Source organism: Mus musculus, chromosome 15 (assembly GCF_000001635.26).
Source record: "Mus musculus strain C57BL/6J chromosome 15, GRCm38.p6 C57BL/6J".
In the NCBI taxonomy this organism is placed as follows: domain Eukaryota; kingdom Metazoa; phylum Chordata; class Mammalia; order Rodentia; family Muridae; genus Mus; species Mus musculus.
The window spans coordinates 4,987,547-5,088,731 of record NC_000081.6 but is presented as its reverse complement, the minus strand read 5'-3'; the positions used below and the strand labels follow the sequence as shown (position 1 = coordinate 5,088,731).

Genomic DNA, 101,185 nt, shown 5'->3' with positions numbered 1-101,185 from the left:
TTGCCTCCCCTCAGAAGAGAGCAGGCTTTCTAGGGACATCAACAAAAAATGGCATAAAGGGGTTACAATAAGAGAAGGCTCATATTCTCACATGAAGACTGGACAAGGCAACCCAATAGGAGGAAAAGGGTAAAAAGGAAGGCAAGAGTCAGAAACAGCTCCTGCTCCAACTCTTAGGAATCTCACAAGAACACTGAGCTACACAACCACTACATATATGCAGAGAACCTAGATCCAACCCATGCTCCCTGATCTCTGTGAGCCCACTTGAGTCAGTTGATTCTGTGGGCTGTGTTTGTACTGGCTAGTTTTGTGTCAACCTGACACAGCTGGAGTTATCACAGAAAAAGGAGCTTCAGTTAAAGAAATGCCTCCATGAGATCCAACTGTAAGGCATTTTCTCAATTAGTGATCAAGGGGGAAAGGCCCCTTGTGGGTGGGACCATCCCTGGGCTGGTAAGAGAGCAGGCTGAGCAAGCCAGGGGAAGCAAGCCAGTAAAGAACATCCCTCCATAGCCTCTGCATCAGCTCCTGCTTCTGGACCTGCCTGAGTTCCAGTCCTGACATCCTTTGGTGTCAACAGCAATGTGAAAGGTGTAAGCTGAATAAACCCCTTCCACCCCAACTTGCTTCTTGGTCATGATGTTTGTGAAGGAATAGAAACCCTGACTAAGACAGTGTTCTACCACTTGACTTAAAAAAAAAATTACTGATGCAGTGATGTGCTTACAGACAGGAGCCTAGCATGACTGTCCTATGAGAGACTCAACTAGCAGCGGACTGAGACAGTTGCAGACACTTACACCCAACCAATGGGCTGTAGTCTGGAACCCCTGTGGTTGAATTAGGGAAAGGCTGGAAGAAGTTGAGGAGAGGGGCAACACCATAGGAAGACCAGCATTTTCAACTAACCTGGACCCCTGAGATCTCTCCGACACTGAGCCACCAACCAGGCAGCATACACTGGTCTGAGACCCTCGACACATGTACACCAGACTATCTGGTCTGGCTTCAGTGAGAGAAGATGTACCTAACCCTCTAGAGTCTTGAACCCCCAGGGTGTGGAGAAACCTGGCAGGGTGGAGTGGGATTAGGGGGTGGGGTAAAGGGATGGGTACATCCTCTTGGAGACAAGGGGGAGGAGGAATGGTAGGAGGAACTGTTGGAGGGAGGACTAGGAGGGGGATAATGACTGGACTGTAAAAAAAGATTAAAGATAAATATTTTTTAAAGAAAAATTATGCTTGTTGCTAATTTATCTTAAAGGGAAATGAGATCATTTATTCTGGAATTAAACATCCATGATGATGACCCTGGAGCATGGATTTAAGTTACACTTAATACCATGTTCCAACTTATTAGCAGTTTTGTGACATTTTGTAACAGAAGAAAAGTAAATAATAAATGAAGCACTTAAAAAAATATGTTGGCTTGGGGCTGGAGAGATGGCCCAGCATTTAATAGTATTGTCTGTCTTTCCAGAGTTCCTGAGTTCAATTCCCAGCAATCACATGGTGGCTGACAACCATCTAAACTGGGATCTGATGCCCTCTTTTGGTGTGCAGGCAAACATGTAAATAGAGCACTCATATAAATAAATAAGTCTTAAAAAATACATTAGTTGGAATATCATGTATGTGGGTTACCTCTGGGAAATCTCTGTTAGAGACTATAGGAACATCTGATAATGTTACCAGACTTTGGATTGACAGGCATTCATTCTTATTTGAACATTTCAAAACAATAGTCACACAAATGTCTGCTAGGTGGGACATGGAGGTGGACAACTGGGGAAGGGAAGAGACAGGAAGATGGGGGATAAAAGATATACAGGGAATACAGGCAGCTCCAGATAACCTGGACTCAGAACTTAGCATCCTGACTCTCCACATACAATCACTCAGTTCTAATTAAGTCAACCAGTCTTGTAGAATCTTCAACACTGGTGTACCTCCCACCCCTGCCTTCAGTTTATGCTTTTATTTCTTCTCCTGGCATCTCACATTTGAATACAGTTTCAAAAGTATTTTAAGTCTTACCAGACACAGAAGGATATGGTGCTGAAATCTGAGTCAGAGGCGGGAAGAACTAGAATTTGAAATCTGGACATGGTGAGTTTGACGCCAGTCTAGGCTACATAGTGTGATACCATATCTCAAATAAATAAGCAAGCAAAGCAACACAACACAACACAACACAACACAAAACACACACACACACACACACGAGAGAGAGAGAGAGAGAGAGAGAGAGAGAGAGAGAGAGATAGAGAATGAACAATTTATAGATTGGATTTTCCTAAGAATTTTCCCCCTCTTTAGAGGCAACATTTTGAAAAACATCATTATACTGCCATCTCCTGGATGCTTGCAATGCTTACACATAGACGTCTACCTAGATTTTCTAGACTTGGTCCATGTAACTCTTCTGTGGGCTGACACATGATGTTCTTCTTTAAAAAGGAAGCACAGTAAAAATATCTCTTCAGTTAATTGGGGCAGTCTTTTTAAACACCCAAACACATGTGTTAAAAACAAATTATCCATCAATCTATATTAACTCACAGAGGAAGAAGAAAATCCAGCTGCCATCTTCTGGCCTTGATTCCAACCTTTCCTGATTAAGATGAATGGTCACACACATGTTGGGTAAAAATGTACTCTTAGTGTTATTGAGAATATAAATTGCGATTGCCCCTTGATAAGAAAAAATTGGCTACATTGGTAAGAAGTAAAATCTATTTCCTATAGCCTAGGAAATTTATGAATTCATTCTACATATATGCTCGCAAATGTGTATGAATACACACCCCCTCACACACACCACACTCATTTTAATTTTAGAAAAATCCAAGATGCGTATGCAATGCAATTCTGTTCAACTCATTAAAGATGATATAAATGGACTATTTAAATATTTTGAGCTTGTGGAATAAGCATTGTTCACCTGTGTACCTGTGTGTGTGTGCTTATCTGACTGTCTATGTGACTGTCTATGTGTCTGTGTGCTCATGTGTGTATGGGTACATGTACAGTGCTGGGGTTCGAATCTCCTACAAGCTAGGCAGGTGCTCCCCCTGAGCTATGTGGCTTGTCTTTCTTTCTTTCTTTCTTTCTTTCTTTCTTTCTTCCTTTCTTTCTTTCTTTCTTTCTTTCTTTCTTTCTTTCTTTCTTTCTTTCTTTCTTTCTTTCTTTTTTTTATGGGCAGATATTTATTTGTTTATTATTTTTTGTTTTTGGTGTTTTGTGAGGGTCTTTCTATATAGCTTTGCCTGGCCTGGAATTCCATATGTAGATCAGGCCGACCACAAACTTGTGGCATCCTCTACCTTATCCATTGGCAGATGTGTATGCAACAAAAGTTGCAGTTGAGTTTCTGCTAGCTACAAGACACATGACACATTGTGTTAGATCTTGAAGCAAAGCAGAATCACTTAGGCAGAGAGGACCTCAGTTGGAGAATCTGTGGGACATTTTCTTAATTAATAACTGATATGGAAGGGCTCAGCCCACTGTGGGAGGTGCCAACCTTTGGTAAATAGTCCTGGGTTATATAAGGAAGCAGGCTGAGCAAGCCATGGAGACAAGCCAGTAAGCTGCATTGCTCCATGGTCTCTGCTTCAGTTCCTTCCTTGGCTTCCCTTAGTGATGAGCTGTGATGCAGGAGCTGTAACTCGAAATCAACCTCTTCCTTCTCAACTTTGCTTTTGGTTAGAGTGATTTACTACAGCAAAAGAAAGCTTAACCAGAACATACACTAAGATTTAAGGAAATGAAGCGGGGAGCAAAGCATAAAGCTAACTTTGTGGTACAAGAAATGATCTAAGGGTCTGCAGAGGTGGCTCAGCGGTTAAGAGCACTGACTGTTCTTCCAGAGGTCCTGAGTTAAGTTCCCAGCAACCACAGGGTGGCTGGTAACCATCTGTAATGGGATCTGATGCCCTCTTCTGGCCTGTCTGGAGAGTACTCATATACATAAAATGAATCCTTTAAGAAAAAAAGAAATGATCTAAGATAATTCAAGGATAAGGTATTTGGTGCCCTTTATACGAAAGACAAACATTAAATGAGGAAAAAACTCAAGTTGTCTATGAGATAATCTTATCTTAAAGTTCTTGTTATTCTAGTTGTACCACCACCTGAGCAGCGCATTAAATGTGCAGAAGTCAGAAAACAGAAATCTGGGAAGCTTTGTCTATTCTTAGTACTGTCTTGTATGGACTTACATCTGAAATTTGGGTTAGACATGACTAATAATGCCACACACATATCACGTTTATGGAAATATACAGTACAGCTCTGTAGAGATAGAATACACGGTACAGATCTGCCCAGTGGGTGCAACAATGGCTTGAGAGAGGAAAAAAGGGGGCAGCCTGTGGTTTGAAGGCATGCCTGAGGTGGGACTGCTTTTGGAAGATTTCATGAAAACTACTTTGGCTGAAATGTACCCCTTCCGACTTCTGGATACCTCCCACCCACCACTTCTTCCTCCCAACTTCACGTCTGCTAATATTGTTTTAATTTTTTTTTAATATAACGTACTGAGTCCAGTTAGTGCTGCCCGTACAGGTATGGGATCATCCGACAGGGCATGCATGACCAGCCTCCTGAGACCACGCCCCTAAAGAAAACCGATTGTCCTTCCCACAGAGCAGCCATCAGTTGTGTAGGTAAGGCTCTTGGGTCCCTCCAACCCATGCTGGAATGTTGACTGTCTTGATCTTGTTCAGGAGATTACAGCCACTGTGAGTTCATGAGTACAATACTCCTATCAGGTCCAGGTTATAGAGGCTCTCCTCTGCCAGCAATCTCTGGGCTCTTGTGATCCTTCTGCCCCCTCTTTTGCGACATTCCCTGAGCCAATCTGCAAAGGTGTGTGATGCAGATGTCCCAAGTAGGGCTGAGCAGTTGTGAATCTCTATATTAACTGCCATCCACTAAATAAAGAACTGTCTCTCATGAGGACTGAAAACAACATTGACTGCTGATATAGACTATGGTATAGATTTTGTGTGTGTGTGTGTGCCTGTGTTTAATTTTTATTTACTTTTGAAATAGGGTGTTACGATGTAGCCCCGGCTGACTTGAACTCCCTATGTAGGGTAGGTTGGTCTTGAACTTCTTTGCTTCTCTAGTGTCAGGAATACAGGCCTGCACCACCATGCCCGATTTAACTCTGAGAATTCTACTACATAGCAAGTGGGGAAATGAACACTAAGACACACACATCAATTTCTGATAAGAGTTACTATAGAGACAATGAGTAGAATAACATAAATTATCTCAATTTATTTGCATATATTTTTTCTTTTGATTTCTAGTGTTCCAAAAATGACTATTTAAAAATATTCCTTTTAAAAAAAAGATTTACTTATTTACTATGTATACAGTGTTCTGCCTACATATATACCTACATATAAGAAGAGGGCACTAGATCTCATTATAAATGGTTATGAGTCACTTAACCACTTAACCACTTAACCTCTGAGCCGTTTCTCCAGCCCTCCAAAACTTGCTATTTTTATAGCACATGTGGGCTAGGCAGAAGACATTTTCAGGACTCAGTTATCATCTTTCATCTTGGGTTTCAGGGATTGAACTCAGGGTGTCAGGCTTGTCTAGCCAATGATTTTTTCCTACATAGACACTTATTAATTCTATGTGAGCTATTTCACTTCTGTGCACACAACTGAAGTCATTCTTCATCTGCCCAACATTAAGTAATCAAAACACATAGGACCAGGCAGGATACAAGCCGTCTTATGTTTTTCCTTTATTCTATAAATAAAGCCCACCTTGGCTAAAATGGTGCCAGAGATTTCCCAAGGTACCGTTGCTCCCTGACTAAGTATGGAGCTCTACATGATTCCCAGTTTTCCATTTCCGGTCAGACCACGCTGAGATGATTTTTCTTCTCTGTACCTTGCAAGCACAGAGGCTCTGCCTAAGTTTTGGCAGTTTGGGGGTGTGTACCTCAAAAAGGGGTTTTCCTCTCCATCTTTGCTGTGGTATGATGTAATGTGGCCCTTTTGAAATGCATCTTAAAGCTTAGTTCTTCAATGGAATGGTGATGGAAGGGTAAGTGGGCATTGGGGGTTGGATGCTCACTGAGGCTTCTCTCATGAGAGTGGGGGCAGCTATCATAGGATATCCAGCCGATTTCTACCCTATCCACCCACCTCTTCTTTTTGTTTATTTGTTTTGCTTTTCTGCCCTGTTCAGGACAGCACTTTGCCCCCTCTAGAAATTCCTTTCTTTATAAAATATCCAGTCTCAGATGTCCTGTTATAATAACAAAAAATGTACTAAAACAATCTTTAAAATAATTTTCCATGCCAGGTATGGTGACATATGATTTTAATTCCAGCACTTGGGAGGCAAAACCAGAGGCAGGCAGATCTTGTAAGTTCAAATCAGTCTGGATTATAAGTTCCTGGCCAGTCAGGGCACAGAGTTAGACTCTGTGCCTCTGTCTCTCCTCTATCTATCCATCTGTTTATATTTTCATTCCTCTGCTATTCAAAAGTCCCAGTATATGTGATATCAGCTCTCTTGTACCCATACTATATCAACCATTGGCTCTGAGTCTCGGTATATAGCAGACCTTGCCTACCAGTGCCATCCCTGGCTATCATGATAGCATCCTCCTGTGGGAGATCATCCAGTATATCTTAGCTTCAGAACATTCTAGTCGCTTTATATCTTATAAAATCTTTTAAAGTGTATGTATTTTTATATGTGGATGCATGTGTGTTCATACATGTGTGCAGGGACATGTATGTGCATACTTGTGGGGTTAGAGGACAACTTCATGTATCATTTTCAGAAAAGCCTTCTCTCTTTTTTGAGACAGGGTCACTCAGTGGTTACCTAGTAGGCTAAACTGGCAAACTAGTAGGTTACCTAGTAGGCTAAACTGGCAAGCCAGTAAGACCCAGGATCCATTGTGTCTGCTTCTCCAGTACTGGGGTTACAAGTGTATGCCACTGTGTCTGGGTTCCCTTTTACATGAGTGCTAGAGACACAGCTCGGGTCCTCATGCTTACATGCCAAGCACTCTACTCACTGTTACATTCTTCAGCACTTCAAATAGTGCAAGATCTGTTGACTCTTCACAAGTCGTTCAGGCTTTCCCATTCTCCTTATTCCACAATTCTTCTCAGCATCAGCTGCCTTCTGTGTTCTGGGAAAAATCTGGTGGTAGATGAAGAAAAGAGAAGTGGATTGTAGCTAGCTGCTCCACCCAAGACCAGATGGCAAAGATGATTACTCTAGAACTGTGTGTGCTTGCCTAGTCTTGTAAAAACACATATGCTTATCCTTAAAGTCTTAATCAGGGAGATAGTGGTATCTTAGTCACCCACTGTTCTATGGCTGTGAAGAGACATCCATGGCCATGCCAACTCTTATAAAAAAAGCATTTCACTAGGGGCTTGCTTATAGTTTCAGAGGGTCCATTCATTGTCATTATGGCAGGGAGCATGGGGCAAGCATGGTGCTGGATCAGTAACTGAGACCTACATCCCAAACTTCAAGCAGACATAGATAGATAGATAGATAGATAGATAGATAGATAGATAGATGGATGATAGGTAGAGTGATAGATGATACATAGATACATAGATAGATAGAGCACCTGGCCTAAGTTTTTGAAACCTCAAAGCCCATTTCCAGTGGCACATTTCCTTCAACGAGGCCACATCTATTCCAACAAGGCCACTCCTCCAATTGTTCTAACCCTTCTCAAATAGTGCCACTCCTTGATTGTAGACTGAGAGTGGGATGACAATTTATACATAACATATACACATATGTATACACACGCCAGGGAAGATGTGGCTAGGCAGCTATGGGAAAGCCCTCATGCTGACTGGGGAAGACTTTACAGGAGCAGCTAGCTGTGGGGGAAAGTGCTCACATCCTTGTACATAACTCCACACCTATGCTCTGTGAGGAAGAGTTGTGTTCAGCAGATGGTAGAGAGTAGCTGGATACTCAGGTGAGAATTGTGTGTCTCCCTTGTCCCTCCATTCTTAGGTGCCAACTATCAACAAACACATCTGTGGTGTTCCAGGATGGAGGTTGCTCAGCCTGGAGGACAGTCACTCATAATACAGAAACAACTGGACTTCGGGAGATAACGTTTGTCCCCTTTTGGCGTGGGCCACTTCAAGATACTTTATATAGTACTTTTTTTTTTCTTTTCTTTTTTTTTTTTTTTTTGAGACAGGGTTTCTCTGTGTAGCTCTGGCTGTAGACCAGGCTGGCCTCGAACTCAAAAATCTGCCTGCTTCTGCCTCCCAAGTGCTGGGATTAAAGGCGTGTGCCACCACCGCCCGCCTACTTTATATAGTACTTTACTGAAGGCGTTCATTAGTAACAGATTGAGCATTAAGGAAAGTGTTTGCTTTTTTTTTTTCCTGCAAAAGTGATAAACTGTGGATTGCAGATTGTGTCTAGAACCAAATCACTCAGCACAACTCTCTGCATACCTACTGTGTGCCCATGCAAAGCATTGCTGAGTCCCAGAAACTCAGCTTCTTTAACCAAATGCTTAAAGGGTCACATAACATCTCTTTCCACTGTAACCAGAATCCACTATGTATACCAGCCTGGCGTTGACGTCGTAGAGTTCTTCTTCCTTCTGTCTCCCCAGTGCTGGGATTAAGGAAAGGTACCACCATCCAGACTGAATTCTATGCTTTGAGACAGAATCTTGCTATGTAGTTCAGGCTGGACTCAAACGTGCCTCAGCCTTTCATTTTCTGAGATTACAGGCCTGTATCACCACCACTTTAAAAGGAGATCTGGGGCTGGCTTTTCTGTTTTCTGTTGTGAATGGACAAGATTGCATTTACTAGGTGAGGTGTGTCCAATATTTAGCTTCTCTGAGCCACATTGGAAGAATTAAATACATGGACACTAACAAAAACTGATGAACAAGGAATAGGCCTATGTATAATTGTTTTGCAATAATTGTCACTATAGATAAGCAAAAACCAACTTGACTGTGGTGGTTCATGCCTTTAATTCTGGAGGCAGAGGCAGGCAGATCTCTCAGTTTGAGGCCAGCGTGGTCTATAGAGTGAGTTCCACTACAAAAAGAAACCCTGTCTCCAATAAAACCAAACAAAACCAAACAAATCCAGATAAGAAAAAACATCCCTACATCATAATCCTGTAATTGTGCAGTGCCCTGATCTGAGGCCTTTGAAATCTTTGTGCAGGTCCCAAGCACAAACCACAAACCACCACCACCACCACCACCACCAACAACAACAACAACAAGAGTGAACACAGCTAAGTTATAAAACTTCACTTTTGATTTTTTTTTTAATTGTGAAAGTTAAAAAAAAAGGAGGGCAACAAGCCATTAGTGGGACAGTGGTCATCTTATTTGAGAAGTTAATATATCATAATAATTAATAATATCTGCTTCAATGGAAGTAGCTACATTCTCAGTAGTTCCCCAGGAGCCCAGCAGATGTTTCAATTCTAACTTAACCCCTAGTGTGCTTCATTCTTGAAAATAGTTGTTCACAAATGTGGGTGCTGTCAAAAGGTGGTGGCATAAACAAGAGGTGATTGTCAAGTGGAGATATGTTTCTCTAGGAAGATAGAGCCTGTAAACGTTCCCCTGAAGACACATGACCCCATTTTCCTTTTAGCTGAATCAGATCACTCTATCAATTCCACTTGAACACTGGCAGGTAACATGTTTATGTCAAGTAAAGACAGAGTTGCAAATTTACGAAATCTTGAAATGTGATTCAATTTCTTCTATCAAGTAAAGAAGCATGGCAGGCTGGAGAGATGGCTCAGTGGTTAAGAGCACCTACTGCTCTTCCGAAGGTCCTGAGTTCAAATCCCAGAAACCATATGGTGGCTCACAACCATCCGTAATGAGATCTGACACCCTCTTCTGGTGCACCTGAAGGCAGCTACAGTGTACTTAGGTATAATAATAAATAAATCTTTAAAAAAAAGAATAAAAAAAAAAGAATCCTGGCTACTGTACATATTTGTTGCTGCTCTTGACTGTATTTAGCCAGTGTGTCAAAATGCACAAAATTGTTTGTCCCTAATCCCTTGCTATTACTTTAGCATCCTTTGCAACACTGTTATGAATTGAAACATTTTGTTCATAGGCTGTTTTTCACCTTGAAGATACATGTTCAACTCATTCAAAAGAATTGGCTGAATTCACTAACAATGCTAAATCTCTAAGCTGGTTTTCATTGTCAAGTTCTGGCACAAATATTTTGTTTCTAGTATGGTAATTGACCTGATTACATACTGCAAATCAAACTCTTTTTAGTATTTGACTTACTTCTGAAAAGTCAATTGTCGTTGTTTGTTTGTTAGAATAGGTATGGCTTCAATAGACTCGTGTCTTAGAATGCTTGGCCCATAATGAGTGGCACTCTTAGGAGATGTGGTCTTGTTGGAGTAGGTGTTGCCTTGTTGAAGGAAGTATGTCACTATAAGGGAGAGTTTTGAGGTCTCAAGCTATGTTCAGTGTGACTCACAGTCTTCTTCTGCTGCCTTTGGATCAAGATGTAGAATTCTCAGTTTCTCCAGCACCATGCATACCACCATGTTCCCCACCACCATAATGGACTAAACTTCTAAAACGGTAAGACAGTCCAAGTGAAATGTTTTCCTTTATAAGAGTTGCCGTGGTCATGGTGTCTATTCCCAGCAATAAAACCCTAACTGAGACAGTCTGTATAAACACTTTAAGGGATTCTTGAAATTGGTGGTCATTTAATTCTTTGTTACTTGTGAAATTCAGAGTCTTGATGATGGTTTGCCCAATATCCATTTTTAATCACTTTTGCTCATACATTTTCGTATATACTGTGCAATGATATTTCACTGCAAGTCAGTTTTGGGTAGTAATTGTATCATTTGCTAATAACTTTACAAGTCCTTCTTCTTTTCCAGTCATTACTGAGGAACTACCAGTCACCAGTTTATGCTTTGTAGAAGTCTCTTAATTGAGTTGTTTTAAAGATTTATTTATTGATGTATTTATGCATTTTATATGAGTACACTGTCACTGTCTTCAGACACACAAGAAGCAGGCATAGAATCCTGTTACAGATGGTTGTAAGCCACCCTGTGGTTGCTGGGAATTGAACTCAGGATCTGGAAGAGCAGAGCCATCTCTCCAGTCCCCTTAGTTGTGTTTTGTAATGACATTAAAGAAGCCTTCCCTTCAGTGACATTACATTTGACATTAATACTGCCAGCAAAGGTGGCAAGTAGAGCCATATTCAATGTATCAGTGCAATACTTACCCCCAGAGTACAGAATTTAAAGCCATCAACTACTCTTCGTACTTCTTTTGATTAGTTGTCCAGTGTTTTCAACTGGTCTGGCGTAGTCCAGCAAAACAAACTGGTTTTAAATGCATTGCCCTCCACTTTTTTCAAGAGCATGTTCTATCTACCATGCTCTCATGTATTGCTTATGCATTCACTTTCTGTAAATAGCTTTGGGTTTTGATATTAAATATACTAATGCATAACTAGCTTTTATAGTAGAATCCATTTCAGTTGTAAGAAACTTTTTTCTGAAAGGACAGGCTCTTGTTAATTTTTTAAAAATTCATCTTTATGACTGTCTTAGTCAGGGTTTCTATTCCTGGACAAAACATCATGACCAAGAATCAAGTTGGGGAGGAAAGGGTTTATTTGGCTTACACTTCTACATTGCTGTTCATCACCAAGGAAGTCAGGACTGGAACTCAAGCCGGTCAGGAAGCAGGAGCTGATGCAGAGGCCATGGAGGGATGTTCTTTACTGGCTTGCTTCCCCTGGCTTGCTCAGCCTGATCTCTTATAGAACCAAGACTACCAGCCCAGAGATGGTCCCACCCACAAGGGGCCTTTCCCCCTTGATCAGTAATTGAGAAAATGCCTTACAGTTGGAGCTCATGGAGGCATTTCTTCAACTGAAGCTCCTTTCTCTGTGATAACCCCAGCTGTGTCAAGTTGACACAAAACTAGCCAGTACAATGGCACAATCCTTGGTATGTATGCAATTTGGTAGCCAAATTTCCTACAAATTAGGCAGCACACATACCTTACTGCTTATCTTGACCAAAACAAAACAAAACAAAACAAACAAAAAAAACCAACCAACCAACAAACAAACAAACAAAAAAAAAAAAACAAAAGAAAGAAAGAAAGAAGGCAAGAAAAAAAGGCCATTTGTCAACATTTTATTGAACAAGTTTTCTTTTGTTGTAATTTTTCTTTTTTTTTTTCTTTTTTTTTTTTTTGTTGGAGGGCTGGAAGGGGTCTGTTATCACTTGAGAGGTTGTAAAATTGATGCTGAGATTAAAAAAATAGTTATAAGGAAGAGTCTATATTTATTTATAGAATGAAAATTAATTGACAGGAACATAGAAAGCAAGATTTGTGTCCCTCCACTTCCCAGCTGCTAATGTAGTGACATGGAGAGGCTCATTGTACAGCATGGGGGGAGGGGATGAGGCATGAGACATGGCTCAGGTGCGGAAGGACACTTACTAATGAAGTGAGAATGCTTACCTGCCTTTTAAACAACATTAAATACTTACTGCTTGTAATGATAGGGTAACATTATTGATAATCATGGCCTTTCACTGCCAAGGCTCAGTGATGCCTTCTGGTACCAATTTGACTGTCTATGCTTGGAAGATAGTGCTGGAGGCCACACATCATGATAAAACTGAAGCCATACAAACCTCTAAATAGTGAGAATCTACTTAGGTTTATATTTTATCACACTGGGGCATGATGTTGTCATCCACAAAGTTCACTCTTTAGAACTGGGTACTAGAGTTACAAAGAAACTATAAAAAAGAAAAATACCTCAATGTTTACAACTTTGTGTAGGGCTGCATTCACAGCTGTCTTGGACCACAGGCCGCCCACAGGCTTCGAGTTAGATCCTCCAGTGGTACACAAGTAGAAGATTTTTCCTGGCCTAGGAGCATATGACATTCACCTACGGTAGCGCAGATAAAGCTGAGTATTTGGGCACAGATAGTGATATGGAACATGGATGACAGGAATGCACATAAAGGCCACTGCAATGAGTTTTACTTTAAACAAAATGAAGTTATTGGTAGTTATAGTGTGACTTATGTGGCTGTGACAAAGCACTGACCAAAGTCAAATCGGGGCGGCGGTGGCGAGGGGGAGGGGAGGTGCAGGGTTTACTCAGTTTACACTTCCATATCATAGTCCATTGTTAGGGGAAGTCAGGGCAGGAGCCCAAGCAGGTCAGGGCTTTCAGCATGGCAGGAACTTGAACTAGAAACTGTGGAGGAATACTGCTTGCTGGTCCACTCTCTGAGTCATTTTTAGCTAGTGTTCTTACAGGTCAAGATCAACTGCCCAGGGAATGGTGTCACCCACAGTGGCTGGGCCCTTCTACCTCAGTTAACTATCAAGACAATTCCTCACTGGCTTTCCACAGGGCAACAAGATCTAGGCTTTTCCTAGATGACTCTAGGCTTGAATTGACAAATCAAGCTAAATGGAGCATTGCCTATGAAAGGAATGTGAGACATGGATAGCAGAGTTTGCAGGGGACCGATAAAGTGGGACATAACATTATACAAATGTCTCAGGGTAAGAATTCCCTCCTCCAACTGCTAACCAGGCCTGGGCCTGCTCTCCTTCTGAGGTCAGTGTAAGTTGTTCTCATTAAATTTCCCACCATACACTTTCATCTACCCCTAACATAATTATTAATATTAAATATAAGGCAATGGAGAAAGATTCACATGATGAATGAGAGACAAATGGCATAGGGTAGATGTACAATGGTAAAGCCTGCTGTGGCTTCCGCTAAGACCCACTGGGCTGTAAGACTGCTCTGCTCCTGTCACTTAAGAACTTGGTACATCAGCTCACCCATGTTCACCCATGTTCCTTAGAGATACCAGATTGTTTTCAGGGGTAGTGCCAGGTCAGAAGCTTTCTTCCTGTCTGAAATGCCTACTTGAGACTATTCTGAAGCAGTTTACTATGAAAAGTATCTCAGGGAGTCTGGAAATCAACAACTCTCAGTATGAGTCTGAGGCTATCCTCCTCTGTTTAGGACCCCTATTACAGAAATGTGTAATAGAATTTCAAGCTGCTGAGATAGGAGCATAAAGAAGTTACACACAAGAAGGTAAAGAAAAAGGCATTAGCTGGATGGAAGTTTTCTGGCTTATTGAGTGGGAAAAGGAAGAAATTTATTACCATAGATAGAGAGAGGTTCTGGGAAAAGAGTTAAAAGTGAAAGTGATAAATATTCATAGAAAGTGACTGGATGTAACAGGCAAAGTAGTGTCACTGTCAGAGTACACTTGAGAGCGGGAGGACTAGAGTCAACATGTGTGTTAGAAGTCATAGTGGTATGGGATAATGTCATCTAGTAAGCGAAGATAGCTTGGATGAAGTGTCTATGAATTCTTAGAGCAAAAACCTTGTGAAACCTTTGCACGCTTCTCACATCTAAATCCCTCTCTTCCCTCATTGGCTTATATTAAAATTATATGTAAAGAGAAATCAGACTGGTTACTCCTTTTATATTTATCAGGAAAAACACGTGTGAAGGGTACTTTAAGACTAATAACAGTGATTATGAATGGAAGGATGGTGTAGTATGCCACGCCCAATCCAATGGAATCTATGTGACAAGCCCGAAAGTTTGGCCTCAGTCCTGAGGCAAAAAGTTTCATGGAAATGGGTCTCCTGGAAATTTTTTTGGCATCCTGTAACACAGATGTGTTTCAGATATGTCCCTGAGCGTTTTGCATGCTTTTCTTCAGTATTGTTTTATTATAGGTAGCCCCAAGGAATGATTTGACAAATAGCTAGTTAGATTGAACTTTGCTTCCTGGTCTTCACCGAGGTCCTGATGTTCTAGGCAGTCCTTGAGCCAACCCTGGGCTTGGAATTTAGTAAGAATGTTACTTAGTCAGATGAATTGCCCCTAGTATTGAAAGAGTGATAGTGAAAGAAATCAGGCATTACTATCTACTAAATAGAGTTAGAAATCTCAGGGCAAGTTCTACAAAGTAAATTTAGAATTACAGCTGAGTCACTCCTATATGCAGGAATTTACAATGGTCTAGGAAGAAGGAGGATTGTGGATGGAGGAGGAATTAGAGTATTGCATTATTCATGAAAAGGTTAGCAAGAGCAGGACTCCCCCTCCCCCTCCCCCATGGTGGGTTATACAATAGACTAGAATTGTGACTAGGGTGCGAAATCCTTACCTGGCCAGAATAGCTGACTTTAGATATGGCCACATTTTATCTCAGTTGTAATCACTCCCTGGTTCCTTACCTGATCAACACCAAAGTAGAGGTTTTAGATAGGAAAAAAAAAAAAAAATCAAAGAAACCAAATTGGAGACAAAGAAGAAAAGGTCTGTATAGAAAATGTAAGTAATTCACACCCAAAACTATTAGAGGTGATGTACTAGTTAATGTGAAAACCAAGTTTATGTCTATGGAGTAGAAATTAATACTATAAGAGGAAATGTAAAAATAATTATTGTGTGTGTGTGATGTGTGCATTTGTGTGAATATGGGTGTGCACATGTGAGTGAGGTCACATGAGGTGTGCATGTGTGAGTGATGCCACAGGAAACTTTTAAGATTTGGGTCTCTCTTTTCCCATGGATTCTAAGTAAGTGCTTTTACCCACTGAACTATTTTGCTAGCCCCCTGAAAGGGAAAAGGCTGTATCTATAATAACATAAAAAAGAATAAAATGCTCTGAAATAAATTTATCCAAAGGTTTCAAAATATTCAAAACATTGCTGAAACTAAAATCTTGTTACGATGATAATATTTCTCATTGCAGTTGAGAGGCTCACAGCAATCTTCACTCAAATCCCAAAGGCCTTTGTTGGAGAGCTGAGAAAGCACATGCTAAAACTCACAGGACATCAATGGACATGCCAGTGCAAATGAGGAAATGCCCATGAGATCACAAGCAAGCTTACACAAAGAACTACAGGCAACTGAAGAAAGCTTGGACTGGGAGAGGTGGTCCTCCCCAGAGAAGAGCTGGGAGTGGGAGAGGTGGTCCTCCCCAGAGAAGAGCTGGGAGTGGGAGAGGTGGTCCTCTCCAGGGAAGATCTGGGAGTGGGAGAGGTCGTCTTCCCCAGGGAAGAAGAGCACACTGGTGTTTGCTTCTAAAGAGTTCACTACTAAATGGTCATTCTAAAACATACACACCAGTAACATATGGAATAAGTAATGTTTGGAACAAGTAGGTTATATTTGGGAGTATATATGTATATACACATACATGTGCACATGCAATAACAATTAATGAAAATAAGAGGCCATGCATTCAAAGGAGAGTAGGGAGGGGTGCTTGGAAGGGTTTGGAAGGAGGAGAGGGAAGGGAGAAATGTAATTGTATTACAATATGAAAAGAGAAGAAAAAAAGAAGTAAGAGACACATGCAAAAAATTCACATGAAGTTGCAAAAATCTTCAAAAAGAAAAGTAGTTGTAAAGCTGAGATTGTTCTGACTTCAAAAGGCATTATATAGCTGAAATAATTGAAACAGCACAGCACCAGCCTAACCACAGATATTAACCACAGACATGTAGACACACAGAGAAGAAATAAAACCTTAGGGCTTTATTCTTCTTTTTGGATGAATCATGCATTCTCCATGGTGTATATAGGCATATTTTATTCAATCATTTGTCTATGGTTGGACATCTAGGCTTCTTCAATATCTTAACTCTCATAAGTCGAATATGGGCATGCAAATATAGCTCTTTGGGATACCAATTTAATTTCTCTTTGCTATTCAGAAGTATATATATAGTAGATCTACGTTTAGATTTTTTTTTAAGATTTACTTATTTATTTTATGTATGTGGGTATACTGCCACTGTCTTCAGACACACCAGAAGGTAGCACTGGCTGTTCTTCCAGATAACCTGAGTTTGATTTCCAGCAAATGACAGATCACAACTGTTTGTAACTCCAGGTCTAGGGATCCAATGCTCTCTCCGGGCCTCCTTGGGCACCAGGAACATAGATGGTACACAAAGTATATATGTATATTAGGCAAAATAATCATATGCATAGAATATATAAATAAAAGAAGTTTTAAAAAGAGGTTTGCAGTCAGAATGGCTAGGATCAAAAAAAAAAAAAAATTCAGGTGACAGCAGATGCTGGTGTGGATGTGGAGAAAGAGGAACACTCCTCCATTGTTGGTGGGATTGCAAGCTTGTACAACCACTCTGGAAATCAGTCTGGCGGTTCCTCAGAAAATTGGACATAGTACTACCAGAGGATCCAGCAATACCTCTCCTGGGCATATATCCAGAATATGTCCCAACGGGTAAGAAGGACACATGCTCCACTATGTTCATAGCAGCCTTATTTATAATAGCCAGAAGCTGGAAAGAACCCAGATGCCCCTCAACAGAGGAATGGATACAAAAAAATGTGGTACATTTACACAATGGAGTACTACTCAGCTATTAAAAAGAATGTATTTGTGAAACTCCTAGGCAAATGGTTGGACCTGGAGGGCATCATTCTGAGTGAGGTAACACAATCACAAAAGAACTCAAATGATATGTACTCACTGATAAGTGGATATTAGCCCAGAAACTTAGTATAGCAAGATATAAGGTACAATTTGCAAAACACATAAAACTGAAGAAGAACGAAGACCAAAGTGTGGACACTTTGCCCCTTCTTAGAATTGGAAACAATCACCCATGGAAGGAGTTACAGAGACAAAGTTTGGAGCTGAGACAAAAGGATGGACCATCTAGAGACTGCCATATCCAGGGATCCATCCCATAATTAGTCTCCAAACGCTGACACCATTGCATACACTAGCAAGATTTTATCGAAAGGACCCAGATGTAGCTGTCTCTTGTGAGACTAGGCTGGGGCCTAGCAAACACAGAGTGGATGCTCACAGTCAACTATTGGATGGATCACAGGGCTCCCAATGGAGGAGCTAGAGAAAGTATCCAAGGAGCTAAAGGGATCTGCAACCCTGTAGGTGCAACATTATGAACTAACCAGTACCCCAGAGCTCTTGTCTCTAGCTGCATATGTATCAAAAGATGGCCTAGTCGGCCATCACTGGAAAGAGAGGCCCATTGGACATGCAAACTTTATATGCCCTAGTACAGGGGAACGCCAGGGCCAAAAAATGGGAATGGGTGGGTAGGGAAGTGGGGGGGGGTGTGGGGGACTTTTGGGATAGCATTGGAAATGTAATTGAGGAAAATACGTAATAAAAAAAAGAGGTTTGATAATTGAGGATTTTACATCTTCATTACCTTTATTTTTCTTTCTCTTCTGGACTGCAGAATATATGACGATAATGATGAACGCATATACTTTTAAGGACATAAACAGTTTGAAGATGTAAAGATTAAAATTATGAGACAGCTTGCTGTTTCCTGGAAGTGATTGACTTTTTTTTTTTTAAAAGAAACTTTGCATGCTGAACTCTTTATTTTTTAACCCATACTTTTTTTTAGTCACCATAATTTTATTTTATTTATTTTTATTGCTTTTATTTTTTTACAGTTCAGTCATTACCCCTTCCAGGTCCACCCTCCCACAGTTCCACATCCCATTCTCCCCCCCTCCCCCCCGCACGTGACCTACTTGACTTTATATACAGTGTCCTCCAAGAACCGCAGACAACCTGCACAGTTTGCCTCCTTTTCATAGTGGTTTCACTTAATTCCAGTTTAAACCAAAAAAATGTATCTCGGGCTTGCAGGCAACTGCCACAATACGTACTACAGGTAGTAACAGCAACAACGAAATTCCTAGCAGTGTTCAGAAACACAAATGAATCCAGATCGTCTCCTATATAGTAAGTGCCAGCCACTCTTGGAGACCATAGTGACAAAAATATTACCTCCTGCTTCTAATCTGACCTTTGCTGTCTGTAGCCATTGGGGCAGCCAGGGTCAAAGGTTTGTCTAGTGTGCACTTCTGTCCAGAGGGAAGGGAAGAGTCCTCGAAATATTTTTCAAATATCTAAACTTCTCATGTATAACAGGATGAGAGAACTCATAAGAACTCATAAGAGAACTCGTCTTGTGAGCTCCTTGGCGTAAGAACCCGCGTTTAGTGCGGTGTTATACGCAAGGATGCACGACATCTTACTAGGCGCGGTGATAAAGTGCTTAACAACATCATTTTGCTGAAACCTTCCTTTGGATAAACCATTGCCTGGCAGCCATTTTTTCATTCTCAAACTATTCACACAGTGACACTTTAATGGAGAAGAGGTACCACCTGGAGTACTTATTAGCTTAACAAGCTCCTGCCCGGGAGCTTAGGAAGCTTGGCTCCTAAGTGGTTTAACGCCAGAGCCAGATGCTGATGCTTGAGTGTAGGGCCTGGAGCCTCATGCCACTAGAGGATGCTATTGCTTCTTCGCTCCACTTCCAGGCAAGTTCAGTTCTGACCCGTCAGTCTCAGTGCTAAAGAGAAAAACGGAGGCTTTACTCTTCCCAGGGATGTTTGTTCTCCCCCAACTCCCAAAGGCGGCTGGATCTACTGGAATTGAATTGTTCCAGTTTTGTCCCCTATTCAATAAAATGATTAGTAAACTAAATAGGCACGCAAAACCATTATTCTTCAAGTAGAACACACCCACTCACACAAGCACGGATGCGTGTACTGGGTCCGTGTAGATACTTGTGGTGGAACAAAACAGTGTCCTGATATCACAAGTGGCCTAAAAGTTTCCCGGGAATAGTGGGTGTTGTCAGATCCCAGGGAAGTGATGAGACATCCGTATGGTCTGCTGGGTGACAGAGATGATAAGGGCTGTGCTCTTGGTGACCGCTTCCGCTCCCTGGACAGAAACCTCCTTTCCCCTTTCACGGATTCATTTTGGTTCAGATGCTATTTACCAAAAATGCTCACACCCTAACCTGGTTACAAGCGCGAGTGTGGGGGATGTCAAATGAACTTGGGAAATCTGGGCTAAAGAGGTTCAATCCAAGTATTGCTCTCTGCAAGACTTTCAGAGCACTTTACAGTGCACGGAGACTATGAACCAGGGTGGCTTCCTGGGAAAGATGGTGCAGCATTGATCTCAGTCCAGAGATGTGATGGGCAGTTTGTCCCAGGGGACATTGGGCACTAGGGGATGTTTTGACTGCCATGACCAGTGCAGGACCTGCTGGCATCCCTACAAGGCCAAGGATGCTGCTGGCCGTTTTCCATTCCACACGAGCATGCTTCTTCCTTAGAGAACAAAGTCAGACATCACCATGTCCCTAAACTCTGGGCCTTGGAAGCGTCCCAACCCAACTTTATTTTATATACACTTACATTCTAATTAAGCCAAAGTGTTTTTTGTTTTGTTTTGTTTTTTGTTTGTTTTCTTTTTTTTTTCTTCCTGGAAGTGTCTTGCAGTACTAGAGCCTGTGTGTGTGTGTGTGTGTGTGTGTGTGTGTGTGTGTTGGGGGGAAAGTTGGAAAATGCTTCTTTAAGTTTATCAACAAGTGTGCCATTGTGGGATGTCGTGGTATTTCTTAGTATCTCTTACCTCTGACCTCCATTTCTCATTACCAACTGGCCTTATCTTAAAGTTCTCCGAACTGCCTTAACGACATTGCTTCCTTCTGTTTACTTATTTCTATAATCTTGATATTTTTTTTTTGGTGTTTTTTTTTCTTGCTCCACAAATGGGATGTTTCTTATGTTTTATGCTTCATTAAGATCAATTGCCAGAAAGGACACTGTCAACAAGACAAAAAGACAACCAACAGATTGGTTTTTACCAAGCCCACATGCAATAGAGGGCTAATATTCAATATATACAAATAACTCAGTAAGTTAGACTCCAGAGAAACAAATAATCCTATTAAAAATGGGGTACAGAGCTAAACAAAGAATTCTCAACTGAGGAATACTGAATGGCTGAGAAGCCCCTAAAGAAATGTTCAACATCCTTAGTCAAAACAACCCTGAGATTCCACCTCACACCAGTCAGAATGGCTAAGATCAAAAACTCAGGTGACAGCAGATGCTGGCAAGGATGTGGAGAAAGAGAAACACTCCTCCATTGCTGGTGGGATTGCAAGCTTGTACAGCCACTCTGGAAATCAGTTTGGCGGTTCCTCAGAAAATTGGACATAGTACTACTTGAAGACCCAACTATACCACTCCTGGGCTTATACCCAGAAGATGCTCCAAGTTTTAATAAGGACACATGCTCCACTAGGTTCATAGCGTCCTTATTTATAATAGCCAGAAGCTGGAAAGAACCAGATGTCCCTCAACAGAGGAATAGAAACAGAAAATGTGGTACATTTACACAATGGAGTACTAAGCAGGTATTAAAAACAATGAATTTATGAAATTCTTAGAAAAATGGATGGATCTGAAGGATATCATCCTGAGTGAGATAGCCCAACTACAAAAGAACACACATGATATGCACTCACTGATAAGTGGCTATTAGCCCAGAAGTTAGAAATAACAAGATACAATTTGCAAAACACATGAAACTCAATAAGAAGGAAGGCCAAAGTGTGGATACTTTGATTCTTCTTCGAAGGGGCAACAAAATACCCATGGAAGGAGTTTCAGAGACAAAGTATGGAACAGAGACTGAGGGAATGACCATCCATAGACTGCCCCACCTGGGGATCTATCCCATATACAATCACCAAACCCAGACACCATTGTGGATGCCAACAAGAGCTTGCTGATAGGAACCTGATATAGTTGTCTCCTGTGAGGCTCTGCCAGTGCCTGACTAATACAGAAGTGGATGTTCACAGTCATCCATTGGACCGAGCATAGGGTCCCCAATGAAGGAGCTAGAGAAAGAACCCAAGGAGCTGAAGGGGGTTGTAGCCCCAGAGCAGGAACAACAATATGAACTAACCAGTACCCCCAGAGCTCCCTGGGACTAAACCACCAACCAAAGAAAACACATGGTAGGGCTTATGGCTCTAGCTGCACATGTAGCAGAGGATGGCCTAGTCGGCCATCAATGGGAGGAGAGGCCTTTGGTCTTGCGAAGATTCTATGCCCCAGTATAGGGGATGCCAGGGCCGGGAAGAGGGAGTGGGTGGGTTGGGGAAAAGGGGCAGGGAATAGGGAGGTTTCGGAGGGGAAACTAGGAAAGGGGATAACATTTGAAATGTAAATAAAGAAAATATCTAATAAAAATAAATTAAAAATCATTGTTAATTAAAAAAATATCAATTGCCAGAAGATTTCACGATTCCAGCTGTGTTTTTTTTTTTCACACCGATGGTTCCACTTACATAAGTGGGGTGACCTTGGTCTTCCTGAAGGCACCCCTACTTGCAGGAATATGCTGGGTGCTTTCCCTGAGCACCAATGTGGCTCTTCAGGGTTACTTCTTCCTCCTTGAATCACCATTTTCTTCCTCATTAGCTTGCTGTCAATTCCTTCATTTCTCGGAGTCAGACTTGAAATCCTGCTTAATTGTTATGAATGAAAGAAAACTAAATTCAAGACTTCAAAGCCCTAGCCAAAAAGTTTATTCAAGGTCCATGACTCACGCGGCTTGCTAGTTAGGAGGGCTTTTTGGGCTTAGAACAAAGAACAAAGGCTGTAAAGTCATCCCAGGAACCAACTAGCCATAAAGATAGGGAAGACATACAAGAATGTCTGGACTGGCCCGGCGCCTCCCTATCTCCCGTCCTTCTGACCTAAGTTAAATGTTAACCAGATGCTCTGCTGTTACCTTGATCTGCATGCATGTACAGTCTGCTGATGTTTAAATGGACCAATCATGTGAAACCACGCCAATTCCTCAAATCCCTAGCTTTCAAGTCTCGTGGTCAAATCCACTGTCTCCTGCGTGAGATATGTTTCGACCCAGAGCTCCGCCATTAAACTGCCTCGTGTATTTACATCAAGACGGTCCTTTTCGTGATTTTTGGGTGCACGCCGAATCGGGAACAGAGTGGGGGTTTCCCCACTAGGTTCTTTCAGCTATGTTATGAGAATCTTTTTAGACTTTCTGTCTGTCTTTTAAAGGCTTTTTTTTTTAAACTGAAAAATCCCACGTTATGCTTCCAGTTCCTCTCCTGTACGTACACATGACCCCCATTTGACTCATCCTGATTCACAGTTTCCATTCTTCCTTAAGTGCTTTCCAGACACTGGTTCCCAACTGACCCTTTGGAAAGGTCCACAAAGCTTATGCCAGCAGCCAAACTGCCAGCAGTACAGACCGAATCTATATTGAAAGCTCTTATCCTAATGGTTTCCCCATTGGCAATTCAAACAGATAAACACCCATGTGACATTGTAGCATTAAAGGTCAATCAAGGGAAAGTTATTTCCTTCTGGTCCAGAGAATGGACTCTATGGCCCCGGGTGGAGACAGTCCAGTTGGGCTGATTAGTCACCTGGCTTAGATTCACCTAACACCAGGCTTTTAAGCTGGGAGGAATATTTATCCCTTCAATGAGATAATGAGCTTTTCCTTCTGAGAATTCTACCTTCTGTGTATCTGCTAAAGTCATGGTTCTGTTAGGTGTGTCTGCCCTTCTGAGTCCTAACTCAGAAAGGTAACATTTCCCTTTTCTTCTCTTCTGTCTCAGCTGCTGCTAGAGATTAAGATACGTCCTGCTCCCTCTGGGACCATAACAAAGGAAGCATTTAGTTCTACATCACGCCCTGAGACTATGGTGACACAGTCTGCTTCTTTATGAGTCTGCTTCTTTAAAAAGTTGAATCAGAGCTGGAGGAGTGGCTCAGCAGTTAAGAACACTTGCTGCTCCTGCAGAGGATCCAGGTTCAGTTCCCAGAATCCACGTGGTGACTTAAAACTATGTATAACTCTGGTTCCAGGGGACCTAAGGCCCTCCTTTGGCCTCTGAGGACCCCAGGCACACAGAGGGATGGTAGCCATCCATCCATGCCTGCAAACACTCATGTACATGAAATAAAATAACTTAGAACAAAGAAAACTGAAAACTGGCCATAATGATGTCTCAGTGGGCAAAGGTGCTTGTGACCAAGCCTGAAAACTGGAGTTTGATTCTCAGAACTCACATGGTGGAAGCGGGGAACAGATTCCTTTGACTTCACATGCAGGCTGTAGCCCCCAAACACTTTTTGCGATTAATCTGTGAAAGTCAAAGAAAAAAAAATGTTATTCTCCATTTGTTTCCAGGAAAAAAAAAATCCATTCTCAAACATAGAATTTACTTTTCACAGATGGAGCTACATCCAGATCTACTACAGCTTAAACCTATCCTCCAAAATTTAGTACCCATCGTACATTAGTGGTTATTTTGAGGAAGGGCTTCTAAGCAATAGATGAAGTCATGAGAATGGGGCTCCTATTTTTAGCACTAGTGGTTTTTAAATGACCAAAGAGAGACTTTTGCTACCACACTTATGATGTCTCTCCAAGTGATACCTTGTGTCAGGATGCTTAAAGACAAACTCTCATAGATATTATGTGGATACTGGTTCCATGCTCTTGTATTTCCTCGTTTTCAGAATTATGAGACAAATACAATTTTATATTTTAAAGATCTGAGTCTCAAGTACTTTGTTATTAAAACAGAAAATGGATCAAGAACTCTCCTTTCACAAAGCAATCTCAAAATCTGCTTTATAATATCTGTTAAGAGAATCATGAGAACATGCACTCAGTTTAGTAGATTAAAGTAGTAAAAAGGTTTTGCCCTTATGTTACAGTCTCCTTTGGTTGGAAATCACTTAAATGATGAACTGAAGACATTTACTGTCTTTCCTAATTAACAGATATACTTCCCAGAAACATATCTGTGATTTCCAAATGGTCCCAGCTGGTTGCAGCAAAGGTCTGTGTAACTGATAAAATGCATCTGGCATCAAGGCACAGGTCAAGTACAGAGGCAGGCTCTCTGTGTCCCTGGAGAGTCTGGTGAAGACTCAGCACAGCTGGCTTTATAAGTGAGCAGAAAAAGAATTCAGAGCAGGACAGACTGTGGGGGAGACAAGAGCCTGCCTGTCTTTACAGATGAAATTTTCTTGTTCTCTTCTGTACTGAGTGTTTCCCAAGCATGCAGGTAAGATAATAATGTATGGCTTATATAGTTGAAGGCACCTCAAAGGGGAAGGTCACACTTATCTGAAAGAAATCAAAGAAGAGCAAGATGTGGAAAACGTGGAGGTAAAAGGTCTATGAGTGACTTGAAAAATAATCCTTATATAAGTAAAATTTTAATAGTTCAGCCAAAGTGAATGGGTCTTTCTTGCTTTGCAGTTATAGTCTGAGAGAGTTGGGACAAGGGAACTGAAGATAGTGTTTATGGAAATCCCAAGAAAGCAATACAGGAACACAATGGCACCCTTGTTACTTCTACGGCATAAGTTGTATCCAGTTTGATCATTTATTAATTCTCATTTTGGGCCATGCAGCAAGGTCCTGCTTAGATTATAGAAGAGCTTTATAGAAAGTGGAATCTGTAGCTTTGGAAAGTTAGAATTTAAAATCTTGAGTAAAAGGGTCAGGGCTGTGAGGGCAGAAATGTAAGAACAGGAGTGCAGCTATGGGCTTATCAACATAGATGTTAAACCATCACAAAATAATTGAATTATATATTTTTAAAAGTTACTATGCAATGAACAACCAAAGGCAGAAATCATTGTTACAGGATGAAATTTTAAGATGGAAAACCAAGCTGGAATTGCTATTATTATTTGTGTGTTCATAGGTATGTGTGCATGCCAGATGGTATCCTCCTCCATTGCTGGCCTTCTTTTCTTTTTTTTCCTTTTTTTTTTCCCTTTTCTTTTTGAGATCAGGTTTCTTACTGAAGCTTGCACTCGCCTGCATGACTAGTCTTGCTATACCCTCCTGTCTCTGCATCTCCAGTACTGGGATCATAGGTATATACTGCTGCGCTTGGCTTTTTATGTGGATGCTTGTGTGTATGTGCAGGGTTTGGAGGCAGTTTCTACAAGCACCACAGCCATTAGAGTATCAAACCATGGGAGGCAAGAAGGAAATTTGGTTTAATATAACTCAGTTAACTGCTGTTGGTTTGAAAAACTTTGAAAGTCTGACACCGGGTAGTTTATTTTAGGCATATTTAAGCACAGCACAATATGGAAAAAGTATCCTGATGCTAACCCAGTCCCACGTACTCAAGACATGATTACATATATTTTGGTCAAGTCCAAGTGGCATCTTCCATAAAGATAGGCTCTATGTATTTACTAAGGAAGCAGGCTCAAGTTGGCTCAAGGTAAACTAACTTGGGATAAGTCTCTTGGGGCAGGATAGTGCTGTAGATTGACTGAGATAAAGAGGCTCAAGATTAAGGGTCAGAAGGAGCTAGTTCCACCTGGCCATCCAGATAGAGCAGAGGTCACCAGGTTAATAAATATTAACTACATTCATCCCCAGCCTTCTGAGCAGGTTATACACCTCTCTCTCTCTCTCTCTCTCTCTCTCTCTCTCTCTCTCTCTGGAGAGACAACCATGTGTTTTAATGTTTTAATATTCCTGGTTTTCCAAGTGCTTATCTGTGAGCACAAGGATCTGCATGCCTCTTACAGATGCTGGGGACCAAACTCAGATCCTTACGTGTGCACAGCAGGTGCCTTACCAAATGAGCCAGATTTGATATTTAAAAACAAACATGCTGCATTAGCAAACTGGGCAATGTGGATTGCCCCACAGTTAATGTGCTGCCCACCTGTCCAGAACCCATACTCACTAGTGAAGTTGGAGAAGGACCCAGATGTAGATTTTCAGTAACCTTTGAATGAAGTAGTTAAAAGTTGAATGTAAACTGCCAAGTTGATGCACTGAAGGCTACAATGTTACAGCAACAAAGAAGTCTACAAATTTAGATTTACAGTCTAATTTGAAATTTATCTTAGTGTGCCTTGTAGGTTCACTTGACAATTTAGAATCCTCGTTACTCCAAGAAGGAAGTCACCTTGCTAACCTGTGTTTTCTAATACTTGTATTAGCTGCCAATCAATTTCCTTCCTCATTTTAAGATGACACATCTTAATAATTGTTTTATGTTTAAAATGTGTTTCATGTCATTGATTTATGACATTTTAATGTAACAATAGATTTTCCCCCTTTTAATAGGCTGGTCCGATGCCAACAGATTAAGCAATGGTTCCATTCCAAGATGCACACAGTTTTTGCTTGTCTTTAAAAGCACATGGTGTTTACAGTCTTTAGAGCAAACCTGGAAAACATGCTTTTGTGATATGTTTCCAACAAACAAGGGAGACATGGGGAAGCCTGGAGCTATCAAATAGCAGAAGTGATCTCCATGTCTGGTGTTTTAAGGAGGAATGATCTTTGACTTCCTTCTCCATCCATGTCAGCTAAACTCAGGAGAATGGCTCCAGAAGTCCCCCTTGATTCTCTCAGTATCACGTGAATAGGAGGTGACTTGGGGCTGAGCTGTTAAAGAAGGATTCAGAGCCAAGGAACGTCTCTCTGAGCTAGTTATAGGGCAGTGGTGTTGTCTGCCTTCCTAGATCTGAGTTCAGTTTAGAATCAGTGAAATCAGGGACTGGCTCATCAGCTAGAATATAAAGTGGAGCCAGGTGAGCTAGTGTTCATTTGGGGGTGAAGCACAAGAGACAAGAACTGAAGGTGCTTGTAGGTCCAAGCTGAATGACACGGACACAGTTCATCCCCTATTTTTCAATGTGTCGAATTCTAAACCGATTATTTATAGTCAAGTTGTGCACAAGACTGTTCCATATTTCCGTGTGTATTATTCTCTTTCTAAAGGGCAGGAAAACAAATTGCTCCCATTTTAAGGACTTTCTGTTTTCTGTTTAAAAGCACCCTGACAAAAATGACTTCAGGAAGGAAGGGTTTATTTTAGCTCCCTGTGCACGCTGCAGTCCTTTGTGGGGGGACATTAAGGTGGCTGCAGCTGGGTCACATGACATCTGTGGTCAGAAGAGATCAGTGAATAAACGCTGATGATTAGTCCCGTTCTCCGTTTATGCAATCCAGGATCCCCTGCAAACCGTCTTTCTGATATTGTTTTATTCAAAGAATTCCAATGGCCTTCCTAGATATTCATGTCTAAACATTTTCCTTTCAGTTACAAAGTCCTCTGTTTGCCTCTGTCCCTTCTTCATCTACAAGTCTGCCTGGAGTAGCATGTCACCCCCCGCATCCTGCCCCCCCACTACCACCACAGGCTCGCGCGCACGCGTGCTCGCGCGAACACACACACACACACACACACACACAACCTGTTGAGTCTATTTAGTGTTCCTCTTATGTACATGTATTTAGTGCTAACTACTTGGGATTGGATGTTTCATGAGATTATATTTTTATAGAAAACCGATTCTCCTTTGCTCAACAGCCATCAATTGTCTATGATGCCTCATCTAGAATTAGGGTCTTGTGAGATTCCCCCAGCCATGCTAGCACGTTGAGCTTACTTAGCCAATCATAGTTTTGAGATTTCTCAGGTAGACACCTATCTTACAGCAGGTGTCTTTTTCCTCTTTAATCTTTCTGCCACCTCTTCTACCATGCTACCTGAGCCTTGGGTGTAGGGGTTGCACTGTAGATGTACCCTACAGTCACTTTTGTCCACTCTTCTTTTCGTGAGCTCAACATTGTTTGATAACATTTACAAATGGGGTTTATCTTGTGGTATTTCTCCTTCTGTGCTTGGCTTATTTAATCCAATACCTTCTGAGTTCATATGTGTAACCCACTAGCTTCTAAGTGCATATGTGTTGTTGCAAGCAGGAAGCTTTTCTCTTTTAAGGCTCAAGGATATTCCATTGTGAGTGTTTTCTCCTCACCATCCTGGCTTTCTCAAACTGGGGGACAAATGCAGTCTTACACAAACCAGGGAAGCATCAGTGAGTTACATTCCTTCTCTCCTCTTGCTGCCCTCCTCTTAATTCTTTCATCTAATGCTGAACACTGTTAGATTTCTTGCCTTAGCTATGGTGACTAATCCGGCAATAAATATGGGTGTGAAGAGCTCTTTTTTGGCATACTGATTTCATTTCATTGGGATACATAGCCAATAGTGGGGATTGTGGGATCATATGGTAGTTTTATTTTTAATTTTTTTTCTTACTGAAGAACCTTCAAGCTTCTATTTAAAACAGAATCTCAAAAAGAAAAGTCTTTATCTTTTATATGGCTCTTCCTCTCATCTCCCAACCCACAAATCCACACTTAAGTGCAAGTATTTATTTGTAACTTATTATGTAAATGAAAACTAAAGTAATATTTCATTGTCTTATCTCCTAGGTGACAAGCTTATTAATTTTGGTGTGCTTTATAGCAGCGTTTCAAGTCTTCTCTAGGTAAGATATTTTGGATTTTGTATGGAAATTTAAAATATGTAAAAAAGTAGTACATTCTGTAGAATGGTTTAACTCTTATAAGCAGATTAGATGTTTATGCACCTTATCTTTCCGTGTTTTCAGAAAATATAGTAATTATGCTTTATTCTTGTTTAATTTTTTCTTTTAAAGAAGAAACAAGGACAAAAATTCCTCACGGTTTTTGTTCTGGTTTCAGGATTTTACTTTCATTCAGAGAGCTGCAGCACTCCCAGAGTGATATTTGTCTTTAAATTTAGTCCTTGCTAAACATTTTCTGGGTTTTAAAGGTCAAAGGTATTTACTTTTAATTTAAAGAAAATAGTTTTATTGGTTCCTGAAGGCTGGATAAAAGCCAGTATCATTTACCCAATAAAACAAATTATGCTTGTTTATTCTCACTGTTGGATTGATGGGAACAGGCCAGTTCCCTTGATGGGACTGTTGGAATAAGTATCAGGACTGGTACCAGGAACCAGGTAGCACATTAAGTCTACTGGCAACCAAGGTCCTGAGGCCAACATGGGAGTGTTTGATGGTTCCTTCTGGGCAGGATAATGAAGGAGACAGGAGGGAAGGTTATAGAGTGCCCATACTAAGCCCGCATTTTAGGGGAAGACCTCTGCCCCTGGGGCACAGGTAGGCAAGCAACAGTAAATTCAGGGCTTTTGTCTAAGGGTCAAAACATTTAGGCATTTGACTCACTATTGCTATGTGTAAGCATGTTATTAAGTTTCCTTCAATGCATACTACAGGATGGGATTCATTACTTTTAGGGTGATCTTTCAGCGTTAAGATTCAAGAATTAGCTGACCCCAAGACGTCTCTCAACTTAATAATGTGCTAAGAGTCCACGAATCAAGAGTCCAGGCTCCATGATCTCTTCACAAGTCATCCTTGACCTTTGAGGAGTAACCCTACTGTCTCTCTCGCAGCCAGGGTTTAGCATCACATGAAAGCAGCTCTATCATCCACCCATACTTGGTGTGAGTTGCATTGATTAGGCTCAATTTGCCCAAATGTGTGTGTACTTGAGAAAGGGCTCAAGTGAATATGGAGGGCATTTTAATACAAATTACTGTATTATAGCCTTTGCTAGATTGTTTGTTTTATTCTGATTTGCTTTGTTTTTGTTTTTTAACCACTCACAGGTTCTTATAAATTGTCTATCAAGTTTCTGGATAGCTCTTCAAACTATTACTGAGATTCTTCAAAGGCACAATTCTTTCCTCCTAAATATTCTCACCTATTCTCTTAACTCTGACGACTCCTTTATTTATATTCTCATAATGAATTTTATGTCTTAGGGTTATTATTGCTGTGATGAAATATGACCAAGGCCACACGGAGAGGGAAGGGGTTCTTTTTGGCTTATGCTTCCTCCCCATCACAGTTCTACACCAAAGGAAGTCAGGACAAAAACTCAAGGGGGGCAGAAACCTGGAGGCAGGAGCTGATGCAGAGATCAGGGAGGGGTGCTACTTACTGGCTTGCTCCTAGTGGCTTGTTCAACCTACTTTCTTATAAAATTCAGGACCACCCATCCAGGAACTGTATCATCCACCATAGGCTGGTCTCCCTCATCAATCATTAATTAAGAAAATGCTCTTCAGGCTTGACTACAGCCTGACCCATTTATGGAGGTATTTTCTCAACTGTGGCTCCCTCCTCTCTGACAACTCTAGCTGTGTTGAGCTTATGTGAAACTAGCCAGTACAAACACTGTTACGGAATTTAACATATTAGATATACTATATGATAATTATAAATTTGTGTGTTTCTATCTTTTCATCAATAGTCAACAGCTTACCTCATTATTTCTACAGCCTAATATGTTAAGAATACTTTGCACATAATAGATATTTAATAAAGAAATAATAGTAAAATAGTAAAAATAGGTACTCCTCTTCCCATTTTCATATATTTTAGGATACTTTTAGTACCTCTTTGAAAATTTTCATAGTATTTCTTCTTTTTAATCAACATATAATAATTATACAAAATAATGTGCTTAGACATTTTCATATAAGTATATAATGTATCTTAAAGAACACTTATGTTGTTGTCTATTTCTTTTAAGACAGGATCTTATGTAGTCTAGGCTGTCTTCAAACTTGTGTAGCTGAGCATGACCTTGAACTTCTGACCCTCTACCCATCAGGGGCTGGGTTACAGGTGATCACCACTGTCAGGTGGTGAGCTGCTTTTGATGACTTTTGACTATTCTTATTTATCCTTTGTATCCCTATCTACCTCATAATGACAATCTGATGCTGTGGCAGAGCCTCCTCTCCAGTCAACTGCAAGTGGGACTCCTATGGCCCTTGGTCAGAATGCAATGGCTGTACCAAGACTCAGGTAAGCACCTATGAAACTTTTGACTTATTGTTATGTGTAGGTATAACCACAACCAAATTAATTTTTAATGTTAATTAATTAGTGTTACTGTATCTTGATGCTTATTTTAGTAATTTTCAAGGAAGAAACCAGGACTTGTTTACAATATTGTGTTATAATGTCATATCTTTCTTGAAAAATTTTAAGGCTTGCTTTTAACTAACACAGGCAGAAAGCTGAGGGTAACTCAGCAACCCTTTATTAAACAGACAGGAATAGCATAAAAGAAAGCTCAGAATCTGTGACCAATTTCAACTTTTCCTCCCATTTCAAACATCAGCAAAAAGAGACCAAGATGGTTGAGCAAATCAACCATCTTCAATGTTTTTAATTTATTTCCTAAGTAGTGATCTAAAATAAACCACTAGACTTGACCTGGATATTGTACAATACTTTTAAAAATGTATTTTTCCTCTATGTAATAATCATTGATGAGAATATAGAAATGTATAGTGAGAGAAAACAGCATTCAGAATTGTACTGAAAAAAAAAAACCAAATATGCCACTGTTTTGCTATTTATCCTCCCAGCTTTCTTTCGCTCTATGTTTATAGTCTTTATTTTATTTATTTCAACATTAATTTTATTATTGTTTCCTGAGAACTTCATTCACAAGACTATATTTTCAACACTGCTTATAGTTTTAAAATATATTGCTTCTCAGGCTTTTGGCTAAGATCAAGTTTAGTTCTAAAATATTATTATCACCTTTAAGTGATTATTTAAAATTGAAAATAGGTGCTTCTTTCATACAGTGCATCATGACCACAGTTTTCTCTCCCTCCTCTCCTCCCAAACCCTCTCCACCTCACCTCCCCCCCAGATTTACTCCTCCTCCATTTACCATCAGAAAAGAGCAGGCATCCAAGAGATAACAACCAAACATGACAAAATAAGACACAATAAGACAGGGTAAAAGCCCTCATATGGAGGCCTGACAAGGCAACCCAACAGGAGAAAAAGAGTCCCAAATACAGGCGAAAGAGTCAGAGATACACCTCCTCTCACTGTTAGGCATCCCACAAAAATTAACAGTCATAACACTTATGCAGAGGATCTAGGACAGATCCATGCAGGCCCCAAGCTTCAGTCTCTGTGAGCCCATTCGAGCCTGTTCAGTTGATTTAGTGGGCCATATTCTCCTGGTGTCCTACGTCCCCTCTGACTCCTACAATTCTTTTCCCCCAGCCGGCCCTATCTTATGGAGAGCTCAGGGAGGGACCTAATGGAGATATCCAACGTAGACTTTCTGCCAAATGTCTAGTTGTGAGTCTCTGTACCTGCTCCCATCAGTTGCTGGAGAAAGCCTCTCTGATGGTGACTAGACAAGGCACCTACATCTAGGAGTATGGCAGAACATCATTAGGAATCATTTCATTGTGTTTGTTTGTTTGTTTGCTTGTTTGTTTTGGCCAGTCATGATTGGTTCTACCCTAGGTCTCTGGGCTACCCAGTCTCCTGAATGGTTCCTGGCCATCCAGGGTCAAGCGTGGGCTCCCTCTTGTAGCCTGGGCCTCAAGTTAAACAAGACATGGGATGGCTGCTTCCCCAGGTTCTGCACCACCATTACCCTAGAACATCTTGCAGGCAAGAGAGATTATACATTCAAGGTTTTGTGGCTGGCCATGGCTTTATATTGTATTAGTTTACAAAGTATCAGCATCAATTTGTAACACATATATGAAGCTACATTTTACTCAACCTACTCACTTTTCTATTGTTTGATATTTAGGTTGTTTCCTTGTCTCTTTTCTTTTTTAGTTTAGGACAGATGTAGCCCAGGCTGGTCTCAAACTTATGATTCACTACATCCCAAGTCCTAGATTCATTTTTTAAGCTATAAGTGAAACTTTTTCCCCCATTTTTATTAGGTATTTAGCTCATTTACATTTCCAATGCTATACCAAAAGTCCCCCCCCCCACTCCCCTACCCACCCACTCCCCCTTTTTGGCCCTGGTGTTCCCCTGTACTGGGGCATATAAAGTTTGCAAGTCCAATGGGCCTCTCTTTGCAGTGATGGCCGACTAGGCCATCTTTTGATACATATGCAGCTAGAGACAAGAGCTCCGGGGTACTGATTAGTTCACATTGTTGTTCCACCTATAGGGTTGCAGTTTCCTTTAGTTCCTTGGGTGCTTTCTCTAGTTCCTCCATTGGGGGCCCTGTGGTCCATTCAATAGCTGACTGTGAACATCCACTTCTGTGTTTGCTAGGCCCTGGCATAGTCTCACAAGAGACAGCTATATCTGGGTCCTTTCAGCAAAATCTTGCTAGTGTATGCAATGGTGTCAGCATTTGGAAGCTGATCATGGGATGGATCTCTGGATATGGCAATCACTAGATGGTCCATCCTTTCGTCACACTTCCAAATTTTGTCTCTGTAACTCCTTCCATGGGTGTTTTGTTTCCTATTCTAAGGAGGGGCATAGTGTCCACACTTTGGTCTTCATTCTCTTGAGTTTAATGTGTTTAGCAAATTGTATCTTATATCTTGGGTATCCTAAGTTTCTGGGCTAATATCCACTTATCAGTAAGTATATATTGTGCGAGTTCCTTTGTGATTGGGTTACCTCACTCAGGATGATGCCCTCCAGGTCCATCCATTTGCCTAGGAATTTCATAAATTCATTCTTTTTAATAGCTGAGTAGTACTCCATTGTGTAAATGTACCACATTTTCTGTATCCATTCCTCTGTTGAGGGGCATCTAGGTTCTTTCCAGCTTCTGGCTATTATAAATAAGGCTGCTATGAACATAGTGGAGCATGTGCCCTTCTTACCAGTTGGGACATCTTCTGGATATATGCCCAGGAGAGGTATTGCGGGATCCTCCGGTAGTACTATGTCCAATTTTCTGAGGAACCGCCAGACTGATTTCCAGAGTGGTTGTACAAGCTTGCAATCCCACCAACAATGGAGGAGCGTTCCTCTTTCTCCACATCCTCGCCAGCATCTGCTGTCACCTGAATTTTTGACCTTAGCCATTCTGACTGGTGTGAGGTGGAATCTCAGGGTTGTTTTGATTTGCATTTCCCTGACAATTAAGGATGTTGAACATTTTTTTCAGGTGCTTCTCTGCCATTCGGTATTCCTCGGGTGAGAAATCTTTGTTCAGTTCTGAGCCCCATTTTTTAATGGGGTTATTTGATTTTATGGAGTCTACATTCTTGAGTTCTTTATATATATTGGATATTAGTCCCCTGTCCGATTTGGGATAGGTAAAGATCCTTTCCCAATCTGTTGGTGGTCTTTTTGTCTTATTGATGGTGTCTTTTGCCTTGCAGAAGCTTTGCAATTTTATGAGGTCCCATTTATCGATTCTCGATCTTACAGCACAAGCCATTGCTGTTCTATTCAGGAATTTTTCCCCTGTACCCATATCTTTGAGGCATTTCCCTACTTTCTCCTCTATAAGTTTCAGTGTCTCTGGTTTTATGTGGAGTTCCTTAATCCACTTAGATTTGACCTTAGTACAAGGAGATAGAAATGGATCAATTCGCATTCTTCTACATGATAACAGCCAGTTGTGCCAGCACCATTTGTTGAAAATGCTGTCTTTTTTCCACTGGATGGTTTTAGCTCCCTTGTCAAAGATTAAGTGACCATAGGTGTGTGGGTTCATCTCTGGGTCTTCAATTCTGTTCCACTGGTCTACTTGTCTGTCGCTATACCAGTACCATGCAGTTTTTTTTTTTTTATCACAATTGCTCTGTATTACAGCTTTAGGTCGGGCATGGTGATTCCACCAGAGGTTCTTTTATCCTTGAGAAGAGTTTTTGCTATCCTAGGTTTTTTGTTATTCCAGATGAATCTGCCAATTGCCCTTTCTAATTCGTTGAAGAATTGAGTTGGAATTTTGATGGGGATTGCATTGAATCTGTAGATTGCTTTTGGCAAGATAGCCATTTTTACGATATTGATCCTGCCGATCCATGAGCATGGGAGATCTTTCCATCTTCTGAGATCTTCTTTAATTTCTTTCTTCAGAGACATGAAGTTCTTGTCATACAGATCTTTCACTTCCTTAGTTAGAGTCATGCCTAGGCATTTTATATTATTTGTGGCTATTGAAAAGGGTGTTGTTTCCCTAATTTCTTTCTCAGCCTGTTTGTCCTTTGTGTAGAGAAAGGCCATTGACTTGTTTGAGTTAATTTTATATCCAGCTACTTCACTGAAGCTGTTTATCAGGCTTAGGAATTCTCTAGTGGAATTTTTAGGGTCACTTATATATACTATCATATCATCTGCAAAAAGTGATATTTTGACTTCTTCCTTTCAAATTTGTATCCCCTTGATCTCCTTTTGTTGTCTAATTGCTCTGGCTACGACTTCAAGTACAATGTTGAAAAGGTAGGGAGAGAGTGGACAGCCTTGTCTAGTCCCTGATTTTAGTGGGATTGCTTCAAGCTTCTCACCATTTACTTTGATGCTGGCTACTGGTTTGCTGTAGATTGCTTTTATCATGTTTAGGTATGGGCCTTGAATTCCTGATCTTTCCAAGACCCTTATCATGAATGGGTGTTGGATTTTGTCAAATGCTTTCTCAGCATCTAACGAGATGATCATGTGGTTTTTGTCTTTGAGTTTGTTTATATACTGGATTATGTTGATGATATAAGTGAAACTTTAATGAACATTTTTTTATACGAAGAAATCAGTCGTATGTTCCCATTATCTTCTTATGATATAATGTTTGATTTAAAGGTCCTGAGCTTTTGAATGGCTAAATAGTTTAAATGTTTCAGTTTGGATAAAGCATATATTAAAAGTAAACTATTTTTACCCTTTATTATATTTAAAATTGTATCTGTGTATATGATGTATATGTATAAACATATGTGTATGCATATATGTATATGTATGGGCACATATGGCCTACAGCACATGTATAGAGGTCATAGAACAATTTGTAATAGTCTGTTATCTTTCTTTACAATGCAGGCCTTGGGAATTAAACTCTGATTATTAGACTTAGCAGCAAGTGCTTCTAAACACTGATCTATCTTGTCTCTCCATATTTAAACTATTAAAATAACAGATCTATCATGTCTTGATCATTTGACTAAGATCAGGCATAGAATAACAGCTCTATCACAGAAAATGACTTTTGTTTTGAATCTTCTTTAGCATCACGTTCTCACCCATTTCTCTTGTAGTACTTGTTTGTGGTCAAACCCAGGTTATTGGGCATGTTGGACACACTCTACCATTGAGCTTTCTCTAAGCACGATCATCATCATCATGATCACCATCATCATTTTATTTTTAAAACCAAGCCTTAATCAGTAGCATAGGCTGGCCTTGAACTCATGGCCAGCCTCCTGCTTCAGATTCTCAAGTGCTGAGATTATTGGCAAGAACCATACCATTTGACCATCATTTATGAATTATTCTTTTATTATCTATGTGGGTGCTATTTTCAAAACAAGTTATGCAAATGAGAAACTTGTCATTTAGCAAACATAATAGATGATGACTGATTTCAGAGGAGAGAAACATGTGAAAAAACAGGCAAAAAATTAAAAGAAACAAAAAGTGCACAAGTCATTTTAATAATTTAAAAACCAAAATAAAATGAAATCTAGAGAGAAAGACAGACAATGTTTTCGTGCAAGCGATATTTTCTTTGATGAAGGTCATTGTGCAGTAGGTTCAACCCCTGTTTATGAAACATACTTTTTATTCAGAAAGAGACAGGTGAAAATGAAAATGGGTAGGAAGGTCAGAGAGCTGAGAATGATACGATAGAGAATGGGTGATCTTTAAGGGCCTGGCTGGCAACGTGGAGAAGGGAAAACATCCCTGTGTGAAGTACACAGTCTGTGTTCAGAACTCAGAAAAGGGCATGCAGAGAAGCTACATGTCTGGCAACTCTTCATTAGTTAAAAAGAGAAACTAAAACATTAAGAAACTTTACTTGGCCCCATTTCTTACAACTGTGATTTTAACTTCAATGCAAGGCTGAGGCTTGATAAAGACTCACTCAAGAGTTCAAACCACAGAGGGTGACCAGTTGTCCCAAGTCTACCCATTTCCAACTCAACGTAAGATGGAGGAGTAAATTTAAAATTGGTTTATATACTTATTATTCCTTGTTAATTGTCACTCAAGGTTTGACCTCTCTGGCAATGAGATGGGTGTCTTTTTGTTAATAGAGAAGGGTTATTTTAGTTTGGGCTGCTATTGCTGTGAAACACCAAAAGCACCTTGGGGAGGGAGGTGCTGATTTCACTCACAGTTCCATGTAACAGTTCATTATCAAAGGCAGTGAGGACAGGAACTCAAGCAGGGCAGGAGCCTGGAGGCAGGAGCTGATGAAGAAGCCATGGAGGGATGCTGCTTACTGGCTTGCTTCTTAAAGCTAGCCCAGCCTGCTTTCTTAGAGAGCCCAGGACCAAAATGCCCCATAGCTGGAAATCATGGTGACATCTTCTCAATGAAGGTTCCCTCATTTCAGGTAACTCTAGTTTGTGCAAGTTGACATCAAACTAGACAACACAAGGGGCAAGAACGGGAGGAGTCTGCCAGCGGAGAGGGAAGATGGTGAAGAGTTTCAGTTTGTTTAAGCATTAGCTACATGGTTTCACAGTGAATGTGGACCGAGCGAATTTTAGGACTACTTATGAATTTCTCACTCAGTCTGGCAACTTATTCCATCTTTCTTCTTTTCTACAAGGGGTCTGCTTTTAACATATTTCCCCTCACAGAGCTCAGTACTACATCAGCGAGTAAAATCTGATTGTTACCATCCCTTAGCATTTGTATTGCTCAAGGTCATTTCGTAAACTTGGCCTCTACATCAGTACATTTCTGTTTATTTTTTTCCCCTGTCTCATTTCTTTTCTTTTTCTAGAAGGCCCAACTCAAGTCAACGCTATCATAATTATTAGGGTTTCCTTAACTTCAGTTCATCTTCACATTTCTGCCGTTTCTCTTCCTTTTCCCCCAAGAAAATGCATTTCATTTTTTTTCTACTTAACGCCTACAATATACCTCTGGCCAAAATGTTATTCTCTATTGTAATGTATTTCTTTTTCCAGGGAGTCACCAGGAAGGCTTTTCATCACTCAACAGTGAAAGTAAACGTAGAGTTGGGAGCTCTCTATAAACAGCAATTCAGCGGGCATTGAGCCCGTAGGGTCATTGAGTTTTGAGGCTTTTACTCCTCTACCACACCAGAACATGTTCTCGGAAAGTGCTTTTTAGATTGAATTAATTCTCAGGTTTTATTTCTCAAGAAAACTTGAGATAACTAAAAGTTAGACTACAATGAGGTCTTCTGCTTTGTGTCCAGACTCGAAGGCGTTCAGTTGCTGTTTATGGGCAATATGGAGGCTATCCATGTGAGGGGAGTGCTTTTGAAACACAATCCTGCAAACCTGAACGAGGCTGTCCGACGGAAGAGGGCTGTGGGGACCGGTTTAGGTGTTTTTCAGGTAATTTGTTTTCCATGGGCTTAGCCTGCAAACAGTAAACTAAAATATCATTTGTTGACCGGTTTGATACATATTTGTTTGGGTTGATATTGGCTTCCAGATTAATTTAACCCAAGTATTTTTATTAGTGTATTAATACATGATCAGATAAACCACATAGTAGATACCGTCCATTCAAAAAGCAAGAGAGAAATCTGATAATAAAAGTATGATTATTCTTTGGCATGTTGACTGAATTACAGCTATTAACAGCCTCAACTGTGTATACATATTATATATATTTACATATATCTGCATATCATATTCATACATATACATATACATCATATACATATGTATGTGTACAGGTTCCTCTGTCTCTGCTTCCTGAGTTCTGGGCTTAATGGCATGTACCACCATAACCTACAGCACATTGGAAATTTAGAGACAGATTATTTGATAAAGAATTACTGTGTTAGAATTTTTTAAATTAGTTTTTAAGAATGTCATACAATATATTTTGATCACGTTTTCCCCCTTCTCCAAATCCTTATAGATCATCCCTACCTCTCTACCCACCCAATTTCATGTTCTTCGTCTCTCAAATAAAATGAAAAACTCTCAAGTCAAGAAAAAAAAGTAAAAAAATAAATCCCATGAAACCATAAGAACAGAAAGCACACAAGAAAACATGGAGTGACTTTTGTATTGGCCAAACTACTCCTGAGAACGAGGACAGCCCTGTGTGGTTGCTATACTTAGTATCATCCCTCTGGAGAAAATATGTTTTCCTTTGTTAGTGGGTATAGATTGCAAATAGCTTCTTCATTAGGAATGGGACCTTGTGTCTATTTTTTCCTTCTCAGTGCTGAGACCCCATTTGACCTGAGCTTATGTGGATCTTGTGCATATATATGTATGTTGTCATATACATATGTTGTCATATATACATATGTTTATTAGCTTTTTTTCTATCTGGAAAATGCTATTTGCTGGAGTAATTCACCATATCTAGTTCTTACAGTTTTTTTTTTTTCACCTCCTCTTCTGCATAGATCTCTGAGCCTTGAGGAGAGGGTTGTGGTAAAGACATCTCATTTAGGATTGAGTGCATCCAGGCCTACAGCTGTTCTTCAATAAGACTTGTAAAGCTCCTATTTTATTTTGAAACTCAAGTCAGATGATAGCTGCTTTGAGAAGCTTTTGCTAATCCCTCAGGTGTTAGAATTAATCAACAAATCACTTCTCATTGTGTATCTTACACTCTCTGTGATCCAAATTGGTGACCTGTACATCTCTCTGCACTTTTGTAGACATAAGCTTTATTTTGTTTATTTTCTCACAAAGTGCCTGACTCTCAACAGATGTTTGCTGCATTGCTTTGAGTGACATGTAGATTGAGCTATGTGTTATACTATAAAAATTTCTGGGCACTAAGCATCCGTTGAATAGAGGAAGAATGCCCTCCATAGTCTAAGGGATAAAGATAGCTTTCAAAAAGGGATAATATTTAATTTGATATATGAAGAAACATCAGAGAGGAATAGAGAAAATCCTAGAAAGAGAAAGATGTATACATTGAGATGACAGGAAACTTGGACCTGTATTCATGCAAATGATTCAGTATGCTGTGGGCATAGGAAGATGGTCCAATATGCAGAGAGCATAAGGAAAAGTCTGGGATGATGCTGGGAAGGAAGACAAGGCCAAGATCATCTTGTACCCAGTTGTGCAGTGGTTCTCAACCTTTCAAATGCTGCACGTCTTTAATACAGTTCTTTATGTTGTGGTGACCCCTGACCGTAAATTATTTTCATTTCTGTTTTATATCTGTGTTTTTCTACTGCTATGAATCATAATGTAAATATCTGATATGCAACTCCTGTTGTTTGACCCCCGAAGAGGTCACGACCCATAGGCTGAGTAACACTGTGTTTGTGCTTTCTTGGAATTCTGAGCTATCAGGAAAAGGATGCCGGCGTACAATGGTTCCTGTCTTCATGGTCTTCACTAGCAGATTACACAGCATATGAAAAGTTTGGTGATGACCATACCATACATATTTGTTTCTCAGCACCAGGAAGTATTCCACAGAGTTGATGCTGAAAAATGCTGAGTTTCAACCTTCTGATTCAGGTTCTTTGCTTTGAAAAATTACACATTAGTCCATGAGAAAAGCCACATGTTTGCCATCTTGGTTAAAAATTACAGGAAAAAAAAAAAAACAAACAAACCAAAAACCCCAAAGTTGAGAAACAGAACAACAATTCGTAACCAGTAAGTAACCAGTAAGTACCATTGTGTGGAAATTGGAGAAGGTAGTCAAAAATGTTCAATGAAAATGTTTGACTCAGGACTTTTGGGTTCAGGTCTATTTTCAATTTGCACCCGGGGAAGGTGAAACTCAGTTCTGTATTCTTCAAAATGGAGACCAAAAACCATCACCAGTTCTTTTCTAGACAATCTGAGGGTTTGTCTGAAACCCACACTTGTCTACCAGTGCAGTGCTGGGGTGATTCCAGCCCATGTTTCTCCCTCCTCCCTCTTTCCCATCCAGGTCAGTGCATCAGCAAATCATTGGTTTGCAATGGAGATCCTGACTGTGAGGAAGACGGTGCTGATGAAGACAAATGTGAAAATGTGGCTAACCCTTCCTGCAACATTGATAAGCCTCCTCCCAACATAGAACTTACCGGTTATGGGTAAGGTGCTAAGTGGCCTTCCAAGAATACTGATGGGTTGTAGTTTTTACTTTTGTTCTGTTTTATGGTTTGATGAGTCTAATAATAAGTTATCTAATAGCTAAGCATGTACATTAGCTCAGACATCTTTGCTGCATCCTGCTTCAATTAAAAATTCATAGCTGAATACCTATAGGTGCATGTAGTAAGATGGAGAATGAGCCGTGTGGTTCTCGATACACCTCAGTTTAGCACTGAAAGTCTCACATCATGGGAAACCTCTCATCCACAGGGAAATTTGGACAGTTGGTCCTTTCTAAAGGGAGGAAGAGGAGGAGAAGGAGAGAGAAGCATAGAGACAGAGAGAGATAGAGAGATAGAGAGAGAGAGAGAGAGAGAAGGAAGAAGAAGAAGGAGGAGGAGGAGGAGGGGGAGAGAGGAGAAGAGAAGAGGAGGAGGAGGAGGGGGAGAGAGGAGAAGAGAAGAGGAGGAGGAAGAGGAAGAAGAAAGAGGAGACAGGAGGAGGAGAAAGCTGAAAGTGAAACTATCAAGGAATTATTTTTGAAATTTTATATCAACTCAATTGCAGGCTTCTATTTTTCTAAAAATAATCTATCTTACAAAAATCAATGCTTATTTTCCTATAACGTCTTCAAGTTTTTAACAGAAAAGCAGGGCAGTGGTACTTTACGTAATCCTCCTCGACATGCTAAGAGAAGCAGCTGGAAAATCATTGTGGAAGGCGGCCTCTCCTCCCCAGTAGCCTTAGTTGTATCGGTTTTATCTATAGACTCAAGTCTAAAGCAGCCGTTGCCATAGATACAAAGGGCCTGTGCTTCCTGGATGTGTTCTCAGGCTGACAGGATGTTGGATTTCCTCTGCTGTTAGTGTTAGCTCTTCTGTCATCACCAGGAGCTGGCTAATGGAGGGGGGCATTAGGTTTTGTTCTCTTTTACGTGGCTTCCCAGGTGGTAAAATGTAGAAGATATTAATGACTGACTTCTGAAGCCTTTAATCATTTCCTCCACCCCAAGCAGGTACTAGTTCTGTTTTTCAATCTCTACACCCCACCCTCCTTCTTCCTTTCTCCCCTCCTCACAGTTACAACGTAGTTACTGGCCAGGGTAAGAAAAGAGTCATCAACACCAAAAGTTTCGGTGGTCAGTGCAGGAAAGTGTTCAGCGGGGATGGAAAAGATTTCTACAGACTAAGTGGAAATATCCTCTCTTATACATTCCAGGTACTTAATTATACCAATGTGGTTAATTGTCATCAGTGACATGTCAGCGATTATTGTTTGTATACATCAAGATTTTGGTATTTGTTTAGAATTTGTTGACCTAATATATGGCCAGTTTTGCAATGTTTCAAGATTTTACATAATAACTATATAATATGAATATATTAAAATTTACATTCCTTTTTTTTTTTTTTGGTGAGAATGCTTTCAACATTTCTATGAAGCTTACACAGATGAGTTGGAGTTTCTTTGGGTTATACAACCTGCCACTTGAATCATCGTTTTGTAGGGTCTGCAGAATGAAACTTTTCTAGGATTCCAAAATGGCTGCACCTGTTTGTATTTGAGCATAGGTCCATGCTATCCACGTGAGTCTTACCTGACTATGCCTCTTTGTTTTTGATCAGAGTATCCTTTTGCACCAAACTTCTACTCCTCGGATGCATCTGTTGTGCTCATCCCATTTTTTGGTACTAGGACAAAATCTGCTCATACAAAATACTCAAGGGCTTTGGGGACTTTCCTGAGGATTTGGGTACAGTACCCTGAATATATTCCATCCATCCATCCCAGTTCATACCCAGACCCTCAAAACTCTCCTCACAGCCTCACCAAAGTGGAGTTTCTGGTCTCATTCTGTCTTAACCTCTTTGTTGACTTCATCTCCCAACATACCTTCTTGCTCTTTTCTTTCCCTTATCTCAGAATTCCCTGCATTTCGAGTTGAGGTATCCTTGCAATTAACTCTCAGATTTGTAAACAAAAACTGCTGTTGAGACAGAAGGACCTTCTGCTTGCTCACATTATCTCTATATAGAAGCAGCTCTGACCATGAACACTAAGTTTCAACCTCCAGCTTATAGTAGAATGAGCTGGTTTTTGTGAACACTTATTAAATCATGGAGTGTTCAGTCAAGGAGGACAGGGATGGTGAAGGCGCTGAGAAAAAGAGAAATAAAAATGAATAGTATAGGGGGTGACTATGATACAAGTGTGCATGGAAATGCAACCATAAATCTCAAATGATTATGCAGTTACAATGTGCCAAAAAAAAGGTTATTGAGCCAAGCGAGTGGGATATAAAACAGATTTGAGAAACAGCTGTAGTCTCCAAGGTTTGAATATTTACTGTCTATTTGTTCTCTTTTAGGAAGAACAATCTTTTAAGATTAAATTCTTGTACTATTCTTAGTTCTATAAGATAATATTTTGCTATTTTGTCATGTATAAATTGAGGCTTAGATGACTTCAGCCTATTCCATATTACCACATTAAAACCTTGTAACCTAGATCAAGAGAGTCGGATTCCACAGTCCTTTATTTTTCTGTCATATTTTGCTTTCTCCATTTCTTGCCTCCAGTTTCTTTTTCAATTCTAAATTCTATATAATGAGTAACAACTGTTGTATTGTAACCTCTGGCTAGGAGGAAGAACATGAGGTATATGCATGTGGATCCTAGTAATTATTGTCCAACTTCCATTCCTGGAGGAAGTTCTTTCATAATTATAATGAATTAATATAAATTCTTTCATAATTATAATGGAGAGAAATTGCATATAAATTTTCAGATGGGTCAAATTTAGAGTGTTACAGAGAAAAGGAAATAATGAGGAAGAATATTTCTGAGCTAGTCAGAAGGTAGACATGCTTGAAGTCTGTGACCTCTGAAGAGTGATTTTACCACAGCATGATCCTGACATTTCCTCTTTCTCAGCTCGGATTGGTTTGGGGATTGACGTCTGAAATGCCTTGCCCATCACTGAGAGTGAAGGTGTTTGTCAGAAGTAGAGGGAAATTATAGCCTGTTGCTGAGTGCAGAATAGCAATGATTTGCAAATCCAGCCTGCAGGAATCGAAGTGGAAGCAACAGGCAGTGAGCCAGTCATCTGAGTGCTAAATGCAACTGTGGAGATGGGGCAGCAAGAATCCCTAGAGTTCAAATAAACTGACCAAAGGCTCACAGGTCAATTCTCCACAGGGTAGAGGGTGGCTTTTGACTTCCTTGGGACATGCATATTAAAAAGCATAAAACATGTATGATCTCTTACAAGCTGCGAGTTGGTTATTCTCTTAAGGAAAACCTGGTTTCTTTGTGACTAAGGTGCATACTTTGTTATACACCTTCTGTACTTCATATTTTCACACTCAAAAGTCTACTGAAAACCAAGCACATGTTAGGTCTCTTGAGTTGCTTGGGATGGTGACAATTGGCTTCCTTCATTCTCAGCATGTGACAAGTTGTAGATGGATGTTACTTATAGACCACTCTGGGTAAAGGTCATTGATTCTCTTGATTTTGGTTATGAATATATCTCATAGTTCATCATTTGCTTGAAGAGAGACCTTACACACACACACACACACACACACACACACACACAAACAGGAATAATGAAACAGCGAACTTTAATGCTATCTATGTGAGAATGATACCTAAGATTGATCTACATTCTAATCTGGAATAATTGGGGCAGTGAGAAAAATAGTTCTCATATGAGAACTTTCATATTCTAGGCACTGCTGCAAGAATTTCATGTGGATATTTTTTCACATGGATATTTTTTCATATAAAAATTGATTGCACCTAATATGAATATCTCAAATTTAAAATTATTCAAATCCTGGGCTGGTGAGATGGCTCAGCAGTTAAGAGCACCAACTGCTCTTCCAAAGGTCCTGAGTTCAAATCCCAGCAACCACATTGTGGCTCACAACCATCCATAACAAAAATCTGATGCCCTCTTCTGGAGTGTCTGAAGACTGCTACAGTGTACACACATATAATAATTTTAAAAAAGTTAAAAATTATTCAAATCCTGAAACTTCTGGAATAGTGACAAAGAGTAGAAAATTCCACCTCTTGAAACAATGTTTCATGCACAAAGTATTAAAAAAGTCATATATAAATTAACTTTAGGGGCTGGTGAGATGGCTCAGTGGGTAAGAGCACCCGACTGCTCTTCTGAAGGTCCAGAGTTCAAATCCCAGCAACCACATGGTGGCTCATAACCATCTGTAACGAGATCTGATGCCCTCTTCTGGTATATCTGAAGACAGCTATAGTGTACTTACATATAATAATAAATAAATCTTTAAAAAAAATTAACTTTAGACCAGGTGTACAAGTTATATATGAAACAAAAATATATTGTGTGTTTAGACATGTCTTACTCCCAATATATCTTATTATATATGCAAGAATACTAAGATAAAGATATCTGAAACCCAAAATACTTCAGTTCTAAACATTATGAGTATATGCCAGGGTCCAATACTGGTAATAACATGAAATATATGTATAGATTTCCATCTATGTATTTATAGGCTTATATAATATATAATCTATGTGTTTATAGCGGTTTATACTATAAATATTTATACCATGATTTTATAATAGGTTTGGTTGTAATGGGAATGACAACAGGAGAGAAGAACACATGAAAAAATAGTTGGGTAAGAGGCGCTCCTCAGTAAGGAAAAGGAGTTAAAACCAGTTGAAGTAAAGAATGAAGGTTTAAAAAAAAAAAAGAATGAAGGTTAATGAATGATCAGAAAAAAGAGGGGGAAAGAAGAGATGAAAGAAAAAAGACTTTTGATGACTTTTAAGGGGTTTCTGGTATGGTTATAGAAAGATACAGTTTACTGTCAGAACAAGAATCTTTCATAGAGAAGATGCTGGTCAAGGAAGAACTATGAAGTCTAACTTGAAATGGGAAGGCAGTAAAAAGAAAGTGAAAAATACTAATAGCAAGAGAGGATAAGTTGAAGAACAGGTCTCTATGATTTTGAATGATGGCTGTGTCAACAATAAAATAAGATCTTGCCAGAAGATCTTGAGTTGTTAGTGTGTTGGATGTTTCGATTAGAGATTGGGAGCTGCTATATGAGGTGGAAGAAGAGGGATATTAACAAGATCTCACTATTCTAATGTAAGATAATTCTGCAGCCAAGTGTAGACGACACAGGAATGAGGAGAAACCAGTTGCAGCGGCACAGCCAAGAGTATCATTTGCATAATCAGGAATCAGAGATTTTTGTTGTAGATGTGAAGGTGGGAAAAAAAAGCAGAACATTTTGCATTAGATTCTTATTTCTCATAAGAAATCCAAATAAAAGTAACTTAAATATTGTTTATCTGAAACCAAATGGTCAGAAGCCGTGTTGTGGTTGAGGAATCTGTCACGTTTATTTTATTTCAATTTTGTGTGTACGTGTCCAACTGTGCATAATGAAAATAGCATCGGAAAAAATTAGTAGTTAAAACCTGTATCTTCTTGTTTTCTGCATTTAGTATGTGCACATGTGAAACAAAAAATTCATTATAATACCTTTCTTCTTTATTATTTTCTGCCTTTTGAGATTGTCTTACTTTGTAACTCTGGCCTGGATCTCACAAAGTAGCGTAGCCTCAAGTGTGCCATGATCCTCAGCCTTTGAGGTGATGGATTACTTATGTGGGCTACAGTGCTTGCATCATGACATTTTTATATGTGCCAAACTTTGCTCATATTCTCTTACACTACCTTCCATGTTCCCTCCTCTTCTCGTACTGATGTTCTTTCTTCCTTCAAGTAGCATTCTGCTTTCATTACTTACTTCTACCTGTCTGTCTACCTGTCATCTGTCTATCTATCTATCTATCTATCTATCTATCTATCTATCTATCTATCTATCTATCTATCTATCTATCTATCTAATCTACCTACCTATCTAACCTACTACCATCTTTAACTGAAGATTCCACCTATTAGAGAAAACACAGCAGTTTACTTCTGAGCTTGGTTTGTTTCACTAACAATAATGTCCACTTCTATCTATTTTTCTGCAAATGACATAATTTTATTATTTTATTGAAAATATACTATGTATAATGTACACAGTACATATTTTCTTAGAGTTTTAGTAATATTTTAGGTTATCATGTGAAACAATGGGTTTCAGTATGGCTCCTTTGTACACGTGTATTTTTATGTACCACATTGTCCTTATCTGTTCATCTCTTGGTGAACTTCTAGGCTGACTCTACATTCTGGTTAAGTGAATATAACTGATATTGTCAACTGTGCTAAGTATCTCTGCAGTATCCTGACTTAGATTTCTTTGTTTATATATCCAGGTCTGGCATACCTGGATCATATGGTAGATCTATTTTCAGTTTTTAAGAGGACCTCCCCATGCTGATTTCCTTTTTTTTTTTTTTGACAGGGCCGTGGCTGTCCTGGAACTCACTCTGTAGACCAGGCAGGCCTCGAACTCAAATCCGCCTCCTCTGCCTCCAAAGTGCTGGGACTAAAGGCATGAGCCACCACCACCTGGCTCCATAATGATTTCCATACTGGTTGCACCAATTTAATCTCACTAGTGGTGTTGCTTCTTCCCTGTATCTACCACATTAAACTTTTCTTTTTAGAGTTGCTGGTTCAGTTCATCTATTTGTTGAATTTTACCTTTTTAAAATATACGTGGTTGCATTAAATATTTTCAGATTTTTATAGATTTTACTTATTAATCCCTGTCAGTTGTGTAGCTGGAAAGAATTTTCCCACATTGAGTAGATTGTCTTTTCTCTCTTTTGATTATTTCCCTTGATCTACAGAAACTTAAATTTCAATGCATTCCTAATATTCAACATTGGTTAAAATTGGTACTCTTTTGGTACCTTGGTCTGTTTTAATTCTGGTTTTCTTTATCCCCTGTGCAAAAAGGATACCATTGTGTGGGATATAGACTTCTTTTTTTTTTTCAAATTTTTTATTAGATATGTTCTTCATTTACATTTCAAATGTTATCCCAAAAGTCCTCTATACCCTCCCCTCACCCTGCTCCCCTACCCACCGACTCCCACTTCTTGGCTCTGGCATTACCCTGTACTGGGGTATATAAAGTTTGCAAGACCAAGGAGCCTCTCTTCCCAATGATGGCTGAATTGCCATCTTCTGCTACATATGCAGCTAGAGACATGAGCTCTGGGGGTACTGGTTAGTTCATATTGTTGTTCCACCTATAGGGTTGCAAACCCCTTCAGCTCCTTGGGTACTTTCTCTAGCTCCTCCATTGGGGATCCTGTGTTCCATCCAATAGATGACTATGAGCATCCACTTCTGTATTTGCCAGGCACTGGCATAGCCTCACATGAGTCAGCTATATCAAGGTCCTTTCAGCAAAATCTTGCTGGCATATGCAATAGTGTCTGCGTTTGTTGGCTGATTATAGGATGGATCCCCGGGTGGGGCAGTCTCTGGATGGTCCATCCTTTCATCTCAGCTCCGAACTTTGTCTCTGTAACTCCTTCCATGGGTATTTTGTTCCCTATTCAAAGGAGGAATGAAATATCCACACATTGTTCTTCCTTCTTATTGATTTTCTTGTGTTTTGGAAATTGTATCCTGGGTATTCTAAGTTTTTGGGCTAATATCCACTTATCAGTGAGTGCATATCAAGTGAGTTCTTTTGTGATTGAGTTACCTCACCCAGGATGATATCCTCTAGATCCATTCATTTGCCTAAGAATTTATAAATTCATTGTTTTTAATAGCTGCCTAGTACTCCATTGTGTAAATGTACCACATTTTCTGTATCCATTCCTCTGTTGAGGGACATCTGGGTTCTTTCCAGCTTCTGGCTATTATAAATAAGGCTGCTATGAATATAGTGGAGCATGTGTCCTTATTACCGGTTGGGGCATCTTCTGGATATATGCCCAGGAGAGGTATTGCTAGATCTTCTCGTAGTACTATGTCTAATTTTCTGAGGTAGCCCCAGACTGATTTCCAGAGTGGTTGTACAAGCTTGCAATCCCACCAGCAATGGAGGAGTTTTTCTCTTTCTCCACATCCTCTCCAGCATCTGCTGTCACCTGAGTTTTTTATCTTAGCCATTTTGACTGGTGTGAGGTGGAATCTCAGGTTTGTTTTGATTTGCATTTCCCTGATGATTAAGGATGTTGAACATTTTTTCAGGGGCTTCTCAGCCATTCGGTATTCCTCAGGTGTAAATTCTTTGTTTAGCTCTGTGTCCCATTTTTAATGGGGTTATTTGAATTTCTGGAGTCCACCTTCTTGAGCTATTTGTATATATTGGATATTAGTCCCGTATCTGATTTAGGTTTGGTAAAAAAATCCTTTCCCAATCTCTTAGTAACCTTATTGCCTTATTGACAGTATCTTTTGCCTTACAGAAGCTTTGCAATTTTATGAGGTCCCATTTGTCGATTCTTGAACTTAAAGAACAAGCCATTGCTGTTCTGTTCAGGAATTTTTCCCCTGTGCCCAAATTTTCAAGGCGTTTCCCCACTTTCTCCTCTATAAATTTCAGTGTCTCTGGTTTTATGTGGAGCTCTTTGATTCACTTAGACTTGAGCTTTATACAAGGAGATAAGAATGGATCAATTCGCATTCTTCTACATGATAACTGCCAGTTGAGCCAGCACCATTTGTTGAAAATGCTGTCTTTTTTCACTGAATGGTTTTAGCCTTGTCAAACATCAAGTGACCATAGGTGTGTGGGTTCATTTCTGGGTCTTCAATTCTATTCCATTGATCTACCTGTCTGTAGCTGTACCAGTACCATGCAGATTTTTTCACAATTGCTCTGTAGTACAGCTTGAGGTCAGGCATGGTGATTCCACCAGAGGTTCTTTTATTGTTGAGAATAGTTTTGTTATCCTAGGTTTTTTGTTATTCCAGATGAATTTGCAAATTGCCCTTTGTAACTCAGAGAAAAATTGAGTTGGAATGTTGATTGGGATTGCATTGAATCTGTAGATTGCTTTCAGCAGGATAGTCATTTTGACTATATTAATCCTGCCAATCCATGAGCATGGGAGATATTTCCATCTTCTGAGATCTTTAATTTCTTTCTTCAGAGACTTGAAGTTCTTAACATACAGATCTTTCACTTCCTTAGTTAGAGTCACACCAAGGTATTTTATATTATTTGCACTATTGTGAAGAGTGTTGTTTCCCTAATTTCTTTCATATCCATTTATCCTTTGTATAGAGAAAGGCCACTGATTTGTTTGAGTTAATGGATAGCTACTGCACTGAAGCTGTTTATCAGGTTTAGGAGTTCTCTGCTGGAATTTTTTTTTAAATAAATCTTTTTAATCATGATAATATATATCTTTCCCAAAAGGGGTCTTCCCCAAACAGATGGCTTTTAATTTTTATGTCCATTCACATCTTGTTAAGACTGGAACTTTTAAGCGTGACCCAAGAGGCTGTGCTGATTGGCCTTGGGGGAATAATCCCCTAGGACCCTCTAGCACTCCATTCAGTAAATGGTATTCTCTGCTGGAATTTTTTGGTCACTTATTTATACTATCATATCATCTGCAAATAGTGATATTTTGACTTCTTCCTTTCCAATTTGTATCCCCTTGATCTCCTTTTGTTGTCTAATTGCTCTGGCTAGGACTTCAAGTACCATATTGAAAAGGTAGGGAGAAAGTGGACAGCCTTATCTAGACTCTGATTTTAGTGGGATTAATTTGAGTTTCTCTCCATTTAGTTTGATGTTGGCTACTGGTTTGCTGTATATTGCTGTTACTATGTTTAGGTATGGACCTTGAATTCCTGATCTTTCCATGACTTTTATCATGAAGGGGTGTTGGATTTTGTCAAATGCTTTCTCAGTATCTAACGAGATGATCATGTGGTTTTTGTCTTTGAGTTTGATTATATAGTGGATTACGTTGATGAATTTCCATTTATTAAACCATCCCTGCATCCCTGGAGGAAGCCTACTTGGTCATGATGGATGATCGTTTTGATGTGTTCTTGGATTCGGTTTGCAAGGATGTTATTGAGTATTTTTGCATTGATATTCATAAGGGAAATTTGTCTACAGTTCTCTTTCTTTGTTGGATCTTTGTGTGGCTTAGGTATCAGAGTAATTGTGGCTTCATAGAATGAATTGGGTGGAGTACATTCTGTTTCTAACTTGTGGAATAATTTGAGGAGAGTTGGAATTAGGTCTTCTTTGAAGGTCTGATAGAACTCTGCACTAAACCCATCTGGTTCTGGGCTTTTTTTTTTTTTTTTTTTTTTTTTTTGTTTGGGAGACTACTAATGACTGTTTCTATTTCTTTAGGGGAAATGGGATTGGTTTAGATTGGTAATCTGATCCGGATTTAACTTTGGTACCTGGTATCTGTCTAGTAAATTGTCCATTTCACCCAGGTTTTCCAGCCTTATTTAGTAGGATCTCATGATGTTTTGGATTTCCTCAGGTTCTGTTGTTATGTCTCCTTTTTCATTTCTGATTTTGTTAATTAGAATACTGTCCCTGCAACCTCTGGCTAAGGGTTTATCTATCTTGTTGATTTTCTCAAAGAACCAGCTCCTGGTTTGATTGATTCTTTGAATAGTTCTTTTTGTTTCTACTTGGTTGATTTCAGCCCAAAGTTTGATTATTTCCTGCTGTCTACTCCTCTTGGGTGTGTTTACTTCCTTTCATTCTAGAGCTTCTAGGTGTGCTGTCAGGCTGCTAGTGTATGCTTTCTCTAGTTTCTTTCTCGGAGGCACCCAGGGATATGAATTTTCCTCTGAGGAATGCTTTCATTGTGTCCCATAAGTTTGGGTATGTTGTGGCTTCATTTTCATTTAACTCTGAAAAGTCTTTAATTTCTTTCTTATTTCTTCTTTGACCAAGGTACCATTAAGTAGAGTGTTGTTCAGTTTCCACATGAATGTTGGCTCTCTATTATTTATGCTGTTATTGAAGATCAGCCTTAGTCTGTGGTAATCTGATAGGATTCATGAGATAATTTCAATATTTTTGTATCAGCCGAGGCCTGTTTTTTGACCAATTATATGGTCAGGTTTGGAGGAGTTACCATGAGGTGCTGAGAAGAAGATATATCCTTTTGTTTTAGGATAAAATGTTCTGTAGATATCTGTTAAATCCATCTGTTTCATAACTTCTGTTAGTTTCATTTTGTCTCTGTTTAGTTTCTGTTTCCTGCATCTGTCCATTGATGAGAGTGGGGTGTTGAAGTCTCCTACTATTATTGTGTGAGGTGCAATGTGTGCTTTGAGCTTTACTGAAGTTTCTTTAATGAATGTGGTTGCCCTTGCATTTGGAGCATAAATATATAGAACTGAGAGTTCATCGTGGTAGATTTTACCTTTTATGAGTATGAATTGCCCTTCCTTGTCTTTTTTGATAACTTTGGGTTGGAAAAAATATGGAACGCTTCACGAATTTGCATGTCATCCTTGCGCAGGGGCCATACTAATCTCTGTATCATTCCAATTTAATATATGTGCTCCCTAAGCAAGCACGGGATATAAACTTCTGATCGCCATACCCGCACCATTGAATCCAACAGTATAAATATTTCCCTTCACAAATATCATTTAGAGTGGCTGCATAAGTTTATATTCTTTTGAGTGTCGTGTTGGAAATTAATAATTTTCATCTCTTTTGTTCTCTTTGCGTTTATTAGTGTTTTGATCACAAAAACAGATGGGTGTGAGATAGAAATGGTTGCAGAAGGTGAACTTCTAGTTGACTAAGAAAAAGTATGTCATTCCCTAGTGCTGAAGCCTGTAGCTCTATGGTGTGATGGCATGGATCTGAGGCTGTGTGCCCTTTGTGCAGGAGACAGCCTAAAGCATTCACCCTCATGCTTCCCACAGAGTCTTGTTCTACTCATGGCAGTTTGAAGCTCTTGGGCTTATACCAGTTTGATGCAAAGAAAAATCCAGTAGAAACAAGTCAGTTTTTCTCTCCATGAAAGACACACCTAGGCCCCAAGTACCTAATTGTAGTTTGTTTTAAAATTCCAGTGGAAAAAGGTAATTGAACTTTAGCATTAATCCAACAGAATCAGGAAGTTTAAACTAGTATCCTGTCCCAAAATCCAAAGGATCTAATTGTTTCACGTTACCCATCGGTTTCTCCGTTCTTCAATGTGGAAAATCAATAGTTGAAGGCTTCAAGTTCTTTGTTGGTAGAGTTGTATGAATTTGATTATTTTTGGGCTAAATTCTTATTAAAGAAAATAAGTGGAAAATCAAAATAAGTCTGTACCCAAATGTGCTTTGTGAATTGCTTGGAGTTACTGATACTTGTTAGTTATTGATACTACAGGTCCTGCTCAGCTGTAGCCAGTGTCTTAGAATAGACAGGTCTGACTGAGAAGTGAGTCATAGCTGTTTTGTGTAAGTGCAGAGATTTGTGTTCATGTGAGACTATGTGAAGAAAGTGTGCATCTTAAAAGATAAAACAAAAGCATCTTGAATATATGTCAAGTCCCTACAGTAAAACTTCTTCTTTTCCTTTTAGGTCAAAGTAGATAATGATTTTAACTATGAATTTTACAACAGCAGTTGGTCTTACATAAAGCACACATCCACAGAGCAAAACACATTTTATTCATGGAAGGGATTATTTTCCCACTCACGGAATACTTACGGTCATGGTTCAGCAAAAGAGGAAATCGACACGAAAATGGTTAGTATGAAACATTAGTTATTTTTTTTTTTAGCTAGTTTTCAGTGATATTATCATTTGTTATTATCATCAAAAGTACTTGGTGTTTAATTTACATTAAGGCAAAAAATAACTTCTTTAAGAGAATTAATTCTCTAATCATACATTTTTTGGTTATTTTTGACAATATTTTTTTCTCATTAAAGTATTTGTTTCTATCATCATCATCATCATCATCATCATTTGAGACAGGTCTTATATAGTTCCAGTCTGGTCTTCAATTTGTTATGCAGCTGAGGCTAGCTTTGAACTACTGATCACCTTCCAAATGCTATGATTATAGTTGTGTATCATAATGTCTGGCTTGTTTTATTCTTTTCCTTCCAACCAACCAACCAACCTTCCTTCCTTCCTTCCTTCCTTCCTTCCTTCCTTCCTTCCTCCCTCCCTCCATTTCTCACTCCCTCTCTTCCTCCCTTTTCCCTTCCTATTTTATTCTCTCTCTCCCTCCCTTCCTTTCTCTTCCTTCCTTTCTCCTTCCTTCCTTCCTTCCTTCCTTCCTTTCTTTCTTTCTTTCTTTCTTTCTTTCTTTCTTTCTTTCTTTCTTTCTTTCTTTCTTTCTTTCTTTCTTTCTTTCAGCAGGGTCTCATGTAATCCATTATGGCCTTTAAATTCCAGATCATTTTCTCTCTGGAGTTCTGGAGTTATAGGCATGTACCATCATGCCTGATGGATTTGCAAAGTTAGTTTGTCTAATCACGAAAGGGTGGCATAAGTGAAAGTGATCTTATCTGTTTTATAACTAAAAGGCTGGCTGTAGGAGTGTAAGGTGTTTCTCTGTACTACACTGTTCACATTGGAGGGGTTTAGTGCAGGTCTGCTTTGAATATTATAAAAGACAATTAGGAAATGTTCAACAGACCCTATTAAATGAACAGCTTAATGTGAACATACCCAGTGTGGGAGATAGGTCATATATTCTCCTTACATGTGAGTCACAGTCAATGCATGACTCTAAAGAATATTACTTTGAACACTTATTTCAAAACCAGTTTAGCAGCTGTAATGATGCCTGTCTCTTTTCTTAGTTGAGATGAGCGTGCTCAGATATCATACTTATTTGGGCTCCAGAATTCCCCAGGTTACTTCATGAAGGTGGGCCCAATAAAGACCTCCTTATATCTGTTTAAAAATATTGTACATTTTCTTTTCTAATGTCCTCCCAGTCCTGCTGGTGATGGTTGCTCCTAAAGCACTTGAATATGATGCGAGGCTAAGATATTTCCGCCCCCCCCCGACACTTTTTATTATTTTTTGAATTTTGTACAATGCACCCGGATAATACTTGTTTCTCATTCATCCCAGATCCACCCAACCATCCTTGTGCCCTCCCCAATAGCCTCACCAATTCCAATTTATGTTGCCCATATACTGACCATGATCAGATTCTCAGTGGCCAGCCTCTTAAAGAAAACTGAGTTTGTGTCCCCTCTCCCCCCCACTGACAAACCATCAACTATGATTATATCCTTTTAAAGCCATTTTTATTAATTAATTATTTTATTTATTTACATCCCAAATGCTGCACATGTTGCATCTTACATCCTAACCTCCCCCCTGCCTCCACCCATCTCTCCTTTCCTTCGCTTCTGAGAGAGTAACCCCACACTATGTTCTCCCACTCTGGGGCATAAAGTCTCTCTACAGGGTTAGGTGCCTCTTGTCCCACTAAGGCTAGACAAGGCATCCCTCTGCCACATATGTGCGGGGGTTGTGGGATGGGGAAGGAGGGGAGATCAGACCAGCCAGTGTTTTGCTCTTTGGTTGGTGGCTTAGTCTCTGGGAACTCGAAGGGATCCAGGTTAGTTGACATTGTTGGTCTTCCTATGGGGTTCCATCACCTTCAGTTCCTTCAATTCTTGCTCTAACTCTTGTAAAGGGGATCCTAGACCTCCAGAAAAATCAAATTGGATGACTAGAATTGGCAGCTGATCATCATGACGGATAGGGAAACTATTTTTTTGTATTATGTTTTCTTCCACCTAAAACTTCATTTACTCTTTCTCTTTCCAGAAGAGTTATAAATTGTTGGTTGTTCAGAACACTGTTGAAGTGGCCCAGTTCACTAATAATAATCCTGAATTTTTACAAGTTGCTGAGCCATTCTGGAAGGAACTCTCCCATCTTCCCACTCTGTATGACTACAGTGCCTACCGACGGTTAATCGATCAGTATGGGACACATTACCTGCAGTCTGGGTCCTTAGGAGGAGAATATAGAGTTCTATTTTATGTGGATTCAGGAAGTGCCAAAGAAACTGGTATGGTATTAAAAATGTTATCTAAAAGCATTTGAAGAGTTTTAAAGGGGGAATATATGTGGTTACATTAAACTTTTAAGCTTTAAAATTCGATAGAGATTTAAATTGCAGAGGAGTCCAAAATTGCAGGCATCTATTTTACTGTACTCAAATTCTCACATGATTTAAGCAGTGTCTGCCTACTCCTTTGAATAACGTCTAGCTAAATCATTACCATTATCACCCGTCTCTAGAGGATGTTAGATTTTTATAATACGTTATGATCTTTCCCATTTCTCAGATTAAAAAGTACTTCTTTTATTTAAAAGTACATGTTTAAGTTAGCTTACAAAGTAATGGATTTATTATGCATCTTCATATATATCTTTTTATTTATCCCCCTCATCCATGGTCTTTTCTTTGTACCCAATGTCCTTCTCGCTTAGCTCTTTGCACCTCCTCATGTCCCCTTCACCTCTCTGTCACATAGACTCCATCAGTCCCCATCCCTAATACTTCTTTTTCTTTCAGAGACCCACATCTAGTCCTTCCCTTTCTTTCTTCTTACTCACCTGTCTTAGTTAGAGTTTCCATTGCTGTGAAGAGAAACTATGACCAGAGCAACTGTTATAAGGACAACATTAAGTTGCGGCTGGCTCACAGGTTCAGAGGTTCAGTTCATCATTATCAAGATGGGACATGGCAGCATCCAGGCAGGCATAGTACAGGAGGAGCTGAGAGTTCCACATCTTCATCTGAAGGCAGCTAGGAGAAGACTGGCTAGGCCCTCTTGGTTAGGAGGAGGGTCTCTTTGCCCACCTTGACAGTGATACACTTACTCTAACAAGACCACACCCCCTAATGGTGCCACTCCCTGGGCCAAACACATTCAAACCACCACATCTCCCCACATTAATTTTCCATTAATTCATCAATTTATTTATTTGCTTACATCCTGATTACAGCCTACCTTTCCTACCAATCCTCCCAACCCCTTCCCCAGTACTCCCCCTTCTCCTCTGAGAAGGGAGAGGCCCTCTGGGTACCAACCCACCCTGTCATATCAAGTCATTGCAGAACTAGGCACATCCTCTCCCACTGAGGCCAGACAAGACCCCCTAATTAGGGGAACAAGATCCATAGGGAGGTAATAGAGTTAGGGATAGCCCCTGGTTCTCTCCCCACCTTTAAATCTAGGTCTCCCATATAAAGAAAAATGATTAGTACCTGTCTTTCCAATTTTGGCTTATTTCACTGAACACAATGTTTTCTAGTTTCTTCAGATTTCCTGCAAATGTCATGATTTCACTAATTTTTCTTTTATAGCAGAATAAAATTCCATTGTGTTTATATACATTTTCTTTATTCATTTATCTGCTGATAAACATCTAAGATGGTTTGATATTCTCCTATCATGTGGTGAATAATGCCACAATAAACATGGATGTGCATGTATCCCTCAGTGTATTGACATAGTTAATTCTAGGATATAGTGTTGTGAGCCGGCCATTGGCTCACATGGACAGGGTACATCTGAGTGGCAGGCCGGAGCTGAAAGAGAGGAAAACTAGGTGGACGAGAGAAAAATGGAGCTAAGTCAAGGTTCCTGATCAAAGCTCAAATGTTTAATGGCAAATGGGCTTATAAAGGGGGTTGGGGGGGGAGGACCATTCCCACCAATTCATCCTTGGAGCTTGGAACCAGCTGCAGGTGATGACATGCAGGATAGGGTGTAGTCTATGGAATAGCTCAGTGACCTCCCAGCAGGTAGCAGTATCTTGAAGGAGAACAGTGGCAGTGGCTGAATAATAGAGTGATCTAGGGAGGAAGGCTCCACCCTAGGTAATCTCCTTAGTGGCAACAAGGTCAAGGTCTGGCTCAGCCTTCCTCAGGTTGGGGGGGAGGTTCCAATTTCCTCCCTGTTATTAATATTAAAAAAACTGGACTGAGGCATAAAATTTATTTATGCTCTATAGTCCTGCTTGGGAGTTATGGTGGCTGGTGGCCGCGCCTGTCTTAGGAAATCTTAGATCTTCCCAAACCATCCAATTCCGTCTTGGAGGCTACATGCAGCTAGTTTGTGTTATATTTCACACAAACATGGCTCTGTGGTGTATTATTAACAGCCTTTTAGTATGTACCTTTGTCTTAGATTGGTATGGTTCCAAGATCTGGGTGCCTGTCTCTGACTGTCTGGCCCTCATTAGAACACCTTATTCCCAATTCAGACCAAAGCCACAATATGTACTTAGAATGCTTCTTGATGAAGATTAATAACTGCCACCTGCGCTGTTGGAGGGGAGGGTGCACACCTGCTGCAGTCAGGCCGAAGGGCATTGACTGACCTGCTTGAAAAACAAAGTGTAGACAGTAAAAAGCAACTGTACAAAAGCTTCTTTGAGGAAGTCTAGGTACTCCATTTAATTGCAAATCAGCAATGATCAGGCTTAGACTTAGACCTCCCACGGTGTGGGGGAGGTGACTTTGAGAATCACAGAAAGGCTGTTAACTTTCTGGGAGAGGAGGCTGTGCTCCAAATTAACTTTTCAGCTAAAGAGGATTTTTAGCCCTAATCAAGGTTAGAGTCATACTTACTAGAAGATTCAGGATCTGTGTCCAGTTGACAAACTAATCTTTCAGGCAGCCATTGCGCTCTGTCTTCTTTTTGTGAAAAAACACAGACCAAGCCCCTTCCCCAGATTAGTACCAGGTCTGGACCCTTCCATTCGTTAGTTAATGGGTCCCGCCACTTTACTATGGCATAAGAACTAGAAGTAACTGGATGCCAGTGGTGATCTGCTGCAGACTGACTTTTAACATCAGTTTGCAAAAAATTTAGAACAAATAAAGCAAAAGCAAGATGTGCCTTTGGTGACCTTGGGGGATATAATGGCTCCTGTTTCATTTTTAAAAGCCAATTTTTTTCCTCTTTTTTTTTAATTAGGTATTTTCCTCGTTTACATTTCCAATGCTATCCCAAAAGTCCCCCATACCCCCCCCCCCCAATCCCCTACCCATCCACTCCCCCTTTTTGGCCCTGGCGTTCCCCTGTACTGGGGCATATAAAGTTTTAAAAGTCAATTTTTAAAAGTGCGATGAGCACATTCAACTATTCCTTGTCCCATGGGGTTATAAGGAATTACAGTTTAATGTTTGATGACAAATTCTTTACAAAATGAAGTAATTTTTTTTGCTAGAATAGGATGGCCTGTTATCTGTCTTAATAAGTTTAGGCAATCCCATGGCATTAAAGGCTTGTAGGCAATGATCAATTACATTTTTGGAGGCTTCTCCAGTATGCAGAGAAGCAAAAAGAAATCCTGAACAAGTGTCAATACACATGTATATATTTAAATTTTTCAAATTCTGCATAATGAGTTACATTCATTTGCCAAATGTGATTAGGCATAAGACCTCGTGGATTAACTCCTAAATGTGGCACTGGAGATAATGTAATACATTTAGGACATTGCTTTACAATCATTCTTGCCTGCTCCTTAATGATCTTATGTCTTAATTAAGGTATGGCTAAAGAGATGAAAATTTTCGTGATCACATTTGGCCAAAGCAACAGGATCTGAAATTAAGGCTTCTCCTATTAGAGATCTGTCAATGCAATCATTACCTTCAGCTAAAGGTCCAGGAAGACCAGAGTGAGCTCGTATGTGGCCAATATAGAATGGGTGTTTTCAGTCAAGAATGATGTTTTGCAATTGTGAAAACAGGGATCCTGCTGGTGTATTAAAGTTAAATGTACCACAGGTCTCCAATATAAACTATCAGTAAAAATATTAAAAGCATCATTCACAGACTGAAAGACATTCAGTACTGCTGTTAATTCTGCTAATTGAGATGAGAGGCCAGGAGTCTTTATGATAACCTTTTGATTATTTATAAGAAATCCAGCTCGCCCTTTAGAGGAGCCATCAGTAAACACCAGAACAGCATTGTGTAAGGGTTGTAAAGAGGTCATATTAGGAAATATCACCTCATGTACATTCAAAAATTTTATCAACCTATCTTGAGGGTAGTGGCTGTCTATAGTTCCTTTAAATCCTACTCGAGTAAGCAATCAATCTGTACTGTGCTGTTTTAGCCAAGTGTCTTGACCTACACTGTAAGGCTGAACAATAATATCTGGCTCTTTGCCAAAATAAGTTAGTGCCTGCTTCCTTCCAAGGATAATCATCTGAGCTACTGCTTCATAATATGGCAAGATTTTACGTTTAGGAGAAGACCTCGAATGTATCCACATTAGAGGAGACTTTTGCCATAGCAATCCTGTAGGCACATGAATCGTATTAAAAATTAACAGATGTAAAGGCAAAGAGTAATTTATATAAGTGACAAATTGTTCTTCAATAGCTTTTTCCACTTGTTGTAAGGCCAGCAATCCTTCTGAGGTTGAAGATCTAGGGGAGGTAGGATCAGAACTCCCTTTAAGAATATCAAATAAAGGTTTCAGCTCCCCTGTAGTAAGCTTTAAATAGGGGTGAAGCCAATTAATATCACCTAACAATTTTTGAAAATCATTCAAAGTCCTTAAGTTGTCTCTGCGAATAACTATCTTCTGGGGAAAAACAGTTTGATTAGTAAGTCTAAAACCCAAATAATTATAAGGATCCTGAATTTGTATCCTTTCAGGAGATATCTGTAATCCTTATCAGCTAAAGCTTTATGTAAACCTCTGTAACACAAAAGCAAATCCTGGGGGTCTTTTCCAGGCAACCCAGGACAAATTCTTAACTGTCCAAAAACAGTCTTCTTAAAGGAACAGTATTTTTTTTCTTATGATTTGCATAAGCAATTGCAAGCTTGAGAATTAATAGCATCTGAGGGATGAACAATTTTAAGCTAATGTAAGCCTATATATATATATATATATATATATATATATATATATACATATATATATGTATGTATATATTAATAAAGATACAAATTAAAGCTTGATTATTCAACATTTTAAAACACCATCTACAGCACACAATTTAATTATCTGTGCTGAAGCAAGAGAAAACTCAAAAGAATAAACGTGTGATCCAATTCACATATACTTTTCTCCCATAAAAGGGCTGTTTTTAAACACAGTAATTGGAATGCATGCATGCATGAATTTATAGAAGATACAAAGGATTTTTAAAACATTAAAAACAATTTTTAGCTTATCTTTGGGATAATGACTGTCAATTTTATTTAAAATAATGGTATGCAATAGATCAAATATTAATATTCTGTAATAACCAATTTAATTGCTGTTTTGAACAAGGAACAGGCACTTTGTCAGGTTCTTAAGACACAATTTTTTGTTATAGGTTTTCTAAAATATACTAATTTTTATTAGCACCACAGCAGCCTTAGTAGGATGTTAAAAAACTGTGCTTTGAGGTCAACGCCACCTCGGCCTCACCCACCTCCGGCCCTTCTCCCAGGCTGAAGAAGCTGAAGCGGCCCAATCTGTTGTAGGCCAGAAAGCCAGAGCACCCCGAGTCCTGGGGTGTGTGTGTGTGTGTGTGAACACAGCTACCCCTGGCAGGGACAGGCAGATGCTCATGGGGGCAATGGTGAGCGCGGCCCTCCCCTGAGTTCGCTACAAAGGCGCCTACTTTCTGGTGGCTTGCCATGCCTGCACCGCTCAGGGAAAGCTGCATACCCCAAGGCCCCGCCGCGCAGAAGCCAGCAGCCGGCCGGCTCCATGTGGGCCAACGGTCGGCTGGGAGGTGAGGAAAAATGATTTTACCATAATGTTTTCTCATGCCAAAGAATTGCTGTGGGCACAGCTAATATTTAATTACCATTGATTATAATTGATAACAATTATAAAAGCTTTATTTTCTACAAAGCCTTTTGTTCTTTGCCAATTAATTTGTGTCTCATTTAATAGCACCTAACAAAAGCTTAAGTTCTCCTGTGGTGAGCTTAAGGTGAGGTCTTAGTCAATTAACATCTCCTGGAAGCTTTTGAAAATAAAATTTTGAAGCAAATCAATTTTTTGTTCTAGATTTTCTATACCACAATATTATAGTATAACTAAAACCCTAAGTATTAAAAAGATATTGCCTCTGAATAATTTCTGGAACAACAGCTACTCCCCAGAACTTAAAAGCTCCTTGTGTGAGAGCAAGGTTTTAAAGTAAACTTCCCCTTAAAAGTATTAGCTAATAAAATACTTTTCACTTAGGAAACAATATACACTGAAAGAGTCAAACTCTTAGCTTCTTGTATTGAAGCAGATGTGCTAAGAATTTTTCTTACATGAGGTAAGGCTATATGAGCTATACATAGAGGCAAAATTTTCCAGTGATTACAAGATCACTAGAAGCAAGCTCTTTACAATTTTCTGGATGCAAAGGGAAAAACAAACTCTTAAATCTATAATAACTTTACATGAAGTAGGCAAGTCAAATCGCAATGTCCTGATAAATTCTACAGTCTAATTGACATTTTATAAACTTTGAATTCAAGCTTTATTTAAAACAACATCTGGCTAGATCTGCAACAGTGCTCTTTTAGGTAAAAGGAATATTCCCTGAAGGCAAGGAGAGGCAAGTTTTGAGAGCTTCCTTAGGTACCTTTTGCAAGACAAAAGAAAGTCACACAGACCCTGCACAGGCTGCTCTGAGCTTAGTTCCTCTTGTTGTGAGGCCAGATTTCAGAATTTTTAAGTTTCTTTTGCGCTATTAGACCATAACTACAATCTTGGGAAAGCAAAACCCAATTTCAAAACAATTTATCACCTTAGAATAAACATCAAAACTTCACTATCATGTTGCAACGTTTGGCTGCCAGTTTATACCTATGACTGCATGACAGTGCTTCATTAAAGAGGCATTGCTTTAAATCTTATCTTTAATTCTACTTTCTAGGATAAGAATCACATTAAAAATTATCTCAACTAGTAGTATCCTTAGGAGGCCTAGTTTTTTTGGCCTGCATTATGCCACGTGTTTGAAAGACTCCAAACCTGGGTTACCAATTTAAAGCTAACTTTCTAGTAACCAGTGTTACACTTATTTGATCATACCCAATAACTTATAAGCTAATACTCTTGTGATGAAGATACGCAGAGCATATTACACCTCTAAGACCATTAAAAAGCCAAATGAAGAGGCTACACGAGTCTAATAAATTTAGACCAATCAAAGAATTTCAAAAATTTCTAGCTATAATTATAAGATTAAAAAAGCACCTTGTTTCCAGCAGTGGCTCCCCTGCTGTGCCTGATCCTGGCTAAAGTGTGTGGCCACTCTCTTGCTGAGCCATCAGATAAAGTTTTAGCCATCTTTATTTTCCAACATGAAACACAGAACATTCAGTCATTCAGACAATTAGATATGAACCCACATGAATTGAACATGTGAACAGACCGGTGCACCAGACATTAGACTAGGCGTTAGACAACACAAAGAGGGCAGCGAATTTCTGCTGTAAGGGCCGGAGAGAAAAAGGCAGTGTGTCCCCCGAAAATTTTCTCTGCCTGTGGGAGAGTTTCAAAATCCATTTTCCTCTATATTATTTTATTATTACAAACCCTGTTTCTGCCGCCTGATGCAGCTCCTGACTGCGGACATCCGCCTGATTGTTTAATTTAAACCCTTTTTCCTCTTGCCTAAAGCAGGTTTTTGAAAACTGCGGACAACCGCCTGATCAGTTCCTAGTTTCCGATAACTCGCTGCTGACCTAAGTGAATCCAGCGTTGGGTTAGCACTGATTCCAATCTTAGCCCGTATTTTTCCGCACCTCCAGCAACACTTTACCTGTTGCTTCACCTTGCCCCAATACGAATTTCCTGATTCTTTTTCTTCCCCTGGAGCTCCACACAAAACAGCGTTCCTTCAGTGTCTTCCTGACCTTCCTCAGGTCACGGTCAGGGCGCCAGATTGTTGCGAGCCGCCAATGGCACACATGGATAGGGTACACCTGAGAGGCAGGCCGGAGCTGAAAGAGAGGGAAACTAGGCAGACAAGAGAAAAATGGAGCTAAGTCAAGTTTCCTGATCAAAGCTCAAATGTTTAATGGCAAATGCGCTTATAAAGGGGGTAGGGGGGAGGCCCATTCCCACCAATTCATCCTTGGAGCTTGGAACCAGCTGCAGGTGATGACGTGCAGGATAGGGTGTAGTCTATGGAATAGCTCAGTGACCTCCCAGCAGGTAGCAGTATCTTGAAGAACAGTGGCAGTGGCTGAACAATAGAGTGATCTAGGGAGGAAGGCTCCACCCTAGGTAATCTCCTTAGTGGCAGCAAGGTCAAGGTCTGGCTCAGCCTGCTCCAGACTTGGGGGAGGTTACAATATAGGAGTACCAGGAGTGGTAGAATCTTGACTTCAATTGTGACTATACCAGTCTACATTCCCACCAGTAATGAGCAGGGTTCTTTTTTCCTTATGTTCTCCAGAATTTATTGTCAAGATCAGACAATATTTCTTAAGGATAATCAAATGAACAATTTATTGATAACCTTTCTGGTTTCACTAGTCACTGACTCATAGGCTCTACTGTTGTGCTATATACTTAGCCTTTACAATACCAAAATATGAAAGCAGCCTTCATATGCATCAACACATGGATAGATTATTGATGCATCAGGGTTTTCTGGTTTTAGTTCCTGAGCTCAACGCTTAGGAAGAGTTCATTGTCAATCCTTAACACTCTTGGAGCTGACTCTTGACCTGTTCCATCAGGGCATGTAGAAATCTTATTTTCTTTAGGCTTGTAATCCCCAACCAAACTGCATACAAAGGAGGGCTGTCTTGCTTCCAATTCCTATCATTAGGAACCATAGATATTAACAGAGAGGTCAAGTAAGTTGGGCCAAGAGTTTAGGAATTAATTTGTATAGTTCAGCTTTTAGAATCTCCAGTGAGTAGGAAGCAACCATACTCTTGTGTTCATCTATTTGTTTTATTTTTAAGAAGCTGACCATGAGTGGATAAAAGACATCTCTTTGAAGTATTTAGTTTCTGCTACTCCTTTATGTGACACTTGGGATGATGCCCTGTCCCCACCCTCTCTTCGGCCAAAGCTAATAGGAGAAAAATAAGAAAATCCAACTATCCTGAATGTTGCCCTGAGAGAGCTCTTGAAACTGAGTATTTTGTTAGTCTTAACAAAGGACCACAGCAGCTGGAAGCTACTCCTGGCTATACACCTAAGAAGGTTTTTAATGAACACAGAAACTAAACACTTGACTTTTGCATTTCTTCCCAGGTTTTCAGTCAGACCAGGATAACGCATGTTCGTCTGCAGACTTTCAGTTTCTTTTTACATCGTCAGCAGATCAGAGATGTATGAAACAGCTAGAGACTGAAAAATCAACTTCAGGTAAATGAGAAAGAGTTCAATTTGTATTACTAGTTTAGCTTTGATCATTCTTATAATCAATTAAGTTTTGGTCTCCAGGGCTTTTAATCTTTAGCTGGTATTCTGCTTAAAAAAAGAGATCTATTTGGTTATTTTTGTGTCTTGCTTTATTTTTTAATTATTGTACTATTTTACTTTATTGATATCGTTTCTTATTATGTTACTAAACTAGACTTGAACCAGTGGGCTCAAGTGATCCTTTTGTTGCCAGAAAATTAGGGGGCCCCCATGTTATACACTATAAGGTAACAGGGAAATTAGGGCCTCTTTAGATTCCTAGTATTGTTCATCGAAAAATTTAAAAATGGACTGAATAGGAAGCTTGTGAACAATATTATTAGAGTTTGAAAGAAAGCAATAGGGAAGACAGGCTGTAAATCAGCAGCTGTTACAGGAGAGTTTATGTTGAAAAGGAAGAGAGAAAGCCATGCCTTTTGAGCATGTTCCATGGACAAGGAGCTACATGGTAGAACATGTGTGGTTGGATAGACTTAGGGAAAGAGTGGAAAAGCACCAATGTGCCAGAGGAAACATGCTTAGTGTTTGTTTAGCCAGAGTCATATAGAAAAGAAGACAAAAGAATAGTCATGCTCTTTAGAGTTAGGATTAAGAAAAGCAGGCAGACGTACCAGAGCTGTATGGGAGAGCCTCTGTAAGAGACTGCACCAAAGACCAAGTTTCTGTGAAGCAAAAGTACATTATCTCAATTGGATAATTATTCTTTCTATCTCTTTAGCATGCTTTAATGTGAACCAGCCTTCCTGAGGGATAGTCTCTTTATCAAGTGAATGACAGGCCCAGATAAGTTAATTCTATTTTTCAAAAATTATTTATTTTATGTATATGACTGTATGTAGTTGCTGTTTTCAGACACACCAGAAGAGGGCATTGGATCCCATGACATATTGTTGTTAGCCACCACACGGTTGATGGGACTTTAACTCAGGACCTCTGGAAGAGCAGTCAGTGCTCTTAACCGCTGAGCCATCTCTCCAGCATCCTCCCCTACCCCAACCAAATTAATTCTTAATGGAAGATACAATAGTGTGTAATGTTCTAATTTTTGGAGCAGATCAGAAAGTTACTTGTCCACTTCCCCATCTCATTGATGGGACCTCATCTGGCCTGAACCTGTGTAGATTTATTTTGTGCATGTTGCTGCATCTCTGCGAGCTCATATGTGCACCAGTCCTGCTGTTTCTTGAAGACCGTGTCTCATTGGAGTTCTCAATTTCTGCTGGTTCTTACAACCTGTCTACTACTTCCTCTTTTTCATAGATCCCTGTGTTCCTGTAAGAGAATAAAATAGGTTTTCTGTTAGGCCTATGGTCTGTCTAGTTTCAGGTTCTTGGTTGTGATAGCAGGGTAGGAGTTTGATAAAGATATCCTATATAGGACTTAGTTCTCCAAAGTCTGTCACTCTCAGCACACTGTCCAGTTGTGGGTCTCTGTGTTATTCCCATCTACTGCAAGAAGAAGCTCCTCTGACGAGCTTTGAACAACATTTATGTGCTTAGTATAATGTTATCAGGAGTAATTTTATTGCTATGTTCCTTTAAGAGGATAAAATAGGTTTTCTGTTAGGCCAAGACCTGAAGTTTCAGGTTCTTAGTCATGATAGCAGTGTCAGGTACAGGTTCCTTCTCATGGGATGGGCCTTAAATCCAACCAAGAAGTGGTTGATAACTACCATAACCTTTGTGCCACTATTACGCCAGACTTGCTTGTGGTTTGCAGTTGTAGGCTGCAAGCTGAGTGACATTGGTGATTACCTTTCTCCTTTAGTAGTCTACAGAGCACCACAATAAATGCCAGTCAGTAGGAGCAAAGATTTTAGGTACAATAAAATTCTCTATGCTTGATAACATAAAAACATTGTATTCAGTAGTAGGGCCTTACCATCATGTTGTGGAGAGTAACCCATGGCATTTGCAATAGCTTGTGACATGTGAATGTGTGTGTGTGTGTGTGTGTGTGTGTGTGTGTGTGTTTTCCCATGGGGCTGCTTTGGGCACCAACTCAACAAGATGTTACTTGAATTGGAACTGGAGGTGTTACTTTGAGACATTTGAGATGTCTAGTTGGGTCATTTTCTCCCCAGTTATTTAGTGGTTCCATTTATATTCCTTTCATACACATGTGTATTTTAGGAAGCTTCAATTGTAGGTTTCTATGCTTTTTTTTTCAAATGGCCTTTGGTGTTCGTTTCCCCCCTCAGATTCCCTCCCTTACCCTTCTCTCTCTTCCCCCACCCGATTTAATCCTTTTATTCTAGTTTCTCCTTTATCTCTTCATAATACTACATTCTATTTCCCTTTCCTTGGGAGACCCTCTTCCCTATTGTTTTCCCTAACTAGGCACCTAACCTCTGTGATTATTCAGGTTGTAGCACAACATATCAAAAGCTGAAATGCTAACATCCACATGTAAGAGAAAAAAATGCAGTATTTGTCTTTTGGGAAGTCTGGGTTACCTCACTAAGGATGATTTTTCTAGATTGATGCATTTACCTGTAAATTTAATTTTTCTTAACAGTCGAATAATATTTCATTATGTAAATAGATTACATTTTCATTATACATTTGTCTGTTGATGAACATGTAGATTGTTTCCAATTTTTGACTATTATGCATAGAGCAGCAATGAACATGGATGAGCAAGTGTCTCTATAGTAAGGTATAGAGTCCTTTGGGTATATACAGAGTTCTTTGGGTATATGCCTAAGAGTGGTCTAGCTAGATCTTGACGTAGTGCTATCCCCAGCTTCCTGAGGAATCCCCACACTGATTTCCATAGTTACTATACAAGTTTGTGCTTCTATCAGCAATGGATGACTGTTTATTATCACCAGCAAGAGCTGTTCATTCTTTTTCTGTTTTTTTTTTTTTTTAATAATTATTGATCTTGGTCATTTTGGATTGAGTTAGGTGACATTTCAAAGTAGTTTTAATTTCTACTTCCCTGATAGCTAAAGATGTTAAACATTTCTTTGTTTTTCAGACATGTTTCATCTTCTTAGAATTGTCTGCCTAATTCTGTATACTATTTTAAAATCATTTTTGATGTTCATTATAAAAGTTCTTTATACATTTTGGATATTAGATGTATAATTGGTAAAAATCTTTCCGCATTGTAGCCTGCCACTTTTTTGAATGGTGTGGTCCTTCATTGAACAGAAGCTTTTCCATTTCATGAGGTCTCATTTATTAATTGTTAACAATTATTAATGTGTTAACAGCACTCTGTTCAAAAAGTCTTTTCCTGTGAAAATCATTTGAAGGCTATTCCCCACTATTTTTTTTTTCCTATCAGATTCAATGTATCTGGCCTTCTGTAGAGGTCCCTGATCCATCTGAGTTGCGTTTTGTGTGGGATGATAAGTACAGCTCTATTTACATTCTTCTATATGCAGCCATCCATTCTAATCAACATCATTTATTGAAGATGTTGTCTTTTCTCTAGCACATATTTTTCAGTTTCTTTGTGAAAAAAATCAGGTGTTTGTACATGTATGGAATTATGTCTAGATCTTCAGCTTGGTTACATTGATCAGTAGATTAGTTTTCCTGCAATATCATAATATTTTTATTATTATAACTGTGATACAAGTTGAAATCTGAAATGGCTATGTGTCCTACAGTTCTGCTCAAGATTTGTGTGTGTATGTGTGTGTGTGTGTGTATGTATGTTTTCATGTGAAGTGGAAGACTGTTGGAATTTAATGGGTATTGTCTTAAATCTATGGATCACTTTTGGTAGAATGGCCATTCTTATAATGTTATTTCTACAAATTCATGAACATGGGAAGTTCTTATCTTCTGGTGATTTTTTAAAATTTCTTCAACATCTTAAAGTTTTTACTATATGAATCTTTCACTTGCTTGCTTAGAGTTAGAGATCTTCCAAGATGGTTTATATTTTATTTTATTTTATAGATGGTGATGCTTCCCTGAATTTTTGTCAGTCTTTTTGTCTTTTGTATTTAGGAGAGCCACTGATTAATTTTGTGTGTGTGTGTGTTATTTTTTTGTGTCCTACTACTTTGCTGATAGTGTTATTCAGATCAGCTGATATAGGTTATATAGCTGTGATGTTAAGAAATTTGAATTTGGTTCCAGTAGCTGTTGGGCACCACTAGATGTTTGAACGCAGGAGTAAAGAAGTGATGGTTTATATAGGTATAAGATGTAGAGAAGGAGGAGAGGAATACAAATGACCCTTTAAGGTAAGAAGCAAAGAGACAGAGAGAAAAAGAGTGAGAGGCTAACAGGGAAGTGCTAGAAAACATCAACCAAGCCAAGTTAGCCAAGAGCAGATTCCCATGTCTTTTGTAAGGTTGCAGCTTTGGCAGAGTTAGAGCTTAAATATTCTTGGGGATGAGGGTAGAGATAAGAATGAAGGCTGGCGTCAACTGCTATGATGCTCAGTGAAGAAGCAGGGAGCTTTGGGGGCGGTCCTAGGCACCAAGACCATGGCAGTGACAAGGCCAGGGATAGCATTCTGTTCAAGGGAATTGATGTGGCCAAAGAAGAACAGTTTTTTTCTTTTCATTAAAAAAATCAAAGAAGAATTAAATCATCACTCCTTTCCTTTCCTCCTTCTAATTCCTTCTATACTCCTCCCACCCATCCTATCCCACTATCCCCCTCAATTCCAATGATGTGGAAAAGTAGCTCTCTGGATGCCAAGGTTGAGAGAGAAGGTCTTGGAAGATGTTGACATCTGGTGTTCGAGGTACTGCCAACAGAGCTCTGCTCATTGACTTTAGTTTGCACTTAATAAACATGTAGCACTTATTTTCTTCCAGAATAATTCTAAGTGCTTTACAAAAGCTAACCAGTGCACTCCTCCTACCTAGAAAGTGCTTAGAATTTATATTCTCATTTTATACACAGACACATTGGAATACAAAAAGGCTACCAGAGATCACAGCTAGCAAGAACCAGATGTGAGATGTAAACACACGGTTCTTTGTTGTTTTACTTTCCATACATTCTCAGAGGAATGCCTTAGCCAGAGCAGAGGGTTCACAGGGTCTGGAGGCATGAATGATTAAAAAATGGCACCAATTTTGTAGAACCTGCTCATAACCTGGTGTGCCAGTAAGGCGATGATCTCCAATCTTTCTTGCTCATGGAGATCACTGGGGAAAGTGGGGTGACAGATGGAGATTTGGAGGCATTTCCTTTAGAGAGTCTCTTCTAGGTCTAATCTGAGCTCAGAAACCTGCAGGCACCATAGCTGGTGGTGATGCAGTAGCCGAGGGCTTGGACTTGTGAGATACTGCATTTAAAAGGCTACTATTTGCATATCAAACCAGAGTTAATGATGGAAATGAGGCACTCAGGTAATTTATTAAAAATACCAGACTTTCATAGTTTCTCGTTATAGAAGTACAGTGTGTTCATTTGACAGAATTGCAAAATTTGGACAGTTACAAAAAAGGAAGTGGAAATCACTCAAAATGTGATCTGTAGGATTAGAAATGTCTAGTCACGACCTTTGTAAGAACCAATTTTTAGTGGAGATAAAAATACATCTAAAATTATGAGACACATAAATGGAAAATAGGAATTCAATTAGCATTCAAACTTTTCAGAACACTTTTCATGTTTTAGGTAATGTATTCCTGTTAATTAACAGCTTTTAAAAATTTGTTAATGTGCTAGACCCTGAACTGTTTTATCTTCAGCATTTTATCAAAAAGAATTTCAAATATATAGAAAAATATAAAGAACACAGTACTTGTTTACATACCTATTACCTATAAATGACAATTATTCTTCTGACATTTTTTTCACATATGCACATGTTTATAAAATTGACTGATTAGTTAGCAGCATCATTGAGCATGTGTTTCAAGTGCTTTATGTTATGAATTATTTGAAAGTAAGTTTCACCTTCATGATACTTCATCCTTTAATATACGTATGATTTTTCAAATGATATTCTTCTGCAAAGCATGCATGATATTATTACTGAACTAAAACATTTAAAACTAGTAGTAATTTTATGATATCCTCTATATCAGTCTAGAGATGTTTTTTTTCTTTTTTTCCTACTCGTTCTTCCACTTTCTCTTCCCTTCTCTTCTCTTCTCTTCTCTTCTCTTCTCTTCTCTTCTCTTCTCTTCTCTTCTCTTCTCTTCTCTTCTCTTCTCTTCTCTTCCCTTCTCTTTTCTCTTCTCTTCTCTTCCCTTCTCTTTTCTCTTCTCTTGTTTGTAGAGACAGGGTTTCTCTGTATAGCCCTGGCTGTCCTGGAACTCACTCTGTAGACCAGGCTGGCCTTGAACTCAGAAATCCTCCTGCCTCTGCCTCCCGAGTACTGGGATTAAAGGTGTGCGCCACCAGTGCCTGTCGTTCCTCCTCTTTCTTCTTCCTTCCTCCTCCTCCTCCCTTTCCTCCTCCTTTTCAACTACTACCACCACTACCATTATTATTTAGACAGAGCCTAAGGTATCCTAGTCAATCCTTCAACTTGTTATGTAGTAGAGGGTGACTTTGAACTTCTGACCCGCTTTACTTCCTGAGTGAGTGCTGAGATTAAAGGCTTGTGCTCCCACAACTAATCTTATGTGGTGTAGGTATGTGCACAGAGTTTCCCAGGGGTTAACAAATGCTTTACCGACTAAACAATATCCCAGTCACCTAATTTTCTTTTCAATCCTATTTTTTATGTCCACTGAGAGTCATGGCATAATTATGAGAAAAATGTAGAGACTTGCCATACCTTCCTCATCCTCACCGTCGTCATAGCTCCCGCAGCAGTGAAGCAATTGCGAAGATTGAAGGATCTACACAGAGATTGCTTTCCATATAATAGTGGTGTTGTATATTTTAATGGGTCTTCTAAGGATGTTAGATGGATAATAACTACTGTAGTGTTGTATAGAATGGTATAAATTCTCCAAAAATCCAGGCAGCCCTTGTACTATTGTCTTTACGGTTTGCTTTTCTCAAGACGCCATAGTTTGATGGATTTTTAAAAAACATCTGACAGACTTTGGACTTTCACTTGACAATTTCATTTTATTTGTGCATGCTGACTTAACCTTGATCCGTTTTACTTGTTTCCTCCTTTTCTAGGAAATAAGGGCAGGTTGCTTCGAGGAAAACCATTGGTCAGAGGTGGAGACTCTGGCTTTGTAGCTGACCTTAGTTTCCTGGACCTGGATAATCCTGCTGGAAACAAGCAGCGCTATTCCTCCTGGGCTGGGTCTGTAACCAGACTTCCCCAAGTCATAAAAGAAAAGGTATGTGAAGCACTGCCCGCAGCAGTGGGAGCAGTCATGTTTACTTGTGTTGGAAAATGAGATTACATCAAGGTGATTAAACAGAATTGGCTGCAATTATCATTTTCCGAGTCCCAATTATGCTTTATATAGTAAAATGAATATATACATGATCATAAGAAACAGTCAATGTAGTTTATTTGTAGATCAACAGTAAATCTTACACACCCTGTAAATCCCAAGACAATAATGAGGACGTTTGTATTTTATTTTTATTTTTTAAATGCTTCCTAATTTTTTAAAGATTTATTTATTTATTACATGTAAGTACACTGGAGCTGTCTTCAGATACTTTTTTGTCTCTTTTTTTGTCTGCCCCCTTGCTCCAGCCCAAAGATTTATTTATTATATGTAAGTATACTGTAGCTGACACACCAGAAGAGGGCATCAGATCTCATTAAGGATATTGTGAGCCAACATGTGGTTCCTGGATTTGAACTCAGGACCTTCAGAAGAGTGGTCAGTGCTCTTAATCACTGAGCCATCTCTCTAGCCCGACGTTTATATTTTAACTTTGGCCCTAAATAGGATTATGTTTTCTTTCAAAACTTTACCTTCTTTGATTTATTATCAGCGTATGTGTGTGATATATGTACGTGAGCTCACACATGTGGAGACCCACAGACAATTTTGTGGAGTCAGTTCTCTTTGTGTGTGTGTTGAAGACCAAACTAAGGTTGTCAGGCTTGTGGAGCAAGTGCCTGCATCTGCCAACTCATCTTGCCAGCCTCTTGATCATATTTTCTTTGCTTTGTAATCTGGGGCAGGGGTTACATATTTTCCAAGAGGAATACATAGAGACTCCCTTGCTGTTACATCTGTCAGTCTGATAACTTCTCTTCCTATGCTATAGTTTATAGGCTCTGAAATTACAGGAACACATATGTACCAAATGACAGGTAGAGCCGAGGGTGTTTTTTTTTTTTAAAGTGTATTATTTTATAACATACTATATGTATTTCAAACAACAATAACAAAATAAAAACAAAGACCCTCCTCAAAACAAAACAGAACAAAACAAAACCCCAACCCTCCTGAGTTATACAAACTCATATAATGAAGACCAAAGACCATACTGGAAATTAGAGTGAAGGCAACAACACTCAAGATCTGGTGTGATATTGACTTAAGAGAGGTGGCATTGATAACAATGGATGTAAGGCTTTATATATTCTAAATGATCAGAAAATGCACCTGTGCTACGGTGAATGAGGTGCATTGCCTAGAAAACCCTGAATCCCCTTGGGTGCTGGAAGTGTTACAGTGTTTACGATCACACAGAGAAGAACAATTAGAAATCTGGCAGCCAGTTTACCAGATGAGTGAGTGTGGCTATCTAACACGGAGGTCTGAGTTGTGTGTGCATCTACCCTGAGCAGCGAGGGTCTGTGTTCTCTCACACTGTGCGCCTTGTGGACACCATTGCACACAAGAGAAGGCAAAATCTGCAAAACACTCACATTGTCCTCTACCATGCCAACCCCAATAGAGCAAATCCACCTCTTCTCTTTATACTAGCCACTATCCCAGACAACGATCAAACAAACAAACACCTAGAGTAGCTCTTTACGAACCCATAACACACTGTTTACCTCAAATAAAGCAGGCAGCATTTCAGCATATCCAGAAAAGCCATTTTCATGGTCCCATAACTTCTTTAGCAGTGGAGGGAAGCTGACATTTGTTCACAGCCTCAACTATGTCCTTTGCCCACAAGGGACTGTAAACTGTTGCAGGTGTACCACCTTCCTGGTTGGCAAAGAAGGAAGGACACAGTGAAGGAACAGACAGCATCCAGCTTATGACTGTTCAAAGCCATTGCTCAGACAAGCCCGGCTGCCACGTGTCCTTCTAGTCCCGTCCTTGGTAACATTATTGTGGTAATTTGAATTTAGCCATCATAATAGTGTGCAGGAGAATTTAGAAACTGGCAAGGCAGAGATGGCAGAGACTCTTTTTTTTTTTTTAATGTAGGAAAGCATGTTCCCACATAAGCTATTAAAATTTAGCAACCAGACCCTTGACTTCAAAGTCGGTTTTCTTCTGAAAAACCAAATACAAAGTACTAATGTTTCCCTGCTCTAAATTTCTTCAGGAGGGAGCCTTGGTCTACGGAAAAGAGGTATTAAATCTGAGACAGAAAATTTAATTCTAAGTGTAATTGTACTTCCTTCCTTCCTATAATTTAAGCACAATTTCCTTTCTTCTGTCCTCTATGGAGGTGATAACTCATTGTCTTTGAAACAGTCTTCCATTACCTAGACAATGAATGTTCTCTGGCTTCTGTTTTTTAAACTAATGCATTTCAAGATGTAAGTAATATTCATTCCCTATCTGGTTTTAAACTTTCCTAGGATTGTGTCGATTATGTTGCAACGAGTGTGAATTCCTCTTTTCTCCCAATTTAAACAAGAAACACACTTGGAACGGTTTCACCTTCTTTAGTTTCCGTGTCTGAAGATATTAAATAAAAAATTCCAGAAATGGGCAATTCATGAGTTTTATTTTATTATTAAATATTATTGTTAATCCCATGCTGGGCCTGGGTGATAAAGCACACCCTGTCATAGGGAGCCGGAGAGAAGGCTCATCAGTTAGGAACACTGGCTGCTCATCTGGAGGACCACACTTTGGTTCCTGCTACTCATGTTGGGAGGCTTACGACTGCCTATAAGTCATTTTAGCTCCAACATATCTGGCACATATCTGGCATCTTCCTTTTGCTTCTATGGGCACCTGCCCACATGTGTCATTCATAGGGATACAATACACACACACACACACACACACACACACACACACACACACACACACACACACAGAGAGAGAGAGAGAGAGAGAGAGAGAGAGAGAGAGAGAGAGAGAGAGAGAGAGAACTTTATCATAGGTCCATATGAACAGGAAGAAGCAGCCTATATAGGATTTGGTTCTGTTCGTGCTTTGGGGACAGTCTGGAGGCATACATACATAGGGGCAACTGTAATGAAAGCAAGACTAGCATCTGCTTTTGTTTCAGTGGGGCGGGTGTACATACAGTAAGAAGCACTCTCTTTCCTAATGCTCGGAGTCCTGACTGACTTCTTTTCTCTGTAGCTGGCGCCGTTGTATGAGCTGGTCAAGGAGGTGCCCTGTGCCTCTGTGAAAAGACTGTACCTGAAGCGGGCTATTGAGGAGTACTTCGATGAATTTGACCCCTGCCATTGCCGGCCTTGCCAGAATGGCGGCCTCGCTATTGTTGTGGAGACACAGTGCCAGTGTCTGTGCAAACCATACACATTTGGTTCAGCGTGTGAGCAAGGAGTCCTTGTCGGCGATCAAGCAGGTCAGCATGATAGGTTTTCGCTCACTGCAAGGGATAAGAGAATTCTCTTTGGTCCTTGACATGCACTATTTTGTGTTTGGAGAAGTGAAGCTGTGTTTGAACTCCATTGGTTTTCCATCTCCACATCGTAGCTTCTGAGGTCTAAGTCTTCTGCTGTTTCTCTTCTTGCTCAGCTGGCACCATTTTGGCTTTGACTGTTTTCTATTAGAATAGATTTGTGTTTAAAACATCTTTCCATCTTTTCAGGATTATCTCAATAAAGTTTTGTGTTTAACACAGCTCTGTAGAAGCTAGCCTTTGTGACAGTGAGCTCTTTGGAACATCTCTACTATTTTGTATTATGTACCACTAGTCGATATTTTTCAATAGACATGAAGATTTTCAATGATCTGTTCAAATGGAAGCACCCTTTGCTAGCAAGTATTGGAATATGCAGTAGGAACGGTAATGTGTCTTCCCCGTCCTTTGATTATTGTCTGGAGAAGCAAGTACATGATACAATGTACATGAAAGCACTTTGACACTCAAAATCACCAGCACACTTAAGATACTGCAAGAATTCATCTACAGCAGGCTGAACATGGATTCTTCAAGTCACTGAGTAGAGTAATTCTGGCTGCTACAACCCCCCCCCCCCCCAGAAAACCCCAGAATAACAAAGGAACAAGAAGTTTGAAGGCCTGGTCAAAGGTTGTGTACTAATAAAATACCCCAGCAGGAATCACATCCAGCGGCTGCAGAGCCTACAATACACCCTTTTTAAATCTCACAAGGCCATTATCTATACCTTCACATCCCCAGCAAGCACATTAGCAGCAAGCATAGCACTGAGCTCTGACATCTGCTCTCCAGCCGTCAAGAGCCTCTTTCTTCTATTACAGGAGGGGTTGATGGAGGTTGGAATTGTTGGTCCTCTTGGAGCCCCTGTGTTCAAGGGAAGAGAACAAGGAGCCGGGAATGCAATAATCCCCCTCCCAGAGATGATGGAAAGTCCTGTCTTGGAGAAACAACTGAGAGTAAGCAGTGTGAAGACCAGGACTTGGAGAAACTGCGGTAATGGAAACTGGACCTTTTGGCAGTTACTGAGAGAACACGTACTGTGCGCTGAGTGTGAGGGTGATGACCGCTGCTCTGAGATAATTAGAAGTAGAGCAGGGATTTTTGCCACTGTTTGCTTGGCTCCTTAGAACTAGAGTCAATGAAGGTGGGAGATAAGTAACACTGGCTGCGAGCTTCAGGTTTTCTAGACACCAGGATACACAGGGTTAGTCACTGGGGGGTAGGAGGCCAGTGGGTTTGCTCCCTACTTGCTGTGTAGCCTTGAGCAATTCACTTGATGTATTTTTAAAATCAGAATAGTAGCTGTAGACAAGCTGATAATAAAATGTAAGAGCTAAATCACGTAAAAGAGACTGGTATGGGCACACAAAAAGCATTAATAAGTGTGATAATTTTCAGATACTCCAGTGCCTCCTACTTTCTGGGTCTCTGGGTTAAGCATCAAGTCCAACACTTTACCTGGATGATAACTTTGCCAGCTGGTCTGGTAGAAATCTGCCAGTAATATTACACTGGGAACGAGCATGCTAAAGCTCTCTCAACTTTGTCGACTTAACTGTGCCCCTGTGTCAGAATTCTTCTAAAATATTTATTATTTATACTTGAGGCAGGGTCTTCTGTAGCCTAGTGCTATCCTCAAACTCACTATGTGATAGAAGATGACCTTAGACTCCTGATCTTTCTGCTTATACTTCTAAAGTGCTGGGATTACAAGCTTCTGTTTCCATGCCAGGTTTTTTTTTTTTTTTTTTTTTTTTTTTTTTTTTTTTCTGTTGCAGAAATATTTTATTTTTCTAAGGAGGAAATGCAATTTTATCAGAGTTTAAAAGAAATACTCCTAGGGTGAGGGAGCTATAAATCTCATCAGCTTCCCAGAGGAGAAATAATGGAAGAGCGAAGCAGGCAGGAGAAGGAAAGGGAAAGAAAAGCCGCGCTGTGTAAACGGTCATGGAAGCAAGACACGTGACACACCAGTCACGTGCTGGACGGGGGAGCTTTACTGAACAGATAAGAAATCTGCAAATGTGGGTGGGGAGATTGGAAGTGTTAGGGAAGGCGTGCTTAGTTAGAGCAGAGATAGAGAAGGAAGTTATAGTTCCCTGAGGACTTAACGTGGATAAGTGTGTGAAGCGGTATTATTGTGCTCTGTAAGAGACTGCGCTAGGAAGGGGCAGGAGGTCAGGCAAGGCAAAGTATAGTATCTCACTGAAGAAATAATTATCTGACAATCTCTTGAGCACAGCGTAAGGTGAGACTGCCTGCTTAGGGCAAGTCCCTTGGCCAAGAGGTTGATCTGGTTTAACTAGAATTTTAGTTCTCCCCAGAGATTCTATTCTTTTGGCCAGAAGGAGGTTTTTATTCTCTTAAAAAGTTAATTTCTTAATTTTAAGTTATCTACCTGTCTATGTGAGTGCCCATGCCCAAGAATGTTAGAGGCTAAGGGTTTTCTCGGAGCTAGAAGTAGAGGCAGGAATAAGCCATCTGACTTGACTGCTAGGAACGGAACTGTGGTGCTCTGTAAGAGCAGTGAGCTGTCTTAACTACAGAACCACCTCTCCAGTCCCAGAAGTTTTTCTTATTGGGACTTTATTGTTGCTCTAACATCCATCCCCTCGAAAGAGGTAATCCTAAAATCATTATGAATCAGACCATGGATCCCAGCCCCCAAATGCTTCCCAAATCCTGGTAAAGATGATACGGCCAAAGAGGCACAAGGTCATTTTTGGGATTTAGCCACAGAAGAAGCAGGATGTTGTTCTTTCAGGTCTCCTGAGCCAGGTTTACCTTTTTTTTTCCCTTGTCATCCCCCCCCCCACCTCCCTTGGAATTAGGGTAATGATGAATCTGGCTTCTGATGGCTGAATGGGGACATTGTGTGTGGCATTTGGGGGTGCTTTCCCAGCGGGTCCATCTAAAAGACTCAAAAAGTGCATGCGTTGGTCCATTTGTTCCACATTCCAAAGGTTAGAAACTGGACTAAAAATTCTAGTAGGATAATTTGAAGGCCAGGTAAGTTAAGGAAAGAAACAAGGTACTTGGGTATATGGATACTATATATATATATTAATTAGGTGCTATGTCATGGACAAGGACATAGGCTGCCTTGGTCGAAGGTCTTTCATGCCTTGTTAAACAGCAGTAACCCATATCTCTTCAGTGAGGAAGCCAAAGGACACGTGGGTTATAGTGGGGAACAATTGCACATGTGCCTCCCAGACTGTGAGAGTGTGGAAGCAGTTTCCTGTAGGAGGGGGCCCATTTCCCTGCACTTGTGAAATCACTTTTACACAAAATTAAGCCTGCTTGATGGAGGAATAACAAACCTTTATATAAAGCCAGAGAGAGGGAACATTCTAAGGGGATAACACAGATCTCCTCCCCATTCTCCTCCCCCTCCTCAAAGGAGGGAATCTGTCCTCCTCAGCACCAATAAGAAATTTTGATATTTCACATTTCTGGGTGCCTTGGGGCTGTTATAAAAGATGAGGAATTTAACTGAGAAGGAAGGGGACATTGTGTGTGGCATTTGGGGTCACAGTCTGTGCTTGTTCTTCTCGCTGGAGTGAATTGGTAGTACATTGACCACAGAGGCACGATGGACAACTGTTTAACAATGGATGTTTTCATTATCATTAGAATAATTATCAGCTCCTGTAGGGATGACCATGGTGATGGCACATTTTTAGGAATAGCATTGGTGATGTGGCCTTAAAGGGTCTCTGTTCGACTTAGACTTGATAATTTTACTAAGTAGAATTAATTTTCAGACAAAAGGATTTCAGAGCCCAACAGCAGGAAACACAGTGATATCTGAGACCGATCGACCTAGAAGTCCTATAATGTAGATGCGTCACCCAAAGATATTCATCTTGTTTCTCATAGTACTGATCCTGTAGATATTTAAATTATCATTTTTTTATAGATTGAATTTATGCTCAAGGTATTTACAGATATAATATGATCACATATTGGTTCTGTGAAAGACAAAAGTATATATCTGTGCTCTTGTATTTTCTATTTGAATGACTTCAGATGTAAAGGAAAAATATAATGTAATATAATAATACAATACAATGCTTATTCAACTAAACTATGGAACCTAATCATAATAATTTTCATTTGTTGCTGTTTCCTTTTCAGATTACTTGAGCCACATTGCTTTCACTCGTCTTTGGCTCCAAAAGAATTCTGCCTATCACCCCCTGCCTTAAAAGATGGATTTGTTCAAGTTGGTTATGAAAAGATATATTTTTCCTTCATGAATATTCCAACTTCTATCTCTTTACTTGGACATAACCTATATCTTTCTCCATGGTCAAATAGTACTAATATATTTTATATGTGCATTTTTACTTCACTAGCAGAGGGGATTTCATTCATCCTTTGGCTCAAGATTTTTCTTTCTTTTTCTTCTTCTTCTTCTTCTTCTTCTTCTTCTTCTTCTTCTTCTTCTTCTTCTTCTTCTTCTTCTTCTTCTTCTTCTTCTTCCTCCTCCTCCTCCTCCTCCTCCTCCTCCTCCTCCTCCTCCTCCTCCTCCTCCTCCTCCTCCTCCTCCTCCTCCTTCTTCTTCTTCTTCTTCTTCTTCTTCTTCTTCTTCTTCTTCTTCTTCTTCATCAGTCCTTCTATGGAATGAGAAGTCAGTACTGCCACCGATGAACTCAGAGAACCATCATGCCTATTGAACATTGCAAATATTACTGTTAATTGTGAATTCACACTCAATTTCTTAAGTCTAAGTCTAAAGAATTTTTTATTCTTTCATTGAAAGCTTTTCTTAGAAACATTTCATCATGAAATCAAGTTTTTTTTACCCCAAAAGTCAGTTTTAACCACTGTCTGATGTATGCATGTTATCAGATTTTTACCAGTTTCCATGTTCCTAAAAGAACAGTGGTCTCTTCCCCTGCTTGCTTTAATAACTTCACTTGGCACTGGGATTGTTTTAATTAGCTCTGTTCCCAGTCTTTCTTATGATTAAGCTTTGACCTCAAAATTCAGTGACATCTCTTTGTGGCTCACACACGAAACATGTCTTCATAAGGATGCTCTCAATGCTTGGAGTTCAACTTCTAATGAGAAATTTTTATTCTTAAATTCTAGATCTTTAAGTTTAAAATCATGAGAGTCTGCTTGAGTGTCCACTGTGCAGACACTGTTGAGAAAGCAATGAAGCAGAGGAAGAAGGAGATAAAATAGAAAGTGCTGGAATGTTCTGCATGTTCACCATGATTTATAGGGCTCCTGAATGAAACATATTTTGAGAGCAATATACACATACCATAGCAACCCATGAAGCTCTCCTACCCTTTTAGGAGCCAACATTTTAAAACACTGTTTTGGAATGTCCACATTTCATTCAGGGAACTTCAAAATTGAGATTGCTGCTTGATTCCTGTCTTCCAATCTTTTCTGATTCAGTAGGTTGGAAGTGAAGTCTATGAGTCTTCTTTTTTTAATTACTATAAGTGGTTTTTGTATAGAGACATTTGGATCATATTGAGTTAAATTTCCTCATCATGAAGTCCCTCTTGAAAAGAAGACATAGGAGCTACAGTCAAAAACGGACATGTCCCATCTCTATTGTTTCCTATTAGCTTCTACAATAGAGGCAGACTAAGCATGGCATGGAATGTCTGGCAATGATAATTAGGCACCAGAAAATTTTATTTGCTAGAGTGTCTCCAAAACATCCCCCAGGTCGGTATTTCTTCAGTATTTCCCTGTAGAGGGCAAAGAACCCGAAAGTAAGGAAAGGTAGCAAGGTTCCCAATGAGGGTAACTATTCTCTCAGAGGTTGGGATTTGAAATTCTTTACTTCATTATGACAACTCACTTATCAGTATTATAGACTAATACAATAGCTAATCCATTCACAGCAGCATTTCTGTAACTATAGTGAAGAGTGGAAAAAGATCAACATCATGTTCTTTAGAAGTCATTGGTAAGCCAGATGGGATGATGGCACATGCCTGTAATCCAAGCACTGAGTTGGAGGTGTGAAGATTCTGAGCTTGAGGCCAGCAATTTGCAGGTTGACCTGAGGTGTGCAATGAGACCATCTCTCAAAAAGCAAAACAAATAACCAGATGATATAGTGCTCTCAATGAGACTTTTCATGAAGACACTGAGAAGAGGCAAATATTTCTGATATGCTGACACTTACTAGTGAATACAATATAGATCCTTCACACTAAGAACTGCTGGACAAAGTTACTGATGGAAAACTGCATTTTACTGTATGAGGAAAGGGAGGAAATTACCAGAACAGCATCCACTAAGGTGGTTTTAATAAAGTGCTTAGTATAGCACTTGGTATTTTGGGACTAATCAATACATTGTAATATGTTGGTATTATGGCTTTATTTCAATCAATGGTGGTATTAGTGTTGTTAAATACAAGGGAAAATGTTTTATATTGATTTTCTGAATCAATTGTTTGAGTGTAGGTTGACTGATGATTAAAGTTAATTATGATTTTCAGACCAAATAAGAACTAAGGAAGTGCTTTGTTAATGAGGAACAGGACAACTCAACCTTTCTCCGCTTTATCTTTGTTTAGGGTGAAGGTACCATGGTTCCTGTTGGACAAAGCGTAGTATATGCTTGTGATGAGGGGTATTCTCTTATTGGAGATCCTGTTGCCAGATGTGGAGAAGACTTACAGTGGCTTGTTGGAGAAATGCATTGTCAAAGTGAGTGCTCTTAGTTGTAGTGTGTATCTTAAGGTGGCAGAATGGTAGGGAAGAAAATAAATGAGGATAAACAATCGCCTGTGTTAACCCCAATGCGAAGGATCAAATCATCAGATCATCACCAGGTCCTCTCTCGGTCTCCTTCTCCCGGAAAGCTGTTAGGAGCCTGCATTAGCAATTTCTCATGCCACTGTGGCAAAAATTCCAGGACAAAATAGCTTAAGGAAAGAAAGACTTATGTTTGCTCGCCGTTCACAGGGAAGGATAGTCCGTTATAGCAAGGAAACCTAAGTGGACGGAGTTCAGGCAGCTGCTCACATAGAATCCACAGTCAGGAAGCAGAGAGAGATGGAAGCTGGTGCTTGAGGGACTACAGATAATACTTTATATTCTTTGCATTGTTTTTCATGTTAAATATTTCTATTGTTTTATCTTTCATTCATGAATTTTCTGTGTGATTGTGAAATATCTTTTAAGAATTTTATTTGAACTGTTAATATATATATTTTTTCTGCTACTGACATTTTCCAATGATTTCCAGCTTGTCATTTAGATTTTTTGAAACAAAATCTCACTTGGTAGCTCAGGCAGGCATGGAATTTACCTGACCACAAGTAATGGCATTCCTCCTGTCCCGGCCTCCCAAGTGCTGAGATTACAGGCATGAGACATTGTATCAGGCATCATTTAGATACCAAACTAATTGCGACTTTTCCAAGGCCCATAATTGTCGATTTTACTATCTGTATCTCTTATGAGTTTGTTTCTGTTGCATTTCCCATAGGCTTATATTTATTTTATGAGGGTTTTTTAATGCTTCAACCTTCCTTGTAACCCACTGACCAAAGACAGAGGAGAAAGATGGTTAATAGGACAAGGGGGTTGTGGACTTGTTTAAAAGTCGTTCTCTGTGGATGACTCCAATCTTGTCCAATAGCAAACACCAAACACCAATCAGTAACAGCTCAGTCCAGCAGAAACCACGAGGCTTTGCCGAATCAGCACAAGTCTGCAGAAGCAGCAGGAAGCAGCTGGAATACAACGAAAAGTTCTTAGGGGAATATTTTCTCCACAAAGTCCTGACAAGTGAAGATCAGTGAAGAAAAGTGTTGCAAGGTGAACCAATTCGAGCCTGTTATCAGCAGAGATCAGTGAAGCAAGGCGAGCCAGTGCAAGAGCATCATTCACTGTCTGCTGGATTCTACTTATACTCTTCCCAAACATCACACATCCTCTCATGTGTCTGCTTCAGTAAAACATCTCATGTGTCTGCTTCAGCAGACCATCCTCTCATAGTCAGCTTCCAGAAAAACATCATATGACACAACTAAGTCTCCAAAGAAACCAGAAATTTCCACTTCACAGTCTTAGGGTTTTGAATGTTAGATTAGTTCTCACTAAATGCACTCTTTTGGCAACTCTATGATTCTCAGAAACATTTTTTCTTTTAGTCGTGGGCAACTTTCCTATCTGTCTTGGTAGGAGAGAGGCTGTAGAACATCCTTGTGATGCATTTGGCAGACATATCATGCCAGAAAGTCAATGCCAGATTTTGAAGGCACAGCATGTGATAAGTACTTAGCATTTCTCCATCATTACACAATATATTTGGCCAAATTTAGGCACTCAATAAATGATAAAAACTGTGATTGGATAAATGAATAGATGGGTCTTCCGAAAAAGACAGTGCTGAAACACAGCAATGTTGTATAGTATTGTTCAAAATCCATGAGGGGCATTGCAAAGGTTTTTGTCTTCAATCACGATTTCCAACCTCTTCATACCTATATGTTTTTTTTGTTAGCTGCTTTATTTTTAAATAAATTTGAACTAACGAATGTCATTAATGGAAAGGTTGGGATGGAAAAGTATTGAACACTGAACACTTTCTTGCAGCAAGGTGAGAGGTGCTGCTTTAAGTCTTTAGATGGTGACATATCTAATTAGAGCTAATGATATGCAAATGAGTAAGGCTCTTGGGAGAAGTCTTGTGGGAGGTCGTCTCACTACAGAGATAAGTGGCAGCTGTGAAGTCTGATTTTAGCAGCAGGCTGGGCTTTGGGGCTTTATTTGTAGGCTTGTTCATTTTAGGTTGTCACATTGCTTTGAGGGCAGGGGAAGGAGATGACAGCTGTTTTGTCTTCAGTCGTTCATTGGTCAATTACATGTCAGACACAGTAGAGAGTGCTTTTTGGAGCACTGTATAAGTAGACTCTCTTTTTTTCCCCTGCTTGTCTTATGATATGAAAAGGCAGAACAAGTATTTTAGCACAACTTAAGGCTATTTTTAAAAAAGTACCAAAGCAGTGACCCATTCTATTCTCTTTTATCTTCAGAATTGGCCTGCGTTCTACCTGGAGAGATGAATGGCATGCAGAGTCACCCGCAGAAACCTTTTTACATGGTTGGAGAGAAGGTGACTCTTTCCTGTGTGGGGGGTATGTCCTTAGAGGGTCCTTCAACCCTCCTCTGTGGCTCCAGCCTGAAGTGGAGTCCCGAGCTGAAGGATGCCAAGTGTGTGCAAAAAGGTGAGTAGCTTCCGTCTCTTCAGTGTCACCTGTGTTCAGACAGGGAAGAGTCCTTTTGGTGACCATCATGGCATTGTGTCAGAGTACAGCATTCTCTCCATCTGACTTTCTAGGAGAATGAGGTCAATGTGTAGACTGTAGAACAATAGACTGATGGCATATAGGGACAGGAAGGATGGCACAACAAACTTCACTCCTCCATATGAACAGAGAGCTTTATATTGGTTAGAAAGAAAGTGAAGACTTTCTGAAGACTGATATTTGTTTTTCTTCTGATGTTCTAAAATCAGAGTTAAAATGCTAATTTATTTAAAAAATTGGCTGCATCATTTCTGGACTATCAGTTACTGATATTAAAGTGAAAGCACATAAAATATTAAAAACATAAATTTATATTTAATATTGCAAAGTAGACATCATTCAAAGAAGTCTTGTGGTTTATAAAGTTACTCTTCATAAGGGTGAGAATTGAGTTTTCAGGAAGAAATAAAAGATGAAAACTTGGACGTGCTCAATAGCTGGAACATGGTTTATTTAGTATTAGAGAGGTGGTATCTCTAATTCTGGCCACCTTGTGATCAAGGCACAGGATTCAATCTTTCACTGATCAGAGGTCAAGAGAATGAGGGATCCAGGCTTTAGGCTGAGGGTTTTGTAGCTAAAGGTGGGGAAGGAGCATGAGGGACTTAAAAGAAAAATAGGGAGGTCAGCTGTTTTCCTTAGAGAAGCCCTGTGGTTTCCGACACTGTTGTTTCTTTCTACAACCACTGGTTTCTGGGCTTGAGACAGCAACCTTTCTTCTGAAATATTCAAATATTGTTGCTTCTTGGGACTTTGAGCTTAGTTTCAGGTCCTTGGCTTTTGGTGGGAGGTATGAGGGTGGGTCTTTTTCTGTTTCTGGTAGTGGAAATTCAGCAATCTAGTATTCTAAATCCTAGTCATATTCAAACATTATTTAAGAACCTAAAATAAACTGGGTGTGTTGGCCTACATCTTTAATTCCAACACTCAGAGGCAGAGGCAGGTGGATCTCTGTGAGCTTGAGGCATGCCTGGTCTACATAGTGAGTTCCACAATAGCCAGAACTATTTAGAGAGACTTCATTTCAACAAACAAACAAACAAACAAACACCTTAGGCAGAAAAAAATAATTTAGAAAGATAAATTATGTATTTTCAGAGACTTTTAAATGGAATAAGTTTGTTTATTAAGACACATTTATTGTTTTATTGCATATTAATAAATGTAAATACATTGTTTAATAACTTAAAAAGATAAATTTGTTTTTATTTTACATATATGCATGTTTTTCCTGCATGTATGTAAGTGAACAGTGTTTGAGCCCAGTGCTTGCAGAGGCCAAAAGAGGGTGTTGGCTACCCTGCAACTGGAGTTAAGAACAGTTGCTATGTGGGTGCCAGAAAACCCAGGTTTGCTGCAAGAACAGCAAGTACTCTTAACTGCTGAGCCACCTCTCCAGCCTGGAACGATGCTTTTAACAGTTATAACCGAGAAAGAAGGGAAGCTCACATACATGCTACTTTCCATAATATTTTGTTAGTCTAAAAGTTTTTAACTCAGTGCTGAAATCTGTCTATTTTTATGAGGATGAAGTACTAGTTTCTAAGATGAACACTGTTAAGTGAGTTAGACGTTGACAACTGAGAACAGCGGGCTTCTTGGAGCCCTGTTCCACTGAATGTAGGCATGGACTGTGGTGACGCAGGGCAGTAGAGAGGTGTAGAGCACATGAATGAAGTGCCTTCCATATCAGCTCTAATGTGCTCTTTTCTGAACACATCAGAAAACAACTGCTCTTATTTCTGTGTCCCCTGTTGCACAGATCTGAGTTTGCTTGAGTTGTGTAAAGTAACGCACCTGTGCCCATGATTTGGAAATGAAAGAGAACATTATCTACTTAATGAGGACATAATTCTGTTTCAAAGGAAATTAGATAGTTTTTCTTCAATGTTTGCTTCTGTCATTTTATAGCATAGTTCAGTATGAAATTTTACCGGCTCAGTAGAAAATGGCATTAATTAAGGATATTTTATGTACTTGTTTATTTTTCTGAATACATAGATTACAATAATCACCACACTTAAGATAAACCTATAGCAAACAAAACTTTCTATGTTTGTCAGCTTTCAGGGTTGGTATTTAAAAAATCTGCTAAATGTGGGAATGGGGAGATGGTTCAACAGGAAGAGTATTTGCTGCATATACACAAAGTCCCTAGTTCAGATCTCCAGCTTCCATATAAAAGCTTGGCATTGTGGTGGTGTATGTATTTATTCCCATCACTGGGGACATGGAGACAGCTGCATACTGGCAGCTGGCTGGCTAGCTGCTCTAACCAAAATGGCAAATACCAAATTCAAAAGAGTCATCTTGTCTCAAAAAATAAGATGGAAAGGAATAGAAGATGATACCCTGACACTGATCTCTTGCTTTCACATATGTATACCCTTACACACATATCTCTAGTAGACACACACCTCCAGTACACACACACACACACACACACACACACACACAGTAAGGTAATAAGTAATAAAGTACTAGCCCTTTGAATATTTAACCCTTTAAAAGTTGTGCTAAGCACATGAACACATGCATATTCCATATATATCACATATATAAACACAAAATATCAGTTAAGTAGCATGTGAATGAAATAATGACTAGATCTTTCAATATTTAGTCATTAAAAATTTGCTAAGCTGTACATATTATAAGGTTCACTATTTTAATCATTTAAAGTACACAGATAATAAATATTATGCCCACTCTTTCTGTTGAGCCACCACCTCCACCCATCTCCACAAGTTTTGCACATAAATGTGCTTTGATCTAGCAAATATAATCACAAGCATTTTACCAAGCAACAACAAATTTTGGCAGTGTAAAGAACGCTTATGGACTACTGACAGTAATGTATATTAGTTCAAACTCTGTGGAAACTGATTCAGAGATGCCTCAACCAAAACTAGAACTACCCTCTAATCCAATGATATCACACACCTGATGGGATCTAAGTCACCATAGGACATCAGACCTGCTCATCCACATTTATTATAGCAAGATGGAAACAGTTTAGATTTCTACCAGCAGACAGACGAATGAAGACAATGTAATATATCATGCATGAGACCTGCGCAAGATCAAACCAGAAAACATAAAGTCTAGCATGCATTGGGGAGAAAGTCATGGAATCCCACTGATAGTGGAAGAGCTAGGTAATGGGGTTACCTCTCAGGGAGCTGCTGTGTGGGGTCAGTTTTCTGCAGGCATGCAGCCTCTAAGAGGCTACTCATGTCTCAGTAGATGGCCAAACATCCATGCACATATAGGCAGCACTAAGTGAACTCACTGGGTTGAAAAAAAAAAGAGCATATGAAGTTGGGTGAGAATTGTGTGTGTGTGTGTGTGTTTGGTGTGTCTAGAAAAATAATTCAAAGGGAGAGAGTGAGGTGTGTTTTGATTAAAATATTAATATTAAATACACATTTAAAAATTAGAACAAATATAAAATGGGGCATTTGTACACAGTGGAGTTTTATCAGCTACAAAGAGAAAGTAAACTGTATCATCAGAAAGATATTGAGTGGAGCTAGAGGTCATCATATAAGCAGAATAAGACAGAGGCAGGTTTTTCTCTCGTACGTACAATGCACTCTTAAAAAATATGTATGTGAGGCCTGGTAATGTGACTCAGCAGGTAGAAGCACAAGCTACGCAAACCTGATGGCTTGAGTTGATCCTTGGAACCCAAGTACAAAGTCAGATGGAGCAGTGAGCATCTGTAGTCCCAGCACTCCTAATGTGAGATGGGAGGTCAAGGGTCAGCTATCTGGAGTGTGTGGTATAGTAGAAACAAGAAACCCTTCCTCCAAAAACCAGGTGGATTTACTTCTGGAAGTTGTCCTCTGAGCACCAGCCCCCCATACACACACACACACACACACACACACACACACACACAAACTTATACACATATACACACATATACATACACATACACACACACTCATTCATGCACACAAACTCACACACACATGCACATATATACACATATATACACACATATACATACTCATACTAACAAACTATACACACATAAACACATATACACACATACACACACAATACACACATGCACACTCACACACACAAACTCGCACACAGATACACACACATATACATACATATACATACACACACTCATACAATGGCACATATGTACCTGTGTGTATATGCAAACAACAAAAGCAAAAGCAATAGTGTTAAAGACATATGATAATGAAGTAGATGACTCTTTGGAGGAAAGGAAGGTACCACCAGCAAGGAGAGAAGGCAATAAGAGAGAGCAACAGAGGACTTGATACCAGCAAAGCAGAGTACGTGCATGGATAGAGATAGCACAATGAAATCCATTATTTTATAACCCATATTAACTAACTTTCTTTTTTGCTTTGATAAAATACCACGACCCAAAGCAGAAGAAAGGGTTTATTTATTGGTTGAGAGGGAGAGTCCATCATGGTGGGGAGGGATGGAATTAGGTACAGGAGCTGGATGCCTTGGTGATTACATCACAACTGCATCCAGGAAACAGAGTGAGAGTCAGAGGTGGGGCCAGGCCAAATTCTCAAAGCCCACCTCTGATGATGTACTTCCTCCATCAAGGCTCTACCTATTAAAGGTCCTGTGTCTTCCCTAGACAGTGCTACCAATTGCCCTGTTCATGAGCTTATTTAGTGTATCTTTAATTCAAACTACAATATGTTATAATGAAAAACAGAGAACCATTTTACTCTGGAATCATTTTAGATCTCAGAAAAGTTGCAAAATGTAAATTCTATACACCCTCACCTACCTTCACTTTTTGCATAAATTGACATAACTTAGCTTTTGAAAACAAAGGACCAGTGGTACCCATACCTGTGTCCTAGTTACTGCTCTATCTCTGTGTCTCTTCACACAATGTGACACATATGAAAGAAGTCTACTGGGGGTCTGCTTACTGTTTTAGAGGGGCTAGTCCATTATCATCATGGTGGAGGATGCAGCAGCAGGCAGGCAGGCATGGTGCTGGAGAAGTAGCTGAGAGCTTTACATCCTATCTGCAGCAGGTAGTGGGGGAGGGAGGGGGAGAGGGAAAGGGAGAGGGAGAGAGAGACACAGAGAGACAGAAAGACAAAAAGATAAACACACACAGAGAGACAGAGAGCGTCAGAAAGACAGAGAGACAAACAGAAATGCAGAGAGACAGAAACAGAGAAAGCAACAGAGACAGAGAGAAAGAGAGAAAGAGACAGACAGACAGAGAGATACAGAGTGATAGATCATAGAGACAGAAAGACAGAGAGACACAGAGAGACAGAAAGATGGACTGAGAGACAGACAGAAATACAGAAAGACACAGAGAGAGAGAGACAGATTGTGTCTAGTGTGGGCTTTTGAACTTCAAAGCTCACTTCCAGTGACAAACCTCCAACAAGGACATACTTCCTATTCCTTCCAAACACTCAGCTTGCAAATATATGAGCCTATGATGTGTTTGTGTTTGTGTGTGTGTGTGTGTGTGTGTGTGTGTGATCTACCAGCTTAGATCTGAGGATCTGAGCAGGAAGAACTCAACTTTGAGGCCAAATCTGAGCTATATTATAAAACCTGGTCCTAAAAGCAAAGAAAACAACACAGAAAACATATGGAGAAGGGCATTTTGCCAGGGCACAACTGACTAAGCTGTTATTCAGATAGCACTCTTCTCCCTTGTGCCATTTTAATTTCGAGTATCTGATTCAAGCTTCTGTCTTGCACTGGGAGTGCTACCACATCAAGTGTTTAGAGAGTGTGACTGCTACGGAGATTTGTAACCATGGAAGACATGCTCCATATTGCCACAACTTTTCTAGTTTTGTGACTTTTTCATGGGGTGTTACTATCTTGTCTAACTTGCTTATATTTTTCACAGTAAGGGACATATGCATTCTATGATTCTTTTCCTTCTAAAATCATTTCCTTGGGATACCAAGATGGCTCAGTGTGTTAAGGTGCTTGTGGCCAAGCTTGGTGACCCAAGTTTGATCCCCCAGAGCCCGATGGCTGGAAGTTATCTTCTGATCTCCATGCGTGTACCACATCCATCCACACACTAAATAAATACACTCAGCTAAAATGGAAAAAAAAAATCCCCATGATCGTCTAATAAGATCATTTGTATAATATATTAAATGATTACCTAATTTTGTGCCCAAAAGTTTGATGCCAGTGATTTTCATTAAAATGAAGCTAGCAGAAAGTGGGGGAAAAATGAGTGTTTTAGACTTCACATTGCCAACAGCTAAAGCCAATGCATAGGCTTTCCATTTACATCACTGAAAGCTACACCCAGGTGCTTACTTACGAACATTCAAATAACGGCTGGCTTAAAAGAAGAGTTTCTAGATTCAAAACAATGGATACAATATTTTTAATGTAAGCAACTCCAGATGTGCTGAGGGGAGACTGCCTGGACATTTGCATGTTAGAGGTTATAGCTCTCCTTGGGTACCAGAAATTTCTCCAATGTAAGTTATTGCTAAAAAAAAGAGTTTATTTATTTATTTATTTATTTATTTAATGTATATGGCTGTTTTGTCTGTCTGTATATATGTACATCACATGGATAGCTGGCACCTACAAAACCTGGAAGAGGACATCAGATCCCATGGAATGGGAGCTTCTGGCAGTTGTGAGCTGCCATGTGGTGGTAGGGATCAAACCTGGATTCTCTGGAAAAGCAGCAAGTGCTCTTAACCATGGAGCCACCTTTCCAGTGCTCTAAGTTCTTTTGTGGCTTTATGACCCATGGTGAGCTCGTGGCAAAGTGCAGTCTAAAACCACAAACAGTTCCAAGGATCGGCTTCATGAAAGGCAACCTGTTCTACTCGCAGTGGATTCAGACAGATGCGAGCTTAACCCTGCATAGGAAGATTTGTAAGCTATTAGAGAAAGCATCCGTTTCCAAACTTCTTGACCTTTAGGTTTTTCATCTCTTACATAGGTGCTTGTCAGCAGGGATCAAATGACAAAATTTGTAAACAGTTTATGACCATTAGCCATGCCCAGGGAACGGTATCTGTCATCACTGAAGCTTTTTATAGAGTGTTCCTCTGTGAATGCTTTAGATACTCATTGCATATGAATATATAACATACATATTTATGTTTTTTTTACAAAATTATAAATTATATGTTAAATGTTATATTTAGTATTATATTATGCACAATATATAATAGATGCTATATATTATAATATTAAATTGTGCATATGTATTTGTTTTCTCTTTCTCTCTTTCTCTCTTTCTCTTTCTTTCTCCCTTCCTTCCTCCCTCCCTTCCTCTTTCTTTCTTTCTTTCTTTCTTTCTTTCTTCCTTTCTTTCTTTCTTTCTTTCTTTCTTTCTTTCTTTCTTTCTTTCTTTCAGACAGGGTTTTTTGGCTGTCCTGGAACTCACTCTGTAGACCAGGCTGGCCTTGAACTCTGAAATCCAGCTGCCTCTGCCTCCCAAGTGCTGGGATTAAAGGTATACACCAGCACTGACAAGCTATAATATATACTTAAAACATTTTTATTTCCTGAATTTAAAATTTTCTCTCTCTCTCTCATATGTAAATGTAACTTGTTCATTTCTTATAGGTTTTTACTGTATTTTTTATTGAAAAATATTTTGTATATGTTGATCTGACCACAGCTTTTCCTCCCCTAACTCTTCTGAGATTCTCTGTACTCCTTATTCACAACTCAGTGCCCTTTCTTTGTCTTTGTCTTTAGAAAACAAACAGGTAAGCAGCAACAAACAAAACAAACCAGAATTAAAAAAATGTATAAGAAACACACACACACACACACACACACACACACACAAACACCACTCAACTGGAGAACATAATATGTAAGTAAAAGACTGGTAAGGCAAAAAATGCTCTAGCAAATCATTAAGAGACAAGAGTCTACAGAAATACTATGGAGCTCATTTTGTGTTGGCCTTCCAGTGCTGGGTGTGGAGCCCACTCTTAAGTGCGGTTAAAACACCCAGTGAGGCGCCATTAGAGAAGACTAATCTTTCCTTTGGAAGCAGATATCAACTGGAGATAGTTGCTTGGTTAGGGATGAGAACTTTTTTTCTTTAATTTTTAAATTGAAAGTAGATTTAAAAAAAATATGTTATGTTCTGATTTTAGTTTTCCTCCAATTCCTCCAAATCCTCCCCACCATCCATCACCCAAACCCACATCCTTTCTTTTAACTATAGGAAATCTTTATAGTCAAGCATCCCACAGATTTTGATTCATCAAATCTATCGTAAAGCAAGGTGTATATCCTACTGATCGCATCCCTCTTAAATGTTTCCTTTAGCTACCAGCACTCCACCACCAGCAGCCCCTGCATGTCAGCCTTGGGAGAAACTGCAGAACTCAAAATGCATCTGTAAAATGCCCTATGAATGTGGGTAAGCTCTGGCTCTGCCGCTCACTTTTTGGTTTGAATTTATCTGGGGTAAATGGGATGGCTCCGCAGACCTTATTGAATTCAAGGCATGGCTTCCGGAGAGCTAAGTGTCTTTGCATCTTAATCTGGCCCACTCCTGCCTGTTATAGGTCATAGGCTGTCAGCCACTATATTAAGCAGGATGATAATCCGGAGGAGCGAGACACCGAAGGTCCGCCAGAGCACTGCTTGTTCTATATATAAAGTTAAGCAAAATGACAGAACTGTCACCTGAGGATTTAGAGCTTTGGAGGATAAGGCTGAAATTCTCTAGGGACATAAGCTTTTAAAAAGCAACACCAACAGACAACAGAGCAGCTGCTTTTCTGACACTAGAAGCTTCCTTTCTAGCTCTGCCTTCCAAGAATGCTACCGATTTCTCGTCACCGCTTTTAGAAGGATTTGCAAAGAAACTCCTGGAAGCCTGTGTCCGAGTTGTAGTAAGGTGCAGGTAGTACAATTAGGTGAGGAATAGGAGAAGTTGATCAGCATGCCTACAAAAACATGATGTGGGCGAGTAAAGTGATATAATAGAGCATGCATTTATCCACATCCAGGCCCAAAAGAGGGAGAAAGATGTTTATGAAATATGAAGACAGAGAGGGCTTGGAGGAGACAACTTCTAAGGCAGAGCAGACTCCCTTAGGGACTTGAGAAGTACCACAGGTATAATCTAGAGTTACACTTCCTGACACCAGTGCTCTTCAGCGTAGAACCTACTGGAAGCTAGAGGTCTTTTCATGCCAGACCCTCAAGAAGATGATGAGGAGCAATGGAGAGGGGTTTGGTGTCGCGTCCGCTCTCGACCAGCAAGAACGACACGACCACCAGTGCTTCTAACTGCAGTTTATTCAGTCCTGATTCTTCTTGTTTATATCTCCCCTGAACCCTGGGCCTCTCACTCCTTTTATACTCTCATCCACACACAGCGGGCCACGCCGCCTCACCAGGCACACAGCTTCAGCTAATCAGGGCAGCAGGGGCATATCTCCATCAAACTGGATTCACCGGTATCCTGGTGCACCTGCGCAGCTCTCAAGATGTTTGTGGCTTATATGAGGAAGTCAGGTGCAAGTCATACGACTTAGCTACAGTCCCTGGCGCCTTTGGGACTGCCGCCACACCCGCTCCTAACAGTTTGGGATGATGTAGGAGACATTCAGCCTCTGGACCATTTTCATTTTTAAGATTAAGGACTTAAGTTGGTGTCTTAGTCAGGGTTTCTATTCCTGCACAAAACATCATGACCAAGAAGCAAGCCGGGGAGGAAAGGTTGTACTCAGCTTACACTTCCATACTGCTGTTCATCACCAAAGGATGTCAGGACTGGAACTCAAGCAGGTCAGGAACCTGCAGGCAGGAGCTGATGTAGAGGACATGGAGGGATGTTACTTACTGGCTTGCTTCCCCTGGTTTGCTCAACTTGCTTTCTTATAGAATCCAGGACCACCAGCCCAGGGACGGCACCACCCACAATGGGCCCTCCCATCCTTGATCACTAATTGAGAAAATGCCTTACAGTTGGATCTCACGGAGGCATTTCCTCAACTGAAGCTCCTTTCTCTGTGATACCTCCAGGCTGTGTCAAGTTGACACAGAAACCCAGCAGTACAGTTCGGTTCATCTTTAAGATTCAAATTTACTGAATACTTTGTAGCTGCCAGGCTCACTAAAACCATATCCACTTCCTGAATGAATAAAGGATGATGGTGACTACATCTCATGCAGAAAACCAGTGAACAGTTCAAGTGAGAACTGTGATCAGTCTAGATACATCCTTATTCGAGTGTCTCAACTCTGTGGTCACTCACTGCCTTACAGCCATTATTTATTGGAATCAAATTCTTTCTCTTTCTAACTCCCCACAATATGTACCCTCGAGCCCCCACACCCCCCAGTTAGTCCTCATTCTGTCATGTGTAGGCATAGCACAACATTTAGTATAATTTCATGTTATTGGAAGCCAATAACAACATAGCTTTGTAAAGCTTCTGTTTTTTAAACTACCATATATACCATATGTATATGTGTGTGTGTGTGAATATATATATATTCACACACACACATATATATGTATGTATATATATTATTTCTAGGTCAAAGAGGGAAAAATTAACACTAAATAAAGTATGTAAATTTAAAACTTTCTGTCCAGTATATAAAAGTATGCTTTGGGCCCAGCAGTGGTGATACGCACCTTTAATCCCAGCTCTCAGGAGGCAGAGGCAGGATGGATCTCTATGAGTTTGAGGCTACCCTGGTCTAAAAGTGAGTTCCGGGACATCTACTGATACACAGAGAAGCTCCGTCTCAAACCCAAACCCAAACCCAAACCCAACCAAACAAACAGCTTTGCGGTCCAAGACTTGTCCTGTATTTACTATAACAATACTTTTCATATCCATCAGTATTCAGAAGTGGAATTTTTTTCAGGGTAAGGTGAGTATGGGGGTTGGGGAGGAGTCTGAGACAGGTCTTGTCTATTATATCCAGGCTGGCCTTGAACTCACTGTGTAGTTGAGATGGCGTTAAACCTCTGCTTCTGCTTTCCTCTCCCAAGAGCTGACATGATATGTGCCACTGAGGGCATGTGCCCAGTTTAGGAAATATTTATTTTTAAAAGTATATTTCTAAATAGCTATATTGTATAATTTTTTTTAGCAACAGTAGTTAAGAAAAAATAGTAAGATGTTTAATGAAAACAATTCTAAATCCTTTGTAAGCACAGACACTTTTATTGGTGGGGTAGAGGGTCTCATGCTAGACTATAGCGCAAGTAAGGAAGTCTGAAGACAACTTTCTGGCGTTGGCTTTCTTTTCCCACTGTGTTGGTTCTGGAGATCAAACACACATCATTTGACTTGGTGGCAAGAGCCTTTATTCATTGAATTATCTCATTGGCTATACACATATCTTTAAAAATAACATTGAAGGGGTTGGAGGGATAACTCAGTAGTTAAGAGCTCTTTCTCTTCCAGAGGATCTGGGTTTGGTTCCCAACACCCACATCAGGCACTTCAAAACTGTCTGCACCTCCAGTCCCAGGAGATCTCATTCCTCCAGCCTCTGTAGGCACCTGCACTCCTGTACACAGAACACACACATACACACACACACACACACACACACACACACACACACACATTCACTCACATACTCATATACTCACATACACACAATTAAACACAATAAAATAAACAAAAAATAGCATTGAGAGACTTTCATTTTCCCTTGCTTCTTAATGATTGTAGTGAGCAATGCTGAATTTCAGACTCTGAGGGCTGTTGAGCTAGGAGGTCAGTGATTTCACATGATCTCTTGGGGGGATATTTGGTCTTTGCTGCTTTTCTGTTTCCTTTGGTATCAATCCATCCAAAGTTGCTTGTAGAATTCACCTTCTCATCCAGTTTGCTGCATTTGGTCTATCTGAGAGCAAAATGAACCAGCACTACATACCTGTTCTTATAAACACTTCGGACACCAAAGAGCAGACACAGTTTTTGTGGGTGTCTATGGACAGACTACATGTAGGATTGTAAGCACAAAGTCTTGCTTTCAATCATCTTTCTTAGCTTTGAAGAAAATCAATCTTGTAAATAATGTAATTAAAATACTCCATTCAGATCCTCCTTGGATGTATGTGCCCGAGATGAGAGTAGAAACAAGATTCTGTCTCTGACCATCTGCAAGATGCACGTTGTCCACTGTCATAAAAGAAATTACACTCTTGTTGGCAAGGAAAGCTGTACTCTGCCTTCCCCGGCTGAGAAAGTCTGTGGTGCATGCCCAATATGGAGTAAATGTGATGGTAAGTAGCCTTACACATTTGTAACTGTAAGAATGCTAAGGCAGTGGTAACGTTGTTTCTAGTTTATCAGCAGATACACAGAGATGTCAAATATGTCAGATTGGCTTGACAGTAAAATGCCCCTTATGTTTTTCCAAGCTTCACTAACTCTCATTCTACCTTCTTGGTATGCACACATGCATACAGGCAAAGTCACCTGTACAGATAAAATAAAAATACAAAAATGAAAAGAGAAAAGAAGAGGTACTAAAAATATGTATACTCACACATGCGTGTGTGAGTGCGCGCACACACAAATAATGGAACAAAATAAACTTGAAGATTTGAGTCAGATACTACTCATAGATTAAGGACAGCTTCTCCTTGTAAGGGAGTTTAAAAAGTATTAGAGAGGCATTAAAAAAATATGAGTGCCAAACTGACACTTCTTGAAATAATCCAAAGACTTTGAAGGGAATAGACGAGGGACTTTCATCCTCAGATTACAGTCCAGTATCAACTAGAATATGACTGAACAAAACGTAGCAATGATCTTCATCACCACCAATGTTTTGGGACATATAGTGAATGGAAAAAGGCTGGGTTGCAGGAACCAAACTTTTGTTTCTTTACCTGTAAATGTGGAAGCTAAACTATGTGGTACACACATCTTCCAAATCTCTCCTTCTCTGTCCTGTGTTGCCCTGTGGCCCTCTCCCCCTGTCCCTTATCAGTTGCAGTAGGATGGAGATGTATGCAGCTCTGGCCGCATCTGGCTTGTGTTTGTGTTACTGCTCTGATTGGCCTTGTCACTCTTCCCCTGGAGGACCTGAGTGATGTATTCTCACCGTGTCATTTCCCATGTTTTCTCCTTGTTGCTAATTAGGTTTTACAGGACAAGCACCTCCCAAAAGCCATACTTTCTTTTTCGAGTCACTTTTCTTTTTGTGTCTCTGAGCTTTGGCACTCTAGTCTCTCCTGAAACCTTCTTTGTTGGTCTGGGGAGTAAAAAATTATACTTGATTTCTGGCTCACAAAGATGCCAGTCTCTATGAGGAAAGAGATGGAGAGTTCCTGACTTGGATAGACCTGTCTCCTGTGTGTCCAGCCAGTAAAAAGCCTGGCCCAAATTTCCCAAGCCCATTTATTCTGAGTGAAGAAAAGTGGCCCCATTTCCTGGTCTTACTCCTCTTCCAGCAGATAGTTTATTGTATAGCTCAGGGCGGGAGCTCTTTAATCACCACACCGTTACTTTGGAGGTAATGTGCTTCCACTCGCCCACCTCCTCAGTGTGCCATTAAGTCTCCCTCGCTTGTTCTTTCCAGCTCAGAATGGCAAATGTATCTGCAGAGAAGCATCGGAGTGCCAGACAGCAGGCTACAGAATCTGTGTGGAAGTGAATGGCAAAGAGGAAACGATGTCTGAGTGTGAGGCTGGCATCTTAAGATGCAGAGGACAGAGCATCTCCATCACAGCCATAAAGCCCTGTGCAGAAGAAGCAGCCCAGTAGGGCCTGGAGGGGGTGGGGCTTGATCCTCTTCATCAGAATCTAGTGGGCAGTGGATGCTGGGTTAAAATAACTGGTCCTTCAACCACTTTCCCAGCAGGAAGGCACAATCCTTTTCTCTTTCTCTCTAGTATTTACCTCTCCTTTCTGTGCTCAGCCACCTGTGCAAACAAACCCTTTGTTTTCTCAAACCCCAGCCCAGATTTCCTTCCTTTACAAATGGCAGTATGAAGAACTGACATGAACCATGGCATCCCCAGCTATTTGTGAGGTTTTGGAAAAATGCACTAGGCTTTGACTTTTTTTTTTTTGTCTGTAAACTTACTGGATGAGACTAGAGGCACATGCTCTCCGTTCTTTCATCCCTATGATTCTGTTGAGTATGATTGACCCAGACCATTGGCCCGTGTTCCTCCTCTACGTTGATTAGGAAAACAGAAAGAATGTAATTTCCCAATTAGGGAGGTCGTCTTTCCTCAGCGATATCAAACACACACACACACACACACACACACACACACACACACACACACACATGCACACACATTGGAAGGAAGAGACAGATGTAATTATTTCCATCCTGAGGAGTAATGTCACTCTTCGCCCTACTAAGCCATTCCCATATGTAGGATCCTTCTTCTTGTCAGAAGATCAAATTACTTAAATGTCAGAGCAGAATTCATCATGCTATGGTCACAGGGCACCATTGTGAGACTCAAGCTTCAGCAAAGAAATTACAGCTTGGTCGTAAGCCAGGTGAGCAGAGGCCCACAGTTGCCCTCAAGGTTGCTAAAGCAACAAAGACAGCTCCGGGAAATGGTCCACCACAAACCTGCTGATGCAGGAACTGGCCTGCCTCAAACAAGCAGGTGTATCCCAAGAAAATTGAACCCCCCTCCCCCGGGACTGAGCCAACCGACTTTTGCCCCGCACCCCGTCCCCATTTCCCCCAGTTTGCGGTTTTTGAGCTTAAGAAAAGTCTGTAATAGCTCTTCGGGGTTTCTGCTCCGTCCCAAAGGCAGAGGAACCCCGGCGCGCCGGCTTCAATAAACCTCTTGCTGTTTGCATCATCATACTCTGGTGTTGTGGTCCTTCGGGTGTCAAGTGGAGGTCGGACTCGAGTGGTGGTCCTTTGGGTCCAACACCGTCTGTCATCTTGTCTGAGAACAAATATGATTCAGTCTCTTGGGGGTTTTCTTCAGTATGTGTCAAATACAAACCTGAAAATCACTCTGCTTTTGAGAGAAGCGGCGGCAGTTTATGCTAGAGCTATTGAGG

The 101,185-nt window shown here is 39.9% G+C and overlaps 1 protein-coding gene and 1 non-coding gene across 4 annotated transcripts; one reads left to right on the top strand and one right to left on the bottom strand.

Moving 5' to 3' along the window:
• Positions 1–24,958: 24,958 nt before the first annotated feature.
• Positions 24,959–100,982, top strand: C7 (complement component 7). 3 transcript variants are annotated; one of them, NM_001243837.1, is made up of 18 exons: positions 24,959–25,075; positions 29,281–29,336; positions 31,637–31,712; positions 39,046–39,187; positions 41,724–41,868; positions 42,949–43,087; positions 54,379–54,546; positions 56,599–56,845; positions 66,033–66,146; positions 73,271–73,437; positions 76,570–76,798; positions 77,680–77,851; positions 80,999–81,086; positions 83,418–83,550; positions 85,887–86,078; positions 94,482–94,575; positions 98,237–98,421; positions 99,726–99,970. In NM_001243837.1, exons 1-18 carry the CDS (start codon positions 25,070–25,072, stop codon positions 99,908–99,910), a joined length of 2,538 nt encoding a protein of 845 aa, NP_001230766.1. In that variant the 5' UTR covers positions 24,959–25,069; the 3' UTR covers positions 99,911–99,970. The 3 variants fall into 3 exon arrangements, with proteins under 3 accessions (NP_001230766.1, XP_030104134.1, XP_030104135.1); XM_030248274.1 differs by lacking the exons at positions 24,959–25,075; positions 29,281–29,336; positions 31,637–31,712; positions 39,046–39,187; positions 42,949–43,087 and having other exon boundaries at positions 41,781–41,868; positions 99,726–100,982; XM_030248275.1 differs by lacking the exons at positions 24,959–25,075; positions 29,281–29,336; positions 31,637–31,712; ... (1 more) ...; positions 41,724–41,868; positions 42,949–43,087 and adding an exon at positions 42,570–42,884 and having other exon boundaries at positions 99,726–100,982.
• Gm25652 lies at positions 53,270–53,372 on the bottom strand. The gene has a single exon (XR_003951731.1). It is a non-coding gene; the product is annotated as a U6 spliceosomal RNA (small nuclear RNA).
• Positions 100,983–101,185: the final 203 nt, after the last annotated feature.

Bases quoted from the DNA above. Each gene is read 5' to 3' on its own strand.
- C7 (NM_001243837.1), top strand. The intron at 43,088-54,378 runs GTACTTAATTAT...TTTTCCTTTTAG, and splicing joins TCCTCTCTTATACATTCCAG to GTCAAAGTAGATAATGATTT. The intron at 54,547-56,598 runs GTTAGTATGAAA...TTCTCTTTCCAG, and splicing joins AGGAAATCGACACGAAAATG to AAGAGTTATAAATTGTTGGT.